The following is a 144,179-nucleotide window of genomic DNA, read 5'->3' as shown; positions in this document are numbered from 1 at the left end:
TGGGAGATATATCTGTGATTGTAAGCTATGACTATGAGACTCTGGAGATTCAATTCTCTGATGAAGACAAGTTGCCATGAGTCCGTGAAATGTTATATTAGGCATTTGCTGAATCTGAAGGGAGTAGCAAGTGGTGACAGAATAACAAATGTTATCAGTGACCTGTATCAGTTGTGCAGATGCCAGGAAAATTATTTCAAGGTTATTTCACAGGTATTTGCAATAGATCATAAATCAAAAATGGTTGCTGGCTTGTAGTATCATGCATTCTACTTTGAATATCTCGCAAAGAACAGACAGATCTAATTTGAACTCTAACAATTACCTCTTACTCTTTAAATCAGGGGTGTCCAAACTTTTGGTGTCTCTGTGCCACACTAGAAGAAGAGTTGTCTTGGGCCACACATTAAATACAATGTGACACGTAATCACAAAAAAAAAATCTCATAAAATTTTAAGTAAAATTTTAAGTAAATCTTGTGTTGGGCCTCATTCATAGTCATCCTGGGCTGTGTGTAGCCCATGGACTGCAGGTTGGACACCTCTGCTTTAAATGTTCCCTGAGGGAAATTCCTAATTAATTAAGAAATCAATTTTAAAATGTAGAAATGAAGTAAGGGATGAATTCTCCCTTTTTTATTTAGCCTTTACAGTAGGAGGCTACTCCATTACACTGTAGGATTTAATAGACAGCAGAAATACTTGTGAAGTAGGAATACTTTCTAAAAATTTCATCCACAGCTTTTTTTCCTATAAAGAATAGTTATTTATTTATTTATTCATTCATTCATTACTTTTCTTCTATTTCAGGTCTCTAAATAATTCTGACATCATAATCCATTAGAGTCTACTTTCCATACCTACTTGGTTGGCTATGGAACTGTAGACACTTCATGCCACGTGGTACAGACGAAATTCCCAGAGAAAGATCTGTATCTATGCTGACTGGTATGGCTCAGTGTGTTGAGCATCATCACCCTGGAAACCAAAAGGTCACCAGTTAGATTCCTGGTGAGGGCACATGTCTGGGTTGCTGGTCAGGTCCCTGGTTAGAGGCATGTGAGAGGCAACTGATCAATGTTCCCCTCCCTCCCTTTCTTGCTCCCTTCCCCTCTCTCTAAAAATAAATGAATCAAATCTTTTTAAAAATGAAGAGATCCATAACCATCAGAATTCTTGAGAAATGCAGAACCAATAGGAGATTCACACACACATGCATATACACATATAAATAACATATGTCTGTGAGCATATATGTTTGTATTTGTCTTTACATATGTACAGTGTATATATAAACACAAACACATATGAAGAGATTTATTTTAAGGAATCACCTCAGATGATTGTAGGGGCTGGTAAGTCTGAAATTTGCAGAGCAGGCTGGCAGGCTGGCAATTCAACAGGATTTGATGTTGCGATCTTAAGGCAAATTTTTTTTCCTGAAAAACCTGTTTTTCCTCTTAAGGCCTTCAACTGATTCGAGGAGACCTACCCACCCAAATCTCCTTGACTTAAAGCCAACAGGTTGTAAACATTAATTACAGCTACAAAATATCCTCACAGCACAGTCAGGTTAGTGTTTGACAAGTCAGTGGGCATCAGCCTAGCTTGGTGGACACATAAATTTGAAACCTCAGGGTCATTGGCTGATGGCCCCCCACCACCTACCCTTACTATAACGACTGCCTTTCCCTGGGGTACTACATATCTGGTTCTTCTGGTCATTAAGGTATCAACTCAAATGTTATCTTCACAGGGGCTTTCCCTGGCCACTGTATCTATTCTTGCCCAGTAAACCCTTTCCACCCATTTCTCTCTATCACAGTGGGGTGTGTGTATGTGTGTGTGTATGTGTGTACATACATATATGGCTTATTGTTTCTCTGACTCTTTAAAATATAAGTTATATTACAGCTGGTCCATGATTATCTCGGTCATTACTTATTCATGTCAAAAGCAGTGCCTGACAGATAGTAGGCATTTAATAAATATTTGTACAATTAGTAGACCCAATAAGGCGGGTAATTCATTCTATTTTTAAAGAGTTCAAATCATGAGCAAGTTATGAAAATGTTACCTATGCTAAACTGAATCTGCATGAAAAGCCATCCATTTGTCGATTTATCTTCTGAACCACCTGAAATAATTCTGTTCCTCATTCTATATGTATAAACATATGAATACAGTGTTCTTCTCTCCTGTTAATTTCTTATCCAGACTAAACACCTTTAATGGTTTCCACAGTCTGCCCAGCTTGCCTGTATCCAATTGAAAGATCTCTACCTTAAAATGGGCCTTGTTGAGTGGAACATGTTATACTGGGTGTGTTGTAACCAGCACAAGCTGCAAGACTGACACTTTCAAGACCTGAACACTATAAGCCTATTAATTTACCTGAACACTCTATGCCAATTAACTTGACCTAACAGATTATTATCATTTCTAGGAGTCATATCACACTCCTAAACACACAAAAAATGTGCATGCTTGTAGTGGCTAGTCATTTATTAAGCAACTGTCTATGTTGAACAGAGACTTTATGGGATTAAAATTTTATGTCTCTGTCTCAAGAAGTTTATAATCCAAGTAGTAAAAACTATTATACATAATGAGAATTTTCAGCTTTGGAAGAAACTTTAAAGGGCAACTAGTCTCGTCTTTTCAGTTTATGGAAAATTCAATGGGGTTCAGAGTAGCTAGAAATGAAATGATAACAAACAAGACAGAATAGAATGTGATGGAGTGATCATCATGGGTGCAGACAGTAGCACAGTATAAAATAAATTAAGAGAGGAAGAAAATCAGTGATACTTCCAGTTGCTGGTGAGAACCTCATAGAAGAAGTAGGCCTGAGTCCTGGGGTGTGGAGGGAATTTGGTATGTAGCAAACAGAGTTGGCATTTGGGTAAATATTTGTACAATTAATATTTCAAAATAAATATAGTAAAGTGAACCTGCTAAGAGGACACAAGACAGGATGCAGTATAGTATGTTCTTGAGACAAACTCACAGAAATAAATGGTATTTATATCAAATACCAAAATGTTATGTAATACAGGTATATAGTTAATAAAATAATAATAAACTTTTTAAATGTAAAACTACAGTTTTACAGAAAGCCTACAGAACAATTCAAACCTTAACACCAGATAATAACTACATTTTATGGATAACTCTTATGGAATTATCAAATACGTGCTGTGAATAGTAATAACTAACCACATGTCAAAAAATGCATATGTCACAGTACTGTTTATAAGCTATTTTCTTCCAAAGCCTTATAATTACTTCCAAAGTACTAAAGCCTAGAAATAGTTCAGTGAATGAGAAAAAAATCAGTGTTTACAAAAGAAGGAACTGATTCACGAAAAGGAATATGAGTTCTCTAAGTTTTCTTCTGACCTGTTCTCTATATTTGTCACAGCATGATCTGAAGAAAACAGAAAAGAAGGAGAGGAAGGAAAGGAAAAGAGGAAGGGCAAGTGGGAAGGAGGGAAGGAAGGTAGGAAGGAAGAAAAAAAGAAAGGGAGGGAGGGAGGGAGCAAACCTATCATTAAAATTCTGGCCTTTTGAAGAAGATGGTGCCCAAAGCAAAGAAGGAAGCCCCTGCCCCACTCAAAGCCGAAGCCAAGGCAAAGGCTTTGAAGACAAAGAAAGCAATGCTAAAAGGTGTCCACAGCCATACACACACACACACACACACACACACACACACACACAAAGAAGATCCACACATCACCCACCTTCTGGAGGCCTAAGGCACTGTGGCTCCCAAGGCAGTGTAAATATCCTCAAACAGCACTCCCAGGAGAAATAATCTTGACCACTATGCCATCAACTTCTCCCTGATTACTGAGTCAGCCATGAAGAAGAGAGAAGACAACAGTACGCTTGTGTTCATTGTGGATGTCAAGGCCAACAAGCACCAGATCAGACAGTCTGTGAAGAAGCTGTATGACATTGATGTGGCCAAGGTGTTCAACACCCTGATTAGATTGGGATCATCTAAACTGAATCCAGCTGTCTAATTCTAAATATAAAAATTTTATACTAAAAAAATAAAAATAAAAATTCCATATTACCTGAGGGGATGATTACACAACATGGTGAATATATTAAAAGCCACTGAACTGTTCACTTCAAAATGGTTAAATTTGTATTATGTAAATCTTAACTCAATTAAAAAATATTTTTACTAGTTCAGAGAAGGTATTATAATAATATAGAAATGGCCACACCTGAAAATCCTCCTCTTCTTGGTTTATAGAAACATCTTGATTTACTCTTTGTGTCCATATGATTCATGAGCTACACTGGCCTCAACTTTAAGGTAAAGCAGTGCAGTGCTTTGGGAATATTTCTGAAATTATAGAATCATAAATATTGTATAAGATTATTATTTTTAAATTGATTACATGCCCTAAGTCATGTAATCACCCTGGCTGTACTTTCCCCCATAGTAAAATGGGGATGGAACTGTTGTAAGAATCAGATATAAAAACATGCATAAAAGTGCTTTGTATCATTCATTCGACAAATATGTTTGGAGTCTCTACTGTGTATTTGACACTGTCTAGGCACTGGAGATAGAGCAGAGAACAGTCAGCTCAAATATCTGCCCTCATTGAGTTTACATTCTAGTTATAGAGATTGACAATATACAAGATCTCAATGAGGAAATATTTAGCATGGCATATAGTGATACATGCTAAGGAAGAAAAGGAGGGAGACAAAGGGAATTAGGAACATGTGTTGCAGGGAGCTGTACAAATTTAGACAAGAGTCCAGGGCATGTCTCACTAAGATTGTAACACTTGGGTAACAATCTGAAGAAAATGTGAGAACTGGCCACAGTGGTGACAAGATGTAAGAGCATTCCAGGCAAAGGGAACATCTAATGTTCAGCATGTTTGGAACCTCCAATTTCCTGTAGCTGGGTAAGTGAGGGGAGAGGAGGGAACAAAAGGTAGGGCCTTGTAAGTCTTAATAAGAGCTGTGCCTTTTATTGGAGTGATGTAGGAAAGCATTGGAGGGTTTTGAATGAAGGGTTTTCATCTGATGTCTGTGTATTCTAACAGGATCACTCTGGCCAACGTGTTGGAAATAGACTGTAGAAGGGTAAGTGTGGAAGTAGGGAGGCTGGTTAGAGGGTTATTACAATGATTCACATGAGATATGATGGCAGCTTGAACCAGCACTGCAGGCAGCAGGTGTGGTGAGGAATGGTCAAGTTCAGAATATTATGAAGGCAAGTTTATGGGTTTTGTTAATGTTGAGAATAAGAGGGAGAAGAGTCAAAAATGACACACCAAATACTCAATCTGACAGCGGAAATCATGGAGTTGCCATTGACCAAGATGGGGAAGACTGAAGAAGGAGCACTTTCGGAAAGTAGGGGAAGGAGAGAGTATTAGGAGCTCAGCTTTGAATATGTTAAGTTCAAACTATTAGATTTCTAAGGGAAGTGTTGAGTAGATAGTTGGATATATTAATCTAGGGTTTAGGATAGAGGCATAGACTTGGAGGTTCGAATTTTGGAATTATCAGCATACAATAATGCTTGGCATTTGTAGATAGTAAAATGCTATTCAGATATAAAGTATCTTCCCTACCAGTTACTCATGAATAGAACACAGCAGCAATCATTGGCCTACTAACCCCTCTGAAGCACCAAAGACACTTTTAAAAAAGTATTTTTAATAGAACACAATTGTGTCTGGAAAATAGGACATAATGCAAGTGTTAGTTTTTTTCTCAGTCTACTTCTCAACTATTTTATTGCTGATCTTAAATCAGCAAGAAGTTCAGAGGTTCTTAATTGATATTAGACTTACAAAGTATTATCAACTGGAAGGTCTGAGAAGGCCCTGTAATGGTATCTTCTTCAAGAATGCTTATCTTTCTAGAAACAGAAAAGCTTCTATGTGAAATGCCGTCTAAAAGAAGCATGAAGTTGCTAGGTCAGCCATTGTCTTGATAACAATCATGTACAGAAGAATATTTGGCCAAGCTTTGATAAGAAATATGCTGGTAGTTTAAAAATATATACTTTTGAACACTCCATCCTGTAAGGAGAATTTAAAGAAATCTCTATTAAGATTAACCACTGAAAAATTGACTATTTGAGGTTGAAACAATTTATGGAAAATGCAAAGATAAGGTTATATAGGGAGGAATCCCAAGAATGACTATATTAAACTACTGCAAATCTTGATATTATATTGAGAATCAGAGTCCATGTTTTGTCATTTTGCTGTTACATATCTACATGTCAATCCATAAAAAAAATTTGGGTTGTAAAATACAATATTGTTCTGAAATATTTGGAGTATCAATACTTACAACTAAATCTCAAATTTCTCGTTCTAGAAATGGTAGAGTGGCTCATATTGGACTAACTCTCCTTCAGGTAACAGTTCTAAACTGGACAAATATAAAATTTAACTACTTAAAGGCCATGGAAAAACATCACCAAGTTAGGTAGAAATTGGAGGGGACTGGAGCCTTGAGAGCAGGGAACCACAATGACTACAGTTCGTGTTTATACATTTGTCTCCTTAGAGCACGCCCCGCCCAAACGGCTTGGAGCTGCTAGAACAGGAGTGTCCTGCTGCAGTGGTTTGGCTTGTCAGACATTGAAGTCTGGAACTATCAAAGTAGCTGGAAACTGAGGGGAGGAATCTTGGAATAGAGGGAGCTACAGAGAAAAAGTCCCAAAAGCTGTGTATAAATTCACTTTAAATTCTTGCCTGCCCTGTGAACGCTGCTTGCATTGACAGGACTGCAAGGAGACCAGGGCGAAGCAGCAGCTGGAGAGCTGCCAAAGCAGAGCACGCCTCCTCAGGTCCCCACTGTGAGGGGGAAGACATTTGCAGTTTGTGTCTCACCCAGTTAGAAGAGTCTGGTAATGCCATAAGCTTTCCATCAAAGCCCTAAAATGGCCATAGCAGGTAAATGTTATATCTTAGGTCTAACAGTTTACCCTAAAACTAATGACAAAAACTAAAACAAACCCATCTTTAAAAGTGTAATACTGAGCAAGCATTCATAAGTTTCAAGTGATTAGCTGGTAAATGACTACTTAAAACAAAGTCAACACTCATAAATTTCCAAAAACAGATGAAAACCATCAATGGATTCAAAATACTCAGAGCATCTCAAAAAGAGAAATGCAAACAGAATCACACCTGTGCTCATCACTGTCAGACAGCTGAAAAATAAAGAGAAAAATTTTTAAATCTTCAGATAAAATGAGGGAAATGATACGAATAACTTCTGGCTTTTCATTAGAAATAATGGAGAGTAGAATAGCATCTTCAACGTTCTGGAAGAAAATAAAACATGTCAATCCAGAGTGCTATATGCAGCAGAAGTGTATTTCATAAATAAAGGTACAACCCTGACCAGCTCAGCTGAGTGGGAGTCATACCACAAAGCAAATGTTGCTGGTTAGGATCCCAGTCAGGGCACACGCAGACACATACAAGAGGCCACTGATTGATGTTTCTCTCTTGCATAGATGTTTCTCTCCCTCTCTTTCTCCCTCTCTTCCCCTGTCTCTAAAACTAAGTAAATAAAATTTTTTAAAAAACAAATAAGGTACAATGAAAACATCCTACGGCATCAAAAAGATAATAAAGAAATATTATGAATTACCGGAAGTCAGTGAATTGAACAACTGAGAAAAATCAGAAAATTCCTTGAAAAAAACCTTACAACTGACATAAAAATTTAAAAAATTATGAATAACTCTAAGATTATTTTAAAAAGTAAATTTATAATGAAAAACTTTTCTGCAAAGAAAACTCTTGGCTTAGATGATTTCAATGTTGAATGCTACCAGACATTTAAATAAGAAATAATATCAGTCTACCCAAATTATTTCAGGAAGTAAAAGAGGAGGCAACACTTTCTAGCTGTTTTGATGAGTCTAGCACAGCCCTAATATGAGAATTTGACAAAGTACGGTAAGGAAAAACATTTCAGTTCAATGTCCTTCATGAACACAATTAAAAAATCCCTACCAAAATATTATTACATTGAATTAGAACAATAAATTAAAAACAAGATGGAGCACTTTCACGTGGAGTTTATCCCGGGTTAAGATTGCTTTAACTACATATTCACCTGGGGGAAAATGAACTTCAACCCTTACATCATACTACACACAAAAAATTAATTTGTGATAGACCATAGACCTAAATTTAGCTTTTTTTCTAAAAGCTAAAACTATAAAGCTTCAAGAAGAAAACAAGAGAATATCTTTGCAATCTCTACAAAGAGGTAGGCAAAGATTTCTTAATGAGAGCACACAAAAAAACCCACTAACTGTTAAAGAAAAATATAAGTAGGACATTATCAGGATGTGAAACTTCTGCTCGTCAAACAAGACCACTAAGAAAAAGAAAAAGCCACAGAGAGAAAATATTTGCAAAACATATATCTGACAAAGAACTTCTATGCAGAATACATAAAAACTCAATCTAATCACTAAGAAGAAGACAAAGAACTCAGCAGAAAATCGCCCCCCAAACTTGAACTGGAACTTCACAAAATAAAATGTATGAATGTCTAATACATATGTACATTAAAAAATGCTCAATGTTATTAGTCATCAGGGAAATGTAAATTAAAACTAAATGAGATATTTTGCAAAAAGTAGAATGGCTAATTTTCTCTTTTAAAGGACAATACCAAATGTTAGCAAGAATGTGGAGCAAACATGAACTCTCATACATGGCTGGTAGAATCCATTAAGTTGTACAACTATTTTAGAAAACTATTTGGCAGTTTCTTTTAAAGTTTAACATACACCTCCCTTATGATACAGCAATTTCACTCCTAGGTATTTACCCCAAAGAAATGAAAACATATTTCCACAAAAAAAATTGTACAAGAATTATTATAGCAGTTTTATTTGTTTTAACCAAATATCAGTGAATAGGAAGATGAATAAACAAATTATGGTAAATTCATACAAAGGAATGCTATTCTGTAATTGAACTACAGGTAAAAACAACAATAGAGATGAATGTTAAAACATGTTCAGCAAAAGCATCAGGGCACAAAAGAGCAAATCCTCTATTTGCTCTTTTGAGTATGCAAAGTGGTTTATTCTTGTATTATGATTTATTAATTATTGTATTATTTTCCATATGAACAACTATTCATAGAAAACAACTTCATTTACATGAAGTTCAATGAAGATTCAACTTCATTTACAAGAAATCAATGAAGATTGCCCATAGGAAAGAGGAGTTGGGATTAGCTGGTCAGAGATTGAGGGATCTTTCTGGAGCGAAGTGAAGGTTCTATGTCTTAATCAGGGTTTTGATAACACAAGTATATAGATTTATAGAAACTCAATGAATTGTACACTTAAGATCTGGCATTTCAGTGTATGTAGATTTTACCTCAAATTTTTAAAAAGTGAATTCCTTGCATTTCCCAAATTAAAATAGAAGTCTCTACATGAATATTCCTCTAGAAATAAAATAACTTCAGAGAGAGAAGAATAGTCAAAAGGAAGTCCTTTATTCCCACTGTAAGTGTTTTGGAGAGAAACTGCTATGTTCTTGAAGATGTATATCCACTCTGATGTTACTCCAAGACACTTAAGAACTTTTTTTGGGTTTATGGAAGGAGTATTAATTTGGATTACACACTGTGGATCACTCACTGTCCTACTGCATCTTGGTGAGGCAAAGAGCAGGGAAGTATGTAGAGATCTTGCACACATTGACACTGCAAATTTCTCCTAGAATAGTCAGTAACAGAGTGTAACCCACTGATCAAATTCAGTGATATTCCTCCTCCAGTATTTGTCATTTGGCTTCAAGCATAAGTTAAATCCATACCTAAAAAGTGTGGTGATAATTAAGACAATTCATGTTGCTACAAAATCTGAAATTGTCTTTGTTGAGGTGTGGAAATGGGGGGCTGTTAAATCACCTAATCTCTTCATTTCTAATAAAAACAACAGCAACAAATTTCCCGAACTGCCACTTTTCATTAGTAATTGTTTGTAAACTATTTTTGCTCTACTGTATAATTGTCCTTAGCTAGCAGAAGCAGTTTAAGCTACGAATATTTACCATACTCAAATATTAAGCATATTCCAGCAGACTCTAAGATGATTCTCTGAAACGCCAGACAACATAAAAAATTTCTTAGAATCAGTATTTTGTCATAACAGAATCCTAATTGCAATAGGCAATACATACAACCCGGTAACCATTACATGTTAATTTTATTTTTTCTAAAACTACTTCTTACTATGTGTTTCTACATATACACATAAAAATAGTATTATAATGGGCTACTCTTCCTTATGTCTAATTCCCACTAGCCTGAGGAAACCACATTCAAATCTTTTGAGCATTCTGCTGGTATTTATTTCCATATTTCTAAACCACAAGTTTAGACTGCTATTTCTTTCTACTATCATTACCTAGGATTCCTTTTCCCCTCTCTCCCGTGTTAAATCATCTTTATCCAGAATCTTACATTTTCCTTCCAGTCTTATCTCTCCTTTTGGTGGATCACATTTTCTAGAAACATGCTGAGAAAGGATATATGAGAGTATTTATGGAAGGAGCATACATGCCTCAAATTCAAGGTGAAAAATAATTTTTCTCAAATCTTGAAGGCATTGCTCTGCTGTTTGCTTAGTTATTTTCCCAGGTTCCAGCATCGGCTACCACTGAAATTCTTAATCATTTGTGTGTGACTCATTTTTTTCCTTTTTGGAAGCTTTTAGAATCTTCTATTTATCACTAGCTTTTAAAATTTTCACTGTGATGTATCTTCAAGTCCCACTCCCCCTATTCTTTTACCGGGCATTTGTTGGGCTCTTTTAATCTGAAAATAAGTATCCTTCAATTCTGTGTTTTTCTTGTATAATTTCTTTGATTTTTTTTATCCTATCTCCCCTGTCTTTTCTCCTGCACAATCATTAGACAAAAGACTTGATTCTCTCATTTTCTAATTGTTTCTCTTCTGTTTATTTTTTTTTAAACTGCATGTTGTTCAATTCAATTTCCAGGAGTTTTTCTTAAATTTATCTTCAACTATTCTATTAATTTATTTTATATTTTTGCTATCCTGGTTTTATTTTTCTGAGTTCTTCATTGTTCCCTAAATATTACTTTCTTTTATAATATCCTCTTTCTGTTTCATGAATACCATATTTTCTCTTTATATCCTGAAGAACATTAATTATAGTTCTGGGTTTACTTTACTTTTATTATTCTTTTAATGTCTCCTGAAATGCTTTTGTTTCCTCTGAATCACAGAATTTCCTCCTGAGTCTCAGATTCTTTACTTGGGTGGGGCTTGTCAATTTGGGGACTCAACTGTCAGTATATGCAGGATTTTTTCTGGTTTCAATCCACTTTCCCAGAGGGTATTGTTCTGTTACCTAAGGCATAGTTCAGTTGCTGTCTCTCTGGAAAGCAGAGAAAGTGGCCTAGGGTCTCACCATTCAAAATGCAGTAGTTTTCTAAACCTACCTGATTTCAGCCTGCATCTTATCTGCTCTTCTGCTGAGCTAGGAGGGACAGCTGCCTAGTTGGGTGGGCCAAAGGATAAGATATGAGGTCTGTTTCTTTTACAGACTTTCAGTCAATTCTCTTTTCTTTGGCCCCATCCTAGCCACCTCCTGCAGTCCCTCAAAATACTCAATTGCTGAACTTCATCTGAGTTTGGTAGCATGAATCAGTTTTTTTCTCCTTTGCCATTTAGTTTTTACAGTTATGTTTTTATTTTGAAAGGATGATCATTTATCTTCAGGAAAAAAAGTACTTTGCTTTTCTTAAGTCCCCCAAGATTTAGGCTTTATAAGCCTGTTCACCAGTAAACAAAAAATGAGCATGAGTGTTGTAAAAATATCTAACAGATTGTGCTGTTACTTTATAACAGCACAAACAACTCAACAAACAATAGAAAATCTCTTTTTATTAAAAAAACATATATCTTGACATTTAAACAAAATCATATCTAAATAAATATCTTTAAAATCTCTGTATGAAGCCAATTAAACACTACTCTTACTAAAGACTTGTATGGTGTTTGAAAACCTGAAGCTTACTTGTACCTCTTGTGCTTAAAGAGTTTCATTGATTTCCCAAGTTTTTTTAAAACATAACCTCACCTAAATGTTCCATTGTGACCCCAATCAAGAAGTATGCATTTTAAAAAATCAAAAAAGTTGGGAATAAATATTGGGATTTCCATAGTCATTTGTCTTTATGATGTCCCTGAAGTATTTTTTAAATTTTATTTCAGGTTTTGATTTAGGCAAGAACTTAATGATGTATCATATTACAGTAAAATCTTCTGTCAGTGAATAAAATACATAAACAAAGTGTCTGGACCTAAAAACATATTGATAAAGATCAGTTCCACAATTTCATTTGACAGAAGCAAACATACTTGAGGTGATATAATTTATTACTTCCTTCTAAGCAGGACAGGCTCTCGTTTTACTTGTGACAGGAATGAAGTCAACTGAATAGTCTGTTTAAACATAATGCAGTGAAGTAGTTGCTTCTTGACAGATAAGCCAGATCTCAGATTCCCATTTCTGTGGCTTCAAGATGATCACAGTCCTCCACGGGGAAGTTTTGTGCCTAAAGTTCCAATTGATTGTTTTGGATTCAATGACTTTTGATCTCTTAGGTGTGTGTCCCTCCTGGTTTCTGCCTGCAACCTCTGGGACATTTCTAAGGTAGGTGCAAAGGGTTTTAGTACTGGGGTGGCACTTAGCCAAGATGCAGGGGTTGTGTATCACTGAATGGCACTGACATCTTTGCTCTGGTAGAAAGCTACAAGCTGTGCCCTGATCAGGTAGCTCAGTTGCTTGGAACATCATCCTGATGCGCCAAGGTTGTGATTTCAAACCCCAGTCAGGGAACATACAAAAATCAATCAATGAATGCATAAATGGGTAAAACAAAAAAAATGATGTATTTCTATCTCTCTCCCATTCTCTTTCTCAACTCAACAACAATGAAAAGTTACAAGCTGTGAATATTGGTAAAAAAACAACACATCCACACATATTCTGTTTTACTGGAAAACCTGTTTACATGGTAATAAGTGGTTTCCACTGTTTAGTGTAAAAATCATTTGTTTGTTTGTTTGTTTAAGGGAACTGGCTTCTTCAGTGACAATGGCAGGATGGGCAGGGTAGGACAAAATGGCGGCTGGACTACAATCCATCATGGCTGCTGGAACAAACATGGCGTCTCAACTACAACCCGGAAGAGATTGTTGATGTCAAACCAGGGCTCGAGGAGAACCACCAATGATATGTTGCCACTTTGTTTGGAGGGGACCAATCCCCAGCCCCCACGAAGAGGGCCAACGAAAATAAAACCCCACCATATCCCCTATTTGCTTGTGGCTTTTCTCAGCCCCCTGCTGTGCGGACACGGTGGGGAGGGAGGGGAGGAGAACATCACCCAGGCACGCAAACCCCAGTAAAGCTCTAACTGTCTATTTTTGTAGCTAATTAGCATTTATTCTTCAGCAGAGTCTAAGAAAACCTTTCAGATACCAGTTTTTTATGTTTAATAAAACTTTTGGTTTAAAAATAAAGTGGGCAGCAGTTCCAGACAAGCTGGAGACAAAGGTAGAAACCTTTTGCTTCCTTGCACAATGATAAGAAGGATAACAACCAATCTAAAAACAATAAACAACCAGAAGTGCCAGAAAATCAGACTGCATGGAACCCTGACAATGAAGGAATTAAGGAAACATTCACCAGACAGTAGGGAGGAGACCTGTGGCCCGAAGGCATACAACCTGGTGGGGCTGGCTGAGAGGACCCGAGGGGAGGCAGGGCTGGCTGAACAGGAATCTAAGACTCAGAGCTAGTGGTAAACTAGAGTTGAGGTTACCACGGTGGGAGAAACTCTCAGTCTCACATGACAGAGTTCCTTGGAAAGTGGGGCTACAGCTGAGCAGGTGAGCTGCATTGTTCCCTCTCTGACCCCTCCCCCACAGAGAGAGACACAATGCAACAAAAAGGGTTGCCCTGCCCTGGTGAATACCTAAGGTCCCACCTCCTTACAATACAATAGGTGTGCCGAGACAAAGAAATATGACCCAAATAAAAGAACAGATCAAAGCTCCAGAGAAAGAGCTAAGTGATGAAGAGATAGCCAACCTATCTGATGGAGAGTTCAAAACCCTGGTAATCAAGATGCTCACAGAACTGATTGAGCTTGGTCACAAAATGAAGGCTACCCAAAGTGAAATAAGCAAAATATTCAGGGAACCAACAGTGACAGAAAGGAAACCAGGACTCAAATCAACAATTTGGGACAAAAGGAAGAAGTAAACATCCAACCAGAACAGAATGAAGAAACAAGAATTCAAAAAATGAGGAGAGGCTTAGGAACCTCTGGGACACCTTTAAACGCTCCGATATCCAAATCATAGGGGAGCCAGCAGGAGCAAAAAGAGCAAGAATTTGAAAACTTATTTGAACAAATCATGAAAAAAACCTTCCCCAATCTGGTGAAGGAAATAGACTTCTAGGAAGTCCAAGAAGCCCAGAGAGTCCCAAAGAAATTGGACTCAAAGAGGAACACACCAAGGTACATCATCATTAAGTTACTCAAGATTAAAGATGAAGAGAGAATCTTAAAAGCAGCAACAGGAAAGGAGACAGTTACCTACAAAGAAGTTCCCATAATACTACAGCTGATTTCTCAAAAGAAACTTCACAGGCAAGAAGGGGCTGGAAAAAAGTATTTGAAGTCATGAAAGGCGAGAACCCACATCTAAGATTACTCTACCCAGCAAAACTATCATTTAGAGTGGATGGATAGATGAAGTGTGTCACAGATAAGGTGAAGTTAAAGGAGTTCATCATCACCAAGCCCTTATTGTATGAAATGTTAAAGGGACTTATCTAAGAAATAGAAGAATATCAAAAACTATGAACAGTAAAATGATAAGAAACTCACAACTATCAACAACTGAACCTAAAAAAAAAACAATGAAAACAAAAACTAAGCAAACAACTAGAACAGGAAAAGAATCAGAGAAATGGACATCAAATGGAGGATTTTCAGTGGGGAAGGGGAGGGGAAGAATAAGGGGGAAAGGTACAGGGAATAAGAAGCATAATTGGTAGGCATAAAATAGACAGCAAGAGGTTCAGAATGGTATAGGAAACAGCGAAATCAAAGAACTTATATGTCCCTGGCTGGTGTGGCTCAGCAGATTGAGCACGCTGCCCTGTGAACCAAATGGTTGACAATTTGATTCCCAGTCAGGGCACGTGCCTGGGTTACAGATCGGGTCACCAGTAGGGGGAGCACAAGAGGCAACCACACATTGTTGTTTCCCTCCCTCACTTTCTCCCTCCCTTCCCCTCTGTCTACTAACATAAAGAATATCTGTTAAAAAAAAAAAGAACTTATATGTACAATCCGTGGACATGAACGAGGAGGGTGAGGAATGCAAGGGGGTTGGGGATGCAGGGCAGAAGGGGGATAAAGGGGGAAAACTGGGAAAATGTAATAGCATAATCAATAAAATACTTTAAAAATAAATAAAATAAAGTGTACTTTCAAAAACAAACAGATAGATAGATAGATAAAGTGGAGCATCATCCTGTACATCAAAGTTTGTGGATTCCATTCCTGGTCAGGGCACATATGAAGAGGGAACCCAAAAGACCAGGAATTTATTTATAAAAAACTGTGTATTTACTTTTATGTGTTTAAACTTCAGTCACCTTCAAAGTGCTTCTCCATTAGACACAATACACCTATCCAGACTTTTTTCCACTGCACAAAATAATTTTGATGGATCTTAGTGCTTCTGCCATTTTTTTTGTTTTACCTCTTCCACATAGGCAAAAGGTTTCCCTTTGAGAATTTTTCATCTGGAGAAACAAACAACAGTCACTCGGGGTGAGATCGGGTGAACAGGGAGAGTGGGGCACAAGGGTCAGGCCATTTTTTGTCAAAAACTGCTGAACACTCACTGCAATGTGGTCAGTTGTGCCCCTTAATCACCCATCAAGAGGTAGGCAAATGTATTGAGAGTCTTCAGAAAAAATTCACTGAAGCTGAATGCAACCTCTCATGACAACACCAGCTGGTACGCCAATACAGATACTCACATTAGCAGGGGGAGCCTGTACCACAAGGGGCCTGCACTCTAGAAGATAATTCTGGGTTTTTTTTGGGGGGGGGTTCCCCCTCATAGCTAGGTTGTGGGTTCTATGACTGGACTGGGTCACATACAGGAAGGAACTGATCGATGTTTCTCTTTCTCTCATTCTCTCTCTCTCTATATAATCAATAAGTATAATCTTGGGTAAGGATTAATGAAATGAAATGACATGAAATGACATGAAATGAAATGAAATGAAGTAAAATAAAATAAAATAAAATAAAATAGTGGGAAAATACAGCAAAAAAACAGTAAACAGAAGGTGATAACACATTTTATTTTAAAAAATTGCCTGTTTTTTTTCAATTTTCTCAATTTATATTTGAAAAAATGAAAATAAATTTTTCTCTTTTAAAATAAAAATTTTAATGCTTCTAATGCCAAGCAGTGGATCAGGGAAAAAATCCAGTAAATAATTGGATATGAATATCTCTACAAAAACAAAAGTGAATCAAGCCTAAAAAACATAGTCCCTACTGGACTGTAACCTGCAAATTCCTATTCTAGAACATGAACTGCTTGAGGGCAGACTCTCTATTGTTCATTCAACAAATGTTTATTAAGCCCCTACAATGTACCAGGCATTCTTCTATGTAACATAGACAACAATGAACAAGTCACATAAAATCCCTGCCCTGTCAAGATTATACTATAGTGGAGATGGAGGGGAAAACAAACAATGAATAATTTAGTTATATAGTATATTGAAAGGTAATAAGTGCTGTGAAGAAAAATAAAGCATTCTTAAAATTATGACCATGTAAAACTTGCTTAGAGTTAAGATTTGATTAGGATCTTATAGAGTTGATATGTTTCTTTAGGAAATAATTTAAATCCTAAGGAAGGGTAATAACCCACAAACACATTTGAGGTGAGCTGGATCAGAGTTGGGAGTTGAGAAAAAAGTAAAAGAGGACCACATAATAAAAAGAATGTATTGAACCCAGAATGTTCCGATCCCTTAGTCATTCACTGAATGTCAGGGTCCCACACTTGGCATTGACACTGAAGTGGGAATTCAGTGTGGAAGCTGGGCTGACTGGATGATCCTTCACCCTGCAATTCTGAGGTGCCAGGGGAAGGCACAGAGAGCCAGGACAGCTAAGTTCGAATACTGGAAGGAGTAACACATGGGAGGAAAATGTATGTCTTTTTTATCATCCTATATAAATCAAGAACACTTTTAACTGAAGTGGAAAGGAAAATTGAATGACTAAACAAGGGGAATTTCCTGGCTCTTGCAGTTGAAAAGACTAATAGATTCAGGCATGACTCAATGCAGGTGCTCAAATGCTGTGATCCAGAAGTGATGTCATTCTCACTCTGCTCTGCAGTCTTCTGTGTTCATACTCAGCAAAAATGTGCTGCAAAGATGGAGCCCAGCTCCTCCAGGCCCTCATTTTACTAAGATTCCTTAATGAAAAGGGAATGTCTTTTTCTCAGTATTTGAGAATCGTGCGGCCATCTATGTAAGCTAGCCACTGGTTCTCTGAGTAACTCACATGTCTATTCTTGAAGCTGAGCCACAAAGACAAATGGGTCAGGGGGGTTTCCCCAAAGGAAAACTGGAGGGATACCTGACAGGATGGAATAAATGCTGGAAAGGCAAAAAACAAGAGGTCCACTGCAGATCATACAGGGTGAAATTCATATTAATGGCCAGGAACTTCAAAGTAACATGTTACCATTCAATAAAAGGGCAATTTAAACAAGCAGAACGGTCCCAAACTGAGATTAGAGGAGGTAGTGAGTTCTGTTGTAGGAGATTCCGTCCAAGAATCACATTTTGAAGGTTTCTAAGGTTTCCATCAATCAACTGAATCCATTTAAGGACTGACTTGTGATTGGACACCACAACACTCCCCTCTATCTCTGCTGCTGTTACACTTCTCCATTCCATCGTATCTGAACTGTGCAGCTTCAAATGTCTCCTAACTAGTCTTCCTACTTCCCATTTGCCCCTCTACGATTCTTTCTCCAGACAGCAGCCAGAAGAAACTTTCATCCATTCATTCAACAAATATTTATTGAGTACCTGGTATGTTCCAGGTACTAATTAAAAGACAGATAACATTGGTGACCAAACACATAAACCCCTGTCTTCAGACAGCCTCTGTTCCACTGGGGGAGGCAGAAAATAAACCACACATATTGGTAAAATATATGAGATATTAACTTGTGATAAGTGCTAAAAAGAAAAAAAATAAAGCATCAATATATGCACGAAGTGTTAGCATGGTGGATAGTTAGGGTAGTCAGGGAAGGCTTCACTGAAAAAGTTCTCTTTCAATAAAGACCAAAAGGAAGTAAATGACTGAGCCTTGAAGATATCTGAGGGATGAAAATTCCAAGCAGAAGGAAAGCCAGAGCATAGGTCAAAGGCCTGAGTGTCTCCGGTGATGGTGAGAAGGTCAATGTAGTTGAAGCAGAGGAACCACAAGAAATTAGTAGGAGATGATGTCACATAGATAAAAGGTGACCGGGTGACTTTCATAGTTTTGTAGGTCATGGTAAGGACCTTGGGAGGAAGATGAGAGGGTACTGTGGGATTTTAAACAAAGTGACAAAATCTGTCTTGTGTTTTTAACGGGATCATTTGACTTCCATGAGAATATACTGAAAGTGAACAAAGGCTAAAATTTCTATCTTAAATTTTTTTTACCCTCACCCAAGGACATATTTTTTCATTGCTTTCAGAGAGAGAGGAAGGGGGAAGGGAGAGACAGAGAGAAACACCAATGTCCCAGAGAAACATTGATCCATTGCCTTTCATAGGCTCCCTGACCAGGGATCAAATCCACAAGCCAGGCATGTGCCCTGACTGGGGATCAAACCTGCAGCCTTCCCTTCGCTGTATGGTATGATGTTCCAACCAACTGAGCCACAACTGCCAGGGCTAAAGTTTCTATCTTAACTCCACTGAACACCATGAGGATCTTATAATTCTTTAATTCTGATTAACCCTTCAATTTATATGCTAATGTCATCTAGTATTTTGGTTCATATTTTTAACTTCATAAATTAGACTATCATTTTACATGAAGAATATGTATGCATTTATACATGCTCATCTTATCTTTTTGCACCTGACTTGCCTCCTGGGATTACATTCCTTCTTCCTAAGGTCCAGTCCTTGAAAGTGCCTTTGAAGTAGGTCTGTTGGTTTTAAAATATCTATTTTGCTTTGTTTTTTAAATGTGGAAATGCCTCTATTTGTCCTTGTTCTTACAACATAGTTTTCTTAGGTATAATTCTAGTGACAGTTACTTCTTCTCAGTTCTTTGAGGGAAAGTTTTCAATATCTCTTGAGGGGAAATTTTCATTACATCTCCTGGCTTCAAGTTTTACTGTTGAAAAAGTCCATTGTCAGTCTAATTGCTCTTCCTTTGTGAGCCATCTCTTTTCTCCCTGACTGCTTTTAAGTTAACTTTTTCTTTGGTATTCTGAAGTTTTACTACTTTGTGTCTGGAAGTGAGTATGTTTTTTTTTTAAATATATTTTATTGATTATGCTATTACAGTTGTCCCATTTTCCACCCTTCACTCCCCTCCATCCGGCAACACCCTCTCCCATCCATGTTTCCCCCTTTAGTTCATGTCCATGGGTCATACTTATAAGTTCTCTGGCTTCTACATTTCCCATACTATTCTTACCCTCCCCCTGTCTATTTTCTACCTACTACTTATGCTACTTATTCTCTGCACCTTTTCCCCCATTCTCCCCCTCCCACTTCCCTGCTGATAACCCTCCACGTGATCTCCATTTCTGTGGTTCTGTTTCCTGTTCTACTTGTTTGTTTAGTTTGTTTTTGGTTGTTGTTTTTTTTAGGTTCAGTTTTTAATAGCTGAGTTTGTTGTCATTTTACTATTCACAGTTTTTTATCTTCTTTTTCTTAGACAAGTCCCTTAAACATTTCATTCAATAAGGGCTTAGTGATGATGAACTCCTTTAGCTTAACCTTTCCTGGAAAGCACTGTATCTGCCCTTCCATTCTAAATGACAACTTTTCTGGATAGAGTAATCTTGGATGTAGGTCCTTGCCTTTCATGACTTGGAATACTTCTTTCCACCCCCTTCTTGCCTGCAAGTTTTCTTTTGAGAAATCAGCTGATAGCCTTATGGGTACTCCTTTGTAGGTAACTGTCTCCTTTCCTCTTGCTGCTTTTAAGACTGTCTCTTTGTCTTTAATCTTGGGTAACTTAATGATGATGTGCCTTGGTGTGTACTTCCTTGGGTCCAACTTCTTTGGGACTCTCTGAGCTTCCTAGAAGTTTATTTCCTTTATCAGATTGGGGAAGTTCTCCTCCATTATGTTTTCAATTTCTTGGTCTTCCTTTTCTCCTTCTGGCACCCCTATGATTTAGATTTTGGAATGTTTAAAGTTGTCCTGGAGGTTCCTCAGCCTCTCCTCATTTTTTTTTTAAATTCTTCTTTCTTCATTCTGCTCTGGTTGAATGTTTCTTTCCTCCTTTTGTTCCAAACTGTTGATTTGAGTCTTAGTTTCCTTCCCTTCATTGTTGGTGCCCTGTACATTTTCCTTTATTTCACTTTTCATAGCCTTCGTTTTTTTTCTGTAATTTGCAACCATATTCAACCAATTCTGTGAGTTTCCTGATTACCAGTGTTTTGAACTGTGCATCTGATTGTCTGGCTATCTCTTCATTGCATAATTGTGTTTTTTTTCTGGAGCATTTCCGGAGCTTTAATAGGTTCTTTCATTTGGGCCTTTTTTTTTTTTTTGTCTTGGTGTTCATGTTATGTTTAAGGGGTGGAATGTTGGGAACTGCCTTCCCTGATTTCAGAAGCTGTAACACCCCATGGCTAAAGCTGAGTGAGAGACCTTGGGACCATAAGCCACAAAGCAGACAAGGCTTATCTCTCTGGCAGAGGCACCACCTCTTCCCTCTTTCACTTCACCCTGCTTGGCCCTGAGGCCTGACAAGTTAACCAATGACGGGTAAGATTCCTCAAGAAACGGTTGACCTAAGACAGGCATGGTCATGCAAAGGTCCCTCAGGGAAGGACTTGGGGGGGCTATAGAAAAAGGGGATGATGTACCTTCACCCCTCGGCTTTGGCACAACCTGAGCCCTCATTCTATTTGCAAGAAGTCTTCTAATCTCTTGGCTGCCTTACTTCCCCTACCTGACTTAAGCCTGAAACAATGACAGGGGGTGGTAAAGCCCTGGGTAGGAATGGGTGGTTCCCTGGGGTGATCAGGCTTAAGAAAGAATACGTAAAATCCTGTGAAACCTGCTTTGCTAAGAATGCCCTCAATTTTCTGATAAGTGTTCAAGCATGAAATGAGTTTATTTCCCAAAGTTTTATAGCCCTTTAGCTAACTGACCCTGACCCAGAATAAGCCCTCAGAGTTCTTCGTATGCTATCTATTGTTTGATCCTTACTGCCTGACAATGATTGATGAGCTTTACCTATATTCCTATGCAAAATGAACCCAATAAAAGCTCATTAACGAAAAGGCTCTTGGCTCTTCTCCTTTGAGAGATTGGCCACCTTTCCTCCCCATGCAGAGCCTCTCCACAGCGGAGCCTTAGGTTTTCACCAGGGTGGGGCAACTCACGTTGTTATAGAACAGACAAGGGGGGCCTGAGACAATATACTATTATTGAAAGAAGGCCCCGGGTCCGTTATGTCCGCCACCAGAGGAAAGACGTCTCTCAATGCCAGAGATTCGTGAAAAGGAAAGAAAATGTTTATTTAATGCTATACTAACTTAAAGTAGTGACTTAATGTCTTTATCAAAAATCCTAAAGTCCCTAAAAACACCCACAAACACGCAGTCCTTCCTTCCTTCCCCCTTTGCCCAGTCCAGAGCACCGTATCTCAGGAAAGGAAATAGAAGTCCACGGCCTAGGCAGTTCTCTGGTTCTTCCCAGTTAGTCCTCCATCTCGACTGGGAGACCTCCCTGGGTTCCCGGCACCCTCCGCTGAGTCGCCGGGATCTCTGCTAAAACCAGGTGGTGGTTCCCCTTCTAAAGCTGTGCATGGCTCTCCTTCTCAGGGCTGCGCATGGCTCTCCTCCTAAAGCAGCATGGTTCTCCTCCTCTCAATGGCCGAGGTCCTCTTAATTCTGCTAAAGCCGCATGGTTCTCTCCCATTGGCCGCCACATCTGGGTTTTAAATCCCCAAGGCCAATCTTCCTCTGCAGCCTCATTTCCGACTCCTCCCACACTCGGCTTCACCTGCCAGAACTCGTATCCTTCCAGGTTTACTGGGCTGCCATCATGAGTCTGGGCAGGTGTGGCCCCATGTCCTGGAGCCAGTCTTGTCAGAGCTCCCACGCAGGCGCTGTAGCTTGGGGGATCTGCCCCCAGTCATGTCTTGGTGGGGAAGTTACTTCCATTCCCCTGGCTCAGAAATGATCACAGCTATTTAACATATCTAAGCGACCAGCCAAAGGCTATAGATATGTTAAATGACCACACCAGAGGGTAGCTGCAAGGCTGTTGCTATGCAAAACAGCTCTCAATGGCCCTGCTCCATTTGTCCCTTCCCCCAACCCACACCGTGGGGGGCGGGGTGGAGACATCTTAAAATCTCCTGGACACCTTGAGTTCTGGACCCCATTTTAAATGCCCATTTGGGGTCCCCCCTCTAGGCTGCACCCTGTAACAAGGTCACTGTGCTGTGACTGTATGTCGGGGAGTGGTCTGAGAGGGAACAATGCTGCTTGCTTCGCTCTCTGCTGGTTTTCAGTCATTTCCCCTGCTACCCACAAGCAAATTGGGCCCTTCTGGTGCCAATTCTTGGGTGGGTGGGCTTGTGTACATTCTAGGACCCTGTGGGTCTCTCCAACGAACTCTCCTGTGAGGCTGGGAGTTTCTGCTGCCTCAACCCCCACAGGTTTTTTTCAGTCAGAGACTTTGAGGGTTTACTTCCCCACAATGGAACCCTGGGTCCCTTGGTCTGTCTTGCTCCCCAGTTGTTCATCCTGGTTTTTCTGCACTCAAATGTGGTACTGCCCTGGGCACCATCCACTGCCTTTTCCACCCTTCTCCACCTGGCTGCCCATCTATGCCCCTCCTACCGGTCTGGATGAATATTTCTTCTTTAACTCCTTGGTTGCTGGACTTCCATACAGTTTGATTTTCTCTCAGTTCTGGTTTTTTGTTTTTTAAATTTGTTGTTGTCCTTCTTTTGGTTGTGCAAGGAGGCACAGTGTGTCTAACTACACCTCCATCTTGGCCAGAAGTCTGAGTATGTTTTTACTTGCCCTGCTTGGTATTCTTTGTGTGTCCTTTATCCGTGGATCATATGTTCAGTTAGTTGCAGAAAATACTCAGCCACAATTTTGCAAAACTTGCCTCTCCTCCAGTCTCTATTCTCTACTTCTTAGGCTCTATTTAGACATACATTAGACTTTTTCATTCTTCCATCTTATCTTTTAATCTCTCATTAATATCTTCTATCTTCGTTTCTCTTATGCTACATTCTGAGTGATTTCTGCAGATTTTGTGCCAGTTCCCTAATTCTTTCTTTGGTTCCAATATGTTATTTAACTCATTCTCTTAAGAAACATTAACAATTATGATGTTTACTTTTAACAGTTTATTTGATTATTTTTCTAATATTCCTGGTCAGCTTTGGTTCATTTTTGTGAATCTGTATACTTTTCAAACATAGTTATTTTATATTCAAGTTAATATTTCCAATTTGAGAAATACTTGAAAGCCCGAACATATTGATGCTTTTTCTGCTAATTCTCACTTGAAGGGGTTCATTTGTCATATGGTCATGGGCTCATATGTTCTGGAGGCCTAAACTGAGGATACTTCTTCAAAGATCACTTGAGTTTGTTTCTTCTAGGATTCAGATGGTTCTGCTGGTGTAGGCCCCTTCCCAGGGTCCCTGGTTAATTTTTTGGTCTCTGGTTCAGCTCAGCCCCACGGTCACTGGTCCAGAGTGTAGTCTTCTTGCTGCTGTGTTCAAGTTGAATTTGCTTTTGAACAAGCTTTGCCTTTCACATTTGTTTACTGCACATGCTGGAGTACCAGTTACCTTTTAGGAGGAGTTGGGAGTGGTCAGAGATTTTCTGTTCTTCCTGTTGTAACAATGTGATAAAAGTTATGCTTTACACCTGGTCCAGTTGTTGCAAAGCAGGAAGACTTCACAGTGTCTAGTAGGCATGCTGTCCTCTTTTTGTTTTCCTACTCATTTCTTGTTTTTTTAAACCTACCTTTTCTCACTCTGAAATATTTTTTGAGCTCTCCTACTGCTTCTCTGAAATTTTTTTCACTCTCACTTCCATTTTTCTCTTCCATCTTTAGAAGAGGGAATTTTCCAGAATTCCAGTCTCTTTCTTCTTAGTTTACCTCATCCAAACCATGACGTTATTCACAATATTGCGATATGTTGGTATTCCCAGCTCTGACATAACCCTAAGTTACATATCTATATTTCACAGTGCTTTCTTGTGGCCCCCAGTGGGTTTTGCTCAAACTCAAAATTTTCAAAACTGGGTCTACCCTCTCTCCTCAAATCTGCTCTTCTTCAAATATTTTCCAACTTAGTTGTGGATACCATTCATTTAAGCCATATGGTCCTATCAATTTTAAATCCTAAATATCCCTTGAAACCTGTCCCTCTCTGTCCTACTTCCATCATTGCTGCTATAGTTGGATTCTCATTCCTTCATGATAAATTACAGTAGCCTCTTTTTCTTTCTCTTGGCTTCAAACTCACTGCTCAAATCCACCAATTCCCTTCTATTCTTGTGATCTTTCTAAAATGTGAATGTGAACATGTCACTTCTCTGTAGAAAATTCTTCAGTGGTCCACTTTTGCAGCATGGTATGGATTAGGCTTCATAATGGTACATGTAAGACCTTCATGATCTAACACAGGCTTTTTACTTTGCCTGCATATTTCACTTTAAGCTATGAGAGGGCCATGAGCATGTCTGTCTTGTTACCTTGGCATTATTTTCAGTGCCAAGCCCAGAGCCTGACATCTAATTTATAATTACTAAGTGGATACATCACTACCTTGTGTATCATGTTTCTGATTTATATACGCTTTTTGCTAGCTAGTCTGAGGTGTTATTTATTTATTTATTTATTTGCAGTAACATGTGTACCTTCCTCTTGCAACTCTAGGCTAGTTAATATTTGTTCATTTATTCTCACATTCATTCATTTTTCTTGTAATTATTGGGTTGGCCAAAGAGCTTGTTTGTTTTTTCCCCATAAGGTGGCTCTAGTAGCACTTAGTTGTCTTTAACTTCATTAGAAATAATTTTGTTAGATTGTATTGTGACAGCTGTCATATCAGCACACATTTAAAAAAACATCAAAATTGGTGAATTTTTGTGCAGCTATTTTAATGTTGAAGATGGAAGAAAATATGAACATTTTGGCATATTTTGCTTTATTATTTCAAGAAAGGTAAAAATGCAACTGAAACACACAAAAAGAGATGTGTGGTGTATAGAGAAGGTGCTGTGACTGATCTAATGTGTCAAAAGTAGTTTGCGAAGTTTCATGCTGGAGATTTCTCACTGGATGATGCTCTGTGCTCAGGTAGACCAAAAAAAGACATTGAGAACCAAATAAAGACATTAATTGAGAACAATCAATGTTATACCACGTCAGAGATAGCCGACATAAAATATCCAAATCAATAAAGTTATTGGTGAAAATAAAAAATGTCTTTTACAGAAAAAACCTAAATGAACTTTTTGGCCAACGCAATACCACCAGCTAACACTGTGACTGCTACAGAGTAAGCGCTCTGAGTCAATAAATGAAAACAAATTTAGAAGTGTGGCCTAAGAGATAACAAGAATTGACCAATATAAGGAACTGCAACAGAAGAGTAGTTTTTCTCCAGGTGGTATATGCATAACAACAGAAGCACAAGGCAAGCATAATGCCTCTCTCTTCCCCTTCCCTAGCCTGGAAACCAGATTTAGTGAGTCAAGCAAGACTTGGTAGAAAGAATTGGAGCAAAACCCAACAAAATAAACAGCAAACCAACCAACCGAATAGGCGCAACAGGTGCCCAGGTGTTCCAAGAAGCCAGGTCCCTCAAGGAGGCCAGGGGGCAGGATGGGGCGGGGCCTGCCCGGCTAGACCACGCCCCTCTGGGGGCGAGTGTAAATTAGCGGGCTGCGCATTCCCGCTGTTTCCTAGGAGATGAAACACACAGGGCGCCGGAGCTTCACACGGAGCATTTGAGGTAAGCGGCCGGCGCGGGCAGGTAATCCCAAACCGGCTGCGAAGCCTCCACTCTCCCACCTACCCAGCCCGAGCTCGAGCGAGGCTGACTCAGCATGTCCCCTCGACGCCCAGTCCCACCAGAGTCAACTTCCGAAGAGAGAAGGGGCCCGTACTCTGGTAGAGGAGGAACTGGGGGGAGGAGACCCGGGGAAGGGCGGTGCGGCGGGAGGGGTCGGCCGCCGCTGCTCGGCCACACTCCCTCGACCACTCTCCGGCGCTCTCAGACGTTAGGGGTTGGACTGGTTCGAGGTGACGGTGGAACGTCCTTAATCCGAGGGTCTGTGCCCCCAAACCTCTACCCTAGGGTCGCGCCACTCTTCCGTCCCCGCGGCTCCCTCTGCTGCCTGTGCTGGAGCAGAAACTACTTTTAGGAGTGAGGGGAGGGCGGGCTCGGGTCTGGGGAAGCAGCGTAAGGAGTTCGGAACTGCTATAAAGTGAGAATGGAGGGAGAAGTCTTTTAAAGGACCCTCTTTGCGCGAAAAGGATAAGAGTACGGGTGTAAAGAAAACTTTCTTTACTGCAAATAAGTCGGGTTGGAAAGTGAGGGTACCAGTAAAACTGGTTTTTAGTGGTTTGTAATCTCATTTATAAAAGGAAAGAGATTTATGTAATTGTGTTTAGATAATTCTTTTAAATGAGCAGACATTTGTTCTAATGATAACGGAATCATCATGAAAGTCAAAGTTATCGGACTAATTTTAATCAGACAACAACCCGTTGAGTCAAAATAGTCGTGGGGACAGGTACTTTTCAGCTCTTTGGCCTGCCTTTGTCTCTGTCACCCCTCAGTTTGCCGCTGCGTGATGGGGAAAAGGAGGTACGTCTTTTCTTCGAAGGCGACCACTTACTGCCTGCAAAAGGCTGGTCTTGGGCAAGGATGTTAGATCTCTGGTGGGGTTTTTGTTTTTAGTTTTAAAATTATTTGAGACTATTAGCACAGAGCACCAGTGCAATTATATTTTAACACGGAGTCTTTGTTTTTCCATTGTGAAAGCTTCCCTTTTAATTTTTGTAAACATGATTTACTTTGAAATCTTCTGTTTTGCTTTTTAAACAACTTAGTGATTTTTAAAACGTTACTTTTTAAAAAATAATATCATACAGTAGGTTCTACAAATACAAGTTGAAGACATCCAATAGTGTCTTTTCAGTGGCAAACACAAATTTTGCCCTCCCTTTGCCCTCTATGTTAATCTTCTTTCATCCTATCTAAATCCCTCTTAACTGGCAGAAGCTGTTGAGAATAAAGCTAAACTTTACGGTAATTGTACACTTACATGAGCAGTAATTGTGCATTTAGATAAAAATAAAACAAGCGGGAGAGAAATTTGATGGGTATTTAATGTAGGTCAATAGTTAAGCCTCTAAATAAATGTCTTTTTTTAAATCAGAATATAAGGTTTGTTTAACCCATAGAAAAGTAAATAATTGTAGCTTGATTGTAGGAAATTCCAAGTATCTGACAGTTCTGTTAAGCTGAAGATCATAGTTATATTACCTGTACTTGTGTTTTGCCTTGTTACATGTATATATGGAAATAAATGTATAGAAATATTCATGTACGTAAGAAATCATGTTAATACCTGTCTGTTTTGCAGAATTAGCTTTCCGTAGGTTAACAGAAAAGAAGCTATGTAACTTGTAGAGAAATACTGTGTTTGAACTGGGAACCCATAGGTAGTCTATGTTCCTTAAGTTACATATACTGCTTTTGATTAGTAACCAGTTTAGGACCTTTCCATGCTACATTGATAAAAGTATTAATAGTTGTTTGTGTGAGTAGGCACATGGGAATAATGATTTTTTAGAACCCTTTATATTTATGCGTCTTCACATTAGGCCATGGTAAGGGGACAGCTGAAATGATTAGCATTTCAGCCTGGAGAGCTATTTATTTTTTAATTAATATGACTCAAAAGAGGCTTTCCAAAGCTTTTGTTTGGGACCATGGTATGTAAATTTGTTTTACTAAAAGATCGGGTAGGGTCATATTCACAGTTTTCACTACTCAACCCCTCAAATGAAAGAAACTGGGAAATAACCACGTTTGTTGTTTATTCTTCCTTGAATATAAATACCCTGCCCTGTAGACACCCTCACTTGAAACAAACCTTGTATTTCCAGTGTATATTTGAAAGTCCGTTGGTTAGGCTTGGAATGAAGTTCCAGAAGCCACTCTAAAACTGGGTTTTGAGGCCAAATGCAGATAGGTATTAAGGACTGAATGATCTGTTGTGCTAATAGTGCTTGTGATAGTGGTGGTTCATTGTCTTACTAGTGAATGAGAAAGGTAATTAATTCCACTTTTACAGTCTAAGTCACTACAAAGTAAAATTTGGACTACTGTTCCCCCTTTAAATAATTGCTGTTTCCTTCTCAAGCAATGTGTCCTTTTGCAGAATTGCATACATTTACTTTCTATCTCTTAGACCTTCAGTTAGGTATTAACATGAAAGTAATTGTTGCATATGCAACACATTTGCAAAGGAAAGCAATGCTGTTATCCAATTCGATGTCTTAATTAAATAATTTTTGGGGTGAGGTGAAAAATAAAATTCTCATGAAGGGAGCTCCAGGTAGCCTCCCTTCTCCCTTACTCACAATTTCTTTCCCCTCACTGTTTCTGGCCTGTTGTTTTTACAAGGTCCTTCAGGAATAGGATGAGCCAGGTGTAGCCCCAGGATTTTATTAATTAGGAAAAACCATTTCCCTATTTGTAGGATCTTGGTGTTCCAATTTGGAGGATCTTGGTATTTTAGGGTAAAGCGGTTGAGTTAGGAATCTTAAGGTGGGAAGGGGGCAGCTTTTGTTGTAGGGCAGATTCTGAATGGTTTGAGAGAAAAGAGGGGTGGTTTATTACAATCAGCTATATCAGTGGTGTAAAAGCCAATAAGAATGGGTCGTTTTGAAATTAGGGACTACACTGAAAGAACACAGCTTCAGGCTAATGCAAGTATCAGACTGACTCCATCTTTGATTCTCTGATTGATCATTGATAGGTTATTTAACCCTTCTGTATTTTTATTTTATAATTTTACTGGTATGATGGACATCATAGCCTTTTGGACAGTTATATTCTCTGTATGGTTATTTATGTAGTAAACCTATAGAGAGCACCATTTCCTTAAAAGAGATAGATATATGTCATCTTAAATAGAGTAGCTAGAAAAGAATGTTAAGTAATGTAATATGTTGATTGTAAATTGCAAAATACTGATTTCATAAAATCCTAAATGATCAGAAGAAATACATTTCAGCCCATAGTTTAATCATAGCATGTAGTACAAAACAACCCAAAAGATTTTTAAAATTGTATTTTCTTATACATCTAAAGTAAAAATTAATAAAAGCAAATAAATGTTTTGGTCAAGTACCCTGCTGAGGGATGTTGCCTTTCTCCATGTTAATACATTAATATTTAGAATCTGTGTTTATGTATGATGTAAAGACCACTTGCAAAAAACTGCATGAATAGGGGAACCATTTGCTGCCATTTGATAAACCATTTGCTCAGATGCAAGTTAAGAGAAATGAGGAACCCCTAAATAGAACTGGAAGCTGCTATCATCATCTCTTTTTCAAGATCTTGGCCACAGAGTTAGCATAGCCTGAATTATTTCCCATGTAGCTTTGAAAGGGTTCTTATCTGTATGAAATAAAAACACTCCCTGTTATTGAAAAGCCCCACAGGGTTTTTCTGAAGTTTCCTGTGGACAAATATATTCCTGAATATAAGAAACAACTTAGTTTTACTGTGCTTCTCTACACTTGTTTGTTCTTTCTCCGGAAAGCCTGTTGTTGGAAGTTCAGGTACATTGACAACTACATCACATCCCTGTCTGTCCTAATTTATGCATATAATACAGAAGCAATTTCTGTGATTTAATTTGATTTTGTAGAAATGAAACAGTGCTGCAATGAAAGGAAAATAATCTTTGAATGCAGTATCAAGTTATAAAAGGCATTTTAAAACACACTATTTATTTTAATGATGCCAGACATCCTGCAATTAAGCATAATGCCTTGTAACAGAATTAATAGAGATTTTTTTTAAAGATTTTATTTATTTATTTTTAGAGAGGGAAGGGGAAGAGAGAGAGAGAGAAACATCAATGTGTGGTTGCTGGGGGTCATGGCCTGCAACCCAGGCATGTACCCTGACTGGGAATCGAACCTGCGACACTTTGGTTCGCAGCCCATGCTCAATCCACTGAGCTACGCCAGCCAGGGCAGAATTAATAGAGATTTTTAAAAGCAAAGTAAGAATGAAAAGTAAGTATGACCTGAGAACCAGTTTCTTAAATGTGGAACTAAGAACAATGGGAAGAAACAAATGTAATGAAGTAGACACTAAGCCTAGAGTTTTTTCTGTAATCATAATAATAAAATCAGAACCTATTGAAACGTGTACCCTTCAAATTATATCCATAATTGTTTATTTGTATTTTGAAATCCACAGCTCTCTGAAAGGTGAAATTTTAAAAATTGTGCAAACACATTTGCAACAAGATATGACCTGAATGATGGGAGGACATTCATAGTCTTTATTTATTTTGCTTAGTATACTTTTCATATATTTTTCTGTAGGTATATTAAGAGGCTAATGCAAAGCATTGCATTACATACAGTAAATGCACCACATTACTCTTCTAAAACATGAGAATTCCTGGATTCCAAAGATATCTTGCCTAGGAGTTTCACACAGTGGATTATGGTCCAAATTAAATATGATGGAGAAATTGATTCAAAGGATTGATATAGTATAGATGTCTGATTTCCCAAGGTCTGATTTGGAATAATATAGATTATATTAAAAAAAAGAAATCATACACATCACTAGGCTGATATTTATTGAACATTCCAGAGATAAATAGTACAGTACCAAATGTATATTATCAGTCTGTTAAATGTAAACTTCATTCCAAAAAGCATAAGTGATTTACTGACAAATGTTTAACACATTAGTATTTATATTATTCGTAATTTTGTCTGTGCTATATATTACCAATAAATTTCTTGAAGAGATTCTTTAATGAAAGTTTTTTTTTTGTTATTATTTTTTATAGGGTATTTATAAGAATGGATGCACTGTTTCCTTGCCAGATTCCTTATTGCTGTAACTCATGAACCTGCATAGTCTTGGGAATGAACCTATGTTCAATGATGACAAACCTGTCACCAGTATAGCAACAACAGTCTAACAGCAAAAACAAAAATTAAAAAGCATTTAAATTTATATCCCACAAAGAAGCCATTGTAATCAACAACTGCTGCATTATTTTTCCAAGATGAACCGGTATACAACCATGCGACAGCTAGGAGACGGCACCTATGGGAGTGTGCTAATGGGCAAGAGTAATGAATCTGGGGAACTGGTGGCCATCAAAAGGTACTGTATACAACACTGCAAAGTTTACCATTAGTGCTGATCTTTCTTTTCCTTTGTTTGCTTGAGAATACATGCAAACAGTAATGCTTTTGTGTCTTACTGTAGATCATAGACTTGGGCACATCTAGTATTTAATGAGTGCTAGGCAGTTTATAATAACTTTTTCTTATGCAGTAGTTTCTACTTTATAGCTAAGGAATTTGAGGCACAGAGAGGTCATTAAGTCATTCATCCAAGGTCATATAATAAGGGAGCTGCTGAGTGAGGGTTTAAATCTACTGCTACCTTCTTGGCTACCATGGTGTGTTGCTAATTCTTTATGCTGCCTTTCCTTTACTTATTTCCTTACCCCGTCCTGTGTTTTACACTCTTGTACAGGCTCAGAATAATTCCTGTAGGAATTAGTTTAATAAATATGGATAACTCTAAGCTTTCTGAGAATCTTCTAGAATATCTCAATAGCAAATTATAATGCTAAATGAAAGCAGTAGGACATACAGGATTCTGATTTTTCATAATCCAGCTTTGTAATTTCTACACCTGAAGAAATATTTTTAGAATATAAGTCCTGTTTTTCTTGTCTCTCATTTTGTGTGGTGACTAAAAATACATTCATATAAATAATACAATCTCTTTCTGTGGCATATGTATTAGAATTACTTTATTACCCTAGATTCACTTTTTATGTATTCATCTTTAATGGTAACCAACATTAGCAGGGAAGAGAGGCAGTAAAAACAAAACTCAAGAAAGTTATTTCTAAAATTTGGTTACTTCTGAATTATTGCTGATTTAAATAAATCACTTGATTTTATGGGCCTCTTGTTTAAATCTAAGGTAATGATATAAAAGTTGTCAGAGAAAACATTTTACTAAATTTGCTACCAAAATTTGTAATTTTCTTCTATTCCACCTAATTATAGTATTTCATATTTATCTTTTAAGTTTTAGAAAGAGGGCCTTTTGGAAGGAGCCTTTGTAGAAAGGCCCAGTAAAACTAATTAGAGAAATGTAAGAATTCATCCAGAAAGGAAGATTAATGGTAATTCTTTCACTTTTGTATTAAAGCAGAATTTCAATTATGACATAGTCATGAACTTATACCAAATAGCCTTGAGATATGTGGAAGGGAGGTGATTTGCTTTTCAGGAGGAGGGAAATGAGAGAATCATAACTTGCCCAAGGTGAACTAATAACAGTGAGAAAGCCAGTGGTTTAATTTGTGCTTTCAAATCTTCAGTCCCCATACACTAAACTTAACTGTTTTTAACTTCAGGATGAAGAGAAAGTTCTATTCTTGGGATGAATGCATGAACTTGAGAGAAGTTAAGGTAAAAATCCTAGAGATGAAAAGAATTGGAGAAAGCCTTAGCTCTACCTCATACCTATCTCATTTCTGAGGAAAGTAGCTAAGGAGATTATTCTATAGTTAAAGACTTAGAATTAAAGATTTGGAATTAATTTTAGGAGATTAATCTTTTCTCTGTAGGAAGCAATACAAAGATCATTATATTTCCTAACATTTTCCTTTATCTTCTAATTTCTCATGTCTCATCAGAATCTCAGTGAAGAACAGAAAATAACTATGCCTTTTGTATCTGTAAATACATTCTCACTTTTAAGAGTATTTTCATTTATACTACAAAGAAAAGACAAGTTTTTAAATTACTATATGCCATTTCTTTATATTTTATGCTGTACGATTTGAATAAAATTTTGGAGACTTTGGCATGGTTAAGTCAGAAAAAAGTTAGACCTAGTTAATATACTTAGAAAAAAATGTTTAGTAGGTATTATTGACTTGGTTTATTTTTGCACTTATATTAATTACTTAAAACAATTCACTGCTTACTTCAAATAGGCATTCTAAAATGTTTTTAGAAATGTGAATTTTATAGATATTAAAATTCATTAATGAATTCAGAAGAAATGGGATATTAAGATAATTATCATACCTACTAGCATTGGTGAGATTTTGCCAGCTTCTGTAATTCTGTTGTAAGAATTTTAATGCTTATTTGCTGTGTTTCAGTCTCTGAAGAAACTTAATCATGCCAATGTGATTAAACTAAAAGAAGTTATCAGAGAAAATGACCATCTTTATTTTATATTTGAATATATGAAAGAAAACCTCTATCAATTAATGAAAGACAGGTATGTCTGCATTTTATGAAAATTGTACTTTTCTCCTATTATCTCCTCCATGAGTTCCTTGGGTCCCTTCAGTATGACACATTTTACAATATACAGATTGTAAGAGGGGGATTTAAGTTCATTAGTTTTTATCTTCATGAAAGGAAGTATCTAACCTTGAAGAACTGGCTACAACATAGCTTTTTTCCTTCTGCAATCTCTTAAAAATCAAAATAAATATATGATGTAAACACACATACCATCTACCTGTACTTTTGAAGCAAAATTTATTTATAATTTAATGTTCAGTAATAAAGCTGGTCTTGGGCAAAATTGAGAAAATTATGTTCATTTCTGTCCTGAGTGTCTTGTGGAAGGTTAATGAAAGAATGCAGGAAGAAATGAAGTAGCTTCCTAAAAAGGAGCTAATAAACTCAGTAGAATGCTTAAGTGAATGATAGAACTTAATGTTACCCATCCTAAGGAAATTCTTATTTTAATTTTTAAACCTGTGAACAGAACCTAACGAGGAAGAGCTTCAGTCATTTGTCGTGAGTTTGGGGAGGATAATATTTAGGAGGTAGATGCCAGTCACATCTGGGAGGTTAATGTCCAAAATTTTGTCTGCTTTTAAAGCGAGAGTTGAACAAAATATCTTCAAATACTTTGGAAACAAATTTCCCAGTAGACTGATGTTGACTTCTCTCTGCATTTCTTTCACACACACACATACTCACCCAAGGCCTCAGCATGGTGAGTGAATTTTTCTTTAATCATATTTCTTCTTCTTTCAGGCTGGGATGTTCCAGGCTGATATCATAACATCAATAGCAATTAAAGTAAAAGTAAAAGGTTTCTACCTCCCAAATCAGTATTTATTTTCTAGAGTCCTTTCTAGCCCTTCTATACAGGCATGCATACTTTTTGCATGGTTATATTTTAAGTATCACACATTATTTTATTTCATTCATTCACTTATAGGCTTATTTTAATGCTGATATATAATTTTCATAGCTACCATAGGATGTTCTGTTAAATGATTATACTAAGCTTCACTTAGCTCTGAATTATTTTAAAAGAAGTAACTATCAGTCGGAGACTGGGTTGGTAATTATAATGCATAACATTGATAGAATTATTTTGTAGCCATTAAAAGTGATAATTACAAAGATTATGGAAATGCTTATAAGTAGATAAAAAACAGAAAGCAAAATTGTATTTATGTAACATTGATACCTAATACAAGAGTTATGCATGTGCATGGTTTAGTATTAGATTAGAATACTGAAAAACCAAAATAGTTTCTTAGGTGGTGAGATTATGGGTAATTTTAATTTTGGTCTTCTAATAATAATTTATGCTGTTTAAAATATATGAAATGATAAACGTGCATGATATATTGAAATGTAGTTGTTGAAGAAGAAATTAAATACATAGAAATATATGAAGTATTATACTGTCATCTGATTAAAAATATATGTCTATCCGTGGAAGTGGTTAATGTAATAGAAAATGAACACTAAAAAGAATCAACTTTGGAAATTAAGTATTCAATTCTGGATTTTTAAATGAAATGTAAATAAAAGTGATATTATTTAGAAAATTATTCAATATCAAAGGTATAAATTTAACCATTAACAAGTGTATATGGTAAAGGGCTGTTTGGGTTAAGTGGTAATTTTACACTTTGTTTTTGGTACTTAACTTCCTGAAACATTGTTTTTGAGGATCTAGAAAAACTCAGAAGCCTTTTTTATTCAAATAAACTTTTCTATTTCAATTGGAAACCAATATACATTAACCTTTGTTCTGATACTATAAATTTCAGCATATAGCATTCTTTTTACAAATTTAAAATTGTTGGCTAGGATAAAAATATTTTGTTTCTTTTAAAATTTATAGTTTGTGAAAGTATGTTTTTTTATTTAATAATTTTTTGCTGTATATCTTGACCATTTAGTTCCCTCATACCCCCCCACCCTGCAGTTACCACACTGTTGTCCATGTCCACGGGTCTTTTTTCCTTTTTGCTCAATCCCTCTACTCCCTACCCATCCATCCCCTTCACTGTCATCCTGCTATCTATGAGGGTGATAGATAGTCTAGGCTGTTCATTAGATTCCACATGTAAGTGAAATCATATGGTATTTGTCTTTGCCAGGCTTATTTCACTTAGCATAATATTCTCCAGGTTCATCCATACTGTTGTAAAGGGTAAAACTTTATTTTTTTACAGCTGAGGAGTATTCCATTGTGTAATGGAATGGACTCTTAGGGCAACTTCCATATCTTGGTGATTGTAAATAACGCTGCAACGAACACAGGGGTCCTTATGTTCTTTTGAATTAACATTTTGGATTCTTTCAGATATATTCACAGAAGTAGGATCTCTGGGTCAAAAGGCAGATCTGCTTTTAATTTTTTGAGATATTGCCATATTCCTTTCTGCAGTGGTTGTACCAATCAGGATTCCCACCAACAGTGCAAAAAGTTTCTCCTTTCTCTACAGCCTTGCCAGCACCTGTTGCTTTGTTGATTTATTGATGATAGCCATTCTGACAGGTGTAAGAATGTATCTGTGATTTTTATTTGTTTATCTAATGATTAGTGACATTGAACATCTTTTCCTATGTCTATTAGCCATCTGTATGTCCTCTTTGGAGAAGTGTCTATTCAGATCCTTTGCCCATTTTTTAATCGAGTTGTTTGGGAGTTTTTTTGGTGTTGAGTTTGTAAGTTTTTTATAAATTTTGGATATTAACCCCTTATCAGATGTATTGGTGAATATGTTCTCCCATTCTGTGAGTTGTTTTTTTTTATTTTATTGATAACTTCCTTTGCCGTGCAAAAACTTTTCAGTTTGATGTAGTCCCATTTGTTTATTTTTGTTTCCCTTGCCTGGGGAGATATATAAGATAAAATATTGCTACAAGCTATGTCCGAGATTTTGCTGCCTATGTTTCTCTACAATTTTTATTATTTCAGTTCTAACATGTAATTCTTTATTCATTTTAAAATTATTCTTGTGTTTGGTGTGAGAAGGTGGTTTAGTTTCATTTTTATGCACTTATCTGTTATTGAATCAACTATATTTAGCCCATTGTATGTGCTTGCTTCTTCTGTCGAATAGTAATTGACTATAAAGGCATGGGATTATTTATGAGCTCTCTGTTCTGTTCCATTGATATATGTGTCTGTTTTTATGCCATTACCATGCTATTTTGATTATTGTGGCATTATAGTATAGTTTGTTAATTAGGTAGCATGATTCCTCCAATTTTCTTCTTTATTCTCAGGATCACTGTGGCTATGCAGGACCTTTTGTGGTTTCATATACATTTTTTAAAAATGTGTTCTATTTCTGTGAAATACATCATTAAAATCTTGATAGGGATTGTATTGAATCTATAGATTGCTTTGGGTAGTATGGACATTTTAATGATGTTTATTCTTCCTATCTACGAACGTGGTATATGCTTCCACTTAGTTGTATCTTCTTCAGTTTCTTTCTTCGGTGTCATAATTTTCCGAGTACAGGTCTTTTATATCTTTGGTTAGATTTATTCCTAGGTATTTTATTCTTTTTGAATCAATTGTGAATGGGATTATTTTCTTAATATCCCTTTCTGTTAGTTCATTACTGGCATATAAAAATACAATTTATTTCTGAATATTAGTTTTGTATTCTGCTACATTATTCAATTCATTTATAAGTCATACTAGTTTCTTGGTGGAATCTTTAGGATTCTATATGTACAGGATCATGTCATCTGCAAATAAAGACAGTTTTACTTCTTCCTTTCCAATTGGGATGCCCTTTATTTCTTCTTTTTTGTCTGATTGCTGTGGCTAGGACTTCCAGTACTATGTTGAATAAGAGAGGTGAAGGTGCACATCCTTATCTTGTTCCCGATCTTAAGGAGAATACTTGTAGTTTTTGCCTGTTGAATATGATGCTAGCAGTGGGTTTGTCATTTATGGCCTTTATTATGTTGACGGATGTTCCCTCTATTCCCACTTTGCTGAGAGTTTTTTATCATAAATTGGTGCTGGATTTTATCAAAAGTTTTTTCTGCCTCTATTGGTATGATCATGTGGTTTTTATCCTTCATTTCGTTTATGTATGTAGTGAATCACATTTATTGATTTACGATTGTTATACCAACCTTGCATTTCTGGAATAAATCCCACTTGATCATGGTGTATGATCTTTTTGATGCATTGCTGTATTTGGTTTACTTATATTTTGTTGAGGATTTTAACATCTATCTTCATTAGGAATATTGGCCTATAATTTTCTTTTTTTGTAGTGTCTTTATCTGGTTTTGGCATTATGATAATGCTGACCTCATAAAATGAGCTTTGGAGCCTCCCTCCTCCTGAATTTTTTGAAATAGATTGAGAAGAATAGGTGTTTGTTCTTCCAGGAATGTTTGGTACAATTCACTTGTGAAGCCATCCAGTCCAGGGCTTTTGTTCATTGGGAGTTTTTTGATTACTGCTTCAATTTCACTAGGTGTAGTCTGTCTAGTTTTGGAAGAATGTATGTTACTAGGAATTTATCCATTTCATCCAGGTTGTCCAGTTTGTTGACATATATAATTGTTCATAATATTTCTACAATCTTTGTATTTCTTGGGTGTTATTTCCCCTCTTTGATTTCCTATTTTATTTATTTGGTTTCTCTCTCTCTTTTTTCTTGATGTTCTGGTTAAAGGTTTGTCAATCTTGTTTATCTTTTCTAAGAACCAGCTCTTGGATTCATTGATGTTTTGTATCATTTTTGAGATTTTTATTTATTTCTACTCTGATCTTTATTATTTCCTTCTACTCACTTTGGGCTTTTTTGTTGTTCTTTTTCAAGTTCCTTTAAATGTGAAGTTAAATTGTTTATTTGAGCTTTTTCTTGTTTTTTGAGATAGGCACATAATGCTATGAATTTCTCACTTAGGATTCCTTTCCCTGTGTCCCACAGATTTTGGATAGTTGTGTTCTCATTTTTATATGTTTCAAGGTATCTTTTGATTTCTTCCTTGACCAATTCATTGTTCAATAATGTGTTATTTAGCTTCCATGTCTTTGTGTTTTTTAGTGTCCCTCTTTTGATTGATTTCTGCTTTCATAGCATTGTGGTCAGATAAGATGCTTGATATGATTTCAAGCTTGCTAAATTTATTGAGACTTCTTTGTGTACTAACATGTAGTGTATCCTAGAAAATATTCCATGTGTACTTGAAAAGTATGTATATTCTGCTGCTTTGGGGTGAAATGCTATGAAGATATCAATTAAATCCATTTGATCTACCATGTTCTTTGTGGCTGCTGTCTCCTTTTGATTTTTTGTCTGGAAGATCTATCCATTGAAATCAATGGGGTGTTAAAATCACCGACTGTGACTGTATTTCTGTTGATCTCTCCCTTTATGTACGTCAAGAATTGTTTCACATAATTAGGTGCTCCTATGTTGGGTGCATAATTGTTTACTAGGATTATATTCTCTTGTTGGATTGTTCCCTTTATCATTATGTAGTATCCTTGTTTGTCTCTTACTATAGCATTGGTTTTAAAGCCTCTTTTGTTGGATTTAAATATTGCTACCTCAGCTCCTTTTTTCCTTTCCATTAGTATGAAATACCATTTTCCATTCCTTTACTTTTAGTCTGTGTGTATCTTTTCATCTGAGATGAGTCTCTTGGAGGCAGCATATATATGGGTCTTGTTTTCTTATCCATTCAGGTATGCTATGACTTTGGTTGGGGCATTTAAGCCATTTACATTTAAGGTGGTTATTGATAAATACATATTTAGTGCCATTTTATTGTTAGACTACTTTTTTCTGTTATGTTTCTTCTTCTTTTTCTTCTTCTTAAAGCAAGCCCTTTAACATTTGTTGCAGTATTGGTTTGGTGTTAACAAACTCTTGCTTTTTCTTATCTGGAAAGCTCCTTATTTCTCCCTCAGTTTTAAATGATGGCTTTGCTGGGTAAAGTAGCTTTGATTACAGGTCCTTGCTTTTCATCACCTTGAATAGTTCAAGCCAGTCCCTTTAGGTGAAATGTTTTTGTTGAGAAATCAGATGACTGTAATTGGTGCTCCCTTGTAGGTAACTACCTGCTCTGCTCTTGCAGCTTTTAGGATTCTCTCCTTTGTTTAAACCATGTCGTTTTAATTGTGATGTGTCTCAGTGTATGCCTCTTCGGGTCCAACTTTTTCAGAATTCTCTGAGTTTCATGGACTTACATGTTTTTTCTTCTTCACCAGATTAGGGAAGTTTTTGGTCATTATTTCTTCTAATACCTTCTTGGTACTTTGCTTGCTCTCTTTTTCTTCTGGTATTTCTATGATATGGATGTTGTTATACTTCATGTTGTCTAAAATGTTTCTTAAGCTCTCCTTATTTTTGCTGCTCTGCCTGAGTGTTTTATTCTACCTTGTTTCCAAATCACTGATTCCGCCCTCTGTGTCATCTAACCTATTGTTTATTCCTTCCAGTGCATTATTTATTTCAGAAAGTGCTTTGTTTATTTCTGACTGGTCCTTTTTTATGGTTTCTGTGTCCTTTTTTCATGCAGTTGAGTATCCTTATAATCATTAGTCTAAACTCTCTGATATCTTTCTTGCCTCAATTTCATCTAGTTCTTCTGGAAAATAGTTTTCGTCTTTCATTTGGGGTTTGTTTCTTTCTTTTTCCATTTTGGCTGCTTCTTTGTATTTGTTTCTATGTATTAGGTAGGTCTGCAAGACTCTTGTACATGCCTAGGTCAAACCCTGCCTGTGACTAGCCTTGGGAAGCCTGCTTGGTGGTATCAGCAAACCATAGCATGTGTGTGGTTCTTTCTGCTAGGATTGCTGGTGTGCAGAAAGAACCAGCCTGCATGCCAAGACTGGCTCCAAGCAGCACCAAGTCCGGAGAGAGTCAGTTAAAGTCTTGGAGCTCCCAGAGATCCATCTCTTTCTGAAGGCTTTCTCAGTCAGGCTTAAAGAGTAAAAGTCTTCCAGCTGCACTCCTCAGTAGCAGGTCTTAAGCACCATACTGTAGGGCAGAGCAATTCCTGCAGGCGGGGCAATTGCTTCCCCTCAGGCTGATGCCACTTGGTGGGGACTACTTTGCCTAAGAAAGATGGCTCCTGCAATATGGGGAATGACTCAGCATAGGGATCCTGGCAGCTGCTCCTTCAGCTCTCTACTGAGAGCCACCACCCCCAGACTCTCCTCAAGTGTCTCTAGTCAACTCTGCCCTTTCTCTTCTGGAGTCCAGGGTAAGTGACTGTAAACAAAATTTCATGTGTTGACCCTTTAAAAGGCTCTCTGAGTCTCCAGCCATCTCTCTCTGGCAGACAGAAAACCTGCTGCTTTTCACAGCTGGATGTTATCTGGGTTCCTTTCCCATTTCTGGTGCTGTAGGCTGGGGAGCTCAGCTTGGGGTTTAAACCCTATACTACTCAGGAGAAACCCCTTGGCTGCTGAAATATTCCTGTGGGACTTCAGCTGCTGCCCATGGGAGTCTAGACAGCCCTGTTATGCCTCTTTCACACTCCCTACCAGTCCCATTGTGGTGACATGGCTTCTCCTGTATGTCTGTGGTTATAAGGCTCCTCTCTAGCTAGTGTTCAGTTGATTATTTGGGGTGATTTTTCTATACTTTAGTTGTAATTGCAGTTTGGTCCTGGGAGGAGGTTAGTGTAGCTTCCACTTACTCCTCTGCCATCTTGGGTCTCTGAAAGTGAGTTTTTCAAATATTTCAGTAATACATGATCAGTACTATTTTCAGGCCCTGGCCAGTAGTTCAGTTGGTTAGAGCATGTCCCAATATGCCAAGGTTGTGGGTTCAATCCCCAGTTGGGGTCTCTCTTTCTTGCTGTCTGTCCCTCCCTTCCTCTTTCTCTCAAAAAAAAAAACCAATCAATAAAAGACTTTTTTAAGATATTATTTTCAAATTTGAGATAAGGCCACATTTATCTTTATGGTTTGCTTCTAGCCCATTTGGTGGGACATTTTGGAATATTATGTAAACATATAATATAGTTAACAATACAATGTAAAAAAAAGACTTTTTCCCATATGTTGAGAACACTTGAATAATAAAGATGTTAGAAAATGTTGAAATGATTACTTGCGAAACATAGAATGGCTTCAGAATCAAAGAAGAATTAACTTAGAGTCAAGGAATTAAATTTGATCACATTAATTTTTGGTATGCTATTGATCAATATTTGTCAGCCTTAATTTGGCCCTTATTTGGATCTTACTTTGTTAGGCCTTTTGTAAATACCGTATAAAGCTGCACTGTCCAGTGCAGTGTCTGTGAGACACAAGTAGCAATTTTGAAGTGTGGCAAGTCTGGATTGAGCTATAAATGTAAAATAAATTACATGTCAGATTTTGAAAACTTGGTACAAAAAAGAAGAATGTAAACTGATTAGTAATTTTATAATTTTTAAAAAGATTTTAATTTATTTTCATAGAGAGGGAAAGAGAAGGAGAGAGAGAGAGAGACATCAATGTGTGGTTGCCTCTTGCGTGCCCCCTACTGGGGACCTGGCCTGCAAACCCAGGCATGTGCCCTGACTAGGAACTGAACCTGCGACCCTGTGGTTCGCAGTCTGGTGTTTAATCCACTGAGCTACACCAGCCAGGGCTCATTAGTAATTTTAAAATACTGACTGCGTGTTAAAATAATATTTGGTATATGTTGAGTTCGACAAACATTGTTAAACACTTGTGTTTCTCATTCATGGTTCTTGTTATATTTTTATTAGACAGTACAAATGCATACTCTAGAACTGAAGCAGTTATGCCCTTAAAACTTTTAAAGCCTACATACACTAGCTATTTGAGTTTTTACTACCCAGCAAAACAAAAACAATTCTAAGTTTCACTTTTTAAATATGTGACAGCACTATGAAACTATAAATCATACTTTAGCCAGAATTATGAGGCCAGGAGGAGCTCCAAGGGAGGAGGAACTTCATTGGTTTTGGTGGTTGGTTAGCAGCTGTTACATGAGTATTTTTCTGTTCATTTCTTCACAGGAACAAGTTGTTCCCTGAGTCAGTCATCAGGAATATTATGTATCAAATATTGCAAGGGCTGGCATTTATCCATAAACATGGTAGGTTTCTTTGTTTTTCTTTTTATTGTTGTTCAAGTACAGTTGTCTCCATTTTCCCCCCAATACTACCCCTTGCCACACCTATCCCCACCTTCCACCCTCAATGCTATACCCACGTTTGGCTTTGTCTGTGTGTCCTTTATACATGTTCCTTGACGACCCTTCCTCTTTTCTTTCCTCATAATCCCCCTCCTTTAAGCTTCCTTTTCCTGCTTCAGATTATTGTCAAGATCACACACAGGAATTGAACATGTACATAAATAATGTTATGTTTGGATAACTGCAAGTTTGCAGTATGTGACTATACATACTTATATTTTTAAGAATTTAGTATTTTTATCATTTTATATAAAATACAACTTCTATAATCTGTAACTGTCTTCCAGTATGGCAGAAATTTTTAACAGTTTGATCATCAGCCTTTGGTCTTAGTGGTCATAAACCTATCCTGCAACTTCATTCCCTCTGATTTTACCATGGAAATGAGAACAATAAATATATAAGGCCCTTCTTTTGGAAATGATAAGAATACTTTGATTTACCAAGACTAGTTATTATTATTTAAATAGTTTAAATCAACCATATTATAATATTTCATAGTTGCCCTTGGTATTTACATTTAGTTGTTTCTGTTCTTTGAGTAAAATTAAAGCAAGTGATCTCATTTTTATGAATTTCTTATTTATGTAGTCTTTATATAGTTTTTGCATATCAATCAAACCAAAATAATTAGTATTGTAAGTTAGTATGATATTATAAAAACCTTTAGCAAACATTTCTTTAGAGTCACTAGATGTTTAGATATTAAATTAGAAAAGTTTCTACTATACCATTGGTGCATTTTGAACATAGGCATTCAAAAAACACCATCATTAGTCTCCGTTCATGTTTCATCCCATATTTTATACTTCTTTTTCTCTTTTAAGTGCTACAGGAAATAATTTATTTTCTAAAAATACTATGCAGCTCTGACTGCTGTGGCTCAGTTGGAGTGTTGTACTGTAAACTGGAGGTCATGGGTTCAATTTCTGGTCAGCACACCTTCCTAGGTTGTGGGTTTGGTCCCTGGTCAGGGGTTACGTTGTTTCTTTTTCACATCAATGTTTCTCTCCCTTCTCCCATCCTTCCCTTCTCTGTGAAATCAATAAGTAGGTCCTTATGTGAGGATAAAAAAAAATGGTCTGCAGAATTCCACAGAAGCATTGAGAAAATTCCTGAATCCCTAGTTGTTCGTCTTATATAAACTAGTAAGGTCTTTAAAAGTCTAAAACCCTGGGTAATATACTACAACCCATTGGTAAAAGTCATTTATTAATTATAGACATATAAAAAATGTATGCTATTTTCATTGTTTGTGGTAGATGCCTGATCTTCAGCCCCAAATCTAGAATAGGGTGAATATATTATGCCATTGAAACTCTGGTCAGCATGGTACTCTTGATATTTACGAGTTACTTTATGCTAATGAAGCAAGTATGATATGAAAATCAAAAGTCTCAAATTGTTTGATTTTTGGGGGAAGAGCTTTGTGTTTTATTAATAGTTTTCAGGCTAGTAATAAAGTTGTTTTAGTTTCCTTAGATATGTATCGATTATTAGCAACTTCAGAGCACAGGGGATTCAAGGAAATTAGTATGGGATTTATAAATTTCTGCTGAAATTAAATAACATGAGTAATCTAGAATTACATAATTGACCACACAGTGATTTGGGAAACTGGACTTTAACAACAATAGGCATTTTTACAAAACTTTATTTCTCTGTAGTTGATAAATACCACATATGTAATATTTTGAGAAAATATTTTTTAAATAGTGGCTGTCAAAAAAACAAGACCAATATTTTAGTTAAAATAGGACCAAATCTCCAATATATTTATATTAGTGAGGATAGGGAAAGTCTAAACTTCACATATATGTAATTGGTTCAATTCTAAGATTTTATGGATTAATGTCACTTTGCCATCATGTGTTCGCATTCCTGTCTTCTTATAAAAGTGCAACAGATTTCTCTTGGAAATTAGTGAAATGGCTCCTAACAGCTATTTTGAGTAAGAAGTACCAGATAAACTGAATTCAGAACTCAGTTATAGATGTCACAAATGTAGAACCCACACTGGCTTTGAAAGACTTAAGATTGAGTTTAGGATGAGACAGTCTTCCTAGCCCAAAGCTGCATGAAAATCCTCTCATGATGAATATTACAGCCAGTGACCTGGCTTGTTCTTTATCCTCCCACCTTGCAGGGTCATTAGAATACAGGCCATCTGTGTACAAGAAGTGTGCTTTAGATCTCTCATGGAAATTTACAAGGAGGGCTTTTGTGGTTTTTCTTCTGCCTGGGTTTTCTGCCTCATTTTCATTGGGCTGCCTTTTAGATTCCATAACTAACCACTTATTTTATATATTGGTTGGTAAATAAGCATTATAGTTACTGGGTTTTTCAGTAAAGCAGCTACCAAGGAAGAACTGAACTGTTAAATAAAAGAATTTTAAATAAATTGGTTAAAATGGGTGGAGATCTCTTTTTGTTTAATAGGTTTTTCAAGTAAGTGATTATACTCAAGGAATCTCATGTGAAATGTAATAGCGCCACATAGTAAGACCAGCTGTGTTGACTTAAGCCTGATTATGCAGCCCTACTCACGCTTTCATTGACCTAGTTCTCTCTGAACCTCAACCTCCTTGTCTCTTACACAACAGTGACCATAATACCTCTTTAAGGCTGTTCTGCAAATTAATGAGATTGTCATAATGTGGCAGTATCCAACCCACTGCCTGAACTTACTGGATTAACAGATACATGTTGTTTTATGTATTTTTTGATCCTCACCTGAGGATTTGTTTGTTGATTTTAGAGAGAGAGGAAAGGAGGGGGGAGGGAGGGAGAGAAAGAGAAAGAAACATCGATATGAGAGAGAAACATTGATCGATTGGATGCCTCCTACACACACCTGGCCCCAAGATGGAATGGCACTCTTTTGGTGTGTGGAACAACACTCCAGTCAATGGGCCTCACCAGCCAGAGTGAAGGAATACATGTTATTTTTAATGACCTTACATGCCTTGTGATCTTTCTTGCTAAATTACTTTGAAAGGAGTATCTCCACCTCCAGTCACTTTTTATACACTAAACATGGTTTCTTTTTTCCCCTTAGTTCACATTCCTAATTATAACAGAGAGGCTCAGTTCTATTTTGTTTATGTCACATATATTTAAACATGATAGTTGATGGTTGTTTTTCCTTTTTATATTCCTAGGTTTTTTTCATAGGGATATGAAACCAGAAAACTTGCTTTGTATGGGTCCAGAACTTGTGAAAATTGCTGATTTTGGTCTTGCAAGGGAATTAAGGTCACAACCACCATACACTGATTATGTGTCAACCCGATGGTGAGTGTTATGCAGCTCTCCAGAGGCATATGCTTATGCTGAAGTTTTCCTCTAGTGAATTGTCAAATATCATTCTGGGTGTTCCATATGTAGTATTTAAAGCAAAATGTAGAAGTGACTTTGTATTCTTTGGAGAGAAAGGATCAGTTGAGACTATACTAATTTATGAATAAGAGGAGGAAAAAAGATTTTTTATTCATTCAACAAATATTTATTGAACACCTACTATGTGCCAGATATTAACTTCGGCACTGGGAACAGAGAAGTGAACTAAACAAAAAGAACACTGCCTCATATACAAATAACCAAGTTGCAAATATGAGTTACCAACAGAAGGATATCATACATGTTCATCAAAAAACATATACTAGTCCCAAACTGCAAACTACCCAAATGTCCACCAAGTGGTGTGATATATTCACCCAGTGAAATGCTTTACAGCAATGAAAATGGAAGGCCTGTAATTACATGCAACAGTATGGATGAGTCTTACAGATATAATGTTGAGAGCAAGAGACCAAACAAAAAAGAATACATACTGTATGATCCCATTGATATTAAATGCAAAAGTAGAGAAAACTAATTTATGTTGTTAAAAGTCAAAATAGCAGTTACATGGCAGAGGGGAGGGGTAGCAACTGGAAGAGTTCAGGAGAGGGGACTTCGGGATGCTGGTAATATGCAGTTTCTTGATCTGGGTGCTGGGTCCATGGGTGTGTTTTGTTTGTGAAAAGTCATCAGGCTAGCACTCTTATGATACATACATTTTTCTGTATGTATATATACTCCAGTAAAGATAAGAATATTTGTGTATCAGACAGAGAAAAATAAAATATGAAAAGGCACAGGGAGTTGGGGGAGATAAGGGAAGAAAAAAAGAATGTTGCTATTATAAATAGAAGGTTTTGCTAAGAAGAGCCTGGGAGGACATGCCAGGGTAAGCAGGAGCTTTTCTGGGAGAGAAAATGCTGAGGGTAAAGACCTTGACACAGGAGTGCCACATGTGGACTCTGCGGAGCCCAGAATGAATAAGGAGGGCAGTAGTAGGAAATGAGGTCTGAGTGTTTAGGGGTGGCCAGATCTCCTAGCTCATTGAAGGACTATAGTGACTTTTTAATCTGAGGGACTAGGGAGCCCTTGGAGAATTTTGACATGATCTGACATGTTTTAAAACTCTGACTGATGTATTGAAAATAGAATTTAGAGGAGCAAGGGCAGAAGCAGGGAGGCCAGGTAGGAAGCTATTGTAATAATTCGGGCAGGAAATGGTAGTGACTTGAATCTGGTGGCTGTGGAGATGGTGAAAGGTGTACGATGTTGGCTATGTTTTTAAAGTAGAGCAAACATGAGTTCCTGGTAAATCAGGTGTTGGGTTATAATATATAAGGGAGTCAAGACTCCACCTTTTTCCCCTCAGCAACTGGAAGGATGGAGTGAGCACTAATTGAGATAGGGAATTCTAGGGAGTTCTTGCTCAGGGGGTTGGGGCAGGGGAAGCACAATTTGGTTTTAGGTTGAGGTGAATGTTTATGTAAGGGGAGATGTCAAAGTAGACAGCTGGATTTATGATACAGAGTTCAGGGGAGAGGGCTGGGCTGAAGATGTGAAGTAGAAAACATTAGTGTTAAAAATTGTAAGATTAAATGAAGTCACTAAGTGAGCAAGTGTAGTTAGAGAACAGAAGCAATCTGAAAACTGAGCTAGATAATGTAATCATAGGCCCCCATTTGCCCAGGACGGTTTCAGCCAATGCCTGTTTTGTTTCTTTTCATTAAAGTTATTGGGATGACATTGGTTTAATATGATTATAAGCATACATTTCTTGGATATATGATCTATATATTATTGCACTATGTGCCCACCACCAAAAGTCAAATCTTCTGTCACCATATGTTTGACCCCCTTTACCCTTTTCAACCCACCCCTGCTTCCCTCTGTTGTCTGTGTCTATGAGTTTTTGTTTTTCTTGTTTGTATCCCCCATATGAGTGAAAGCATATATTATTAACTTTTCCTGTCTGACCTATTTGGCTTAGCATGATATTCTTAAGGTCCATCCATGTTGTTGCAAATGGCAGTATTTCATCTTTTCCTTATGGTTGAGTAATATTCCATTGTATATATATATACTACATCTTTATTCAGTCATCTATGGAAGGACATTTTAGTTGTTTTAATGTCTTGGCCACTGTGAGTAATGCCTCAGTACATAGGAGTGCATATCTCTTTGCGAATAAATATTTTCAAATTTTTTAGGTAGATACCTAGAAAAGGGTTGCTGGATCATATGGTTGCTCTGTTCTTGATTTTTTGAGGAATCTCCATCTTTTTTTCTTCCCACAGTGGCTATACCAGTTTACATTCCCTCTAGCAGTGAATGAGGGTTCCTTTTTTCCTACACAGCCTCTCCAACACTATTATACTTGCCTTGTTGACAACAGCCATTCTAATAGGTGTGAAGTGGTATCTCATTGTGGTATTGATTGGCATTGCCCTAATAGCCAGTGAAGTTGAGGATCTTTTTATATATTCATTGGCCATTTGTATGTTTTTTTGGTAGAAGTGTCTATTCAGGTCCTTTATTCATTTTTTAATTGGATTGTTTGTTCATTTGATGTTGAGTTATATGAGTTCTCGCTATATTTTGGGCATTAATCCCTTGACAGAGCTGTTGTCTGCAAATATCTCCTCCCATTCATTTGGTTGCATTTATGTTTTGTTGGTTTCTTTTGCTGTGCAGAAGCTTTTTAGTTTGATATAGTCCCATTCACTTACTTTTGCTTTTACTTCCCTTGCCTTTGGGGTCAAATTCTTTATATAGAAAACTCTAAAGACTCCACCAAAAGAAACTATTAAAAATAGTAAATACAGTAAAGTTGCAGGATACAAAATCAATATACAAAATCCACAGCATTCCCATGTACTAACAATGAAATTTCAGAAAAAAAATGAAAAACACAATTCTTTATGCAGTTGCAACCAAAAGAGTAAATATCTAGGAATAAACTTAAAGGATATGAAGGACCTATACCTTACAATGCATTATTAAAAGAAATTTTAAAATAATACAGTTAAATGGAAAGATACTCTGTGTTTGTGGTTTGAATAGAATCAACATAAAATGACCATATTACCCAAAGCAATATACAGATTTAATACAATCCCCATCAAAATCCCAGTGATTTTTTTTAAAGGAATAGAACAAAACGGTAGAGCTTGTTAGGAACATGTAGAAAGGACATATGGGCAAAAAAAAAAAAAAAAAGAATGAAAGATCATAAGATTTGTATGGAACTACAGAAGACCCCGAGTAGCCAAAGCAATCCTAGAAAAAAGAACAAAGCCAGAGGTATCACACTCCCTGACTTCAATAGTTATGATAATCAAAACAACATGGTATTGGCAGAAAAACATACACACACAGGCCAATGCAACAGAATTGAGAGCATAGAAATAAACCCATATTTAGATGGGCAAATAATTCAACAAAGGCACCAAAAACATAAAATGGAGGAAAGAAAGCCTCAATAGATAGTGCTAGGAAAAATGGAAAAGCTACATGCAAAAGAATGAAATGAGACTGATGTTTGTGCCAATATATAAAAGTTAACTCAAAATGGATCAAAGGCCTAAAAATAAGATCTGAAACAATAAATTACATACAAGAAAATAGATACTAAACTTAGGGACCTTGGTCCTAAGAGCCACTGCCTATTATCAGCAGTTTCATTTAAATGAGCTAGGACAGGTCTGAGAGACCTCCACTGTATGCTTCCTGCTCCCTCTGTGGTCTTACATGGTAATGTGAGAGATGTGTGAAAGTGAATGATGAACCAAGTACACACCTTAACATGACTAATTTAGAGATTTCCTGTCTATTTAAACATTTCCTGAAGCAATATAAACAAATGTGCTTAGATAGAAGTGATCTTCAGCCAACTGGTTCACTGAGGGTGCGAACAGGAGTAGTCTTGATACTGTTTGCCCATCCACGCACATGGCATACAAGCCTCTTGTGCCATGGTCTTTGCCATAACCTTTGAGATGGCTGTGGGTAAGATCGTGGGAAACATAGGAAGTTATAGGTTAGGTGTACAGGAAGTATATGTGGGAAATAAACCCACAGCAGGGTACTTGTAGGGCATAGAGAAAGTGGCCTAAATATTTATTTTAAAGTGATTATTACATAGTATGAGGATATAACTATTTTGCTGTTTGGTGCTATGGATTGACTTATATCTCAAAAATAGATAGGTTGAATACCTAGCCCTTGATACCTGCGCCTGTGACTTGATTTGGAAACACTGCATTTTGCCATGTATAATGTGCATACATGTTTTTGTCCCACACTTTCAGGAAAAAAATCATTCATTTTAATTTCTTAATTCAATTATTTATTTATAGTTAGAAATTTGTTTTTTTTATTATAAAGGAATTTTAGCATTTATTTTTTATTTAATTTTTTTTTTTTAAATCTGGGTGGGTTTTCCAAAGTAGTTTCTTTTTTTTTTTTTTTAAAGATTTTATTTATTTATTTTTAGAGAGGGAAGGGAGGGAGAGAGAGAGAGAGAGAGAGAGAGAGAGAGAAACATCAATGTGCGGTTGCTGGGGGTTCTGACCTGCAACCCAGGGATGTACCCTGGCTGGGAATCGAACCTGGGACACTTTGGTTCCCAGCCCGCGCTCAATCCACTGAGCTATGCCAGCCAGGGCAAGCATTTATTTTTAAAAAATATATTTTGTTGATTATGCTATTATAGTTCCATTTTTTCCCCTTCATTCACCTCGACCTGTACTCCTTTCCCACCCACACTCCCCTGCCACCTTAGTTCATGTCCATGGGTTGTACGTATAAGTTCTTTGGCTTCTCTATTTCCTGTGCTATTCTTAACCTCTCCCTGTGTATTTTGTACCTACCATTTATGCTTCCTATTCCCTGTACCTTTTCCCTCATTCTCCCACCTCCCCTGTCACTTCTGCTCTGATAACCCTCCATATGATCTTCATTTCTGTGACTCTGTTCCTGTTCTAGTTGCTTGCTTTTTGTGATTTGTTTTTTTAGGTTTGGTTATTGATAGTTGTGAGTTTGTTGTCCTTTTACTATTCATATTGTTTATCTTCTTCTTTTTCTTAGATGAGTCCCTTTAACATTTCATGTAATAAGGTCTTGGTGATGATGAACTCCTTTAACTTGAACTTATCTGGGAAGCACTTTATCTGTCCTTGCATTCTGAATGATAGCTTTGCTGGATAGAGTAATCTTGGATGTAGGTCCTTGCCTTTCATGACTTCAGATACTTCTTTCCAGCCCCCTTCTTGACTGCAAGATCTCTTTTGAGAAATCAGCTGACAGTCTTATGGGAACTCCTTCATAGGTAACTCTCTCCTCTTCTCTTGCTGCTTTTAAGATTCTCTCGTTATCTTTAATTTTGGGTAGTGTAATCCTGATGTGCCTTGTTGTGTGCTTCTTTGGGTCCAATTTCTTTGGGACTCTCTGAGCTTCCTGGAAGTCTATTTCCTTTTCCAGATTAGGGAAGTTGTCCTTCATTATGTTTTCAAATAAGTTTTCAATTTCCTGGTCTTCCTCTTCTCCTTCTGGCACCCCTATGATTCGGATGTTGGAACATTTAAAATTGTCCCAGAGGTTCCTGAGCCTCTCCTCATTTATTTTTTAAATTCTTGTTTCTTCATTCTGTTCTGGTCGAATGTTTATTTCTTCCTTCTGGTCTAAAATGTTGATTTGAGTCTCAGTTTCCTCCCCTTCACAGTTGTTCTCTGTATATGTTTCTTTATTTCATTTTGCATAGCCTTCACTTTTTCCTCTGTTTTGTGACCGACCATACTCAACCATTTCTGTGAGCATCCTGATTACCAATGTTTTGAACTCTGCATCTGATAGGTTGGCTATCTCCTCATCACTTAGTTCTTTCTCTGGACTTATGATCTGTTCTTTCATCAGGGCTATATTTCTTTATGTCATCGCACCTGTTACATTGTAAGGGGCGGAGCCGTAGGTATTTGCCAGGGTGGGGCAACCCACTTCCCTGTGTTGTGGCACTATATTGGGGGGGAGGGGTCTGAGAGGATACAGTGCCACTTGCTCAGCTCTCGGCTGGCTTTCAGTCACTTCCTCTGCTACCCACAGGCACATTGGGCCCTTCTGGTGCTGAATCCCAGGTGGGTGGGCTTGTGCACATTCTAGGACTCTGTGCCTCTCTCCAGCAAACTCTCCTGTGAGGCTAGGAGTTTCTCCCACTGCTGCAACCCCCATAGGTTTTTACAGCCACAGGTTTTGAGGCTTTCTTTCCCCATGCTGGAATCCTAGGTTGTGTGATCTGTCTCGCTCCCCAGTTGTTCCTCCTGGTTTATCTGCACGCAAATGTGGGACCACCTGGTCTGCCAGCCACTGCCTCATCTATCCATTCCTTCAGCTACTGCCTTTCCACACATCCTTCTGCCCCAGCTGTCCATCTCTGCCCCTCCTACCAGTGTGGATAAATGTTTCTTCTTTAACTCCTTGGTTGTTGGACTTTCATACAGTTTGATTTTCTGGCAGTTCTGGTTGGTTTTTGTTTATAAATTTATTGTTGTCCTTCTTGCATTTCTGCATGGAGCCAAAGTGTGTCTACCTCTGCCTCCATCTTGGCCAGAACTCCTGTACAAGGTTTTAATATCCGAAATATATAAAGAACCCATAAGACTCAATGTGAGGAAGACATTTAAAAAATGGGCAAAGGATATGAATAGACACTTCTCCAAGGAAGGCATACAGATGGCCCATAATCCTATGAAAAAAATGCTCAACATCACTAGCCATCAGAGAGATGCAAATTAAAACCACAATGAGGTATCACCTCACACCTGTCAGAATGACTATCAGTAATAAATCAACAAACAACAAGTGATGTGGAGTATGTGGAGAAAAGAGAACCCTAGGACACTGTTGGTGGGAATGCAGACTTGTGTAGACACTGTGGAAAACAGCTGGAATTTCCTCAAAAAATTAAAAATGGAACTTCCTTTTGACCCAGCGATTCCACTGCTGGGAATATACCCAAAGAATCCCAATCACCAATTCAAAAGCAACTATATGTCCCCATGTTCGTAGCAGCACTGTTTACAATAGCCAAGTGCTGGAAACACCTATCATTAAATGAGTGGATTAAAACTGTGGTACATTTACACAATGGAATACTATGGAGCAGAAATAAAGAAGGAACTCCTAGCTTTTATAGTACCACCGTTGGAACTGGAGACTATTACTCTAAGTGAAATAAGCCAGTTGGTGAAAGACAAAAACTAAGTGATCTCACTTATAAGAGGAATATAATGAACAAAATAAACTGAGTGAAATAAAACCAGAGACATGGAAACATGAACAGACTGACAGTTGCCAGAGGTGGGAGGGAGTTAATGGTGGAAAGAAGGGGAAGGGATCAGTTAAAGAACATATATGAATGACCTATGTACGTAGACAACAGTGTGAGGAATGACTGTGGGAGTGGGACTGGGGGTGTTGGGCTCGGCGGAGGAGGGAAAAAGGGGAAGAACTGGGACAACTGTAATAGTATAACAATACTAAAAAAAAAAAGGGAAATTTACACTATTCATTTCACTAAATAAAAACTAGTGCCCCATGGAGTCACATGTAAACTCTTCTTAAAAAAAAAGATTTATTCATTTTTAGAGATAGGGGAAGGGAGGAAGAAAGGGAGGGAAAGAAACATCAATGTATGGTTGCCTCACATGCACCTCCCACTGGGGACGTGGCCCACAACCCAGGTATGTGCCCTGGCTGGGAATTGAACCAGTGACCCTTTGGTTTGCAAGCCAGCACTCAATCCACTGAACCACATCAGCCAGGGATATGTAAACTCATCTCCTAAAAATATACTTGCTAATGGCTGCCTCTGGCATAGTGTTCTTAAAATAGCCATTTATTTGTAAAAAATGCTGGTGCTTCTTCCACAGATTTGTGTGTTCTGGTTTTCACCAAGTCAGTGACTTATGGCTACTGTGGTGGACAGCAAATGCCAATGAATATTTTATGTAAGTTCATTAGCAACTTCTCGAGAAGCACCAAAAAAAGTTAATATTCCACTAACTATACACTTATTATTTTTGGAGGCCATTGTTGAAAAAAGGGTTCATTGCAAAATCTTTTTTGAAAAAGCATTACTAAATGTATTAGTTTCAGGGGAAGGAGGCGGGGAGGGCTGGGGTGGTGGGGAGGGGTGAAGGGAAAAGGCAGAAAACTGTACTTGAGCAACAATAAAAAAAGTCTTAGTTTCCTGGTGCTGTTATAACAAAATGTCACAACTAGACGATTTAACAATTTTCAACTTTTTTCATCTCATGGCACATATAATTACTAAAACTCTGCAGCACACCAAAACCATATTTTTTGTTGCTCTGACAAAAAAATAGGTATAGTTTTGATTCATTCATATTAGATAGCTATTGTTGTGTTGGCTGTTATAATTTTTTTTATTTGACAATCTAAGGAAAAAGAGGTCAGTGCCTCTGAATAAAGTCAGGCACTGTATGTTTTAAAAATTCTTGTGGCATACCAGTTGAAAACCACTAGTTTAAACTAACTGAAACATAAACTCTCACAGTTCTGGAAGATAAAGACACATGACAGTAGGGCCCTGTTCCCTCTAAAGGCTCTGAGAGACAACTGGTCCTGTGCCTTTCTCTTAGCTTCTGGTGCTGCTGGCAATCCTGGGTGTTCCTTAGCTTGCAGCTGCATCATTCCAATCTGTGCCTCCATCCTCTCATGCCATTCTTCCCGTATGTCTTCCCGTATTCCCACTGTGTGTGTCTCTGTGTCCCTCCTCTCCTCTCCTCTCCTCTCCTCTCCCCTCCCCTCCCCTGTTCCCTCCCCTTCCCTCCCCTCTCATAAGGACACTAGTCACGTTGGATCAGGGCCCACCATGAAGATTTCATCTTAAGTTAATTATATCTGCAAAGAAACTACAGTGTTTTGCTGTATATAATGTGCATGTCTTTGCCCAAATTTTTAAGGGAAATGTAAGGATATGCATTATACATGGGCTGTATTTGAAGTACCTTGTATTTGTACTTGTGTTTTGGGATTCCCTAAAATTTCTTGTACACTATGCTAAAAAATAAATGCTAAAAAAAATGGAATTCCAGCCAAGATGGAGGCAGAGGTAGACACACTTTGGCTCCATGCAGAAATGCAAGAAGGACAACAATAAATTTATAAACAAAAACCAACCAGAACTGCCAGAAAATCAAACTGTATGAAAGTCCAACAACCAAGGAGTTAAAGAAGAAACATTTATCCACACTGGTAGGAGGGGCAGAGATGGACAGCTGGGGCAGAAGGATGTGTGGAAAGGCAGTAGCTGAAGGAATGGATAGATGAGGCAGTGGCTGGCAGACCAGGTGGTCCCACATTTGCGTGCAGATAAACCAGGAGGAACAACTGGGGAGCGAGACAGATCACACAACCTAGGATTCCAGCATGGGGAAAGAAAGCCTCAAAACCTGTGGCTGTAAAAACCTATGGGGGTTGCAGCAGTGGGAGAAACTCCTAGCCTCACAGGAGAGTTTGCTGGAGAGAGGCACAGAGTCCTAGAATGTGCACAAGCCCACCCACCTGGGATTCAGCACCAGAAGGGCCCAATGTGCCTGTGGGTAGCAGAGGAAGTGACTGAAAGCCAGCCGAGAGCTGAGCAAGTGGCACTGTATCCTCTCAGACCCCTCCCCCCAATATAGTGCCACAACACAGGGAAGTGGGTTGCCCCACCCTGGCAAATACCTACGGCTCCGCCCCTTACAATGTAACAGGTGCGATGACATAAAGAAATATAGCCCTGATGAAAGAACAGATCATAAGTCCAGAGAAAGAACTAAGTGATGAGGAGATAGCCAACCTATCAGATGCAGAGTTCAAAACATTGGTAATCAGGATGCTCACAGAAATGGTTGAGTATGGTCGGTCACAAAACAGAGGAAAAAGTGAAGGCTATGCAAAATGAAATAAAGAAACATATACAGAGAACAACTGTGAAGGGGAGGAAACTGAGACTCAAATCAACATTTTAGACCAGAAGGAAGAAATAAACATTCGACCAGAACAGAATGAAGAAACAAGAATTTAAAAAATAAATGAGGAGAGGCTCAGGAACCTCTGGGACAATTTTAAATGTTCCAACATCCGAATCATAGGGGTGCCAGAAGGAGAAGAGGAAGACCAGGAAATTGAAAACTTATTTGAAAACATAATGAAGGACAACTTCCCTAATCTGGAAAAGGAAATAGACTTCCAGGAAGCTCAGAGAGTCCCAAAGAAATTGGACCCAAAGAAGCACACAACAAGGCACATCAGGATTACACTACCCAAAATTAAAGATAACGAGAGAATCTTAAAAGCAGCAAGAGAAGAGGAGAGAGTTACCTATGAAGGAGTTCCCATAAGACTGTCAGCTGATTTCTCAAAAGAGATCTTGCAGTCAAGAAGGGGCTGGAAAGAAGTATCTGAAGTCATGAAAGGCAAGGACCTACATCCAAGATTACTCTATCCAGCAAAGCTATCATTCAGAATGCAAGGACAGATAAAGTGCTTCCCAGATAAGTTCAAGTTAAAGGAGTTCATCATCACCAAGACCTTATTACATGAAATGTTAAAGGGACTCATCTAAGAAAAAGAAGAAGATAAACAATATGAATAGTAAAAGGACAACAAACTCACAACTATCAATAACCAAACCTAAAAAAACAAATCACAAAAAGCAAGCAACTAGAACAGGAAGAGAATCAGAAAAGACCGATACCATATGATCTCAACTTTAACTGGAACCAACTGACAAAACAAACCAGCAAGCAAAATATAATCATAGACATTGCAATTAAGAACAGTCTGACAGTAACTAGAGGGGAGGTTGGAGGGGATAATGGGAGGAAAGGGGGGAAGAGTTTTTAGGAACAACTGTAAAGGACACATGGACAAAACCAGGGTGGGGGTGGAATCAGGGCAGGGAGATGAGGATGGCTGGGGTCGGGGGAGTGGTGGGGGAAAATGCAGACAACTGTACGTGAACAACAATAAAATAAAATAATTAAAAAGTATGTTTTTCTTACATGGTTTAATGTCTCTAAAATAATGAAAAATAATATGAGATATTTTTAAAGAACTGAAAAAAAGAAATGGAGATCACATGGTTATCAGCAAGGAGGAGGCAGAATTCGGGAAAAGGTACAGAGAACAAGCATAAATGGTAGGTACAAAATAGGGGGAGGTTAAGAATAGTATAGGAAATGGAGAAGCCAAAGAACTTATGATGCAGGGAATGCTGGTGGTGGGGTGGAGTGCATGGTGGAGGGGAATAAAGGGGAGAAAAAATGGGATAACTGTAACAGTATAATCAATAAAATATACTTAAAAATAAATTTCTTTACATAACAAAAAGATAAATAACATATAACCCTGTCTGATGTATCATTGGCAAATATGTTCTTCCATATAGTGGTTCCCTTTTCAATTTGATGATGGTTTTTTTATTGCACAGAAGGTTTGTAATGTGAAGTAATTCCCTTTTTTAATGTTTTCCTGTATTTCCCTTGTCATAGAAGATATTTTAGCAAAAATATTGCTACAGGGGATACCTGAAATTTTGCTGCTTATGTTTTCTTGTAGGACTTTATGGTATCACAACTTATGTTGAAGTCTTTTATCCATTTTGAGTTTAGTATGATGTAAGTTGGTAGTCTAGTTTCATTTTTTATTTTTTTTGCATGTACCAGTCCAGATCTCCCAAAACCATTTTTTTGAAGAGGTGATTTTTACTCCATTTTATGGTCTGGGCCCTTTTGTCAAATATTAAATTACAATATTGACATGGGTTTATTTCTGGGTTCTCTATTCTGTTCCATTGATCTATGTGTCTGTTCTTATGCCAGTACCAGATTGTTTTGATTACAGTGACCTTATAGTATAGTTTGATATTAGGTATTTTGATCCCTCTAACTTTGTTGTTCTTTCTCAAGATTGCTGAGGCTATTAGGAGTGTTTTTTGGTTCCATATAAATTTTTGAAATATTTGTTCTATCTATGAAATATGCCATTGGTATTTTAGTAGGGATTGCATAGAATCTAGAGATTGCGTTGGATAGTATGGACATTTTAATTAGCTATTTTTCCAATCCATCAACACAATATATGCTTCCATTTATTTGTATCCTTTTTTTCTTAAGTGTTCTATAGTTTTCCAAGCACAGGTCTTTTACCTCCTTGGTTAAGTTTATTCCTAGGTACTTAATTTGTCTTGTTGCTGTAGTAAATGGTTTTTCCTAGTTTCTCTTTTTGATGTTTCATTGCTGGTGTACCAAAAATACTCAGCAAAGTGAAAGTAGAGGGAGCATACCTCAATATAATAAAGGCCATGTATGAGAAACCTACTGCCAACATCATACTCAATGGGCAAAAACTAAAAGCCTTCCCCCCAAGATCAGGCACAAGACAAGGGTGTCTGCTTTTACCACCCTTATTCAACATTGTACTCAAAGTTCCAACCACAAGGTCAGATAAGAAAAATAAATAAAAGGCATCCAAATTGGAAAGGAGGAAGTAAAGCTGTCATTATTTGCACACATGATAGTGTACACAGAAAACCTTAGAGCCTCCACCGAAAAACTACTCAACCTACCTCAAAATGATCTCAATTTCTGAATATTGACTTTGTATCCCATTATTTTGCTAAATTCACTTATTAGGACATCTTTAAAAGTTCCACCACCCAAATTATAGGGGTACCAGAAGGAGAAGAGGAAGAGCAACAAATTGAAAACTTATTTGAACTAATAATGAAGGAGAACTTCCCCCAGTCTGGCAAAGGAAATAAACTTCCAGGAAGTTCAGGAAGCTCAGAGATTCCCAAAGGCATTGGACTGAAGGAAGAGCACACCAAGGCACATCATAATTAGATTCACCAAGATTAAAGATAAGAGGAGAATCTTAGAAGCAGCAAGAGAAAAGGAGTCAGTAAACCACGAAGGAGTTCCCATCAGACTGCCAGCTGATTTCTTAAAAGAGATCTTGCAGGCAAGAGGGGGGTGGAAAGAAGTATTCCAAGTCATGAAAGGCAAGGACCTACATCCAAGATTACTCTGTCCAGCAAAGCTTTCATTTAGAATGGAAGGGCAGATATAGTGCTTCCCAGATAAGGTCAAGTTAAAGGAGTTCATCATCACCAAGACCTTATTATATGAAATGTTAAAGGGATTTATCTAAGAAAAAAGATAAAATATGAACAGTAAAATGACAGTAAACTCAGTTATTAGTAACCACACCAAAAACAAAAATAAACTACATAAGCAAACAAGTAGAACAGGAACAGAATCACAGAAATGGAGATTGCATGGAGGGTTATCAGCAGGGGAGTGGGAGGGGTAGGAGAGGGTGAAAAGGTACAGAGAATAAGTAGCATAAATGGTGGGTAGAAAATAGACAGGGGGAGTTTAAGAATGGTATAGGAAATGTTGGCCCTGGCTGGCATAGCTCAGTGGATTGAGCGTGGGCTGCAAACCAAAGTGTCTCAGGTTCGATTCCCAGTCAGGGTACATGCCTGGGTTGCAGGCCATGACCCCCAGCAACCGCACATTGATGTTTCTCTCTCTCTCTATCTCCCTCCCTTCCCTCTCTAAAAATAAATAAATAAAGTCTTTAAAAAAATAAAAAGAATGGTATAGGAAATGTGGAAGCCAAAGAACTTACAAGTATGACCCATGGGCATGAACTAAAGGTGGGGAATGTGGGTGGGAGGTGGTATGCAGGGCAGAGGGGAATAAAGGGGAGAAAATGGGACAAGTGTAATAGCATAATCAATAAAATATATTAAAAACAAAATAGTGAAATAATAGGAAGAAAATTGAAGAAAAAGAAAAAATGCTTAAAAGCTATGCAGGAGAAAAAATAACACAAATAATGAAAAAGAGTGAGGTGGCATTTGCCTCAGCAGAGTCTAGTGTTTGCCTACTGTCTTCTCCTTCTGGATTTGTCTCTGGTAATGTCAGATGGTGTCCCAGTCTAGCTTTAGGAAGCATGTTCAAGGCTTCAAGGAAACAGTCTGTGGCTGTTTCCTTTAGGTTTGGCTGGTCCTACCTGGTCTGCCCTGTTGGCTTTTTATCAGTACAAGGCCCAGGGATGGCTCATCTAATGTCTGACAGCACCACATGTATCACCTCTATTTGCCTCTAGAGGGGGTTTCTGGTGCTATTGGGAGGGTGGTATTTCTGGTTCTCCCTTGGGAGGCACTGTTCAGTCTTCAGAGAAGATGATGGGTGTATTCCCCTGCCCCTGCATTACCCATCTTGGTGTGTCCCAGATTATCTCCCAATAATGTATAGTTTCTGATGACTTAGCTGTCCATGTCCTGTGAGTGGCCCACAGGACATGTAAAAGGGTCAATTCTTCCCTGCTTGGTACTGATGGTAGCTCTGTAGAAGAGCCAAGGCCAGGCAGTGCACTTAGTACTGCTTGCTGTGCCAATTTGTAATCTCTCTTCTCTGCCATTTTCCAGTGGAATAGGGCTTGAGAAGGAATCACTGTAGCTTGTCACATCTGATAAATGTTTATAAAGGGCTCTTTAAGAGATTTTCTTTCCCCTGTGGATATGTGCCCAGAAGGGGGTTCTTGAGCTTGGCCCTACTGTTCTGAGGAATTTACAATCCTGCAGGTGGGGATCAGGCACACCTTCCTTTTCCCAGAGGTTAGGACTCCATGGTGTGAGGGGACCTGCCTGGCTGGAAAGAATCTTAGATGCTCAGCTCTTGCTTATCTAACTTTCAGCCCACTGCTCTCACAGGAAGCTCAGACCCAAGCTCTCCATTCTGTTAGCAGCCTCCCCCTGTCACCTACCCCCGCCCCACCCCGCTGGCCAGCTGTGCTAGATGGGGCCCTACAATCCCCTTGCCATGCAGCTTTCTAATTTTCCTGCCTAGCTGAATTCTATGGGTATGACTGCACTTTCAGTCTGGTTTCTTTGCTGGCAGGACAGCTGCATTCGTGTAACCCTTGCCCAGCCACACTTCTGTTCCCCTTTCAAAAAGTCAGTACGTGGCACCCAACTGCAGCACTGAGTCATCACCAAGTTCTCCACGTATTCCACCTCTCCAAAAGCAACAAGTCTCTTAATCATGTCTGGCCACAGCCAGCCAAGCCTCCAACAATTTTAGGAGATAGAATTTTTCTCTGGAACTCCCCTGGTTGGGGCTACAGCAGTGGATGTGCTGCTCACTGTGTGTGTGCAGCCTGAGATCCCTAGGATCTATATATCCTCGCAAGTCTCTCCTGAATAGGGTTGGAGATTCCCTATGTGGGACTAGGGCCCCCCACTCTGGGAGGAGAGGGAGCTACTAAGCTGCGTTTTCTGCCTGGTCTCTCCTTTGCTGCAGGTGCCTTGAACAGGATATTTCCCCTTCAACTTATAAAATCTCTTACCAAATGGTGCAAAGCATCCTCTGTATTCCTTGGCTTCAAAAATTCATATTAACTGAGATTCTGTTGATTGTTAGATCATTTGTAGGGATATCAGCCAAAAATCTATGCTGGGAACACAAGCAAGTGGGCTCAGCTTCTACCTACTAGGCTGCATTCATCCTCACCCTGAACTTCACTCTCTTTTTAATTCCAAGGTTTTTTTCTTTTTAATTTTTATGGATTTATTGGGGTGACATTGGCTAATAAAATTATATAGGTTTCAGATATACAATTCTGTAATACATCATCTGTATATTGTATTGTGTGTTCACTGCCCCAAGTCAAGGGTCTTTTCATCACACTTAATCCTCTCTTTATCCTCTTCTACCTCTCACTCCAGCCCCTTTCCCTGTGGCAATCACCACATTGTTGTCTGTGTCTATGATTTTTTTTGTTTGTTTGTTTGTTTGGTTTGCTTAATCTCTTCACCTTTTTCACCCAGACCCCACCTCTCCTCTCAGACAGCCATCAGACTGTTTTTTGTATCTGTGAGTCTGTTTTTATTGTGTTTGTTAGTTTATTTTGTTCATTAGATTCCACATGTAAGTAAAATCACATGGTACTTGTCTTTTCCTGACTGGCTTATTTCACATAGCACAATACTTTCTAGGCCCATTGTTGTTATCACAAAAGGTAAGATTTCCTTCTTTTATGGCCAAGTAGTATTCCATTGTATAAATATACTACAGCTTTTTTTATTCACGGATGGGCACTTGGGCTGCTTCCAAATGTTGGCTCTTGTGAATAACACTGCAATAAATGGTGTGCATATGTTCTTTCACATTAGTGTGTCGTGTATCTTCAGATATAGTCCCAGAAGTGAAATTTCTGTGTCATAAGGCAGTTCCATTTTTAATTTTTTTACAATGTTATTCAGTTGCGGTTGTCCCTGTTTTCCCCCCATTGCCCTTCTATGCCCTGTCCAACCCACGCTCTCAAAGACAATCCCAAGCCCATTGTTCTTGTCCATGGGTCCTTTGTACATGTTTACTTGACCCTTCCCCTTCTTTCCCCTGATATCCCCCTCCCCAACTACCACCCAGTCACTGTCAGTTTGTTCTTTATTTCCATGTCTTTGGTTCTTTTTTGCTCGTTTCCTTGTTTTGGTGCTTATGTTCCACTTATAGGTGAAATCTATAGGTATTTGTCTTACAGGTATTTGTTTTTCACTGCCTTGCTTATTTCACTTAGCATTATACTTTCTAGTTCTATCCACAGATAGGAGTTCTTTCTTTTGGCTGTGTAGTATTCCATTGTGTAAATGTACCACAGTTTTTGATCCATTCATTTATTGATGGGCACTTAGGCTGTTTCCAGCACTTAGCTATTGTAAATTGTGCTGCTATGAACATAGGGGCGCATAGGTTCTTTTGAACTGATGTTTCAGAATTCTTAGGGTATAACCCCAGTAGTGGAATTGTCAGGTCAAAAGGCAGTTTTAGTTTTCTGAGGAAATTCCATACTGTTTTCCACAGTGGCTGCACCACTCTGCATTCCCATCAACAGTCTACTAGGGTTCCCTTTTCTCTACAAGTTTGTCCACACTGATTGTTTGTTGATTTGTTAATGATGGCCATTCTGACTGGTGTGAAGTGGTATCTCATTATGGCTTTAATTTGCATCTCTCTGATGGCTAGTGATGTTGAGCATCCATTCAATGCCTAGGGACCCTCTGGATGTCCTCCTTGGAGAGCTGTCTGTTCAGGTCCCTTGCTCATTTTTTAATGAAATTGTGTGTCTTCTTGGTGTGGAGTATTGTGAGTTCTTTCTATATTTTGATCAAAGGTTATAGATCAAACCTTTGTTCAAGGTATCATTGGCAAATATGTTTTCCCATAAGGTTCATTCCCTTTTAATTTTGTTGATTTTTTTTTAGCTGTGCAGAAACTTTTTTATTTGATGTAGTCCCATTTGTTTACTATTTTCTTTATATCAGTAGCCCTCTAGGATGTATCAGTGAAAATATTGGTGTGTGGGATATCTGAAATTTTTCTGCCTGTGTGCTCTTCTGGGACTTCTATGGTGTCATGATTTATATTTAAGTCTCTTATCCATCTTGAGTTTATTTTCCTGTATGGTGTAGGTTGGTGGTCCAATTTCACTCTTGCATGTACCTGCCTAGATCTTTCAGCACCATTTTTTGAAGAGGTTATTTTTGCTCCACTTTATGCTTCTTCTCCCTTTGTGAGTATTAATTGACCATAGAGACTTGGGTTTATTTCTGTGCTTTCTATTCTGCTCCATTGATTTGTGTGTCTGCTTTTATGCCAGTACCAGCCTGTTTTGATTACAGCGGCCTTGTAATATATAGTTTGATATCAGCTATTGTGCTCCCTCCTACTTTGTTTTTATTTCTCAAAATTGCTAAGGCTATTTGGGGTTATTTATGGTTCCATTTAAATTTTTGAAGTGTTCTATATCTGTGAAATATGTCATTGGTATTTTAATAGGGATTGCATTGAATCTATAGATTGCTTTGGGTAGTATGGACATTTTAATGATGTTAATTCTTCTGGTCCGTGAACACGGTATATGCTTCCATTTATTTGTATCTTCCTTAATTTCTTTCTTCAGTGTTCTGTACTTTCTAACTACAGGTATTTTACCTCCTTGGTTAGGTTTATTCCTAAGTACTTTATTTTTCTTGTTGCTATAATAAATGGGATTTCCCCCCTAATTTCTGTTTCTAATATGTCATTGTTGGTGTACAAAAATGCTTTCAATTTCTGAATTGACTTTGTATCCTGTTGTTTTGCCAAATTCACTTACTAGGCCAAGAATTGTTTTTGGTGGATTCTAAAGTATTTTATATGTGCCCTATCATGTCATTTGCAAATAGTGACAGATTTGCTTCCTTTTTTTTTTTCAATTTGGTTGCCTTTTATTTCTTTTTCTTGTCTATTCACTGTGGCTATTCAATACTGTGTTGAATAGAAGTGCTAAAAGTGGACACCTTTGTCTTGTACCTGATCTTGGGGGGAAAGCTTTTAGTTTTTGCCCATTGAGTATGATGTTGACAGCAGGTTTCTCGTATACGGCCTTATGGTATATTTTGAGGAATGTTCTCTATTTCACTTTGCTAAGTTTCTTTATCATGAATAGGTGATATACTTTCTCAAATGCTTTTGCAGCATTTATTGATATGATCATGTGATTTTATCCTTCATCTTGTTTAAGTGATGTATTACATTTATTGATTTGTGAATATTGGACCATCCTTGCATTCCTGGTATGAATCCCACTCAATCATGGTGTGTGATCTTTTTAATGTATTACTTATTCCAGTTTCCCCATATTTTCTTCAGGATTTTAGCATCTGTGGTCATCAGCAATATTGGCTTATAGTTTTCTTTCTTTGTTGTATCTCTATCTGGTTTTAGATTTAGGAAGATGCAGGTCTTGTGAAAAGAGGTTGGGAGTCTTCTCTCTTCTTGGATGGTTTGGAATAGTTTGAGCAGGATAGAGGTTAGCTCTTTCCTGAAGGTTTGGTAAATTTCTCCTGTGAAGCTGTACAGTCCAGGGCTTTTGTGTGCTAAGAGTTTTTTGATTACTGCTTCAGTTTCACTAGCTGTTATTGGTCTATTGGGGCTTTCTGCTTCTTTCTGATTCAGTTTTGGAAGATTACTATATGTTTCTAGAAATTTATCCATTTTGCCCAGGTTTTCATGTTTCTTGGCTTATAGTCATTCATAGCAATTTCTTACAATCCTTTGTATTTCTGTGGTATTAGTTGTAATTTCTCCTCTTTTGTTTCTGATTTTATTTATTTGAGTCCTCTTTTTTTGATGAGTCTGGTTAAAGGCTTGTTGATTTTGTTTATCTTTTCAAAGAACCAGCTTCTGGATTTATTTATCCTTTGAATTGTTCTTTTAGCCTCTATGTCATTTAATTCTGCTATGATCTTGATTATTTCCTTCCTTCTACTTGTCTGGGCTTTGTTTGTTGTTATTTCTCCAGTTCTTGTAGTTGTAGGTTAGGTGTGTATTTTCAATTTTTCTCTCTTTTTTAGGTAGGTCTGTATTACTGTGAACTTCCCTCTCAGGACTGACTTCACTGTGTCCCATAGGTTTGGGGCTGATGTGTGTTCATTTTCATTTGTTTCCAGAAACTTTTTGATTTCTTTCTTGATTTCGTTGTTAATCCATTTATTGTTTAATAGCATATTATTCAGTCTCCATGAATTTGACTGTTTTTGAGTTTTGCTTTTGATTGGTTTCTAGTTTAAGGCCATTGTGATCTATGAAAATGCTTGATGTGATTTCAGTTTTCTTGAATTTGTTGGGGCTTGTTTTGTATTCTACTATGTGGTCTATCTCTGAGAATGTTCCATGTGCATTTGAAAAGAATGTATATTTTCCTTCTTTGGTGTGAAAGGTTTTGTACATATCAGTTAAGTCCGTTTGATCTAGGACATTGTTCAATGCTGCAATATCCTTATTGATATTTTGTTTGGAACATCTATCCATTTTTGATAGTGGGGTGTTAAAATCCCCTCATATAGGTGTGTTGCTGTCTATATCTTTCTTGAAGTCCTCCAAGATTTTTTTTTATATATTTGGGTGTTCCTATGTTGGATGCATATGTTTACAATCTTTATGTCTTTTTGATGAATTCTTCCCTTCAGTATTATGAAGTGACCTTATCTGTGTCTTTTTATGGCCTTTGTTTTGAAGTCTATTTTTTTCAGATACAAGTATTGTTATACCAGCTTTTTTTTTTTTCTGTCTATTTGCTTGGAATATTTTTTTCTAGTCCTTCACTTTCAGTCTGTGTAGGTCTTTTGTTCTGAGGTGGGTCTCTTGTAGGCAGCATTGGTACATGTCATGTGTTCTTATCCATTCAGCTACCCTGTGTCTTTTGATTGGAGCATTTAATCCATTTACATTCAGGGTTATTATTGATAGGTACTTATTCATTGCCACTTTTCCCCTTTATACCTGTATTTCTCTCTCTCACACTCTTTTTCATCTTCTTAAAACATTCCCTTTAGCGTGTCTTGCAATGCTGGGTTGATGGAGGTGTATTCCTTTAGCCTTCTTTTGTCTAGGGAACTCCTTATTTCACCTTATATTTTAAATGTGAGCCTGGCTCAGTAGAGTATTCTTGGTTCAGGCCTCTGCTTTTCATTACTTGAACTATTTTGTGCTTTCCCCTTCTGGGTTGTAGTGTTTCTGTTGAGAAATCAGCTTCTAGCTTTACTGGGGCTCCCTTGTATGTTACATTCTGTTTCTCCTTTTTTTTCCTTTAAGATTCTCTCTTTGTCTTCGAATTTTGACATTTTAATTATGATGTGTCTTGGAGATGGGCCTTTTTGGGTTCATCTTGATTGGAAAGCACACCCCTCTGTGCTTCCTGGACTTGGGTGTGTTTTTCTCTCATCAAATTAGGGGTGTTTTCTGTCATTACTTTTTCAAACAGGTTTTCTATCACTTGCTCCTCTTCTTCTCCTTCTAGTATCCCTATTATATAGATATTATGTTTCATGTTGTCCTGCAACTCTCTTAATCCCTCTTGGTTCTTTTTGAGTCTTTTTTTCATTTCATTGCTCTGTCTGGTAATTTTTTGTACCTTGTCCTCCAGCTCACTGATTTGATCCTCTGCTTCATGTAACCTTTTAAATCTGCCTACTGTGTTCTTCATTTCAGATACTGTATTTTTCATATCCTCCTGTCTCATTGATAGTTTCTATGTCCTTTTTCATGCTAGTATATTCACATTAAGTTTATTGAAGCTTCCCTGGAGTTCTTTGAAGTTCTCACTGACCTCCTTCAGCGTCCTTATAACCATTATTTTTAACTCGATGTCTCTAGTTTGGTTGCCTCGACTTCATTTAGCAGTCATTCTTGGGTTTCCTCTTTTCCTTTCTGTTGTGGGTTGTTTCTTCATCTCTCCATTTTAGTTGACTCTTCTGGTTTTTTCTTTTTTGTTAAATTTATCTTCTTTGACTCCCTGTCTTTGTGATGTGATCTTCTGTGTTAGGAGACCTGTGGGACTCAGTGGTGCCTTCTTCATGATCATCTGGGCTTGATGCTCTTGCACTGCCCTTTATGCCTTTTATGTAGTTATAACTGGGTTTTGGTTGCTGTTGGGTCATTCTTCAGTGAGTTCTTCCCTCTGTGTGACTGAGAGTTACTCCGCCCGCCAAGTTTTGTGTACTGTTGTACATGTGCTGCCAGAACAAAAACCAGAGCCCAAGAAACAGATCCACACCTGCACAGATATCCCCCACCCACAAATACACTATCAACAATCAGTGTGTTCATATTAATAAAGGTGTAAAGAGATTAAGACTATTTTAGGGAAAAAGAAACACATATGAGATGACTAAATGAAAGAAAAGAGATTTTGTGATGTAGAGGGAGGGGCAATAATAAAAGTAGGATATAGAGACAAGGCAAAGCAAAAAATAAAATTTACTTGGTAACTAAAAAAGGGAGGAGGGAAGGTAGAATGGAGTAAGAGAAGAAAAGCATGTAGTATTAGGTTAAAACAAATTTAAATTAAATATATATATTCATATATAGCTAATGAAAAAAAACAGACAACAAATATATATGTGTATAATATGGTCCTACTTGTAGAAAAATCTCTATCCCAGAGATATCAACAACCAATGAGCTAAGATTTATATAGGTGGAATGGGAATAAGAGAGCACAACGAAAGAAAAAAAGCTGAAGAGATGTCTAGAGGAAAGAGAAGTTATTTTGAAAGCATACAGGGAGAAGGAATACTAAGAGTGCAGGATGAAAACTCAGCTAAGAGAAGGAAATACTAACATTTAAAATGAAAAAAGGGAAGACCAGGAGGAAGGCAAAAATGGAGTGAGAGAGGGAAACAGTGAAATTTGAGACTTGAAATACAAAGATAGTTTCTATCTAGAATAAGATTGAAGAACTGCAACATCCACCACCATATCTACTACCTGTGAGCACAGATTGATAAAGGTGGAGAGAGAATAAGAGTATTTTTTAAAATATATTTTATTCATTATGTTATTACAGTTGTCCCATTTTCCCCCTTCACTCCCCTACACCCTACACACCCTCTCCTACCAACATTCCCCCTTTAATTCATGTCCATATCTCATACTTATAAGTTCTTTATCTTCTACATTTCCCATACTATTCTTACCCTCCCCCTGTCTATTTTCTACCTACCATCTATGCTGCTTATTCTCTGTACTTTTCCTCCCTCTCTCCTCCCACTCCCCTGTTGATAACTCTCCATGTGATCTCCATTTCTGTGATTCCGTTCCGGTTCTAGTTGTTCGCTTATTTTGTTTTTGTTTTAGGTGTGGTTGTTAATAATTGTGAGTTTGCTGTCATTTTACTGTACATGTTTTTCATCTTCTTTTTCTTAGATAAGTCCTTTTAACATTTCGTAAAACAAGGACTTGGTAATGATTAACTCCTTTAACTTGACCTTATCTGAGAAGCACTTTACCTGTGCTTTCATTCTAAATGAAAGCTTTGCTGGACAGAGCAATCTTGGATGTAGGTCCTTGCCTTTCATGACTTGGAATACTTCCTTCCAGCCCCTTCTTGTCTGCAAGATCTCTTGAGAAATCAGCTGACAGTCTTTTGGGAACTCCTTTATAGAGAATTGTCTCATTATCTCTTGCTGCTTCAAGGATTCTCTCCTTCATTTTAATCTTGGGTAATGTAATTATGATGTGCCTTGGTGTGTTCTTCCTTGGGTCCAACTTCTTTGGGACTCTCTGAGCTTCCTGGACATCCTGGAAGTCTGTTTTCTTTTCCAGATTGGGGAAGTTCTCCTTCATTATGTTTTCAAATAAGTTTTCAAATTCTTGTTCTTTTTGCTCCTTCTGGCACCCCTATGATTTGGATGTTGGAATGTTTAAAGATGTCCTGGAGGTTCCTAAGCCTCTCCTCATTTTTTTGAATTCTCGTTTCTTCATTTTGTTCTGGTTGAATGTTTCTTCCTTCCAGTCCACACCATTGATTTGAGTCTCGGTTTCCTTCCCATCATTGTTGGTTCCCTGTACATTTTCCTTTATTTCACTTAACATAGTGTTCATTTTTCCATCTAATTTGCAACCATATTCAGCCAATTCTGTGAGCATCCTGATTACCAGTGTTTTGAATTGTGCATCTGGTAGGTTGGCTATTTCTTTGTTACTTAGTTGTAGTTTTTCTGGAGCTTTGATCTGTTCTTTCATTTGGCCTCTTTTTTCTCTAAGTGAACCTGTTATGTAGTTAGGGGCAGAGCCTTAGGTATTCTCCAAGGCAGGGCAACCCACGTTGCTGCGTTGTGACGCTGTATGTGGGGGAGGGGTCCAGGAGGGAACAGTGCTGCTTGCTCAGCTCTCTTCTGGATTCCAGTCATTTCCCCCACTACCCACAATCAAATTTGGCCATTCTGGTGCTTATTCCTGGGTGGGCAGGTTTGCGTACATTCTAGTACCCTGTGGGTCTCTCCAATGAACTCTCCTGTGAGGCTGGAAGTTTTTCCTGCTGCCACCTCAATTCCCACAGGTGTTTTTAGTCAGAGGTTTGAGGCTTTATTTCCCTGTGCTGGAGCCCTAGGTTGAGCTGGAGCACTAGGTTGAGCTGGAGCCCTGGTTGTACGGTCTGTGTTACTCCCCAGTTTTTCCTCCCAGTTTATCTGCACATGAATGTGGTACTGCCCACTCCGCCACCTCGCTGGGTCTACCAGCTGCAGCCTTCTCGCACCACTCCACAATCTGCTGCCTTGCTGGGTCTGCCATCTGCTGCCTTGTCACGAGTCCTCTCCACCTGGCTACCCTCTCCACCCCTTCTACTGGTCTGGATGAATGTTTCTTTTTTAACTCCTTGGTTGTCGGGCTCCTATACAGTTCGACTTGCTGTCAGTTCTGGTTGCTTTTTTGTTTTTAAATTTCTTGTTGTCCTTTCTCTCTCCATCTTGGCCAGAAGTGAGAATAGAGTATTTTTAAGAGCAGAAGGAAAGTGAGATAACTAATGACAATCACAAATAGTTTTGCAAGGCTGGAGGTGGCAGTAGTAATAATAGTGTGGAATAGAAACAAGTCATAGCAAAAGAGAAAATAGAATTTAAAACAAATATATGAAGGGGAGGAAGGAGGTAATATGGAATAGAGAAGGGAAGAGTAATATATGAGATTTGAAGTAAACTATGTTATAAAACCCGGTGCCATATTATGTCCAAACTTGAAGGATATGATATGAATGTTAAACAGCTTTGCAGGAGAGAAGATAGTGTCTTGCTGTGCCTGTCTCTATTTTCTCTGCTTTGCTGTGTTTTGTAAATCAGGCTGGAAGAGCTGTGTAGCATGTAGTGTCTGGCAAAGGGTCTTTTTCTTCTTTCCCATGAGGAAATATACACAGCAGGGAACTCCTGGGCCTGACCTGCTGCTCTGCTGAGCCTGTAATTACTCAGGTGAGGGTTGGGTACGCCTGTCTGTGAAAGGCTCTGGCTGAGTGGAGCAAATCTCAGGCATTCAGCTCCTGCCTTCCAGATCTGAGCTTGCCACTCTCTCTCACAGAAGGTTTGGACTGAGTATTCTACTCTGCTCTGCCCTCTGCTTGTGAACTGTGTTGGGTCAGGTCCTCCTGTTCCTTCAGTTTATTTTGTGCCTCTGAGTTTTTTGGTTAGTAAAGCTGCTGTGTGCTACCCATGTGCACAGGTCACTGCCAAGTCTCTGGCACATCTCCTCTCCCCTTTTAAAAGAGTTTCTCTGTGGCCCCCATGCTGTAGCATGGGTCCCACAGCATCCTGTTCTCCATACACTCCTACTCCCCAAAAATCACACAGTCTTTCACAATCAGGGCTGTCCACCTTACATAGCTTCCAACAATTTCAGATAAAGTTTGTCCCTGAATCTTTCCTGAGTGGTGTTGGAAAGACCCCCACATATCTGCTATAACACAAGGCAATACTGGAGTGTTATCTCTGCCTCCTTCAGAGGTCTTCAGTCTCAGGCCTGCCTGTTCCTGCCATGCTGTTTCTGGAGCCCACTAGTTTCTGGAGTTCTTTGCTAACCAAAAAACTGACCTAGGCCTTCTCTTGCCACCCCAGTAACTCTCTTGGGTCCTCAGCCGATTTACTGCCACCCCGACTCTGTGCAGCCAGTGGTGCTGGCCTGGATAGTGGTGGCTGTCCTCCTAGAAAGCACAGGCCGTCGGCCCTCTGGGTTCCTCACAGGCAGGCTGGTGCCTGTGTACTCCTGCACACTCCCTACACTGTCCTCCGAGTATGCTCTCACTCATAGATGCTTTCACTCACTGTCCACTCTGTGTTCTGACTTAAAATCTCATCTGTGTCTGAGAGCAGATGAATGGAGCTGCTTGCTACTCTGCTGCCACTTAATCTCAAGTGCCCATTTTTAATTTTTGAGGTATCTCCATACTGCTTTCCTGTACAGTGACTGCACCATCTGCATTCCCACCAACAGTGTGCTGAGAGTTCCCTTTTCTCCACATCCTGGCCAACCCTTGTTTTGTTGATTTATGGCTGATAGCCATTCTCAAAGGTATGAGATGGTATCTCATTGTGGTTTTAATTTGCATTTCTCTGATGGCTAGTGATGTTGAGCATCTTTTCTTATGTTTATGGGCCATCTGTATGTCCTCTTTGGAGAAGTGTATATTCAGGTCCTTTGCCCATTCTAATTTGGATTTTTGGGGACTTTTTTGGTTGAATTTTGTAAGTTCTGTATAAATTTTGCATATTAAGTTCGTATCTGAAGTATCATTGGAGAATATATTCTCCCATTCAGTGGGTTGTCTTTTCATTTTGTGGATGGTTTCCTTTAATATGGAAAAAAATTTAGTTTGATGTAGTCCCATTTGTTTATTTTTCTTTTGATTCTCTTGTCTGAGGAATAATATCAGATAAAATATTGCTAAAAGAAATGTCCAAGTATTAATTAGTATTTTTTTCTTCTGGGACTTTTATGGTTTCAGGTCCAACATTTAATCTTTAATTCACTTTGAGTTTATTTTTGTTTATGGGTTAAAAATATGGTCTATTTTCATTTTTTTGCATGTAACTGCCCAATTCTCCCAACACCATTTATTGAAGAAACTACCTTTACTCCATTGTATCTTCTTGCCTTTTTCATCAAATATTAATTCACCATAATGGTGTGGGTTTATTTCAGGACTCTATTCTGTATCATTGATCTATATGTCCATTTTTATGCCAGTGCCAGGCTGTTTTGATTACTAGGGCTTTATAGTATAATTCCATATCAGATAGTATGATTCCTCTAATGTTCTTCTTTCTCAAGATTCCTGAGGCTCTGTGGGGTCTTTTCTGGTTCCATATAAAGTTTTGCAATATTCTAGTTCTGTGAAGTATGCCTTTGATATCTTGATAGGAATTGTATTGCATCCACAGATTGCTTTGGGTAGGATGGACACTTTAATGATGTTAATTCTTCCTATCCATGAACAACTGATATGCTTCCATGTATTTGTATCTTCGGTTTCATTCTTCACTGTCTTATAATTTTCTGAGTATAGGTCTGTTACATCCTTAACCTGCCGAGGTTAAATTTATTCCTCAGCATTTTTTTTATGTAATTATAAATAAGATTGTCTCCTTAGTTTAGTTTCTGATAGTTCATTATTGGGATGTAGAAAGGCAACTGTTTACTGGATATTTATTTTGTCTCCTGTTACCTTAGTGGATTCATTTATCAGTTCTAATAACTTTTCTATGGTCTTTAGGGTTCTCGTTATAAAAGTATCATGTCACTTCTGTCAAGATGGCAGCGTAGGGAGACATGGCTCACCTCTTCACACAACCACATCAAAATTACAACTAAAATATAGAACCACCATCACTCCAAACCATCAGAAACTGAGTTGAATGGAAATCTGACAACTTACTGTGTAATTAAAGAAACCACATGCATCCAGACTGGTAGGAGGGGTGCTGACGTGGAATGGGCTGGTCCCTCACCCTCATGTGGTGGATAAAAGTACAGGAAGGATATCTTGGGAGCAAGGAGTCCCAGCCCCACACCAGGTCCCCCAGTCCAGGGTTCCAGTGCCAGGAAGATAAGTCCCCCCCATCTTCTGGCTACAAAAACCAGTGGGGATTGAGTCAGTGGAAGAAAACTACTGGAACCCCAAGCAGTTCCTCTTAAAAAACCCACACATGGACTCACACACTCAGACTCACTATCTCTGAGCACCAGCACCAGGGTAACAGCTTGAAGACATCAGAGGCATAAGGGGAGGAACACTTATGTGATGCACACATAAGTGTGTGGCATCAAGGCAAGCAGAAGCCATTGTCCTTTTTCTAAACCCTCCCCCTACAAAGCTAGCAAGCTGGTCCCATATCTGAGACCTAGCTAACACTGTTTGACCCACCTTGGTGATCCCAAGAGACTCTGTTCCACCCAGTTTATGGACCCACCCAAGCTGCTTTTCCATATGATTGGTTGGCCTTGGCTCATGCTTCACAACTTCCTAAATCCTCTCAAACAAGCAACATCAGGCCTCAGTGAGCCCCAGGTGCAGCACTAGCACCAGCCAGCCTGGATTCACAGCTTGACTTTGGTTAGGACCCCCAAGCCCAGCACAAGCAGCACCCATCTGAGATTGCTTTACAGTTTAGGCAGGGTGGCCCTTGGCAAAACACAGGTAAAAACTGACTTTGGCTTGCACCACCAGGAAACCCCAGGGCCAGTGCACCCAGTGGACATCTACAGACCACATAGGAGCACTACCACCTTGTATCACCATCCAGTTTGGATGCCTTTTTTAAAATTATTATTTATTGACTTTTTTTTTTTTAAGACAGAGACATCTATTTGTTGTCCTTCTTATATACGCATTCATTGGTTGCTTTTTGTATATGCTGTTATTGTCATCAAACCTTTAACCTTGGTGTATGGAAACAAAGTTCTAGCCCACTGAGTTACTCTTCCAGAGCTTTTATATTTTTTCTTCTTTTCTACTTGCTGTGGCTAGCACTTCCAGTACAATGTTGAATAAGAGAGGTGAAAGGGACATCCCTGTCTTGTTCCTAATCTTAAGAGAAACCCTTGTATTTTGCTCATTGAGTATTATGTTGGCTGTGGGTCTTCATATATGGCCTTTATTATGTTGAGGTATGTTCCCTCTATTCCCACTTTGCTGAGCGTTTTTATCATAAATGGATGCTGGATTTTATCAGGTGCTTTTTTTTCTATATCTATGGATATGATCATGTGATTTTTATCCTTCATTTTGTTCATGTGGTGAATCACATTTATTGTTTTGCAGATATTGTACCAACTTTGCATTCATGGAATACATCCCACTTGATCATGGTGTTTCATCATTTTAATGCATTACTGGATCCTGTTTGCTAATATTTTGTTGATTTTAACATCTGTGTTCATCAGTGATATTGGCATATAATTATCTTTCTTTGTAGTCTCTTTACCTGATTTTGGAATTAGCATAATGCTGGCCTCAGGAAATGAGCTTCAGGGTCTGCCCACTTCTTGAATTTTTTGGAATCGTTTGAGACGGAGAGATGTTAGTTCTGTGAATGTTTAATAAAAATATCCTGTGAAGCCATATGATCCAGGACTTTTTTTTCTTGGGACTATTTGTGTTACTGCTCAATTTCACTTGTAATTTGTCTATTTAAACACTTTCATTCTCCTGATTCAGTTTTTGGAAGATTTTATGTTTGTAGGAACTTACCCATTTTGTCCAGATTGTCCAGTTTGTTGGCATATAGTTGTCATGATATTTTCTTCCAATCCCTAGTATTTCTGTGGAGGTTACTTCTCTTTCATTTTTTATTTTGGGTCTTTTCTCTTTGTTTCTTGATGAGTCTGCTTAAAGATTTGTTGTCTTTTCAAAGAACCAGCTGTTGGTGTCATTGGTCTTTTTTATTGTCATTTTTGAGTCTTTCCTGTATTTCTGCTCTGATCTTTGCTTCTTTTTCTTCTTTGCTTTCTTTGTGCTTTGTTTGCTGTTCTTTTTTCCAGGTTTTCTTTTGTAACTATAAAAAGTAAAGTGATTGACTATGAATGTAAATGGTTCTTTACTCAAGGTAGAATTCACAATTAGACAATGCTAGTTTTAAATGAGTATTTTTGAATAGTTCAAAGGAATAATCAGTTACCTTATTTCTAATGATGGTTTGATTTTTTTCATCGCAATTCATGGAATCAACAGTAAAGTTTCTGGAAGTTCTTTCTGAAAAAGGTGGAATACTATTGTAATTTCAGTTAAAAAGTCAGCATTGCTAAGTGAAATAAGCCAGGTGGTAAAAGACAAATACCATATGATCTCACCTTTAACAGGAACCTAAACAAAGAAACAAGCAAAATATAACCAATGACACTGAAATAGAGAACAGGCTGACAGTGTTCAGAGGGGAGAGGAGAGGGAATTTCAGGAGAAAAAGGGAAGGGTTTACAGGAACAAGTATAAAGGACACATGAATAAAAAACGAGGGGCAGGTGGAAATGGGAGGGAGGAGGGGAGGGCTGGGTGGGTGGGCTGGGATTGGGAGTAAAAGATAGAAAATTGTACTGCAACAACAATGAAAATACAATTAAAAAAATAAAAAATTAGAAAAAGTCATCATTTAAGATAAATTAGTTTTTGTGGTAATATTACAAATGTAAATTTAAGTGGAACACACCATCATAAAACCAGTGTCTTTTATAAATTAAGAAAGCTAAAATGATTTATATCTTTTGTAATGTATCTGAATAAGCTACCTTTCTTTTTCTTAATATATCAGATAGCACTTATTTCCATAAGCAGTTAAATCTGTGTTTGACCAACCAAAACGTAAATTGTAGTCCAAATTTACAATGTATATATACACTTATACAGAGAGTCACCGAACTACTAAGTTCTTTGATGATATCAATGTTGACTACAAAAAAATACTTCAGTGCAGCATGTGCTTTATCTTTTTGCTGTCAAATTTTAGAATTGTTTGAGCCTTCGAAGAATTACTTTTGTAAATCAGTTAAGGTGATTTACAATGGTATCTAGCTTCTTTGTAAACAAGTCCTTTATATTATGGCTGCATTTTATTCCAAATCACTTAGAAATCTTTCATCAGAATTTTTGATAAATGGATTGTCAAAAACACAATGTTTTTGAAGTTTGTAGAAAATTGTAGTTATTGGAAATGAAGTTTGCACATAGGAAAACAATGATTTTTATTCCTACAAATGCAAAGGAGGAATTGAACAAATTAAATGACTAGAGCCCAAACAGTGTACTACTTTCATTTTTCTTAATGTATAATTAAATCTAGAACATTGCTTCTTGAAGGAAGAACTTTCTGTTTTCAACTGGGTAAATTTAGGTTCTACACTGACAAGGAATATAATTAAGACTTGTTTTCAGCATCTAAAGTGGCAAAACATTTAAAACAATTTTTGTCTCAAGAAACTATTTGTCAAAGCAGATAATAACAAGTGTTGACAAGGATGCGATGAAATTGGAACCCTCATACATTACTGGTGGGAATGTAAAATTATCCAAAAGAGTCTGGCAGTTCCTCAGTGGTTAAATGTCTAGTTGCCATGTGATTTATCCAGCAATTCTACATCTAAGTATATATACCCAAGAGAAGTTAAAACTCCCATCCACACAAAAACTTGTAAGTGAATGTTTGTAACAGCAACATACATAATATCCCCAAAGTGGAAACAACCCAAATGTCTGTCAGCTGATGAATGTATAAACAAAATATGGTATGTCAATACAGTGGACTGTTTTCAGCATTTATTTTACTTTTTTGTAGAGTACAGACCTCATTAACTTTTTTTTAATTGAATTTATTTGAGTAACATTGATTAACAAAATTAATACAGGCTTCAGGTGAACAATTCTATAGCACATCATCTCTACACTGTATTGTGTGTTCACTACCCCAAGTTATTATCTGGCACTTAAAAGGGTAAAGTACTGATACATGCTGTAATATGGATGAACCCAGAACACATGTTAAGTGGAAGAAGCCAGTCACAAAGGACAATGTAGTATATGGTTACATTGATATTAAATGTCCACAATAGGTAAATCTATAGACAGAGAAAATACATTAGTGCCACCAGCATAAGGTATATTGGAGGAGTGTGGGGTTTCTTTTTGGAATAATGAAAATGTTCTAGAATTGATTGTGATGATGATGCACAAGTCTGTGACTATACTTAAAGCTATTGAATTGTACTGTTTTAAAAAGCTGAATCATGTATTATGTGAATTATATCTCAATAAAGCTGTCAAAAGAAGGGACTCTGTATGGAAGCAAAAGGCAATATTGTAAAACATTTGGGCTGAAATATTTACACATTTCAATGCTAATCCTCTACCAGGTAAATTTGCTCTTATAAACTATTTTTATCAAGTAAAAATATCATCAATTGAGGAAATTGAATCAGTTGAAAAAATCAGCATTCTCAAACTGATAAGAAAGAAGAAAAAAATCCCACTACTCAGGGATAATTTTTGTTAATCTTTTGTTTTCTATCTTTCATATGGATATAACATGGATATAATGTTTCATGAAATTATATACTCTTCCCATTCAGAATATATCAGCTTCCATTCAGAGCTCCCTCCTTTTTCTTAATATATCAGATACCACATTTCCATGTTTGTTCATTTGAGTTCTTATTGTAGGCTATTTGAACATTTCATTTATATTAGTCACCAGCCCTACTAATTGTTTGTGGTTGGAGAATATGCATGATGTCCAATTTAACCCCAGTGCATTGTACAAGTGCCTGATGCACAGAAGGCACTTAATAGCTGTTCCTTGACTGAAATGATTGACCAAAAAGAACAGAATCCTACTGCCACTCCATCATTGAAATTGCAATGAAAATAATCTGTTTTATTTTGTTTTCCTTTCTATTTTCATAGGTATCGTGCTCCTGAAGTTTTATTAAGATCTTCAGTTTACAGCTCTCCCATTGATATGTGGGCTGTTGGGAGTATAATGGCTGAACTATATACATTAAGACCACTTTTCCCAGGGACAAGTGAGGTTGATGAAATCTTTAAAATTTGCCAAGTTTTAGGGACTCCAAAAAAAGTAAGTACTCTTGTTCTTAAATTGTTATAACTTTTGATTATAACTTTTGCCTAGCTATATGATATTTTTATTTTCAAATAGGCTCATGATTTAATGGTTAAGTTTCTTTTAATTCTTAATTTTTTAAAAAAATTGGGGTGGGATGAGGATTATAAGAAGTCAGATCCCAATAGACTGAATAAAAAAGATGCTTGCCTTTGTTTAAGAACCTAGGAAAAATGCTCCATATTTAGAATTCTGTATATTTAATTTTGGGTTGATGACTGACAGCTACATAGACATCCTTACTTGGACTCTTACCTACTTTCTCTGTGAATGTCCATTGGCATCAACTCATTACCCCAGGTGTCCTGGATTACTTTCTCTTAGCTTTGCCTTGTTGCCTTTTATATACCTCTGCCATGGACATATGACTTCTTGGACTGAATATTTTTCACTTAACTACTTCATTCAACTAGATTTTACATTCAGGGGTGTGCTTAATAAGTTTAAGTATATATAATTATCTCTTAATTAATTAGTATGTGTCATGTGGTTAACAGTAGCTATTAAAGCTTTAAGTTGTCATTACCCAGCTATGTGAAATTTTTATTTTTAATTGTATTTTATGGATTATGCTATTACAGTAGTCCTGATTTTTACCCTATTGTCCCACTCCACCCAGCCTTACCACTCCCTCAGGCAGTCCCCCTTCCATTGTTCATCTCCATGGGTCATGCATGTAAGTTCATTGGCTACTCATTTCATATAGTGTATTTTTATATCCCCATGGCTATTCTGTAACTACCTATTTGTAATTCTTAATCGCCTCACCTCGTCTCCCATTCCCTCACACCAGCTTCCATATGGCAGTCATGAAAACACTCTGTATATCCATGATTCTATGGATATATTCCATGACCTCTGTTCTTTTTGTTTGCTTAGTTTTTTAGATTCAATTGTTTTTGTATTTTTGCCATTATATTGTTCAAAGTTTTGAGCTTCTTCTTTTTCTTAAATAAGTCCCGTCAACATTTCATGTAATAATTGTTTGGTGATGATGACCTCCTTTAGTTTTTTCTTGTTTGGGAAGCTCTTTATCTGCCCTTGGATTCTAAGTGACAGCTTTGCTGGATAGGGCAATTTTGGCTGTGGGTACCTGCTTTTCATGACTTTGAATATTTCTTGCCAATCCCTTCTAGCCTGAAAAGTTTCTTTTGAGAAATCAGCTGACAGTCTTATGGGAACTCCCCTGTAGGTAACTAACTGTTTTTCTCTTGTTGCTTTTAAGACTCTTTCTTTATCTTTAACCTTTGGCTTGTTAATTATGATGTGTTTTGGAGTGGGCCTCTTTGTATCCATATTGTTTGGGACTCTGTGCTTCCAGGATTTGCATGTTTATTTCCTTCACCAAATTAGGGAAGTTTTCTTTCATTACTTTTGCAAATAGATTTCCAATTTCATGCTCTTTCTCCTCTTCCTCTGGCATGCCTATGTTGCGAAAGTTGGGCCTCTTGAAGTTGTCTGAGAGGCTACTTATGCATATATTCTCATTTTTTTTGGATTCTTTTCTTGTTCTGATTGGTTTTTTTCTACCTTATGTTCTAAACCATTGATTTGATTCTCACCTTCATCCACTCTACTGTTGTTTCCCTGTAAATTGTTCTTTATTTCAATTAGTGTATCCTTTGTTTCTGACTGGATCTTTATGTTGCTGAGGTCCTCACTGAGTTCTTTGAGCATCTTTATAAAGTGTTTGGAACTCTGCATCAGATAGATTGCTTATCTCCATGTTGTTTAGCTCTTTTTCTGGAGTTTTGATTTGTTCTTTTCATTTGGGCCATGTTTCTTTGTCTCCTCATTTTGGCAGCTTTCCTGTGTTTGTTTCTATGTATTAGGTAGAGCTGCTTTTGACTCCGTGTCTTGGTAGTGTGGCCTAATATAGTAGGTGTCCTGTAGGGGTCCAGTGGCACAGCCTCCTCTATCACCAAAGCTATACTCGAAGTGTGCCCTTCATGTGGGCTGAGTACACTCTCCTCTTGTAGTTAAGCCTTGATTGCTGTTGGCAGATCAATGGATGGGATTTACCAAGGCCAGTCAGCTGCAAGGATTGGCTGTGACCACTTGCCACCAACCTCTGCCCTCAATGGAGGATCAGCTGTGCAGAGGCAATGTGATAGTGCTCCTGTGTGGTCTGTAGATGTCCACTGGGTGCACTGGCCCTGGGGTTTCCTGGTGGTGTAAGCCAAAGTCAGTTTTTACCTGTGTTTTGCCAAGGGCCACCCTGCCTAAACTGTAAAGCAATCTCAGATGGGTGCTGCTTGTGCTGGGCTTGGGGGTCCTAACCAAAGTCAAGCTGTGAATCCAGGCTGGCTGGTGCTAGTGCTGCACCTGGGGCTCACTGAGGCCTGATGTTGCTTGTTTGAGAGGATTTAGGAAGTTGTGAAGCATGAGCCAAGGCCAACCAATCATGGAAAAGCAGCTTGGGTGGGTCCATAAACTGGGTGGAACAGAGTCTCTTGGGATCACCAAGGTGGGTCAAACAGTGTTAGCTAGGTCTCAGATATGGGACCAGCTTGCTAGCTTTGTAGGGGGAGGGTTTAGAAAAAGGACAATGGCTTCTGCTTGCCTTGATGCCACACACTTATGTGTGCATCACATAAGTGTTCCTCCCCTTATGCCTCTGATGTCTTCAAGCTGTTACCCTGGTGCTGGTGCTCAGAGATAGTGAGTCTGAGTGTGTGAGTCCATGTGTGGGTTTTTTAAGAGGAACTGCTTGGGGTTCCAGTAGTTTTCTTCCACTGACTCAATCCCCACTGGTTTTTGTAGCCAGAAGATGGGGGGGACTTATCTTCCTGGCACTGGAACCCTGGACTGGGGGACCTGGTGTGGGGCTGGGACTCCTTGCTCCCAAGATATCCTTCCTGTACTTTTATCCACCACATGAGGGTGAGGGACCAGCCCATTCCACGTCAGCACCCCTCCTACCAGTCTGGATGCATGTGGTTTCTTTAATTACACAGTAAGTTGTCAGATTTCCATTCAACTCAGTTTCTGATGGTTTGGAGTGATGGTGGTTCTATATTTTAGTTGTAATTTTGATGTGGTTGTGTGAAGAGGTGAACCATGTCTCCCTACGCTGCCATCGTGACTGGAAGTGTGCAATTTTTAACATTAGTGTAATGTATAATGAGGATCTTTGTCACGATGAGACACATTGTAAAGCAGGTATCCTTATTTTTTCAAAGTCACTGTCATCATGTATTTCATTGTCATATTCATCATCATCCAAATAGTAGACGAGAGTTTAATATTTTGAAATTTATAAAAATGCCTTCTCATTTTTTCCTAACTCTTAGTTCAGTATTATTTCTATACTGTTTGTAGCACTGAATTGTTAGTGGTCTAGTAGTCCATTCTCACATTTATTTATATGAATCAACATTAAAATTTTCACATGTGAATGGCTTGTATATTATTACTGTGTTTTTAAATGTATTACTAATATTCTTTTTGCTGTCTCCCTACTTACATATTTCTTAAACAGAGTGACTGGCCAGAAGGGTACCAGCTTGCATCTGCGATGAATTTCCGTTTTCCCCAGTGTGTTCCTATAAACTTAAAAACTCTTATTCCAAATGCCAGTAATGAAGCTATTCAGCTTATGATTGAAATGTTGAATTGGAATCCAAAGAAACGACCAACAGCAAGCCAGGTAAAATTAATCTCCCTGGTACACTTTTGTTAAGTTTTGAGGATGTACAATACAGGGATATTTTCATTTGTAAAGAGAAGTCTTTTCACAACCAGGTATATCAAAAGAATTAAAGCCCTAAAGTCTTAAGGCCCAGTATATATAATAAATTAATTTCTAGGCATGCAAGATACTTGGGAAAATTGCAAAAATAGTCATACCAGTAACTTTACATGTTTTATAGTTCAAATGAGAAATGTTATAAAGGTAAGGCTGAAAGGAATACTGTATTTTGCCATATATAATACACACTTTTTTTTAGATTATTAGATTAGTCTTATTTTTGTCTCTTTTTAGCTTTATTCCATTTATTTATTTTTTCCACTTTTTTTATTGTTGCTCAAGTACAGTGGTCTCCATTTTCCTCCTACCACTCCCCCCACCCCAGCCATCCCCACTTGATTCTATCCCCCTTTGGTTTTGTCCCTGTGTCCTTTGTACCTGTTCCTATAAACCCTTCCCCTTTTCCCCCCTTATCCCCTCCCACCTCCCCTCTAGTTATTGTCAATTCTTAATTTCAGTGTCTCTGGTTATATTCTGCTTACGTGTTTCTTTTTTTACTAGGTTCCACTTATATGTGAGATGATATACTTGTTTTTCATTGCCTGGCTTATTTAACTTACCATAATGCTCTGCAGATTCATCCATTTGTCCCAAAGAGTAGAGCTCCTTTCTTTCTGCTGCATAGTATTCCATTGGGTAAATGTACCATAGTTTTTTGATCCATTCATTTACTTACGAGTACATAGGTTGCTCCCAACCCTTGGCTATTGTAAATTGTGCTGCTATGAACATTGGGATGTATAGGTTCTTTTGAATTGGTGTTTCAGGGATCTTAGGGTATAATCCCAGCAATGGAATTGCCAGGTCAAAAAGCAGTTTCATTTTTGCTTTTCTGAAGAAATTCCATGCTGTTTTCCACATTGGCTGCACCAGTTTGCATTCTCACCAAAGTGCACTAGGATTTCCTTTTCTCCACATTCTCTCTGACACTTGTTTGTTGATTTGTTTATGATGGCCATTCTGACCAGTGTGAAATGGTATCTTACTGTGTTTTCAGTTTGTGTCTCTCTGATGGCTAGTGATGCTGAGCATCTTTTCATAATTCTCTGGGCACTTTGCATGTCCTCCTTGGACATGTATCTGTTCAAGTCCTTTGCCCATTTTTTAATTGGTTGTTTGTCTTCCTGGATTGGAGTTATGTGAGTTCTTTATATATTTGGAGATAAAACCCTTGTCTGAAGTGTCATTGGCAAGTATGCTTTCTCATATGGTTGATTCTCTTTTCATTTTAATGCTGTTTTCTTTAGCTGTACAGAAGCTTTTTATTTTGATGAGATCCCATTTTTTTATTCTTTCCTTTATGTCCCTTGCTATAGGGGACATATTGGGGAAGATACTGTTGTGTGGAATATCTGAAATTTTCCTGCCTATGTTCTCCTCTAGGACTTTTATGATGTCATGACTTATATTTAAATCTTTTACCCACCTTGAATTTATTTTGGTGTATGGTGTAAATTGGTGACCAAGTTTCATTATTTTTCATGTAGCTGTCTAGCTCTCCCAACACCTTTTGTTGAGAGGCTATTTTTGTTCCATTTTATGCTTCTGCCCCCTTTGTCACATATTAAATGACCATAAAAACTTGGGTTTATTTCTGGGCTCTCTGTTCTGTTCCATTTGTCCATGTGTTTATTCTTATGCCAGTACCATGCTGTTTTGAGTACAATGGCCTTGTAATACAGTTTGAGATCAGGTATTGTGATCCCTCCTACTGTGTTCTTCTTTCTCAAAATTGCTTCAGTTATCCGGGGTCATTTATGGTTCCATATAAGTTTCTGAAATGTTTGTTCTATGTCTGTTAAATATGTCATTGGTACTTTAATAGGGATTACGTTGAATCTATAAATTGCTTTGGATAATATGGACATTTTTATGATGTTAGTTCTTCCAATCCATGAACATGGTACATGCTTCCATTTGTTTGTCTTTCTTAATTTTTTTCTTCAGTGTTATGTAGTTTTCAGAGTACAAGTCTTTTACCTCCTTGGTTAGGTTTATTCCTGGGTACTTTATTTTTCTTGTTGCTATATGAAATGAGATTTTTTTCCTGATATCTGTTTCTGCTATTTCATTGTTGAGATACAAAAATGCCTTTGATTTCAGAATATTGACTTTTATACTGCTTTTTTTCCAAATTCACTTATTTGGTCAAGTACTTTTTTGATGGAGTCTAGGATTTTCTATGTATACTATCATGTCATCTGCAAAAAGTGACAGTTTTGCTTGCTCCTTTCCAATTTGGATGCATTTTACTTCTTTTTCTTGTCTGATTGCTATGGCTAGGAATTCCAATACTATGTTGAATAGGAGTGGTGGAAGTGGACATCTTTGTCTTGTTCCTGATCTTAGTGGGAAAGTTTTTAGTTTTTGCCCATTGAGTATAATGTTGGGTATAGGTTTCTCACATATTGCCTTTATTATGTTGAGGAATGATCCCTCTACTCCCACTCTGCTGAGTGTTTTTTCAAAAATGGGCACTGTACCTTACCAGATGCTTTTTCTGCATCTATTGATATGATCATGTGATTTTTGTCTTTTGTTTATGGATGCATTACGTTTACTGATTTGTGAATATTGTATCATCCTTGCATCCCTGGGATGAATCTCACTTGATCATGATGTATGATCTTTTTAATGTATTGCTAGATGCGTTTGCCAGTATTTTGTTGAGGATTTTAGCATGTGTGTTCATCAGTGATATTGGCCTGTTGTATTCTTTCTTTGTTGTATCTTTGTCTGGTTTTGTAATTAGGATGATCCTGGCTTCATAAAAAGAGTTTGGGAATCTTCCATTTTCTTGGAATGGTCTGTGAAGGATAGGTGTTAGCTCTTCCTTAAATTTTTGTAAAATTCTCCTGTGAAACCATCTGGTCCAGGGCTTTTGTGTGTTGCAAGTTTTTTGATTACTGCTTCAATTTAGTCAGTTGTTATTGGTCTATTCAGGCTTTCTATTACTTCTTCGTTGAGTTTTGGAAGATTATATTTTTCTAGAAATTTGTCCATTTCATCTAGGTTTTCAAATTTCTTGGCATACAGTTCTTTTTAGTAATTTCTCACAGTCCTTTGTATTTCTGTGGTATCAGCTGTAATCTCTCCTCTTTCATTTCTGATTGTGTTTATTTAGTTTCTCATTTTTCTTGATGAGCCTGCTTAAAGGCTTGTCGATTTTGTTTATCTTTTCAAAGAACCAGCTCCTGTATTTATTGATCCTTGGAATTTTTCTTTTAGTCTCTATGTCATTTTATTCTGCTCTGATCTTGGTTATTTCCTTCCTCCCACTTGCTCTGGGCTGCCTTTGTTGTTGTTCTTCCAGTTCTTGTAGATGTAGGGTTAGGTTGTTTATTTGAAATGTTTCTATCTTTTTTAGGTAAGCTTATATTGCTATGAATTTCCCTGTCAGGACTGCCTTTGCTGTGTCCCATAAGTTTTGGATTGTTGTGAGTTCATTTTTATTTATTCCCACAAACTTTTTGATTTCTTCTTTGATCTCATACTTGACCCATTCATTGTTAATAGTATGGTATTCAATCTCCATGAATTCGAGTGTTTTTGAGTTTTTTCTTTGAGGTTGGTTTCTAGTTTCAGTCCCTTGTGGTCAGAGAAAATGCTTGATATGATTTCAATTTTCTTGAATTTCTTGAGGCTTATTTTGTGTCTTATCATGTGTTCTGTCTTTCAAAATGTTCCACATGCATTGGAAAAGAATGTGTATTTAGCTTCTTTGGGATGAAAGGCCCTCTCTATATATATCAGTTAAGTCTGTTTGATCTAGGACATTTTCAGTGCTGCAGTATCCTTGTTGATATTTTGTTTGGAAGATCTATCCATTTTGATAGTGGGGTGTTAAAACCCCCTAGTATAGGTGTGTTGCTGTCTGTATCTTTCTTGAAGTCCCCCAAGTATTTTCTTGTGTATTTGGGTGCTCCTATGTTGTGTGCATATGTGTTTATATCTTCTTGATTGATTCTTCCCTTGATCAGTATGAAGTGTCATTCTGGGTCTCTTTTTATGGCTCTTAGTTTGAAGTTTATTTTGTCTGATATGAGTATTGCTACCTCAGCTTTTTTTTTCCTGTCCGTTTGCTTAGAATATATTTTTCCAGCCCTTCACTTTCAGTCTGTGTAGGTCTTTTGTTCTGAGGTGGGTCTCTTGTAGACAGCATATGTGTGGGTCATGATTTCTTACCCATTTGGCTACTCTGTTTTTTGATTTGAACATTTAATCCATTTACATTTAAGGTTATTATTGATAGGTACTTATTCATTGCTATTTTACTTCCTTTGTACCTGTGTTCCTCTCTCTATCACTTTTTTTCTTCCTTTTCTTAATGCAGTCCCTTTCACATAGTTTGCAGTGCTGGTTTGTTGGAGGTGTATTCTTTCAGACTTGTTTTGTTTGGGGAACTCCTTATTTCACCTTCCATTTTAATTGAGAGCCTTGCTGCAGGCAAGCCTTGGTTGTAGGCCATTGTTTTTCATACTTGGATTATTTCTTGCCATTCCCTTCCTGCCTGGATCATTTCCATTGAGAAATCAGCTGCTAGCCTTATTGGGGTTCCCTTGTATGTTACTTCCTGTTTCTCCCTTTCTGAGTTTAAGATTCTCTCTTTGTCCTGGAACTTGGCCATTTTAGTTATGTGTCTTAGAGTGGGCCTCTTTGGGTTCCTCTTAATTGGGACCCTTTGTACTTCCTGGATTTGTGTAACTTTTTCTCTCATCAAATTAGGGAAAAGTATGGAACACTTCACAAGTTTGCATGTCATCCTTGCTCAGGGGCCATGCTAATCTTCTCTGTATAATTCCAATTTTAGTATATGTACTGATGAAGCTAGTGCTAATACACACTTTTTTGCCCAAATTTTTAAGGGAAAAATACTGATGTGCATTTTACATGGGTAATACTAATTCCATATTTATATAAATGTTTTTAATTCTTTTATTTATCCTTATATGTTAAAAGTGTAACTCTAGAAAGCACTTATTTATATGCAAAATAATACTCAAATACAATAATAGATTTTGTTGAACTTACAATGAACTTGCAATGAAAGCAGTTTTGCCCAATGATTCAATGAAATGAAACAAATTGCGATGTATTATTATCTACAGAGTAAGATAGATGATGCCGATTGTTATGCACTTGATAAGATAGGTGATGCCAGCTTTATTACCATAGGGTGAACAGCATGACATTTTTCTTCGTACACTTTAGGCAGGAGAAGTTATTGGAAAATCCCTTGGAAAACATTGAAACAATTTTCGTACACTGTAAGCTTTAAGCTAAAAGTTAACTAAATATCTAAAAAGCATGGCAGTAGAGCTGCCAAGAGACACATTGGACCTCTTCCCACAGTGTCATCAGATTTTGGAGGCAATGGGAAGAAAAGCTTCTTCAGATGCCAAGACAGAAGGTGGCAACACAAGGGAGACCTCCAAAGTGGCCTGAGATGGAGCAGAAAGTGAAGACCCGGATTCTGGAGCAGTGACAAACTGGGATGTCTTTTGACCAAGATGGTACAAGAAGGTGAAAGGATTGCAGGAGAAAAAAACATTGATGATATCTCAGGGAAACCTAAATGGTACTTTAACTTTATGAAGAGAGAACCCTTAAGCATGAGGACATGAACGAAACTTGCCCAGAGTCTTCCAGCAGCCTATGAGGATCAAGTTTTGGAATTTAATTCTAATGTTATCAGTCTTTGAAAGACTTACAACTTTGAGCTGTCCCAAATCACCAGTATGAATGAGGCCCCACTCACGTTGATGTGCCATCCAACAAAACTGGGGATGTCAAAGGAGCAAAGACCATGGCTGTTAGAACTAGTTGTCATGAGAAAACACATTTTACTGTTGTTCTAGCCTGTTTGTCCCATCTAGCAGATGGGGCAAAGCTACTACCTATGATCATCTTTTTTTTTTTTTAAGATTTTATTTATTTATTTCCAGAGAGGGAAGGGAGGGAGATAGAGAAACATCAATGTGTGGTTGCTGGGGGTTATGGCCTGCAACCCAGGCAGGTACCCCAGCTGGGAATCGAACCTGCGACACTTTGGTTCCCAGTCCACGCTCAATCCACTGAGCCACGCCAGCCAGGGTCCTATGATCATCTTTAAAAGAAAACTATTTCTGAAAGAAGATTCCATTGTGGTTATTGTCCACGTGCATGAAGGAGAATGGATAAATGAAGAAGGCATGAAATGTGGTTTAACAAAGTCTTGTCATGAAGGTCTGGAGGATTACTTTAAAAACCAGCTTTGCTTGTTTTTGATCACTTGAAAGCCTATGTTACACAAAGTGAAAAACAATCACAGCAGACTTGAAAACCCAACTTGCTATAATAGCTGGTGGGCTAACCAGCCAACTGAAACCTTTTGATGTATCAGTAAACAAACCCGTTAAGGCCCTAATGAAGAAAGAATGGACGTTGTAGATGCAATCAGTTTGTAATGATTTAATACCTACAGGCAGAATCAAGAAAGCATCCATTTCCCAGATTTGAGATTGGATCCTAGGATGGTGAAACAGTGTCAAGAAGGAAGTGGTTATAAAATTGTTTAAAAAAATGAAGTTTTGGGGTGTTCTGGCCAACATGGAGGCATAGATAACATCACTTCCTCACACAACCAAAAAAAGGATAACAACCAATTTAAAAACAAAAACAGTCCTGGCTGGTATGGCTCAGTGGATTGAGCACTGGCCTGCAAACCAAAGGATTGCTAGTTCAATTCCTAGTCAGGACACATGCCTTGGTTGCAAGGCCAGGTGTCTAGTAGGGGACATGTAAAGGGAAACCACACATTGCTGTTTCTCTTCCTCTCTTTCTCTTTCCCTTTTCCTCCCTTTAAAAAATAAATAAAATCTTAAAAAAACAAAAACAAAAGCTGCCAGAATATTATACTGTATGGAATTGTGACAACCAAGTATTTAAAGAAGAAATATTCATCCAGACTGGTAGAAGGAGCGGAGGTGGGAAGCTGGGGCTGAGATAGTGTACAACCAGGTGACAGCTGGCAGACGAGTGGGTGAGGTGGCAGCTGGTGAACCAGGCAGTCCCACATTTGTATGTGGATAAGCTGGGAGGAATAACTAGGGGATGAGACAGACTATGCAACCCAGGGTTCCAGTGTGGGGAAATAAAGCCTCAAATTCTATGGCTATAACAATCTGTGGGGGTTGTGGTGGTGGATGAATGACTTACAGGATCCTAGAACAACACAGGCCCACCCACCTGGGAATTAGCACCTGAAAAGGCACGGTCCCCTTGTGAGAAGCGAGGGAAGTGCTGGAAAGTGGGGCAAGAGCTAAGCAAGCTAGCAAGCAGCATTGTTCCCTCTCTGACCCCTCCCCCACATCAGCACCATAACCCAGCCAACTGGGTTGCCCCACCATGGTGAATACTTAAGGTTCTGTCCCTTATAACATAACAGGTTGCCAGGAAAAAGAAATGTGGCCCAAATGAAAGAACAGATTGAAACTCCAGAAAAAGAAGTAAGTGACAAGGAGATAGCCAACCTATCAGATGCACAGTTCAAAACACTGACAATCAAGTTGTTCACATGGTTGAGTATGGTTGCAAAATAAAGGAAGAAGTGAAGGCTACACAAAGTGAAATAAAGAAAAATATATAGCCTAATGAACAAAACAAACAAGCAAGCAAAGTATAACCAAAGACATTGAAATTGAGACAGGCTGACAGTGACCAGAGGGGAGGGGATAATGGGGGGAAAGGGTGAAGGGTTTACAGGAACAATTATAAAGGACATATGGACAATAATAAGGGAGGGGTGGAAACAGGGGAGGGAGTTGCGGAGAGCTGGGGGAAAAAGGCAGAAAACTGTACTTGAACAATAAAAAGTTAAAAATAATAAAAAAAATATACAGGGAACCAACAGTGAAGGGAAGGAAACTGATACTCAAATCAATGATCTGAAACAAAAAGAAGAAACAAGCATCCAACCAGAACAGAATGAAGAAACAATAATTCAAAAAAATGAGGAGAGGCTTAGGTACCTCCAGGACAACTTTAAAGGTTCCAACATTCAAATCATTCAGGTGCCAGAAAGAGAAGGTAAAGAGCAAGATATTAAAAACTTATTTGAACAAGTAATGAAGGAAAACTTCCTCAATCTGGTGAAGTAACTAGACATGGAAGTCCAAGATGCTGAGAGAGTCCCAAAGAATTTGGATTTAAGAAGAAACACACCAAGGCACATCATAATTACATTACCCAAAGTTAAAGATAAGGAGATAATCTTAAAAGCAGCAAGAGAAAAGGAGACAGTTACCTACAAAGGAATTCCCATCAGATAGTCAGCTGATTTCTCAAAAGAAACCTTACAGGCAAGAAGAGGGTGCAAAGAAGTATTCAGAGTAATGAAAGGTGAGGACCTACATCCAAGATTACTCTATCCAGAAAAGCTATAATTTAGAATGGAAGGGCAGAAAAAGTGCTTCCCAGATAAGTTCAAGTTGAAGGAGTTCATCATCACCAGACCCTATTACATGAAATGTTAAAGGGACTTATCTAAGAAAAAGGAGATCAAAACTATGAACAGTAAAATGATGACAAACTCACAACTGTCAACAACTGAATCTAAAAAACAAAGAAAAACTAAGCAATAACTAAAAGAGGAACAGCATCACAGAAATGGAGATCCCATGGAAGGTTATTAGTGGGGAGGGGAGGGGTAGAATGGGGGAAAAGGTACAGGGACTAAGAAGTATAATTGGTAGGCACAAAATAGGCAGGGAGGTTAAGAGTAGTATAGGAAATGGAGAAGCCAAAGAACGTATATTTATGACCCACAGACATGAACTAAGGTGGGGGAATGATGGTGGAAGAGGGGGCAGGGTGGAGGGGAGTAAAAGTCATAAAAGGGACGACTGTAATAGCATAATCAATAAAATATACTTTTGAAAAAGAGAAAATGAGGCATTAGCAATGCTGTGGATGGATCTGAGTATCATGATATTTAATGGGATGAGTAAAATTAGTTACTCTTCAGAAGACACTGGTAATGTAGAAATTGAAGAAGACAATACTTCTGATATTGACAGTGATGAAGAATTCCTGGCCTGCTATGATGCATACATATTGTAAAATTTGTTACCAGAATATAAAATTTCTTATACCTTGTATTTGTTCTTGTGTTTTGTAAGTATTTGTTACATAAAATTTCTTCTACCATAATATATTCAAAAATAAATGTTAAAATTATTTTATAGTATCAAAAAACGAGCATCTTAATATTAATTAATTAAAACAAAAGATTTTTTTTCTGAAAGTTTGTGCCAAAATGTGTGTGCATTATACAAGGGAGCACATTATACATGGCAAAATGTGGTAAATCTCTAAAGGTAAACATTCATGCAGGCTAGTGCAGGCTAGTTAGGAAGACACCTGCTATGGTAGTAAAAAGGCTTCTCTGCAAATCATTTGATGACTTTCCGATGTTCACCTTTGAGTTAGATTCTTGTTCACCCTCCCACAGGAGGGCAGTACATACCGCTGAAAGCTTGGCCCCTCTGTGACTACACCTTACATTGTACCTCAAGTCTTACAGTCTTTAAAACACCATGCTTTTAAATTTAAAATGTGGGCTTAATTTAACAGGTTAAATTAAAATGTTATATTAAGATTATTGTTTCCTTCCTATTATTTAAGTATAAATTCATTGTTAAAATTACCAAAAAATTATTTGGCTTTTTAAAAATTTAACTTGAGAAAATATTTTCTAAATATCATATGGAAGAACAAATGGGAAAGAATAGTCAAGACAGGTTTGAACAAAAATAAGTAGTTGAAAGATGGTGCTAGGGGGACAGCTTGCCCTATCAAATATGAAGTATGTAACGTGATGATGACAAAACATCATCACGTTACCTTCACTTATGCTAGTGAAGGTACTAGCATAAGAATTGACAAATGGCTCAGAGTTACAAAGGCTTAAAGTCAGTATGAGGTAAACATGGCACCATAAATTGGAGGGAAGGGAACGGGAACACTTCAGTGAATCCTATTGGGACAATTAGTTAACTCTTAGGGGAAAAGTAAGTTTAGGTTTTACTTTTTACCATACCTTACAAGTAAATCACAGAAGTTTAAATAATGGTGGGCAGGGGTGTTAATAAACTATTGAGAACTAAAGAAAGTATAGGTGAATATTTTATCTCAAGGTATGAACAAGATGGGTATAAAAGTAATAGAAGAAAACACAAATGGAAAACTCAGAAGATGTGATTATAAAAATTAAAATTTTTCTTACATAAAAATCTTTAAAAGGGCAATTATTTTTAACAAACAGTACAGTGTATTTTCTAATGTTTCTAAATATTCATTACTTTTGTAACAAAAATATAATAAAAATCTTTAAAATGTACCTGAAAAAATGGGTATGAGATGTGAAAAAATCACAGAAAAAGAAATTAGAATTACTAAAAACTCTTTTTAAATCTCCAACCCTTGTTCATGGTCATGAAATGCAAATGAAATACTATTTTTTACCTATCAAATTAACAAAAAATAAAAGTAGTTTAAAAGCTATTTCTCTAAGTATTAATGGAAAACAATTTTGCAATATCTATAAAGAGCCTTAAAAAAACAGTCAGAAAGTTGGGTAAAGATTTATGCCCAAAGATGTTCAAAGCTATGTTAAGAACTTTTCCATGGGAAGTATAAACCTAAATATTGCCAGGAGAGCATTTAAAGCATATACACCCTTAATATGGACTGTTATGCACCATTAAATTGAAATTTTTTGAATAACTCTTTCAGAGAATTCTTAAGCTCAAGTGCTAAGTGTAAAAAGTGAGCTATTTATATGTGTAATATGATTGTATTTTAAAAATATGTAACGCCTGGCTGGCATAGCTCAGTGGATTGAGTGCGGGCTGCGAACCAAAAAGTGTTGCAGGTTCGATTCCCAGCCAGGGTACATGCCTAGGTTGCAGGCCATGACCCCCCAGCAACTGCACATTGATGTTTCTCTCTGCCTCTCTTTCTCCCTCCCTTCCCTCTCTAAAAAATAAATAAATAAAATCTTTAAAAAAACAAAAAAATAAAAAATAAAAATATGTAACTAGAAAGGTATATTCAGAAAAACATTTAAATGTGACCCATAGTTTCCTCTTGGTGTTGGCATTGGAGATTATTTTAATTTCTTTGTGACAACTTTCCAAACAGTACTTATTCTATGTAATGAACAAATATTCCCTTAATAAACAGGAAAAAATAAATTTATTTTTAAAAAGATTCTCTTAAAGGATGGTAGCTGGTATATTAAAGGCAAAAAATTGTTAGAGATGAAGCTTTGAAATTGCAAAACACAGTCATAAAGGTCCTAGCTCCAAAATGTGCACTATTAATGTAGGAGTATTGACATACTAATTAATGTGACTTAATTCAGAATTTGAGGGCCTTCTGTGCATCAGGTACTGATGTATTTAAATTGTGTGTATTTGTTGAGTTCCATTTAACAATGTCAGTGTAATTAATACACAATCAGTTTTGTGGTAGGTGACATCTTAATACCTTTTCACCTCTGCTAAAATGTACCTCCATACCTATAACCTTCTTCACTATTTTGTAGCCCTGCTTCTTAGTGTAAATAAGGAGACTTAGTTAGGGAAAGGTTAAGTTACAGGATCAGGGCCAATGTACTGAGCTGCCTCCTTCCCTTACACACCTGAGAAGTTAGCTGGGGGTCATGGCTCTGCTCATATAGGGTAGAGGTACAGAAAAACAAGCCTTGGCTCTCTTAAAGAGCTCCTCCCCCGCTTCCCAAACACAAACTCAGCAGAACTGGGAACTTCCCTCCTTCATCCAGGCACATGACCCTGAGGAGAGGATCGGTGGCCATAGCCCACCTGCACAGAAGGCTTCATACATTTCTCTAGACCAAGTTTCATCAGCCTCAGCATTGACAGTTCTGACCAGATAATGCTTTGTTGTGGGGACTGTTGTGTTCACTGCAGGATATTCAGAAGCATCCTTTGCAGCATGCCTAGATGCCAGTTGCATTTCCTGCCCCCAAGTCATGACAAAAAATATCTCCAGACATTGCCAAATGTCACCTGAGAGACAAAATCACCCCAGTTGAGAACCACTGCTCTAGACTGTCACCCAGACAGTCATCAGGGCTCCCCACCTCCAGCTTCATGCAGTAGTAGGAACTGGGTGACTGACCTTGAAACCCAAACAACAATCATTTTTATTAGTATTTTTATATTTTCTTCCTATGAATATCTTCTCTTTGCCGGTGTATTGATGAATATGCTTTATCATGTATGCATTTGTAATTTTCTTTCTTAGAATTTTTTTATTGTAGTAGATATGGTATTATATTTAGCCTAAGAGTAGCCCTGAATTTTATTAACACATAGAGTTAACCATTTTTAAATAAACTACATAAAAGATTTTTAAACTCATTTCTTAATGCCTTTGGATGGACTCTAAACCATAATCAGTGTCTAGCATTTTAGCTTAAATTGATCACATCAAAATTAGCCAAAGTTTATAAGCTAAATTTTGTTTTCATACAAAATCTTAAAACAAATAGAATAATTGCTTTGCCTGGATGTTAAAATTACAAGTGAATTTTACATTCTTCCTAATAACTTACACTTTATTTCTCCTGAGAATGTTCTTTCTCAAATCATTTTTTCCTGGTTATCTTTTTAAAGTTACCTCATGGGGAAAATAGACACTCTCTAAATCTTTGAAACTTACCTGGACTAGTGATACACACCTAGCCCAGTGTCAGACAGTAGTTTATATGTAATAAGTTTAGATGGAACCATTTTACATTTGTTATTTCCATGCTTTTTATAGGCATTGAAACACCCATATTTTCAAGTTGGTCAAGTATTAGGCCCTTCCTCACGTCATCTGGAAACAAAACAATCTGTAAATAAGCAGGTACAACTGCTAGAATTGAAGCCATCTTTAATTGAGCTAGAACCTACCCCTCTGCCAGATGTAAATGATCAGACTGCTGGACAGCCCCAGCCAAAATTTGGCCACCAGCCACTGCAGTTCATCCAGCCTCCACAGAACACGGGTGTCCAGAAAGCGCCAAAGCAGCAGAGCCAACAGAAACAGCCTCAGACACTATTTCCAAGTATCATCAAAAACATGCCAACTGTAAGTCACCCATGATGCTTTTAGATGTAATAGTTTGACTAGCTCAAGTAGGACTTGGTTTCTAGGCATTCCTAAAAATGTCAGGGAAGATATAAAAGATTATTCTGTGTCAAAGCCTCTGCTTCCTCTGTCAGGAGCTTGGCATGGGATAAAATTCTAAAAAGAAAAACTCAGAGTGAATGTCAGAAAGGTTACATGCTGTGGACTTTCTCTAACAGTTATTTAGGTTCAAGAGAACTCCAAGAAAAATTGAAAAGAATCTGGGACAAAAGAAAGCTGGTAAGGATTTTAACAGTAGTTTTATACTGTTTTTAAATGTTAATAAATGTGAACAGAATGTTTTTTTTTCTTAAGTGTCAGGCATAATATAAAATTTCCTCTTCCCATTTCTTTTGTTCAGAGAGCTTGTCAGGTGCCATATATTTTAATGGTCTCCTGAAGAGGTATACCATACTCCCAAATGCATTTGTATTCTTGGCATTTTAGAACTGAAAGACATCTTAAAGAACCCTGTGTCTAATTCCTTATCCAGTCCTGCCCCCAACAGCAGTAGTCACAGTCTAACATATTACTGATTCCTTGTTTCTTATGTGTATTGTTTATTATCTGGCTATTCCTACTAGAATGTAAGCTCCATGAGGTCAAGAATGTTTGTGTGTTTTATTTACAGACCCAGACTTAGAACAGGGCCTGGCACATAGTAAATTCTCAACAAATGAATGAATGAGCAATTGCCTACACTATCTTTAAATGACCTCCAGGATCTTGAGGAATCCACATATTCTGACTATTAGAAAGTTCTTCCTTAAACTGAGCTAAAATCTGGTTTTCTTTGTCTTTTAGCAAAAGGTAATCACTCTTCTAGAAAGGCAGCCTTCCAGATATTTGAAAATACCCTTATATCATCTGCTCTTTTCTCCTGGAGAAACATCCCAGTTCCTTCATGTGCTCCACATATGACATCGTTCACCAGTGACAGTAACCTTTGATTCCTGTGTATGAAGCTGCCTTTGAGTCCCCTCATGATCCTGCTCCACTCTTAGAAAGAGGCTGCCAGCACTAGGAGCAGAGAGCAGGCAGGGCATGAAAAACTGGATGAATCACCTCCAACATTCCAGAACCACATGTCCACTAGTACCAATGAGGATTACATTTGTTTTTGTTTTTCTTCTTGTTTTTCTTGAAAGGCACATCAAATGTAGACTCATACTGAGAGGGAAGGAAAAGAAGTTGATATTTGAGTAGCCACTAAGTGCCATTCACTCTGCTAGGCCCCCCAGTATGCTTTTGCTAAGTTAAAGTACCCAATAACCTAGCCCTAAATTTTTAGATAGCAAATAAGTTCCAGAGTTGGGATTGAGTATTTTGTCAACTAAAATTCCTAAGTCTATTTTTTTTGTAGGTGCTTCTGCTAAATCACATATTCTTAACTTTCTTTATGTATTTGATCTCTAGGATTCAAAAATTGCAGGAACAAACTTTTACCTCTTAAATTTCTAATAAGTATTTTTAAACCCTTATTTTGTCTTCTCAGTTTAACCATTCTGCCCAGATTTTCACCAGCTATGGATTTGTTCAGTTGTTCATTTGTTTTTGTTTTCTTCTGTACCTTCGTACTGAACGATGAGCCCTTGGGCAGGCCACTCGAACCTTCTGGCAGATTGACTCTGATCATTAATCAGTGCTCTTGGCCATAACAAAATACCATAGACTGGTGACTTAAACAACAGAAATTTATTTGCTCACAGTTCTGGAGGCTGGGAAAGTCCAATATCAAGGTGTTAACCAATTTGATTCCTGGTGAGAGCCCTCTTCCTGGTTTGTAGACTAGACCTTCTTGCTTTGCCCTTACATGGCAGAGAGAGAAGGTAAGCTTTCTGAAGTCTCTTCTTGTTAAGGCACTAATTCCCATCATGAGGGCCTCTCTCCCATGACCTTATATAATCCCCAGTTACGTCCTAAAGGCCCCATCTCCCAATACCATCACAACGGTGTGTAAATGGACGGGGAGGTGGACAATAAACATTCAGTCTGTAACAGTACTGGTCCACCTTTGTTGTCCTTTCATTACTTCATTATAGCATGAAACAGCCTTTCACCTACGTTGTTGAAGTCCACATAGACTACATGTACTCATTTGTCTTTCATGGGAAATGGTGGCCAATATGATCTACCACTTATTTTACTCAATGCTCAAAAACTTGCCTTTAATAACTAATTTTAGAATCTCTTTCCTCATCCTGTACCAAACTTATTAATATAGAGTTTGTGAAAATTCACTTTCTACTTCATAAAAATTATATTTGCCCCTTTCCGATTTTCTCAGACATACAAGACTACTTGGTATTACTGATGTTGTTTAGCAGCATACAGCAGCAGCTCCCTAAAATACAATTCAACTGAAATAAGGGTCTTGAACTCAGCTAAGTATAACTTTTGATTAACTCGACTCATCTGGGGCTTTAAATCATTTTATTCTCCTTCGTCTGGAGTTCATGCTCCTTGACAAAGAAAATAGTGTAATAGAATTTGGCAGATAACACTTTTTGTCATCATCCATCACTATATCATCAGCTTCAAGAAACAGCATATTCATTTTTTAAGCATCTTCTTGCTCACAACATAACTGTATTTGCTGACCTTGCTTCCAAATTCCCTAAATTTCAATTGCCTTTTGGATTTTTCAGCTTACATGTCCCCAGCCCACCCCATGTAAATTTGAGTTAAACTACTCATTGTTTGCCCCAAGCCAAGTCTTCTTACTTGTTTTTTATTCCTTTTTTTTATCCTTGCCTGGAGATCTGTTTATTGATTTTAGAGAGAGGAAAAGGGAGGGAGGGAGAGAGAGAAAAACATCAGTGTAAGAGAAATACATCAGCCGGTTGCCTCCTGCATGTACCCTGACCAGGGATCAAACTTGCAACCTAGGGTGTGTGCCTAGGGTATGTACGGGGATCCTACCAGCAACCTTTTGGTGTACAGAACAATGCTCCAACCAATGGAGCCACCCAGTCAGGACCCTCATTCCTTATTTCTGAGATGATTGGACTCAAACTTTTAAAGTGTCCTGACCTTTTCTCCTGTATCCACTAGGATTACATGTAGTGACTTATGACAGAAATCTGACCACTTTGACTTAAACAATAAGGGGTTGTTTTTCTTTCATAAAAAGAAGTCAGGTAGTGGGCAAGCCAGAGCTGGGCCACTTGTAAAAAGAACCAGATGCTTTTGTCTTCTTGTTCTACTACCCTTAGCAAGCAGCTTTTATACCTACAGACATAAGATGATTGCTGCTCCTGTGGGCTTGCACCTGCTGTCTGGAAGGAGGAAGAGTGAAATACACTGACACAGGATAGCAGAGTCTAAAAATGTCCCTCCTGTGAGCCCCTTCCAACAGACTTTTACCTACAGCACACTAGCTAGATCATGTCACATGGCTACCTATTGCTGCAAGGAAGGTTGGGGGTTTGGATATTTTAACAGGGCATGTTGCTGCACTGAACAAACTATTAGTAAGGAAAAAGGGAAGATTGGCTCCTGGGTGGGCAAGTAGCAGTGTCTGCTACATTCTCCTTTGATCTCTGCTCAGATAGACTGAAAGTCCAGACTTTTTATTCTTTGTTAAAACAAATGTATTTTTTTCTGAGCATTCCAACCACTCTGAATCTGTTGCCCTTGTCACTACCTGCCACTAAAATTTTAAAGGCATCCTGTATGAAGCCTGGCCTTTCTAGCATATTGCCTTTATTGCATCACTTTTTCTTTGTTTTTTTTTCTCAAAAACATCCAGTATTCTCCATTGCCCAGAGGATGACTGCACTTTCTTAGGCCCTTCATAATGTAACATTAGTGTGTTTTTGCAACCCTGACTTCTGCTACTTCAGCACAAACCATCCACTTCTGTAAAATTAGTCTACCTTTTTTTCTTGGAACAAACTCTGGCACTCTCCTGTTAAAAAGCCATACTTTGTACATGTTCTCTTCAAACTCTAGAATAATAATAACTATAACAACAACAGCAATAATAATGTCTAACCTTTAATATGCCTATGTGCTAGGCCCTATCATAAGGACTTTCAGTGTATTTTACTATTAAATTCATAAACACCAATTCAGGTAAATACTATATGTTCCCATTTAAGGAGGAGGAAACAAAGACTTTGAGAAGTTAAGTCACTTGCCTAAAGAGACACAGCTACACATGGCAGTTTTCCAAATTACACATCAGTGAGGAGTCAGTTTTGATCCTAAATATTCAAGTCTCCTTCCAAACCAGATTCACAGAGATCACTCCCTTTATCAATTCCTGTTATATTTTTGACATGTGCTACTTGTATTTATGTTAGTACTTTCATGTGTGTTTGTGTGTGTATACATACATATACACATATATTTATGTGTGTGCGCGTGTGTGTGTGTGTGTGTGTGTAGCTCCTTAACTATGTGGAAGACTCCTCGAGAATGGGGACTCTTAATATCAAATACAATAGCTTGTGCATATAAAAGGCATTCAGCAAATGATTAAAGATGATGATGATGACTGATTTTCCACCACAGAAGCCAAATAGCACGCTGGGGCATAAAAGCGCTAGGAGGCGTTGGGGTCAGACTGTGTTCAAGTCTGGAGATAGTTTGGAAGAGTTTGAGGACTGTGACTTTGGAACCTCCCATTCCAACAAGTCAAGCATGAATGTTTTCAAAGAAAAGAGGAGAAAAGATTCTCCATTTCGGTAAGATTTTAAATTCCTCTGGAAAGTATATTTATCATGCATCAACTTTATTTTACTCATTAAATACAAATGAATGTAGATATTAAAACTAACTTACCTTTGAAAAGGTAAGACTCTTGATACCTCATGGTCATGACTCTCAGTATTAATGACTGAGTGTCACAGGTGTATGGAGGAAGGGGTTTTTGTTAAATCTTCAGTGTGCCTATTGAATTATGATCACCACTGTTCCCATTTGAAATTCATATGCCTATTAGCAGAAGATAGAGCACACTCCGATGGTGTCCGTCCACATTCAAGTATTTCTTTGCTTGCTCTTCTAAACTTTTTTGATCATTTCCTGAACTTTTCCTGAATTTTAATATCTCTGTCAATTCCTTTTCTTTTCGTAAGTTGAATCATCATGAATGTGTTATTCAACTTTGAAGTGAGGGTGGGTTAAATTTTGGTGAATGTTTTGGGAAAACATTTTCCTTTTTTTTCCCTCTTTGAGAGGAATAAGGAAAAAAGATGTGACGTGAGTCAGAGAAATTTATCCGATAGCTGTTTGGTATTAATTATATAGTGGAGAAATCTTCATTTTTGGGTATACGTACTTCTGAAGGTACATGAAAACTCTCCAAGGGGGACATATACTTGGATAATTCCTAGTCGATCAATTTCTAGATCCTTGAGTTACACAGTACTCCTCCCTAAAATATGTGAGCTGGAGAATAAGCTTGCTAATCCACCTTCCACGTTGCAGAGAGCTGCACCTCTCAGCCATTTCAAAGCTTGCATGCCATAAGGGTTTAACGACCTGTGTGGTGCTAAACAAAGGGAGAAATCAGAAGACTCCCACCTTCATCTCAAAAGGCTTTCTGTCTTTCCTTGTCTTATGCTATTTCTTTTAAGGGGAAAAGCCTGCCTTAGAAATAGCATATTTTAGTATGTGTTGGAAAGCATGGAGATTCAGAACCACTTTAGGGACCAGAGCCTAGTGATGCTTTATTTTTTTAAGGGTACTAGAAATGTTTTGTGAAACTGTCTGATTTATCAAAACCTATGGGTAGAAATTATACATAATTTTTGAAGATTCAGAGTATTTTATGTAATAAGGTAGTTAAAAACTTATTTTGTCAAGTCATACCATGAAATATTCCAGTTACAGTCAGTTCTCCTATTTCATCTTATAGAATATTTACTGTTTTGATCTGCTATTAATAAGTACCAAGAAATAAAATTGTTTAATTTATGATGAAAAATTATAGACTTCAACTTAAACATGTACAGGGAGCTACATAGTTGAGTTTTTTTGTTTAAACAATTATTTGCATCTGGGAACAAGAGTTTGAAGACCGTTGGTGTAAGCTGTAGATGACTTGAAATTTTTTCTTTTTAAACCCATGTCATTCTAATTACAGCTGAACTTTATCATATACAGGGATGGTCAAAAGCATGTTAATAATAACAAAAATAATACAATAATTAATAAATAATACAAGAATAAATTTTGTGTACTTACAAGTGTAAACCTACTTTTGCCTACCCCTGTATTTTTAGGGTAAAAGATGTTTGAATCAAAACCTATAATTAAGATCAGGTTTGTGGTCTATATACTTGATTCTGGCAAGGGGACTATTGGTAAAAATTTTCAGCATCAACTTTTCCTTTGAAATTCTTTAGAAATAGAGGAACTATATAATAATGAAATGTAAATGTAGGTCTTCCATTTTAGTTTTTGGGTATTTTTAAATGGCCTTATATACTTTAAGCACATAATAATTATTAATATACTACCATTTATTAATCACCTACCTAAATTTTATTTATAATCTTCATATTTCAGTAAAAATATTTGCAGAATAGGATGCTAGACCTCAGAAAGGTTAAATGAATAGGCTGCCCAAGGTTAGATGAGGCTTAATTCAAGTCCAGATCTCTGTCTTTTCTGCACCACACTATCTCTTAAGCAACAGGCACTCAAAAGCTTGGTGAGCTGAATGGACTCTGCTGTTCTCTACTCAGTTTCTCAGGCAGCCTTGTCTTCCCATAGAGAATACAGAGTACCAAACACTGGAGTGTTAAACCTTTACTTAATGGTTATCTTCTTTTAAGATATTTATACTAATTAATATTTATACTTGTATTCATACTTGGTAGACATTTACTAAGTATCTAGATGGTATTAAAAAGATGTATGAACATGATATCATCTGTCTTCTATTCATTAAACATACAGAAGCAGAAATAGGACCTTCAAATATCTATTAAGACAGAGTATTTATTAAGTACCACTAATGAGCGAGCTGCAGGGCACTCTAAGAGCTCTGTTGGTGGGCACTTTGAGGAGGAGAGGAAAGTCCTTGTAGAGTAAGCAGTTTTGAAAATGAGTAGAATTTCAGCAATTGGTGTGACTACAATGAGCTGAGGGGAAGGGAAAGAAGTCAGAAATGGATGGGACTGCTCCTAATGAAGGGGGCCTAGTTGTGTCTAGGGATAGCCCAAAGTGGGCTGGGGGAGCCAGCAATTCAAAGGGCCAGCCAAGTCCATGTCAGTCTGCAGAGGGGTCCCAAACAACCTTACTGATTATACATATACCGGTGACATTGGCTGTGATTGGCTTCCCTTTCCTTGTGCCCAAGTCTTCTTACATTATAAATCCACAACTGCAACAGTTGTAGGGAAGATAGAAACATTTATACAGACAGTTTGCTGCTCAGTTAGGAAGCTTTCTGTCATGTAATGTCTAGTATTAGACATGATTCTGTGCCCTGGTTAGTATTTATTGGGGGGGAAAGGTCATCAGTTAGTATTCCTACGAACAAAAGAACTATGATGGAAACCATTAGAGTGAGGTCACCTTGACTATTTTGAAAAGTTGTACAGAGAATAGGTGAGACCATAGTAGTGTCATCTTCTCATTTTGCATGCTGTAATACTACCTTATGTTGACTTTCAAGGCTTCCAGAGTCAGTACCGTCAGGCTCCAACCACTTACCAGGAGAAAACAAGAGCTTACCTACTGCTATTTCCCTAAAATCTGATTCTGAATTGTCAACAGCTTCAACAGCTAAACAATACTACTTAAAACAATCAAGATATCTTCCAGGTAAGTAGACAAAATAAAATGCTTACTCCTACCAACTATATAGATAAGTCAGACTCAAGTGTCCTGAACCTTTGTGGAAAGGGCACCCTTGAAATAAAAAGTATAATAACAGTGCTCTTTGCTGGCTCAGCCTTGTCAGTGCTTGTTATCAAGTACTTTTCTGGGCCTCCTGCCTTTGTGAAGCCTGCTCAAGAAATGCCTAGCAGCCAAAAATCAAGATAAAGAATATGACTCAAAATAATAGCCCCCTCCGCCCAACCAAAGCTATGCCTTTAGTAAATGCTAAATTTTATTAAAACAATTTTGCACCCCCATTACAACTTTTTATAAAATGTAGAATTTTATACTGTTCCCTAAATGATGTGATACATGTTTTCTAAAGATCGTTTGAATTTCTGAGTAGAACATGCTAGGGTCACAAGATGGGCAAGGAGGTTGGTCAAGAAGCCATTGAATTCGTCTTGGTAGAGAGGATAATTTCTTATTCCAGAATGGTAAAAGCAGATAGGGAAATGGGTAAAATCTAGTCTAGATGTCTTTCAGTAGTGAAACTGACAGGACCTGCTGATGTGATTAGCATGGGTAACGATAAAGAACGGAAGGAATTAGTGTTGGCTTCTGGATTTTTGACTTGGCAACTGGGTGGATAATGGTGACTTTAACTGAGAAAGGGAGGATTAGGAGAGGACAAGAATGTGGAAGTAGAGAATAAGGAGTTGAGATTGGGATGCCTATTTTTTTTATTGTTGTTCTATTACAATTGTCCCAATTTTCCCCCTTTGTCCTCCTCTGCCGCCCAGCCCATCTCCCGCTCCCACCATCAATCTCCACACTGTTGTCCATGCCCATGGATCATTCATACATGGTGTTGGGATGCCTATAGAACAACTGAGTTGATGTATCTAACAGACAATTGGATATATGAATCTGGAGCTTAGGAAAAAGATCTAGACAGATGGTGAATTTACATTTTACCTGAAAGGAGAATTTTCTCCTGAAAATTCACTTAAAAATTCAAGTTAGTTGAAAGGAAATCAAATTTTAAATCACTGTGTATCTATACAGATACATCTTTAGTTCAGCAAGAGGAAGAAATGATAATTTTTCTCTGTGCTGTTGTGGAAATGGTCATTTACAGGTTTCTGAACATAGTTAGGCCATTTGGTTCATATGAGAAAGATTTGCTTTTCACATTTAAGCCTCCAGAAGTAAGCTACAGTCTTCACTTCCCAGAATTGTGTTTAGGAAGCAAGGGTAAGGAAGATGAGAGAAAAGGTTGAGACTGGATTGGTAGCAAGAGATTGATGCATAACATATTTTTCTGGTTATATGGTTACCTTTTAGGCAACCATATAAACTTCAGTACTAGAAATCCAATAGGAATTCATTCCTGTTGTCAATAACTGAGTAGAGAAAAGAATGAAACTAAGTAAAGGGTTTAGAAATGAATGGGGTAGAAAACAGAAGACACGTGGATATGTAACCAAAAACAGGTCCAGCTGCCTGCTGCTACGAAAACCAATATTCAAGAGGCAGGTGCTGATGTAAAGGAAAGGGTTTATTTTCAGATGCCAGCCACCTGGAAGATGGGGGACTCATGTCTCAAATCCTATCTCCACATCTCAGTGGAGGCAGAGACTTTTATAAGGAGGGAAAGAGAAAGCAAAACAAAGAGATCAAGGGGAGGAGGTTGAGAAGTTCTCCACCTCCACTAGCACAGCCCATTCCAATAAGGCAATTGATGTCTTACTGCCAGTGTGTCTCGTCCTGCTTTAGTCATCCTGGCTCCATAGCATCCTGGCTCCACGGTTGAAGGTCAGCAAATCTCCTGGAGTTGGGATGCCTAAAGGTCAAAGTCTGTCTTTCTGGGCAGTTAGTTCCTAGGATTCTTATACAAACATGCTGTTTATCTACAAGCTACATATTAGTCAGAGTCAGCACTTACAGAAAAAATGTCTAAAGAATGGTGGGATGGGTTACGGTTTCCTACGGTTACTGTTATACACAACAGTAACAGCAATATGTTATGTTTTCACTGTTACCGACATATAGTTAGGCACAGATGTTGAATAAGTTGCAATAAACCTATGGAGAACTAATCACAGCATTTAGGATACACTTCTCTGCTGATTAGTAAGGAGGAAGACACTTCCTGAGAGAAGTTGAAGAGATTGGCATGAAGTTATCGAGGTCAGAGCTAAAAAGATAACTGGGTATTTGAAGATCTAAGTGTGATAAACACTTGTTGTAGTTATAAATCCTTCTAGGGGAGGGGAGTCAGCTGGCACGTAGTGGATGAGCAGCACTTTTCATGCAGAAGAAGGGGGAAAACACTCTAGGGCCTATAGGGAGCATGCACATTCATTTCTTAATTCTGTTGATTCATTTGTTTGTTTTTTTTATTTATTTTATTTTTAATAGTTTACTTTTATTGTATTTTTACTCATTTTATTCATTCACTCAGTGATAAATAATAAGTACCTAATATGTGCCAGGTATTTACTGTTCTAGACATTGATATACAGGGTGGGGCAAAAATAGATTTATAGTTAGTATGGAAAATAATACATTAATTAATAATATAAGAATGAACTCTGTGTTTTATATACTTATACCTGTAAACCTACTTTTGCCCCACCCTGTATTTATATAGCATATACAATACATTGAACAAGAGGGACATGGTCCCTGCTCTCTAGAAACTTACATTCTAATGGAGAAAGAAAAAGAAAATTAGCAGATAGTAGTAAATACTACTGTGAAAACAGGGAGATGAACTCGGGATGAGTGCTCAGTGAAAGGGGGGTAGGGGCCAAGGTCCTTGATTATCTAACATTTGAGCTGATACCAGAAAGATGAGAAGGAAGAGTCATGTGAAGAGCTGAGAAAAGATGTTTCAGGCAGAGGGGGGAAAGACACTTGCTTATTTGAGAAATAAAACAAAAGACTTCACATTTGTACTTTAATGGGCTTAGGAGAGAGTGGTATGAGGGAAGGTGGGGAAATCTGGCAGAGTTCAGATGATATAGTACTTGGAAAGCAGGGAAAGGAACTTGGGTTTTATTTGGAGTCCGGTGGAGGCCTTTGAGAGGACTTCAGCAGGTGAGTGAAATGTGATTTGTATATTAAAGAGACTCTTTGTATAAGGAATGGTTTATATGAATAAGACTAGAAGCTTGCGAGGCCATTTGGGAAACTACCGCAGTCCTCTGGGGGAAATATGATGATGATTTAGAGACAGATGGGCTCAAGATATAATATGGAAATGAACTTGCTGATGGATGTTGGTAGAAAACAAGGGAAAAGTGAGTTTGGGTCATTGAATCTTGAGTGGATGGTGGTGCTGTGTCCTGAGATGGGAAAGACTTAGGAGGAGCAAGATTGGGTGGGGAACAGGCAGTCATTCTTATCTGAGGGCTGACACACTGAAGTTGCTTGTGAAACTCCAATGTGGAGAGGCCAAGCAAGCAATTAGAGGGAAAGAGTCAGGAACCCTGAAAAGGGACCTAGTTCCAAGATAACAGATTGGGAGTCCCCGGTGACTCCCAGACAGTATTTAAAGCCATGCAATGAATAGGATTGGCAATGAAGAAAGACCTTGTGAGCTGGAACAGTGGTAGCAGTAGAGGAGGAGGAGCTGAGAAAGGGAAAAGGAAGCAGCCAAACAGATGAGGGGCAAACCCCACCATGGTGGTTTCCAAAGGCCAAGAAGGTGCATGTACCTGAAAGAGTTGCTTTCCCCTGAGCAGTTGGAATAAGGAGGATGGAAATGTCTGATTAGATTTGACAGTGGAGAGGAGCCAGGTGACCTTGATGAGCAGTTTCAGTCTCAAATGGGGAGGGAGATGTAGATTGGAATATGTTGAAAACTGATGAGAAATAAGAAATCAGTAACCAGAGACCTAAAATGGTTGAGGAGTAAGTTGAAGCAACACTAATCTCCTCCCAGGACCAATGTAGCATTACAACTAAATTGTAGAGAAATCATCCTTAATAGCTAATTGAACACTAGCTGGAGAGAAGCCTTATAACCAAAGACAGACAGAAGAAACCACTTCATCACAATTAGATTGGAGGGTAGTACAGAGGAGGTATGAGGGCTGGCGGGGCTCCCATGGGGAACAATTGAAGTTCCAGAGGGATATTTCAGCAGCCAGGGGTTCCCCTGACAAATATGAGGTCTGAACCCCAAGCTGGGCTCCCCAGCCTAGAGCACCAGAGCCAAAAGGAACCCAGATAAAATCCAGCAGTGAAAAGCAGTGGGGTTTCTGTCTATCAGAAAGAGATAGCTAAAAACACAGAGAGCTTCTTAAAGGGCCAATGCCAAAAATTTCATTTGTTGCCACTTACTCTGGGCTCCACCAGAGGAAGGGTTGAGTGGACTAGAGATGTGTGAGGACAGTCTGGGGTGGGTGGCTCTGGGGAGAGAACTTGAGGAATAACCACCAGGATCTCTTTGTGAAGTCATTCCCCACACTGCAGAAGCCATCTTTCTCAGGTAGGGCTCTCCCCTCCAAGTGGTATCAGCCTGAGGGGAAGCAATAGCCCTGTCCACAGGAATTACTCTGCCCTACCCTGTGGAGCTTAAGCAGGGCTGCAGGATACAGCTTGAGCCTATATCATTGATTAACTTTAACACGTAAGGTAGATCTCTAGGGGCTCAGAGATTTAGCTGACCCTCCCCCAGGCTCAGTGCTGGCAAAAGCCAGCCTTGGTGTACGGCCTCGTTCTTTCACACACAAACAGGCCCAGCAGAGGGGGCAACATGCTGTGAAACACTGATAGCTCCAAAAGGGTTGCCCAGGGCTAGTCACATGCAGAATCTGACAAAGGTCTGAACCAGAGTCTTTGCAGATACATACAAAGGTACAAATTAGGTACATACATACCTAATATATAGAAACAAATACAAAGAAGCAGCCCAAATGGGAAGACAAAGTAACAGATGCCAAATGAAAGAACAAGAGAATTCTTCAGAAGAGGAACTGGAAATGAAATGGAGGCAAGAAATTTATCAAAGAGTTTAGAGTAATGATTATAAGGATATTCAACAGCATGAAAAAAGACATAGAAACCATAAAAAAAGGACCTGTCAGAAATAATGCAATTTCTGAAATCAATAATACATTGGAAGGAATAAACAGTAGGTTAATGAAGAAGAGGATCAAATCAGTGATTTGGAAAACAAGGTAGAAAAAAATAACCAAGCAGAACAGCAAAAGGAAAAACAATTTTAAAAAATGGAGAGAGCTTAAGAAACATTTAGACAACATAAAGGGTAACAACAACTGCATCATGGTAACATCAGATTTAGAAGAGAACATGCAAGGGATTGAGAACCTATTTGAAGAACTAATGACTGAAAATGTCCCTAATCTGGTGGAAGGAAAAGATCTACAAGCCCAGGAATCTCAGAGTCCCAAACAAGTTGGGCTCAAAGAAGGCTACACCAAAGACGCATCATAATTATAGTGACAGGGTTAAAGACAAAGGGAGAATCCTAAAAGCTGCAAGAGAAAAAGCAGGTAGTTACCTACAAGATTGCACCAATTAGACTGTCATTTCATTTCTCAAGAGAAATATTCCAGGCCAGAAGGCATGAAATATTCAAGGTGCTGAAAAGCAAGGACCTACAACCAAGGCTACTTTACCCAGAAAGGCTATCATTTAAAGTTGAAGGAGAAATAAGAAGCTTCCCAGAATAGAAAAAACTAAAGGAGCTTGTTAACACTAAGCCAGTACTGCAGCAAATGTTAAAAGGCTTGCTTTAAGAAGAAAAAAGAGAAACAAAAAAGAAAATAGTCTTAACAATAAAAAGACTATATACATATCTATCAATCACCTTATATATAAATGCCTCAAAATGCTCCAGCCAAAAAACATTGGGTAACTGAATGGACAAGAATACAAGACCCATATATATATACTGCCTCCAAGAGACCCACCTCAGATTGAAAGATACACAGACTAAAAGTAAAGGAATTGAAAATGGTACTTCATGCTATTGGAAAGGAAAAAAGCTGTGGTAGCAATACTTATATTCAACAAAATAGACTTTAAAACCAAAGCCATAGTAAGAGGCAAAGAAGGACACTACAAAATGATAAAGGAAACAATCCAAAAAGGATATAACCCTTGTAAACATTTACACACCCAACACAGGAGCACCTGAATACGTAAAGCAAATCTTGATGAGCATAAAGTGAGAGTTCAACAGAAATACAGTTATAGTTGGAGATGTTAACATACCTTTGACTATAATGAATAGATCTTCCAGACAGAAAATCAACAAGGAGATAGTATCCTTAAATGACACACTAGATCAAATGGATTTAATTGATATCTTTGAAGCATTTCACCACAAATCAGAATATACACACTTTTCAAATGCACATGGAATGTTTTCTAGAATAGATCACATATCAGGACACAGAACAAGTCTTAATAAATTCAAGAAGATTGAAATCACATCAAGGATCTTCTCTGACCACAAAGCTATGAACCTAGAAGTCAGTCACAAGAAGAACACTGAAAAATACACAAAGACATGGAGGCTAAATAACATGTTATTAAACAATGAATGGGTTAACTATGAGGTCAAGGAAGAAATCACCTTGAAACAAATGAAAACAAGAGCACAACAATCCAAAATCTGTGGAAAACAGGGAAAGTAATCCCAAGAGGGAAATTCATTACAGTCCTATTTCAGAAAACAAGAAAAAGCTCAACTAAACCATCTAACTTCACACTTGAAAGAACTTGATAAAGAAACACAAACAAAACCCAAAGTGAGTAGAAGGAACTAAATAACAAAGATCAGAGCAGAAAAGTGAAGTAGAGTCTAAAAAAAAGATGCAAAAGATCAATATTTCCAAGAGCTAGTTCTTTGAAAAGATAAATAAGATTGACAAACCTTTAACCAGACTCATCATGAAAAAAAGAGGACCCAAATAAATAAAATCCAAAATGAAAGAAGTATGAACTGATACTAAAGAAATGTGAAGGATTGTTAAGAAAATATTATGAACAACTGTATGCCATCAAACTGGACAACCTGGATGAAATAGATAAATTCCTAGAAACATAGTATCTTCCCAAACTAAATCAGGAAGAATCAGAGAATCTAAATAGATGGTTTACACATACTGAAATAGAAGCAGTAATCGAAAAACTCCCAACAAACAAAAGCCCTGGACTTCACAGATGAATTTTACCAAACATTCCAGGAAGAACTAGCACCTCTCTTTCTCGAACTATTTCAAAAAATTCAACCGGAGGGAAGGCTCCCAAGCTGATTTTACAAGGACATCATTATCCTAATTCCAAAACCAGATAAAGACACTACAAAGAAAAAAAATTATAGGCCAATATCCCCGATGAACATAGACACTAAAATCCTCAACAAATATTAGCAAATTGAATATACCAATACATCAAAAAGATTATATACCATAATCAAGTGGGATTTATTCTGGGAATGCAAGGTTGATAAAACATTTGCAAATCAATAAATGTATTCACTACATAAATAAAATGAATGATAAATACCACATGATCATACCAATAGATGCAGAAAAAGCTGTTGATAAAATCCAGTACCCATTTATGACAAAGACTCTCAGCACGTGGGAGTAGAGAAAACATACCTTAATGTTATAAAGGCCATATACAACAGACCCGCTGCTAGCATCATACTCAACAGGCAAAAACTACAAATGTTCCCCTTAAGATCAGGAACAAAGCAGGATGTCTGCTTTTATTCCCTTTATTTAAGATTGTTCTGAAGTCCTAGCCCCAGCAATTGGACAAAAAGAAGAAATAAAGCTTATCCAATTTGGATAGGAAGAAGTAAACTGTCTTTATTTGCAGTTGACATGATACTGTACATAAAGAAACCCAAAGATTCCACCAAGAAACTACTAGAATTAATAAATGAATTCAGCGAAGTAGCAGGATACAAAATTAATATCCAGAAATCAATTGCATTGTCCTGTGTCACTAATGGAGTAACAGAAAGGAAAATCAAGAAAACAATCCCATTCACAGTTGCTTCAACAAAAATAATATACATAGGAATAAACCTAACTACAGATGTAAAAGACCTATGCTAGGGTCCTGGCAGGTGTGACTCAATGGATTGAGTGTCAGCCTGTGAACCAAAGAGACACCAGTTCAATTGCCAGTCAGTGCACATGCCTGGGTTGCAGGCCAGGTCCACGGGGGTGGGGGGTGGGGGGTTGTGAGAGACAACTGCACATTGATGTTTCTCACCCTGTCTTTCTCCTTCCCCCTCTGTCTAAAAATAAATAAATAAATCGGAAAAAAAGACCTATGCTTGGAAAATTATAAGACACTGAAGAAAGAAACTGAAGAAAATACAAATAAGTGGAAGCACATACCATGTTCCTGGATAGGAAGAATTAACATTATTAAAACATCCATGCTACCTAAAGCAATCTATAGATTCAGTGCAATTCCTTTCAATATTACAATGACATATTTCACAGAACTAGAACAATATTTCAAAAATACATATGGAACTACAAAAGGCCCCACATAGCAACAGTGATTCTGAGAATGAAAAACAAAGTTGGAGGAATCATGCTACTTAAAATCAAACTGTACAATGAGGCCATAGTAATCAAAACAGCGTGGCATTGGCATAAAAACAGACACATAGTTCAGTGGAACAGAATAGAGAGCCCAGTATTAAACCTACATCTTTACTGTCAATTAATATTTGACAGAAATTCAGCACATACAATGGGTTAAAGATAGTTTATTCAATGAATGGTGTTGGGAAAATTGGACAGATATGTGCATAAAAATGAAACTAGACCACCTTTTTACACCACACACAAGAATAAATTCAAAATGGATCAAAGACTTAAATGTTAGACCTGAAACCATAAAAATTCTAGAAACAAACATGGGCAGCAAAATCTTAGATATAGCTCGTAAGAATATTTTATTGGATGCATCTCCTCAGGCAAGGGAAAAAACAAAAAATAAATGGGGCCACATCAGACTAAAAAGTTTTTGTACAGCAAAGGAAATTATCAGCAAAATAAAAAGATATTCACTGAATGGGAGAACATACCAATTCATCTAATAAAGGGCAAATATTCAAAATTTATAAAGAACTTACAAAACTCAACACTAAATAAACAAACAACCTAATTAAAAAATGGGCAAAGAACCCGAATAGACAGTTCTCCAAAGAGGACATACAGATGGCAAATACACATATGAAAAGATGCTTAATGTCACTTATCATTAGAGAGATGCAAATTAAAGCCACAATGAAAGATCATCTCAAACCTGTCAGTATGGCTATCATCAATAAATCAACAAGCAACAAATTCTGGCAAGAATGTGGAGAAAGGGGAACCCTTTTTCACTGCTGGTAGGAATGCAGACTGGTGCAGCCACTGTGGAAAGCAGTATGGAGATACCTGAAAACATTTAAAATGGATCTGCCTTTTGACCCAGTGATCCCACTCTGGGAGGGAACCAAAATACTAATTTGAAAGAATTATGTTCACCCTTATGTTCATTGCATTATTATCTGCAATTGCCAAAATATGGGAGCAGCCCAAGTGTTCATCAGTAGATGAGTGGATGAAGTAACTATGGGAAATTTATACAATGGATTACTAGTTGACTGTAAAAAAAAAAAAAAGAATATTTTAGCCTTTGTGACAGTATGAATGAAACTGGAGAACATTATGTTAAGTGAACTAAGCCAGTCAGAGAAAGACAAATACTATGTGATTTCACTCATATATGGAATCTAATGAACAAACTGAATTTACAAACAAAATAGAGATAGATTCATAGATAGAGAACAGGATTACAGCTAAGGACTCGGGAGGTTAAGGGGTGTGGTAATTGAGGAAAAAGGACTCACGGACATGTCCAATGGTGTGGTAATTGCTGAGGGGAGGTGGGTATAAGGGAACTAAATGGTAATAGAAAAAATACAATGAATGAATGAGTAAATAAATAAATAAAAATAAGACATGCAGATGCTCTAGAACGTGTTACTAAGTGCAGACACTTTTGGCCTTAAGGGCCTTTACTCCAGTATTTTTCTCATCAGTGTCATTTGTTTATGCTCTACCAAGAGCCAAGTATTTCAACTTGACATTTCTCACAACAATGTGCTTATTTCTTATTCTGTTGCCACTGTGAAGATGTAACAGATGAAGTCATGTGACAATGAAAAATAACTGTCTGTGTAGCCATCTTTTTAAACCCCCATTGTCCATCCTCCAGGACCCTCCTATTTGCATAAAATGGCCCTTGGGTACTGTGGAGGAGCTCCTAGACAATTGCCTAGAAAGGTTAAATGATTAAAGGGAAGGTGGCAGCTTGTATGGAACTGGCACACTTCTATACCCAAACAGCCATGGGGTGACAAGAGAGTGAAACAGGGCCTGGGTTGAAGGCTTGGCTTGACTTTTAGAGAGAATTTTTTTATCATTTAGCGTGAGAGAGGAAAGAGATTTTTTAAAGCAGCTGCTATGCATAACTATATGTATTTATATATCAAAATGTGTGTGTATATATATGAGATGCAATCAATAAAGCTTTACTGTTATTTTTTAAGGTTTTATTATTTATTTTTAATTACATTTTATTGTTTATGCTATACAGTTGTTCCAATTTTCCCCCCTTTGATCTCCTTCACCCAGTACCCCCGACCCCCTCAGGCAATTCCCCCAACCATTATTTGTGGCAGACTCTGGCCAGCAGAGTTCTGCCTTGTTGTGTCTGAAAGAGAAAATAAATGCACAGGCAACAATAATCCTGTGGGGAAAAAGGGAACAGCACAGCTACTCTCTCAAGGGGAGAGAAAGCCTATGAGTGCCTCAGCCACTCTCTCAAAAAGAGAGTGCACCGACCCTTGCTTAAACAGGCTTTTATTGTTTTTCTTGGGGCTTACACCAGAAAAAGATTTATTGTCTATTACATAGAATATTGTTGTCTACACTTTAGGTACAATCAAGGAAATGAAAATAACATGCAAAGGGGAATGGCACCGAGCTGATTAGCTCTGTCCTTGGGTGAATTCACACAGGCTTTGGAAATTACCTTGAAGATAGACGATACACATTTGTTATTTTAGAGCAGGGTGATGGAGTTTTAGCAAGAGCAAGCCATAACAATCAGTATGCATTTTCTAGGCCTGATTCCTGCGGGAAAACTCGGTTTGAAGGTCTGGCTCCTGTCCACCACTTCGCTTCTGTAGGTTTTCCACACAGAGCTGAGTCACATTTGCCAGACTGAAACAAACTGGTCCCCTACTGGTCCCCATTCATTTCCATGAGTCATGAGCATAAGTTCTTTGGCTACTCATTTCCTGTACTGTACTTTACATCCCCATGGCTGTTCTGTAACTATGTATTTGTACATTTTAATCCCCTCAGCTCTTCACCCAGTCACCCACACCACCCATGCATCTTGCAACCATCAAAACACTCTCCATATGCATGATTCTTTCTCTGTTATTGTTTGCTTAGTTTGTTTTTTAGATTCAATTGTTGATAGATATGTATTTTTTGCCATTTTATGTTTCATAGTTTTGATCTTCTTTTTCTTAAATAAGTTCCTTCAACATTTCATATAGTAATAGTTGGGTGATGATGAACTCCTTTATTTTTTCTTGACTGGAAAGCTGTCTATCTGCCCTTCAATTCTAAATAATTGCTTTGCTGGGTAGAGCAATCTTGGCTGTAGGTCTCTGTTGTTCATGACTTTGAATATTTCCTGCCAGTCCCTTTGCGCCTACAGTGTTTGAGAAATCAACTGAAAGTCTATGGGAAGTCCCATGTAGGTAACTAACTCTTTTCTTTTGTTGCTTTTAACATTCTCTTTTTATGGCATTTTACTTATGATGTGTCTTGGAGTGGGGCCTCTTTGCATCTGCCTTGTTTGGGATTCTGTGCTTTCTGAACTTGTATGTCTATTTCCTTCACCAACTTAGGGAAGTTTTCTTTCATTACTTTTTCAAATAGCTTTCCAATTTCTTGCTCTTTCTCTTCTCCTTCTAGCAATCCTATGCTGTGAATGTTGGAACACTTGAATTGTCCCAGAGGCTGCTTACAGCATCATCATTTTTTTTTTGTTTTGGGTTTTTTTTTTATCTTTTTTCTTCTTGTTGTTCTGATTGGTTTCTTTTTTCCTTCCCTATGTTCTAAATCATTGATTTGATTCTGAGCTTCATCCACTCTATGTTGTTTCCCTATAAATTGTTCTTTGTTTCAGTTAGCATATCTTTCATTTCTGACTAGATCTCTTTTATGCTGTTGAGTTCCACACTAAGTTCTTTGAGCATCCTCATTACCAATGTTTTGAACTCTGCATCTGATAGATTAATTATCTCTATTTTGCTTAGTTCTTTTTCTGGAGTTTTGATCTTTTTTTTTGCGGGGGGGCCATGTTTCTTTATGTCCTCATTTTGGCAGCCTTCCTGTGTTCCTATGTATTGGGTAGAGCTGCTGTAACTCCCTGTCTTGGTAGCATGGCCTAATGTGGTAGGTGTCCTGTATGGTTCAATGGCACAGCCTCCCTTATCACCCAAGCTGTACTCGAGGTGCGCCCTTCATGTGGGCTGAATCACCCTCCTCTTGTAGTTGAGCCCTGGTTGCTGCTGGCAGGTCAATGGGAGGGATTTACCCAGGCCAGTCAGCTTCAAGTACTGGCTGTGACCACTGTCCATCCTCCATGGAGGGTCAGCTGTGCAAGGGCAGGGTTGTGGTGCTCCAGCATGGTCTTAGTTGTATACTGGGTGCACTGGTTCTGGGGTTGCCTGGGTGGTGCTGGCCAAGGTCAGCCCCCACCTGTGTTTTGCCCAGGGCCACCCTGCTTGGGTTATAAAGCAATCTGAGATGATTGCTAATCATGCCAGCCTTGGAGATTCCCAGGCAAGGCCAAGCTGTGAATCTAGGCAGTCTGCTGCTATTGCTGGGCCTGGAACCACTTAGCAAGAGGCACAGGGGCTGGAGGCTTAGTAAGGCCAACTATGTCGTGTTTGATAGGATTTATGTAGTTTTGAAGCATGAGCCAAGACCAGCCATTCATATGGAAAAGTCACAGTTAACAGATTGGGTCAGCCTGTACATTGGGTGGGTCAGATTCTCAGGGGATCTCCATGGTGGTACAGTTTTAGCGAAATGGGTGGAATCTCAGAGAAGGCACTCACCTGCTGCCCCTGTGGCTCAGAGCGGGGAGCTCAGAAAAGGGACAATGGCCTCTGTCATCTTTCTCTCTGGGAAAAAGCTGTCCCCCTGCTCTCACCCTGATGCCAGACACTTCAGTTCCTCCTTGTATGCCATGGTGCCTTTCAAGCTTCTACCCCAGTGCTGGAGCTCAGAGGGAGTGAGTCTGAGTAAGTCCTTGTGGGAGTTCTTTAAGAAGAACTGCTTTGGACTCCAGAAGTTTCTTCCACCAACTCAATCCCCATTGGTTTTTGCAGTCAGAAGTTATGGAGATTAATCTTCCTGGTACTGGAACCCTGGACTGCGGGACCTGGTGTGGGGCTGGGACTTCTCGTTCTGGAGGTATCCTTCCCAAATTTTTACCCACCCCACATGGATGTGGGACCAGCCTGTTCTGTGTCTCTGCCTCTACCAGTCTGGATGGATGTGGTTTCTTTAATTTCATATCCATTCAGCTCAATTTCTGACGGCTCTGAGTGATGGTTGTTGTATATTTTAGTTGTAATTTTACTGTGGTTGTGTAAGGAGGCTTGCTGTGTTTACCTGTGCTGCCACCTTGACCAGAAATCTCCTACTGTTATTTTTTTTTTTAAGAAAGAAAGAAATCATCTTATATGTAGACAACTCTTTGGTGGCATTTGGCTGTGAAGAGGAGTTTAGAAATAGAGCCACACCAGAGTGGGGGTGGCAGGGGTGGTGCTTTTGGAGCAGGTTTGCATGTGGATGGGAATGATCACTTCCAGAGGGAGGAACTGATCATGGCAGAAGAGGAGGGGAATGAATGAGGCACTGTAATGCTTAGGAAGGTGAGAAGAGTTGGGATTAAAACCATAAGAGATGGGGTGTACATTTAAAAGGAACAAGGATACTTGTGTTGTAATCTGTTAGATACCAGTAGGTTTGTAAATTTTGGTGTTGAAACCATGAGGGAGTTCTGATCTGACTGCACAAGCAGGGGTGTAAGAAACTTGACAGAACACAGATTCATGGGAGGCACTTTTTCCTGTCCTTTTTTTGGTTAAGCAAATCAGTATATTTTTTGTAGCTATAGAAGTGAGCTCTCTGGTGGCAGGAAAGGCTACTGTAAATTTTTCTCAGAAGATAAATGGATCCAAAGCACCCCATTTTCATACTTTTGCCTGCTAATGTGGTTCAGAAACATATTTCAGGATATCAGACTTAATCTGATTGTTTCCTTTTTAACCAGAAAGAGCTGACAAATTCTGAAAACTATTTTTGGTCAAAAGTATGGCTGTAATTGAGATTTAATAATTAGACTCAAAATTAGAAAGAATTATTTGAAATCTATACTTGAGCCTTTCTGTTACCCTACTGGCACTTTTTTGTCTTGAAGATGGCCTTCTAGAGCTGGGTGAAATTTGAAAGTAGAATTGAGCTCAGTTCAGTCACTTGGACAAACATTTATTGAGCACCTAATGTGAGCCAGCAGCTTTGGAAGGTAGAGACCCAAATGAGAAGTGATCATTCTCATCTGTGATCCAAAGTTGTTTTTATAGTGGAGTATCTTCAGGAATAAAAAGTAAAAATTCTCCCTGCTGGCCTTCTTTTTGTACTATAAATTCAAGCATAAAAGGTCGTATTAAGCATCAATCTCTAGGGTCATGGGAGCTCTAGAAATGTACCATGTAATTTTAGGGCAGCATGACATGGCACTACAAGGATTGGCAGATCTGTGACACTAGCCTTCAGGGAAAGAGATGCAAGAGTCGGTTATTGGCCAGCTACTGACTGTATGGAGCAAGACTTTGAAATTCTGTTTTCTGTTACTTACAATGGGACTGCAATCATCAGCTCACCCTGTAAGCCTTAGGTGCTTATTTTTTTTTTGCAAGGTAGTTGCAAGTAGAGCATGCAGTAGAAGCACTAACATCTCTCAGTGAAGTCCTGTGGTTGCCCTCAGGTGGCTCCCACAACCAGGACTCTCCAGCTCGATGCCACCACACTAACAGGAAGATCAGCACACTCCATAGCACTTTTGAACCCTAGTCTGTGGATCCTTCCCAAGTCCCTTTGTCACTTAATGTCCTTCCTTCCACCCTGTGTACTCAATGTCCCGTATCATTTCTGTACCTATCACCACTACTCATTTAAAATTTCTTAACACACAAATTCCCATGACCTGACCCCTGAGCTCTCTCCAGCCTCATTCTGTGCCACACCCCAGGCTCGCTCCATGCATATTAAACCTCTCTGGGTCCTTGCCCATCTCAGGTCCACCGCAGCACTGTTGCCTCTCCCGGGAACATACTCCTCATCCCTACCGGGTTCTAATCATGATTCACATTTCAGCTGAAAATTACTTTTTTTGAAGAAAGACAAGCTTAGTTGCTTCTGTTATTTGCCCCTTCAGCACCAAATTCTTCTAAACAGTCTGCACACTGCTAATTATTTACCTAATGATTCATAACTACTAATGTCTCCCTTCTCATTGTAAGAGCCAAAAGGGAGAAACTTCTCTTTTGTTCACCACTTTTTCTCCTGTGCCACACACACTGCCTGACGTATGGCATGTGCTCAGTAAATATTTGCTAACTGACTTTTGAATCTCCTTTGAGGTGAGGCATGATAGTGTGTTAATTTCTACTTCTCTCTAATACAGTGCTTGGTATACAGAAGGTGCCCAGTAAAAACTTATAAACTAATACATAAATGATTTCAAATTCCATATTATATTTATTTTCAAAAAAGAATCTTAAGACATAAAATTAAAGCCATTATCTTCAGTAGTGTATATATTTACTATAAAAAAGGTATATTGCAAGGCTAACTAGATTAACAAAATAATTTAAATATTCAGGGCCCATTTTTTTGTTGTTGAACTGTGTTTATGAAAACCGTTCACTTAAAGAGATTTTTAGTTTTTCACTCTACCTTGTACTTTGCTTTTGGATAAAAACTTTTTTATTGTAAAAATGTTTTTAATATGAATAATTGCTAGCTAGTACATTTTCTTTATTGTCAGGTAACAGCCTATTATAATTCTATTTGTAGGTGTTCTATTAAAAACCAAAATCCATAAGGAGCTTATATATCATATAAGAAACAGAAATTATTTATCTCACGGAGTATTTCCTTAGAAAACTGATGGCAGATAATCTTGAAACTCAGTACAGAAGCTTGTTTCTGGCTATAAAACAAGGATATTAATAGGTATCTCTTATATGTGAAACCCTGCTAAGGAATTCCCTCTTTGAAAAGCAGAAGTTCATACTACCTGGAAATAGCTGCTGACTCCCTACATTAATGGTAGCTGGAGAAAACATGGCCTGTATCACCCAGAGGCTTAGACTTTGATGTCTCTAGCACCTCATAAGTTGAATACAATTTAATTGTCAGTAAAAGAAAGCAAGTCAGGAAATTTTCAAATCTTTTAAAAGTAGGTAACAACACTACTTTGACCATTAGCACCAAAGTCTGAAGTTGACTCCACATCTTAGATTTCAGAAAATCATAAATAATCTAACTGTTTAGATTTTACTGGGTCTAATACACAAGCAGACTTCACAGATAGGTCTTCATGCATCTGCTTCTGAACTTCTCTGGTTCCCCGAGTTCTTGGTCACAGGTCTGTTTCCCCAGCTGCACTAAGTGTTCCTCAAGGACCCGGCACGGAGTACACACTCAAAATAAGTGAATGACTTGGAAATATCTTTTTGAAGAAAGTTTTTGTTCCACCTTAATTTTTACCACTTAGCAAGACATGTTTAATTATTACTTCTGTTAGAGAAACTATCTTATGTGTATAAAATATACTGGGAGGATTTTAGGTTATTGTACTTAGGACTTAGGAGAGCATTAGGGTTCATAAAAAAGGAAGTATTTGCTACACTGTAACCAAAAGTTTTTTCCATTCTTCCCTCAAGTTATTCCTAATCTTTGTTTGAATATGTAATAAATATGTTTTTCCTTCAAGTTTATGATCACAAAGTTCAAGTAAACTTTGAAATGACTGTTTTGTTCTTCCAAGGTGTAAATCCTAAGAACGTGTCCTTCATAGCCAGTGGAAAGGATATGAGCCCGTATACTTGGAATAATCAGTTATTTCCTAAGTCATTGGGACCCATTGGTGCAGAACTTGCTTTCAAAAGGCATAATGCAGGTAAAGCAAGAGTACATTTAAAGTATAAATTTTCATTGTTTTTCTTCTGCAGATTTTTACTTTTAAATACATTGCAGCTGCCTCCTTGCAACCAAGATACCCCTGGGGGAACACAAAGGTTTTCCAACTGGTACTTGAGCACAGATAGTTTTAAGGGAATCATGTGCCAGATCACAACTTCCATGTGGATTATATCCTAAAATGAATCTGCCTGAACAAGAGTTTCTGTTCTCCTACCTTACAAAAGAAAAGAAGACTTCTCACTGTTTACCATGGTGTGTTTCCTATTTCCCCAAAGTGTAAAAAATAAAAACACCTGGGTTACCTAATGAAAGGGACAGTTTCATTAATTTGGTGTCAGTATTGAGAAAGTGATTGGGGAACAAATCCTTGTTAAGTAAAGTGGTTTCCAGTTCTTTAAAAAAATCGAAGGAGAACCTAATTGCGTTATTAGCTGAGAGATAATTAAAAATCACTTTTTGTGAGGTCACTATGTGATTTTTGGTCTATAACTTCTCATAAAGTGCAATGACTACAGTGATGAAGCTGTAGCAAAACACTTTTCATTCCTAACTTCTTGTTGACATTGACAAGGTTCTCCAGTGCTTCCATCTTTAAAAATGGGGGGAAAAAAAGGCAATAGAATAAGTGTTGAACACTGTCTAGTTTTAGCAATAAGTAATGTCATTTATGGTTACATGAACTACTTGAAAAAGGTCCCATTTTCTCATTAATAGATGAATTCCCCCCAAATAACTTTTCATGTGTAATCAAAATTTAGATACTTTTTCATTAATTATATATAATGAATCATTGTAATTATAACTAACTTAATCCAGAAGAGTATTTCAATATGCTTATGTTACAAGAAATTTTTTAAGGTTTCAATTTATGCATTTTGAGTGATCAGTTTAAAGACTTTTAAGCCTAAAATTATTATTTGGGAGTTAAGTTATGAATGAAAGTAAAACTCTAGAGAGAAAAGAGATTATTGTGAAATTTCCAGCTGTTAAAGATAAAACCTATTCATGTGTTTCTTAGGTTAATATTGGTAGACATAAAATCAGTATAGCCCTGGCCAGGTACTCAGTTGGTTAGAGCATCATTCTGATACTCCAAGGCTGTGGGTTTGATCTCTGGTCAGGGCACATAAGAAAACAATCAATGAATGCATAAATAAGTGGAACAACTAATTGATGTTTCTCTCCCCCTCCCCTTCTCTCTCTAAAATTAATAAATAAAAAGTTTAAATAAAAAATCGCTATGGTATATAGACTCCATTGGTTATATTTAAAGAGATGTAATAGTTTTATTTTTAAATATCTATAATTACAACATGCCAGAAATCTTTTAGAACTGTAAAACTTATAATGAAAAACTTTAGATATCAGTTTAAAGTATATGAAGAAGTAAAGAGGGTTTTTTAAAAAAATATATAGGTGGTTTTCAATCAAAAACATTTGAGGATTACTCTCTAGCAATTGAGTCATTATGAGGTGACATCTACACACCTTGGAGCATTTTTCAAGTTTTCCAGGCACACTGAAGACTCAACTTACCCATTTATTAAGTGCAGAAATATCAAACACTGTGACACTTGAATTTACTAACTTTTCCTCAGTTTTTTAAAAATAATATTTACTGAACCAACTGATGAATGAGTTTAAATGATAACACTACAACTTTGAGTCTTGGGGAATGAAAGATTGGCACCAAATGAAAGCTGTGAGAACATCAGAAGTATTTTTCATATAAAGAGTTCTTTCTGGATCTTTTCCCTAATCATCTAATTCATTTTTCTCTGCTTTTCTTAAAATATTCTCCCTATTATTCTTTCTTTCCAATCTGCCTTCTATTTAGAAGAAAGCATAATTAAACCAATTGAAAAACTATCATGCAGTGAAAGTTATCCTGAAAAATTAGAGGACCCACAAGGTAATTTCTGGGCATTATAGATGAGTACATCTTGTTCTTTGAATCTCTTGTTCAATTTTCTTGTCAACATTTACCCCAAATCTTGTCATGAAAGGCCATTATGAAGGCCAAGGTCTCCTACTTTTAGGAGTCAGACCAGGCCCAGGAGAAGGAGACACATTCCACATCAAGAACATCTTTCTTCAGTAGTTGGCATTCTGAGACTAATTTGCTCTCAAAAAGCTCCATGCTTGTCTTCTTAAATTAATAATGACATTTATACAAATCAAGTAAATCTATTGAAAAGGATATTTTCTAATTTTGTAATAGATATTCCTGGAATTTTTTCAAGTTCTGAAACTTATTTCTTAAGCATTAACAATCATTTAAAAGAAAAAGATACCCAGGTTAATAGAAATGGTGGATTTCCTAGAGAGTTGGTGTTGGTACTTTAAACAGTATGGACTATTGGCTCCAACCAAAAATTTGCAGCTCACAAGGTACTTCAAACATAAAGCCGAAGTAATTTAAGAAGACTTCATTTTCTACACATTTTGCCTTAGCAGCTTCTTTCTCCAATAGGAAGCAGCCTCCTAGAACTGTTCAGTGCGTGGCTTTTAGAGTCCAGCATGCCCCATTCTGCTACTCACTAGCCTTGCGACTTTGGACGAGTTATGTAGTCTCCCTGAGTTAAGTTACTTTCCCCATCTGTAAAATGGAGGAAATCGTATTTACCCAGGTAGTATTATATAACCATTCCTAGGGTTTTTGTCAAACAGTAAGCATTGAATAAGTGTTTGCTCTGATGATGAGGATGAGAATGAGAGAGATGGTCTGAAGTTGCTATTGAATGTGGTCACTGCCTTGAACTTCCTTTCAAAGAGTCTTGAAGAAAAGGACTGATTTGAGATTTAAAATGAGTACTGGAGGGAAAAGAAAGATCAAAATAGGCAGCTGCACTTATACAAGATTCAGCAATGTTAAAAATTGTATAAACTGGTAACATTTACTGTGCAAAATCCATTAAAGTCTGATAAGTAATATTGTTGTTTGGTTCAAGAGCAGACACTTATTGACAGTCTACTGTGCATAGCATCATGACAGACATCAGGGACACAGAAGGTCAGAGTCCATACTTGGGAACAAATAATGTCGTGTAAAAATGCTTTGGTGGTAGCTACCAAATGAACAGGTCTTTGAAGCTACCAAAACTATCAGCACTGTATCACCTTTTCTGTGACCAGCTTGTCTCCTTTCTGGCAAAGCTAGCTTTCTTGAAAGAGCAGTTGTATTCATTTTTCCTCATATTTCCAGGCTGCTCAACTCACTGTGGTTTATCTCTAGATTATTGAAACAACTCCTGCAAAGTCCTGGAGTTATTCTAGTGGCCAGATCCAATGGGTCCCTTGGCCTCTGTGCCTCACTTATTATTCCTTCTGTCTTCACACACTGCATTCTCTTGAATTTTCAGACCCTGTTCTTCCTACCATCTACCTTTCTATTCACTCTGCCCCACCGGGTCCGTTCATTTCCCTTAACGCTGGTGTTCCCTGGAGTTCTCTATTCTTGGTCTTAGCTCATCTTGCAGTCCCTCTGAGATCACTCTGCCAAACCAACAGCCCCATGAGCACCATACTTGATCATTCCAAGGCTCCCAGCCTGCTCCACCTCTGCGACTTGAATGTCCACAGGCACAATATCTTTCCCCAAACCTGAGTCTCCTCATATTGTTGTTAGTCACTTAAAGGTCAAATATACAGGGTCCAGCAGAAGTGAGGCCTGCGTGAGTGTGGATGGTAGGGCAATAATGTGGGTGTAATAATTTATAGATTTAATTTGAACATTTCACCTAAAATGTCAAATGGTGTGCTTGAATGTGATACTGTTATGTTACAGAATTACATGCTCATGATTTTGTAATAAAAGATTTTGTAGTAAAAAGGGATGTTATTTGTGCTGGACCCTGTATATCTTTTTCCCTACCCCACCTGTCCCATGTACCCGCTCAGTTCCCCTCTTCTCCATCCCCTCTATGACTGTGTTAGTTCAGACCTTTATGATTTCTCATTTCAGCTCTAGCAGTGACTGCCTGACTGGTCTCCTGCTTTAGATTCTTCCCTTTCACCCCACCCCTAGATTGCCTCTAGATGGGTCATTTACTAATAGCGATGCAGATGATGACGATTCGAGGAGGATGGCAGCTGACACTTGCTGAACACCAGATTCTGTGCCAAGTGCTTTGCATACATCTCGTTCAATCCCTACAACAACCCTATGAGGACAGGTGCACTTTACTGTGATTTTACAGAAGAAAGATGAGCACAGAGAGCACCACAGAGGTGGGGGCTTCCTGGCAGGAAATACCCCCATGTTAGGAACTGGGACCATAAAAAACTGCTATGTTCAGGGAGAACTCAGCCTTGCATTCTGATTCTAGCTCAATCACTCACTGTGAGAACTTAGGCAAGTTCTAATAGCCACAAGGTGTGGATAATAACATGCATCTACAAGGGTTGTTATATGGACTGAACAGGAATATCTGTTAAACCATAGTGCTGTGCCTGAAATATAGTAGCTGCTCAAAAAGTAGAATTTAGAATTAGTAGGGGTAGAATTCAGTGTTACTCTCTGGTGCTTTAAAATATTTGCCTTCTGACAATGAAACTTTATGTGATACATTACTAGGAAATCTTGGAAATTATGCAACTTACAGTCCGTCAAGATATATTCCTTCCTTTCTCAAAAAAGAAGTGGGGTCAGCTGGCCAGAGGATCCACTTAGCACCTCTCGGTGCAACAGCTTCAGGTAAGAACAATTTTAGATACAGTTTTTGGGAATTATGATCAGAAAGGAGCATTTTAAGGTTTCTACAGTCACTTTTCCCCAGTGAACTTAAATTAGTCTCACATTATTGACAGCAGTTCTAATTGGTTTTGGAAAAATGCCCTGGTTTCCATCCAGAGCTGTGGTTTGAAAGTCCAATAATTGTAAGAGCTACCTCTAATTGTTGTAAGTGGTAACTCTCTGCCAGATATGCAGATTTAATCCTCACAATGACCTGATGAGGTAGACCTCCTTTGCGGAGGAGGGAACTGACAGTTAAGTAATTTACCTGACGTCACACAGCTAGAAAAAAATGGTGGAGCTGCAATAGAAACTTATGTCTGTCTAATTCCACAGTCTGCTGTGTTGCATACATCATGAGACATGAGAAGATGCATTTTTTCAGAGCTTCCTGCCCACTAACTGGTACAGAGTGAAAGCTTAAAAATGTTGAGACTGTGTGATGTGTCAGTTAACAGGCCATTCCTCTATGTTTCCATTCTAGAGTATAAGACAACTGTGGCATAACTTGCACTGACTTTTGCTTTGCCGGTGGTGAAAGGTTATGTTCCTTCACCCTCCAGTGTTATGACTGACCAGGTCACCTGGTCTGTACTGGTGAGGCATATGACAGCCACATTCAAGGGTACATTCTTAAAACTGAGGGTGGTGATTTTGTACTTGAGCTGACCAGATTTGACAATGAATGTTCTCTAAATTTTTGTAATCTAAAATAGATAACCTCATTAAAGCATATAAAATGGCCATTAAGGCAAATAATTGGAAGTTTGATAAGATAACTAGTTATAGTTTAACTTAAAACTTGACTCCAAAAGTATTCTCATAGACTATCCTAACCAGGGTCTTACATTAAAACTCCTGATTAGAGTTGCTAACCTTAAAAGCTCACACTGTTGGAGCTGAAATTATAAAAAGTGCTGAACTTTTGTAATTTTATATCTCTTACTACAGTAGAACTGCTTAAACAATACTCAGTTATCTTGTCTGTAAAAAGAATTGCTTCATTATCTCTCTGTTAAAACACAATATATAAACATTTAAAATGTTTAAATGTAGAAATAATTTTTATGAAGCCTCAAGTATTTTAAGCCAGACTTATGAGTTATTAGCCATGTCTTAGTAGCAATTTTTCATGTAAAAGCAGAAAATCATAATGTTTTAAATTATTTTGTTACCTGAGTACCTGCTCTTAGAAGGTGAAATTAGGTATTTTTAAACATATTTTTATAAGATACTACAACCTTTTTATATTAGTTATTCTGTCATATTATCATGCATATTCCTGTTTTCATTTTTTTAAACTAAATGCTTTCTCATAACGTCTCATCTCTTCATTTATTCTGCTTATCAGATTTTCCTACAGATGGTGATAGGAGGAAAGGTAAAAAAAAAAAGAAGTAAATACTAATCATTTGCAAGTGGTCAATGCAAATCCTTAGGAAAACACTGTTCTGTAAGAGATGTGTCATCCAGTCCTCCCACTTGTGTGGCAGTTTCCCACAAGAAAATAAAACCAGGTCATTACCATGTTTACTCAACTATTTCCCCTTCTCTCATAGTCTCCCTTTCCACTGTTTCTCTTCCTTACTCTCAAATTTTGAGGAAAAAAGTCATTAACTTTTTCCTCCCTCCCCTTATAATCTCTCATCCCAAACTTCCTAAAACCTCCTCATCCCCTGTTCTGATGGTAACAAGGACTTGAGAAGTGACTTTTTTTTTTAAGATTTCATTTATTTATTTTAGAGCGGGGAAGGGAAAGGAGAAAGAGAGGGAGAGAGAACTCAATATGTGGTTGCCTCTCACATGGCCCCACTGGGGACCTGGCCCACAATCCAGGCATGTACCCTGACTGGGAATCTAACCAGTGACCCTTTGGTTCGGAGCCTGTGCTCAATCCACTGAGCTACACTAGCCAGGTAGAGGAGTGACTTTCATATGCAGCCGCCCATTAGGGCCCTGTACCCAAGAGCTCTATAGACATTAACTCATTTAATCCTCCCAGTGACTCTATTACAGAAGGTACTACAGGGTGGGCAAAAGAAGGTGTACAGTTACATGTGAAAGTTGATTCTTACATTATTATTCATTATTTATTGTATTATTTTCCATGTGAAAAACTGTAAACCTACTTTTACCCCACCTTGTATTAAAATCTCCATTTTATGGAGGGTATTTTTCTTTTTTGTATCTTGCTAAAAGTTATATAGTATAGTGGCACTGATGAAATTCTTAACTAGAGGCAAACACCCTTTCTGTTACCAAACATTTTCTACAAGAAGTTAAATGCCCTTGATAGGACACATGCAGTTGTTACAGTAAACACACAGCAAGGATTAGAGGCTGACTGGCTTCCGGGAGTGCTAAGGTGCAGGGCCTGGTCCAGCTGAATCAGGGACATTTCTTGCCCTGCCATGGGGCCTGGGCTCCTTTGTCAGTGACTACACTTTTTACCAAAACTATTGAATCCTAAAACTATTATTTTTCAGAAAGAAATCCTGAATGTCAACATTTTGCCTTCTTGGCAAAATGATTCCTTCGTTGAAAGTTTTACAAACCTTGGTCTGGACACAGTTTTCTTCAAATATATTTAGGACCCAACTTGAGTTGCCCTGACCTGAAAAAAACTTGTCTCTTTTTGTATTCTCCAAGCCCCTCACTGCCCACCCAATGTTAGCCTAAGACTGTGTCTCCTTTCTGCTGCTCTGAGTCACCTGGGCTCATGACCTCTTTTTTTCTCCTTCCTCCACGCCCATCCCCTCACACATTGTCTCCTCTGTCCATGGGACCATTTTGACATGCAAACCTTGGGTGAGCTCACTAACTGAACAGACCAATGCTTGTTCTGTGTTCCAGTTGATTAGAACTAAAGAGCTTTCCCTGGAGCACTTAACTGGCCCTTTTAGATACTTTGTCTCTACCTTTGTTAGATAGCTTTTTGCTAGCTTTACCTTTGAGAATTTTTAAACCTTTGAGTTAAGAGTAGGATGAAATGACCTTTCAAACCACCAAGGGGAGAGGTCCTGGCCTCTCTGTCTCAACCAAACTACACAGCAGGCAGTGACTAATCACCAGGGTGGTTCCTCACTTAATGCCTTGTTCCCTTTAAGCTGAGGTTAGCAGCACACCAGGACCCACGTGCTCCCATAACTTCCTCCTACATTCCCAATTTTACAGTGAAAGTACAAAAAAAAAAAACAGGTAAACCACACAGGTAGGGTATATGAAATAGTCAGAACCATATCAAAATTCACTCAGAGTTTACTCCAAGAATGCCACTGACACACAGTGTGAAAAGATATTTAAATCCCAAATAGAAAGCTTAAATAACCCTCCTTAGAATACCTGATACCTAGCTTGCAGTTTGAAGTGAGGAGAGGGTGATGGAGGAACTGCAGATATTAAAGTTCTCTGTGAAGCGATTTACTGCTTTACCATTTGAGATGCTCAAGCAGCTTGAACATAAATTGTTCAGATAACAAATGTTTAACAATTTAAAATTTTGCACAATTTTAGTAAGCCAAATGTATGAATAAAACAAACCTTTTGATGGGAAGGTTTGGGGTCCTAGGAATGGCTCACCTTTTAGAGGGATTCTGTTATCATCCATCCTTTTTCCCAATAAAAAATTAAAATTTTTAACTTTAAAAGCCACATTTTAATGTTTAAAAAGAAATCTAACATGTAGTTCCATGAAGCCAGAGCTTTACAGAATTCACAATTCTGTATACACCCTTCTGTAGTTATACTGTGTTTGAATATCATTTAGATATTAACTACAGCGTAATTTTATAAAGTCACAAACCCTGTGGGTATTGCCTATTGAACTTGAACATTGTAATTGGGTGTTACCTATCCAAATGATGAGCAGTTCATGAACCCAGATAAGAACAGAGTAGCAGTGTCAGGAGTATAAACCAGAAATAATGGCTCTGAAGCTACTGAAAATTCTAATTGGTGTCAACAAAATACTACACTAGAATTTTTGGTTTTAATGTTTAAAAAAAATTCTTATTAGAGACTACTGAATTAATCTTTTAAAGATAAATTCAAAATCTCCCCATAAAATGAAAGGCTGAATCACTGTGTTTTGAATTCAATTTTATCAAATAAAATTCTAGTTTCTGATCCTGATTTCTTTCAGAATATACCTGGAACACAAAAACTGGTCGGGGGAAATGTTCAGGACCTACTTACAATCCTACAGCCAAGAATCTAAATGTTGTGAACCGTGCACAGCCAGTTCCCTCAGTGCATGGGAGGACGGACTGGGTGGCCAAGTATGGAGGCCACCGGTAGGAGCCTGGTGCAACAGCCCCCGGGAAACGTCTGCGGATGTCTGCTACTGAGTTCTGGAAGACAGATGTAATAGTGGGCACTTTGAAGAGCAAAAATCATTCCCTATTTTCTTTCCTAGAAATGAAATGCATTTTATTGGCTTCACTGCCCTTGTATGGGTAGGACCGACATTTAGTTAGGACTTTACAAAGTATTGAATAAACTATTTGCCAAAGTATCAAGTATTTGATGTACAAATTAATAGATACTAAGTACAAGAAGCTTTTGTTAAAAATGCTTCCTGAAGTGTTTAGTGTTTTAGTTTTCATGTGTTGTATATTTGCATAAACTACTTCATATTTCATCATTTGGCCTCAGAGGTTTTGTTATGTTTTTTTTTATAGCAATTAGGTAGGCCATGGATGATGCGGGCTGTCAGTTATAGTTCTTATTGGCCAAGACTCTGCTCTACCACTTTGGCGATGGCAGAAGAATGGTAATTTATCATTTGTGTTTCTATTTTGAAATTACAGAAACAATTATAATGCCAATCTTGAGCAGGATGTCTTTCTTAGAAATAAATTTATATTTAACATAGATTTAAATCTAACATATGTTAAATCTTAACATATAAATCTATATTTAACATAGATATTTCAAAATTATGCCACCTTATTTTAGTGGGAAAAGAACCTATTGTTTAATTTTGACCAGTACAGCTGCTACGAAGTCATGCTAAACATCACACTCAATGGCTTGATGACTCCCAAATGAGCCAAGTGAGGGTTCTCCCATGTTCACATCAAGAAAGTTCTTAAAACTATGATGTGTGTTCACCAGACTTGCAAAACACTTTTGTCTCCCTGCTCCTGCTGGATGTGTAAGGGTGAGGATGTCAACTGGATGCCCAGAGCAGCACAGTGTTGCTGCTGACTGTTGACTCAGCCCTGACCCTCACATTCGCTCTGAAGAGCAAATGCATTCAGCTGCTGTGGCAGTGACTTCACATAGTACATTTTTTGTCTTAGTTTTATTTCTAAATTGGTATTTAAAATAGACATTTTGAACAGGACAACTCTAAACCTGCCATTTTATGGACTGGACATTAGTACTCTATATTCTTTTTAAAGAACAATGTTATCAACTGATAATTTTATGTATTTTATGACTTTGTAGTAATTGCTAATTAATTGGTATCATCTTATGAACATTATCCAAAGGCTTATTATAGTAATAATATGGTATTTTCGTATAGAATACTCAGCTCTCCTTGTTGAAAATTGTTAAAATCTAAAGAATGATTTATGTTGTTGGTAATGGTTATATTTGTACAGTTTTATTTGCTGTGTCAAAACTAAAATTTTTTTTTGTGTTGCTGGGACTGTTTAAACACTGGATAGATATTAAAATTAATATGCTTAACTAGTATCTTTTCTGTACACTTTTAAACTTTGTACTTATACTCTGAAGCCTATTTGTTGTTTTAATTAGTCAGCTTTGGTTTGTTTGGGTTTTTTTAAAAGCAGTTTTATGTTTATGGAAAAATTGCACGAGAGGTACAGAGTTTCCATATTTACTCCCTCATCACCTCCTCCTCAAATTTCTTCTATTATTAAATACATCTTGCATTAGTGTGTGACATTTGTTATAACTAATGAACCAATATTGACACATTGTTAACTAAAGCCCACAGTTTACATTAGGGTTCACACTTTGTGTTGTACATTATAGGGGTTTTGACAAAAATGTATGACATGTAACTACCTTTACAGTACTATACAGAATGGTTTCACTGCCCTAAAAATCCCCTGTGTTGTACCCATTCATCCCTTTTTCCTCTCCTCAAACTTCTGGCAACCACTGATCATTTTATTTGCCTCCATTTTTCACAATGTCATACAATTGCTCTCTTTCACTTAGAAATTTACATTTAAGTTTCCTCCTTGTCTTTTCTTGGCTTGATATCTCATTTCTGTTTATCACTAAACGATACTGCATTGTTTATTATTTACCAGTTTATTTATCCATTCACCTACTAAAGAACATCTTGGTTGTTTCCAAGTTTTGGCAATTATGAGTAAAGCTGCTGTAAACAATCATGTGCATGTTCTAGTGTGGAAATCAGTTTTCACCTCATTGGGGTAAATTCCAAGGAGCATAATTGCTGGGTCATATGGTAGGAATATGTTTAGTTTTGTAAGAAAGAGTCAACTATCTTCCAAAGTGACTACCATTTTTGCATTCACACCAGTGATGAGAGTTCCTGTTGCTCCACATCCTTGTCAGCATTTAGTGTTGTCGAGTTTAGATTTTGACCATTTTAATAAGTATGTGGTGGTATTGTGTTATTTCAATTTGCAACTCCTTAGTGACATATGGCGTGGAGCATCTTTTCACATGCTTATTTGCTATTTGTGTATCATCTTTGGTAAACTTTTGCTCATTTTTAAGTTGTTTTCTTATAGTTGAGTTTTCACAGTTCTTTATTTTGGTTAACAGGTCTTTATCAGATATGCCTTTTGCAAATGTTTCTTCCCTGTCTGTGACTTGTCTTGTCATTCTCTTAGCATTATCTTTTTCAGAGTGTAACTTTTTAATTGTAATGAAGTCTAATTTATCAATATTTTGTTTCATGGATCATGCTTTATATATATATATATATAAAGCATGATCCATGAAACTATATATATATATATAAAAATATATATTTATGCTTCTTATTCCCTGTACCTTTTCCCCTACTCTCCCCCTCGCCCTCCCTGCTGATAACCCTCCATGTGATCTCCATTTCTGTGGATCCGTTCCTATTCTAGTTGTTTGCTTAGTTTTTGGTTTTTTTTAGGTTTGGTTGTTGATAGTTGTGAGTTTGTTGCCATTTTACTGTTCACATTTTTTATCTTTTTCTTACATAGGTCCCTTTAATCTTTCATTTAATAAGTGGTTGGTTTTGATGAACTCCTGTAACCTGACCTTATCTGGGAAGCACTTTATCTGTTCTTGCATTCTAAATGATAGCTTTGCTGGAGAGAGTAATCTTGGATGTAGGTCCTTGCCTTTCATGACTTCAAATACTTCTTTCCAGCCCCTTCTTGACTGCAAGATCTCTTTTGAGAAATCAGCTGACAGTCTTATGGGAACTCCTTTGTAGGTAACTGTTTCTTTTTCTCTTGCTGCTTTTAAGATTCTCTCCCTATCTTTAATCTCGGGTAATGTAATTATGGTGTGCCTTGGTGTTTTCCTCCTTGGGTCCAACTTCTTTGGGACTCTCTGAGCTTCCTGGACTTCTTGGAAGTTTATTTCCTTTTCCAGATCAGGGATGTTCTCCTTCATTATTTTTTCAAGTAAGTTTTCAGTTTCTTGCTCTTCCTTTTCTTCTGGCACCCCTGTGATTTGGATGTTGAAACATTTAAAGTTGTCCCAGAAGTTCCTAAGCCTGTCCTCATTTTTTTGAATTCTTGTTCCTTCAGTCTGTTCTGGTTGAATGTTTAGTTCTTCCTTCTGCCCCAAATTGTTGATTTGATTACCGGTTTCCTTCCTTTCACTGTTGGTTCCCTGTACATTTTCCTTTATTTCACTTTGCATAGCCTTCACTTTTTCCTCTATTTTGCAACCATACTCAACCATTTCTGTGAGCATCTTGCTTACCAGTGTTTTGAACTCTGCATCAGACAGGTTGGCTATCTCTTCATTGCTTAATTGTATTTTTTCTGGAGCTTTGATCTGTTCTTTGGTTTGGGCCATATTTTTTGTCTTGGCACACCTGCTACATAGTAAGGGGTGGAGCCTTAGGTACTCACCAGGATGGGGCAATCCACTTGCCTGCATTGTGACATTGTATGTGGGGGAGGGGTCAGGGAGTGAACAGTGCTGCTTACTCAGTTCTCCGTTGACTATCAGTCACTTCCTCTGCTACCCACAAGCGATTGGGCCCTTCTGGTGCTGGTTTCCAGGTGGATGGTTTCATATACATTCTAGGATCCTATGGCTCTCTCCAATGAAATTTGTGAGGCTGGGAGTTTCTCCTGCTGCTTAAACCCTCACAGATTTTTTTTCAGTCTGAGGTTTTGAGGCTCTATTTCCCTCCACTGGAACCCTGGGTTGTACAGTCTGTCTCACTCCCAGTTGTTCCTCCCTATTTATTCACATGCAAATGTTGGACCGCCCAGTCCTCCAGCCACTGCCTTGCCTTGAGTCCTCCCCACCGCTCCTACTGGATTAGATGAATTTATCTTTAACTCCTTGGTTGCCCAACTTCCATACAGTTTGATTTTCTGGCAGTTCTGGTTATTTTCTGGTTTTAAATTTGTTGTTGTCATTCTTTTGATTGTGCAAGGAGGCAGAGTATATCTTACTTATGCCTCCATCTTGGCCAGAAATCTCATGGACCATGCTTTCAATGTGGTATGTAAAAATTCATCACCAGCCCTGGATGCTGTGGCTCCATTGCTTGGAGCATCATCCCGTGGACCAAAAGGTGGTGGGTTCAGTTCCCAGTCAGGACATGTCTAGGTTGCAATTTGGTCACTGGTTGGGGTGTGTACGAGAGGCAACCAATTGATGTTTCTCTCTGATGCGGATCCTGGCCTACAGGATCCATGTGTTATGGTTGCTATGAACAAATACAACTACAGAAGTCCTGTGGAGAGAAAGGGACAGCATGGCCACTCTCTGAGAGAGAGAAAGAGAGGGCCCCGGCCCCTGCCCAGACAGGCTTTTATTGCTTTTCTGGGCACATTACATTGAGGATGGTCCTCATTAACTAGCACAGGTTCACTGCAGGTGATCACCTTTTACAGATAACAAAGGAAAGAATGTTGCTAATTACTTCAAAGAGAAGGGTGTTGCAGACCAAGGGGAAAAGTGTTTAAACCAATTACACTCCATACTTGGGAGGTTTAGCACAGACTTTAGGAAGTTACAGTAAGCACTTGCTGCCTCAATTCAGGGTGAGGGAGTTTTAGCAAAAGTAAAAGTCTCACAGCAGTCTAGGTACAATGCAGGCCTGATTCCCCACAGGAAAACCTCTCTGTGGGCTTGGGTCCTGTGTGCCGACTTGCTTCCCACTGGTTTTCCAAATGAGAGCTGAGCCACCTTGCCATGCCATGTGAAACGGCTCCCAACATCTCTCCCTCCCTACTTCCCTCTCTCATGCATCAATGAGCATGTCCTTGGGTGAGGATGGGTAGATAAATAAGTTGTCACCAAACCAAGGGTTACCAATGATTTGCTCCCCTAATTATCTTCTAGGAGTTTTATAGTTTTGTATTTTTCACTTAGATCTATGACCCATTTAATTTTTGTGAAAGATGTAAGTGTTGTCTGCATTTTTTTTATGTTGATGTTGTTCCAGCATCATTTGTTGACAAGACTCACTAGTGAACTGCCTTTACTGCTTTGTCAAAGATCAGTTAACTATATATGTATGGTCTCTTTCTGGGCTCTATTCTGTTCCATTGATTTATGTGTCTGTTCTTTTGCCAGTACCATAGTCTTGATTACTATAGATTTATATAAATTTTGAAGTCAGGTAATATCAGTCCTCCAACTTTGTTTCTCTGCTTCAATATTTTGTTGGCTATTTTGGGCCTTTACTGCTCCATATAAAGTCTTAATTAGAATCAGTTTGTCAATATCCCAAAAATAACATACTAGGATTTGGGTTTTGATTGCATTGAATCTAGATCATTGGGAAGACTGACATCTTGACAATACTGAGACTTCCTGTTATGTACATGGACTCTCAGATATCTTCTTTCACTTATTTTATCAGCCTTTGTCATTTTCTTCATGTAATCTTATACATTTATTAGATTATTTTAGTGCTAATGTGAACAGTATAGCTAATTTAAAATTTCAGTTCATTACTTATATATAAGCAGATGATTTTTCTGCATTAATTTTGTATCCTAATACCTGTTATAATCACATTAAATCCAGGAGTTTCTTTGAAATTTTCTACATAGACCGTCATGTCATCAGCAACCAAAAAGTTTTCTTTCTTCCTTCCCAATCAGTGTACCTTCTCTTATTGCACTAGCTATGACTTCCAGTACAATTTGAGTACTGCCTTCCTTGCCTTCCTTGTTCCTGATCTTCACTGGAAATAACTGGTTTCTCCCCAGTATGATGCTAGCTGTAGTTTTTTTGTAGATGTTCTATGGTAAGTTGAGGAAGTTCCTCCTCCTTCTTAATTTGCTGTTTTTATTATGAATGGGTGTTAGATTCTGTTGAATGTTTTTCTGCATCTATTGATATGATCATAATCATATGATTTTAGTTTCTACCCCATTGATGTGATAGATTACATTAATTGACTTTCAAATGCTGGACTAGTTTTATATACTGATATAAATCCCACTTAGTCATGGTATGTAATTCTTTTTCTACATTGTTGGATTTGATTTCCTAATATTTTGTTGAGGCATTTTTACATCTATGTTCATATAGGTAAATAGATAGAGTGCCTAATGTTAACAATTGGTGAAGTGGTAAAACTAGGTAAAGGGTATATGGATGCTCATGGGTATAATTGAAACTTTTCTGTAATTTGAAAATTTTCAAAATAAAATGTTAAAATGAAACCACATAAATAAGGCCCTGGCTGATGCAGCTCAGTTGGTTAGAGCATCTGAATGGTTGGTTGTAACTGAAAGGTTGTGGGTTCCTTTCCCATTCAGGGCACATGACTAAGTTGTGGGTTTGATTCCTGGTCCAGGCACGTATGGGAGGCAACCAGCTGATGCTTCTCTCTCACATCAATGTTTCTTTCTCTCTCTCCCTTCCTCTCTAAAAGCAATGAAAAAAAAAGTCCTTGGGTGAGGTTAAAATAATGTTTTTTTAAAAAAGCAACATAAATATGAAAGAAATGATTTGTCATAAATATAAGAGATTGATATAACCAGAGTATGAAGTTTTTCTCAGAAAACAGATTTAGAGGCCTAATGTAAATAAATGAGTATATGGATAACACAGTAAACAAAGTTCACCCAATGTATGTAATATACAGAATAAGGAAAAATAGATTCTTCCCAAATACACATGACATGCGCAAAAAATTGACTTTATAGTAGGCCACGAAGAACATCTTAAACTATTAAGTGTAGAAATATGTAAGTCACAACTTCATTCTATAGTGTGATAAAACTAAAGAATAAAGGCCCCTCAAATCTATCCACTTAACAGATTCAAAATCATTATTCTAAACACCTAAAAGTCAAAAGGAAAAATTAAAAAATGAAAGACACCCTTTAGAAATGAACAACTTTTGAACTATAAACTATATAACTCCTAGAAACAAAACTATAAAACTCCTAGAAGATAATTAGGGGAGCAAATCATTGGTGACCCTTGGTTTGATAGGCCGCTGTATTAAAAGTTGTAAAATTCAGCCAAAATAGAAAAAAAAAAAAAACAAGCACTAAAAATATGCTGAATTTGAGCAGTTAGGTTACAAAACTAGAAAAAAGAGAAACAACTTAAAATTTAAAAGGAATTAAAAGTGTAGAATAATGAAATAAAAGATTTCAACCTGGCAGCAGCAAGCATTATCTACAACCCAGGTCTTTGTTTCTGATATCTTGGAAATGGCTGACTCTAGTACTGGAACATGAAATGCACAAGATGAACTTGGACAAGGCCAGAAAGTAAGGGAGTTCTGGAAAAAAAAGCAAACAAGCAAAAAAACATCCACATTGATGGGTTATGTCAAAGGAACACAGGAGCCAAGCTGAAAGAACTCCTAACAGCCAAGACTGCAACAATTTGAGCAAGAAAATTAATAAAATACTGGATTATAACCCAAAGTAGAAAGTATGTATGAACCTGTAGTGTTAAGTGAATGAATGAATGGCAAAGAAGAAATAAATGGCTTATGGAGCAAAATTCCAAATAATTTATGTAGCTACTCAGCCCTCCAGGAGGTAAAGTACAACTTCCCATTCCTTAAGTGTGGAATGTGCAGAATGACTTCCTTTCAAAGAATACCATGTGGGAAGGGGAAAAAAAAGAATAACTCCCAAGTGGAGAAGCCTGATGAATAGTATACCTCATCCAGATGATCAAGGTCAACATTAACATATATGTTATATGCAGCCTTAACATGTGATGAAAATGTCATTTACCTCTGTGGTCTTCCTTCTAAAAACTTATAACCCCAGGCTTACCATGAGAAAAACACTTGAGAAAGTCCAAGATAAATACATTCTACAAAATCAGTACTACTCAAAACTGTCGGCCATCAAAAACAAAATGTATAAAGTAGTCACAGCCAAGAGAAGCTTAAGGAGACACAACCAAATGTAATGTGGTATCCTAGATGAGATCCTGGAATAGAATAAGAGCTAAAAAGTAAGGAAGTCTGAATGAAGTATGGACTTCAGCTGATGATTATCAATATAGGTTAATTATGTTGTAACAAGGTATCATGCTACTGAAAAATGTTACTAATAGGGGAAACTGGGTGTAGGGTGTGTGGGAACTGTATCCTCAAAACTGTTCTAAAAATAGTTTATTTCTTAAAAGATTTGAATAATTTATTCAGCAAATATTTAAGTGCATATTATGTACTAAATACAGTATATATGGTAGTAACAAAGTGGTCATTTTCCTTGACCTCACCAAATGTACATTCTGTAGGCGGACATTAAACAAACACACAAAAATTGTATAGTCATCCCTAGGTATCCATGGGGTGTTAGTTCCAGGACCCTCCACTGATACCAAAATCCATGAATGCTCAAGTCCCTTATATAAAATGGCATACATGAATGCATGCAGTTGGTCCTCTGCATAAGTGAACTTCCAACCCATGGATTGAAAATACTGCTTTCAATCCATAGTTGGTTGAATCCACAAATGCAAAACCCAGGATATGGAGAACTACTAAAATTATTGGAAAAAATTCACGTACAAGTGGACTTGCGCAGTTCAAACCTGTATTGTTCAATCTTCAGTTGTATTTGGAAATTATGATGAGTGCTATTGAGAGAAAGAATAGGGTGTTGGAGACTAAAGGAGGGATCTAAATGTAGTAAGAGATGATTGAATGATTCTCCGTCTAGGAATCTAATTGTACTTGAAATATGCCTGACTGCTGGGTAGAGAATGAATTATTGGGTCAAAGCATGAAAACGAGTCCAATTAGAAGATTAAAAGATGGTGATAGTTGGACTTGGGTGTTAGAAATGGTATGGAAGGGAATGATTGTGTCTGTTGATAGAGGGCTATTAGTTTCTCGTATTGATCTTGCTGCTTTATAGAACTTTGTCATTAGTTCTAATAGGTTTTTAGTTGCTTTTCTTGGATTTCCTAGACAATTGTATTAACTACTTTAAATGTTTAATTTCTTTCCTTTGCACTATTAAATTATGCCTCATTTATTTCTGTTATTGTATTGCTTTGTCTATTGTCTTTAGAAGAGTGTTGAATCTTGTCAGTGATAGCAGCTTATTATTTCTAATTTTAACGTTAAGCCATAGGACTAGATAAAAGGGCAGCTGACAAAAACCTATGGCAAGTAATATACTTGAGTGATTCAATAGAAGCATTTACATAAATGACAAATTCATTTTGTTCAGACTGATACCTAATTTAAAATACATATGAAAAACCTCCCATTCATAATACAAAACTACAAAATACCCTAAAATAATTTTAATAGAAATGCAAAGAACTACATGAATAAAGCTCTCAAATAATGCTTTAAGATATTAAAGAAAAAACTAAATTAAATGATGGCACATGTAATTTTCCTGGATTGAAGAATAAATATAACTCTGAATTCCTCCCAAATTTATCTATAGTCAAAATCCCATGTAAAATTTAAAATTAAAAGGCCTAATTTTAGATTTATCTAGAAAAGTATGTAAAGAAAAATTTGAAAAGTAACAATGACACACTTGCCCTACCAAATACAAAAATTCAGTTCTATACAGTGACCATTACAATTTGGCACTGAGCCAGGAGGTAAGTAGATTTATGGAAGAGACTAGAAAACCCAGAATTAGTCCCAAATATGGAAATTCATATGGTTCAGGTGGCATTCCAAAGCAATGAATAAAGGATACACCCTTCAACAAACAATACTAAGGGCAATGGCCCTTTTTTTTTTGAGAAAAGAATCCTGTCATATCCCTAATTTGCAGAATTCCCACAAAAATAAATTCTAAAGGCAATACAAATAGAAAGCTAAGAAATGAAACTGTAAAAGTATTGAAAGAAAATGAGAATTTTATTTTACACTCTTGAAATGTAGAATGCTTTCCTAAGGAAGACACAAAATTTGAAAACCATAAAGAAAATGGGATAAATTTGATTCTATACAAAATTTTAATTTCTGCATGACAAAAATTACCATAAACGAAGTCAAATGACAAAATGTTATTGTGAATGTATAAAAGTATAATATCTTTATTATACAGTCACTGACCAACATGAAAAACAAAAACCAAAAATGATAAATATATGAACAGGCACACAAAATATATTAACACTGGTTAATAAATGAAAAGATGCTCAATAACTCATAACAAAATAGTTAAAACAAGTAGATGTTTTGGCTTAGGTCAGGGGTTGGCAAACTATGGTCAGTAAGCCAAATTCACTCCATTGCCTATTTTTGTGTAGCTGGAAAACTAAGAATTTTGTTAAAACATGGCTTTTCCAAAAATCAAAATGATTACTATTTTGTAATATGTGAAAATGATTTGAATTCCATTTTTTTGGTGTACCACAGGACTTTAGTAATTAGTTTGTGTGCAATGAGATAAAAAAGGTTGAAAAGTGCTGCCATAAACAAAAACAACTCCTTTTTTGTGTCTTCCTGGTAATGTATATCGTCTGTTGTATATTTATTTCTATGTTGTCTTTGTTTAGATGTCAGTCTTCTCCACTAGATTCCATGAGGGCAAGCTATGGTTTGTTGTTTTTCTTCCAGGACCTGTCACAAACTTAGGGCAGTGAATACACAGGAAACTTTGCTGAGAAGGAAAGGATTTGGCCAGGGCACTGTCAGGCTGCCTGACAATAAAGACTCCGCCCACCCCATCTGTGGGCGGCCTTGGAACTGTCAGAGCTGACCACTGGTACACAAGTGCACTGGTGATGCACTTTAGACCTAAACTAATTCCCACCTTCAGGGAGCTTTGTCTAATGTTGGAGCCCCTCCCCTAGAAATAAACACCAAAATTGGTGCCCTTTGAAAACATTATAGACAGATGAAAAATCAGCACCACCATTGTGATTCAAAATCACATCTATAGAAGCCTGGAAGGATGGTAGCTTTAGATGGTCTGTGGTTACACCATCATAAGTGCCTTTAATTGTCAGCTGCCAAATATTTGCGTGTGCATGCAAATGTATGGACATGTCACATATACATGCATGTATCTGAGTTTGGAGGATGTAAAATATTGACAAGGATTATAAAATACATGTAACTATAATATTTTAATTAGCAACCATGACAACTACCCAAGCACTAGTTTAGACTCTAAAATAAATCTGCTGAATGTAGAGTATTATTTTTTTATTTAGAAAAATCTTTTGCCATGCCTCAGCCCTTACAATTCATGATTCAAACGTTTGTGGATGACAAGTCATAATGATGCTCACTGCCTGGCCCTCACACAACACAGGGCTTTGGGAAACAAGCATTAATGGCAAAGGTTAGCTCTGCAAACGTACACTGTACAGACAGCTCTTCCCTGTTCAGGACACCCCCGCCACCTGTGGGTGTTCTGACCTTTGTAATACTAACTACACCAGTTGGTTTTCTCATACATTTCCCTAAGAGTCAACTTTTTAAATATCAAGAAGATAATGAAATGTTCTGCCTACTTGATTCTCTTTGTCCATGGTCCTTAAGACAATACAGGACTAATATCTAAAAGATCATAATGGACTTCACCAAGGCTTAAAATCAAACCACAGATCAACAAAGTTTATAAATGTGTCTTGGTTATTTAAACCATGAATCTGGCATAATTATATGATAAAAGTCCGTTCATGACTATGCCAGGAACTATGGAACAATTTTTTATTTTAGGCATTTCCAAATATGTGACAGACACTAACCCTTTCACGATCTGTTAGTTATTAACGGCAATATGTAAAAAAGAACTGCAGTCTCAAGTCAACAAAAAGCTCAATGAGTCACTGCTGTAAGGAGTGGTCCAAAAATCTTATTTCCTGGTTGCATTACCAGAAATGCATAGTTGAGAATACAGTGCTCTGGTTACAGCCCGTGTGCAGAGCTCTGGGCATCACTACAAGAATGAGCCCTGACAGACATGTCATGTAAAATGAGGATGACAGAACTAGGGCTTTTTTTTTTAAGTAGTTTTACTGCTGATATGTTTGCATTATTTACAAGCTAAAAACCTAACAGCATGGAGCTGTCTGCCACAGCCTTCTAACAAATTAGAGTATCCTTTTAAATGTTGAAAATCAGCTTCTTTTCTTCCTTTTTTAAACATAAAAATTTTTAATTGGCATTAACTCTAATCTACCCTAATCTGTTTTAGATTTTGTTCTATAGTCATGAGTTTCTGTGCAGATATTCTCCATAGATGATATTCCACTGAAATGCCTAAAAAAGTCACAGGCTGGCCTGTTTTATTCAGGGATTTTTAAGCCAATCAGAAAAGAGATACTGAAGGTTCTTCATATACGTAACAGCATAGTAAACTGGAGACAGTGATGAATCAGCTACAAAGGTGATAATGTATTAAAATCATACTTAAGGTATTTACTTTCATGTACGTTTTATAATGCAAGCTTTCGTAAAAATGCTGGGTGATAGATTAATCTTAGAAAATGTTCATCTGTGCAGAGAATACATTTTCTTCCATTAATTATTATGGAAACAAATTTGCAGGTTATATATGGTATTTTCCAAAAGGACTATTAATAGAACCTTTTGAGATGAATTAGTATAACATTTTTTAAATAGGATCAATGTCAAATTGAATACAACTTTTTTTTTTTTAATACAACACTGGAAAAAAGTGCTAAGTCGTTTGGTACCTCCTTACAAATATTTTACATGGTCACATTCATTAAATGTTACATTTCTGAATTTTTGCAAAAATATACTTTATCATAGAATGGCATTATTTTAGAGTTTGAAAAACTGACATGGTCAGTTCAGAAAATGAAGTCTGAATAAGGTCATTGCATTTAAAACATATATATATATATACTTGATTGATGAGGAAGGTGTGACTTTCATTGTTATGTAGGTCTTATAATTCATAAACATATCCTGTATCTCAGGATAAAAATGTTATATATTTGAAGTTATACATGGTAAGGAGTGTTTAAATCCTTACAAACAGTAATACATCATAAAAGACCATGCCAATCTTATGTGTGTAAGTACTATAAATGAATTGGTTACTATTTGTTGTACAGCTCACATGTTTACACACTCAGTAACCTAATATCCCCTGAGGGAATCACCTTTTAAGTCGTCCTTACAGTGGTGTTTTAAGATTATTTTATCACATACCTCCTTGGTTTTCGACTTCTGCTCTGAAAAATTTTTTTAGTAACGTGATAATGATGGTACATTTTTTCTCGTTTCTAGTGAAAGGCTTTTAGTCCACCAGTAACTATGATCAAATGTTATTAAATGTTAATGTTGCCATTCTGTAAATACTGAATTTTTCCTTTCATTTAGCAGTGCTGCTTCCATCTGTCTCAATGCTGGCATTAAGATCATGAGCCCTTTTTCTCCCATAGTGCAGGCTTTGAAACTACTTTTACTAAATTATTGATGTAATTTGGTATTTTTCCATATCTATATTTAAACAAAATTACATCATTGCATGTTTTCTAAATTCATCCCCATTAAAACTTGCCTTAACGTACCAGTTGCTTTTCTCACCATTAGCCATAATGTGTTTCATTTACTTTCACAATAAACTTGTTTAGTGGAAAAAATAAATAAAAGTAGTTTTATTTTTTTAAGGTTTTATTTATTTTTTTAGAGAGGAGAAGGGAGGGAGAAAAAGGGAAAGAAATATCAGTGTGGTTGCCTCT

At 37.6% G+C, this 144,179-nt stretch overlaps 1 protein-coding gene and 1 non-coding gene across 7 annotated transcripts; one reads left to right on the top strand and one right to left on the bottom strand.

Annotated features, from left to right (window-relative positions):
* The first annotated feature begins 26,309 nt into the window (after nt 1-26,309).
* On the top strand, nt 26,310-131,770 carry MAK (male germ cell associated kinase). Of its 6 annotated transcripts, none has more exons than XM_045841625.1 (15): nt 26,310-26,390; nt 31,498-31,820; nt 33,097-33,151; nt 33,853-33,974; nt 42,986-43,065; nt 46,326-46,458; nt 78,835-79,006; nt 82,533-82,700; nt 95,631-95,942; nt 100,500-100,672; nt 103,615-103,763; nt 120,975-121,106; nt 125,706-125,825; nt 127,216-127,245; nt 130,006-131,770. In XM_045841625.1, the coding sequence occupies exons 2-15, from the start codon at nt 31,720-31,722 to the stop codon at nt 130,158-130,160; spliced, it is 1,902 nt and encodes a 633-aa protein (XP_045697581.1). In that variant the 5' UTR covers nt 26,310-26,390; nt 31,498-31,719; the 3' UTR covers nt 130,161-131,770. The 6 variants fall into 6 exon arrangements, 5 of the variants coding, with proteins under 5 accessions (XP_045697581.1, XP_045697582.1, XP_045697579.1 ...); XM_045841626.1 differs by lacking the exon at nt 26,310-26,390 and adding an exon at nt 26,412-26,548; XR_006786010.1 differs by lacking the exon at nt 26,310-26,390 and adding an exon at nt 26,651-26,708 and having other exon boundaries at nt 127,216-127,381; nt 130,006-130,109.
* LOC123820816 lies at nt 87,530-87,636 on the bottom strand. Its single transcript, XR_006786022.1, has one exon. It is a non-coding gene; the product is annotated as a U6 spliceosomal RNA (small nuclear RNA).
* Nucleotides 131,771-144,179: the final 12,409 nt, after the last annotated feature.

Source organism: Phyllostomus hastatus, unplaced genomic scaffold (assembly GCF_019186645.2).
Source record: "Phyllostomus hastatus isolate PE091 unplaced genomic scaffold, TTU_PhHast_1.1 phas_contig_37, whole genome shotgun sequence".
In the NCBI taxonomy this organism is placed as follows: domain Eukaryota; kingdom Metazoa; phylum Chordata; class Mammalia; order Chiroptera; family Phyllostomidae; genus Phyllostomus; species Phyllostomus hastatus.
The sequence above is the reverse complement of the archived record's forward strand: the minus strand, read 5'-3'. Positions and strand labels throughout refer to the sequence as shown.

What these genes read in the sequence shown, in the direction of transcription:
- MAK (XM_045841625.1), top strand. Translation starts at nt 31,720, where the DNA reads ATGAACCGGTATACAACCATGCGACAGCTAGGAGACGGCACCTATGGG. An exon ending in TGAACTTGAGAGAAGTTAAG is followed by an intron (nt 33,152 to 33,852) that starts GTAAAAATCCTA and finishes GCTGTGTTTCAG; the next exon opens with TCTCTGAAGAAACTTAATCA. An exon ending in ACAATCAAGATATCTTCCAG is followed by an intron (nt 103,764 to 120,974) that starts GTAAGTAGACAA and finishes TGTTCTTCCAAG; the next exon opens with GTGTAAATCCTAAGAACGTG.